The sequence below is a fragment of the Hevea brasiliensis genome, chromosome 5, assembly GCF_030052815.1.
Source record: "Hevea brasiliensis isolate MT/VB/25A 57/8 chromosome 5, ASM3005281v1, whole genome shotgun sequence".
Lineage (NCBI taxonomy): Eukaryota > Viridiplantae > Streptophyta > Magnoliopsida > Malpighiales > Euphorbiaceae > Hevea > Hevea brasiliensis.
In genome coordinates, this window is record NC_079497.1 from 113,887,488 (window position 1) to 114,029,468 (window position 141,981).

The window sequence follows — 141,981 nt, forward strand, 5'->3', positions numbered from 1 at the left end:
ACTTAAATTAACTCAATCCCTGACAATATCAATGCTATTGCTAGCACATATAGAGTTCTAAAATTACAAATTAAGAAAATAATAATACAAATGAGTAGTCGCTGATAAACCTATGAGAAATGAAGCAGGTTATTCTGAAAAAGAAATCTTCGTGTAGTATGAAAAAATAGGGTGAATAGGAGTGAGCGTTCTACTCATAGAGTAAGATATTGATTTTAAATACAATTTTCATAACTATTTAAGGCTAATACATCCCTAAGGATGAAAATGTAGTATAGATTAACACATTCAACCAATTTCAAATAATATTCGCACAAAGAATAATTTAGAGCACTCACACGCCCATGTGTCACATCAATCAAATATATATATAGGAGCTGATTTCTTATACAGCTTTTCTTAGTTCTAATCTCTGCTAGTGAGCCAACTCGAGTTAGACTTTCTCTTAATAATTCAAATGCGGGGGTTAGCTAGATCAACTCAAAGCCATATTCACTCCGACTTATCACAAAAATGACTGAGTTTCAAGCGAGACTAGTTCAAGCTGATCTGCTTATTCTACCCATATCCAATACCACACTTCACACGCGTCGACACATGCACACAGCTTCAAATTACCCTAAAGCGACACCTACATCAATTTCATCAAATAATAATGCAATAAAAAGCGTACTTATAATAACTATATATGTATAATTATAAGTGAATGCATGAGCATGTCTTGTATGTATAATAATATTGAAATTATAAATAAAATCAATATCTACTCACAGTACACCGGAAATCACTGTGACGGCTGAGTGGAAGAAGATGACTGACCCTGATTACCTAAATAATTATATTATAAATTTATTAGTGATAACTCAAATCAAGAACTTAAAGAAATAAAGACATCATAATTTATGCCGAAAATCTGATAGAGTTTTTTCTATATATAGGACCTACTCAACCTGCAAAGTAGTTCAAATAACACTTCTAATATCACAAGCCTTAAACCTATATATTATCAATATCACATGGCCCCTCCTGGGCTTTCTGAACCAGACCAAACTCAAGCATTTAGATAATTCAGCTATAATCTTTAAAACTAATATTCTGTAAAAATCATTCAAATTAGCTCTAAAAATTATAAAATTATGGCCTACGGTCCTTAACAATATTAAAAAGCTTAACAATATTATAAGGTTATTGCAAAAGAAAACACAATTTTCTGGCTACCTACGATTATTTCATGAATTTTATTCTAAACCCTGTATTAGGCAAAAATGAATAATTTGGAGTTTGGATTTACCTATGCCAAATTTGATACCTGAAATATGTCTGGAATGCCTGAAAATGCTAGGATCAACTGTAATATTGACTATGTTATGGGATGGGTCGTCGGTGTAACACCCTCCCGGTAACTACTCCGTACATTCTAATGTTCCGGTGACCGGTGTCGGTCCGGACAGCTAGAACGTCCGGAAAAATATTTAAACTAAAGTCAGGAATCATAATTAACTCAAATATTAGTAAGAAAAATTTAGTAAAAATTTTAGAAATAAAATACAAACAAGTTAAACGAGCCGGTGCCCTAGCGATGGGTAACCCGGAGGGAAGTTCCGGTTCTCGCAACTAGGAGCCCTAGACCCGGGAGAAAAATTATAAAATAATTTTTGGGACTCCAGAGAAGGGTTATTGAGGTCCCTATGGCATTAGAATGCCAAGAAAATACCTAAAAAAATTTTTCAATCAGTACAGACAATTTTGACCCGTTAAGCCAAACGGAGGGCATTTTGGTCATTTCGCCTTCAGAGGTGATTTTTGGCCGACTTGTCCAGTTGAGTAAATAATTAATATGACACAAAATATGAATAAACATTACTAGAAATTAAATTGAAAATGAGTAGTGATGAAAAGAAAAAAAAAAAAAATAAAATGCCAAATATGACATAGTATGATGTCATTTAAAAAGCCTTCTCCAATCATAATAAAACAACCAATTAATTAAGTAATAAAAGAGACTAAATGAAGACCAAAAGGACCAAAACCCAGCAGCCTTCCTCCTCATCCTCTTACCAGCCGAAACCCTTGCACACCCAAACCTCCATTGACAACCTCAATTAAAGCTCAATTTCCTTCCTTATTTCACCTTAAACCCTAGACACCTTTCACTAAAAACTTGTCTATACCTCTTGGGAAGTGTTTGGCAGCCAAGAAAAGGAAAGAAAGTGAAGTTTTGAGCTTGGAAAAATTCTGCCACTTAAAGGTTAGTGCACTATATACCTAAATCTCTTTAATTTCATGAATAGGGACTTGAACTTAGTAAGAAAATGTAATTTAAATGAACAAAACTCATGTGTATGTGTACATGAATTTCGGCTGCCCTATTGAAGGAATAAGAATGAGTGTTTTGTTGGACTTAGAGTGGATTAGAAATGATGTTTAAGATATATAGATACATGGATAATAAATTGGTATGCTAACGAAGGCATTTTGTAGAAAACATAATGTGAAGCTAGGGTTTTGAGAAGTGAAAATTTGGCTTGGCTTAGGAAATTGTTAGAGAACATTTTAATGGTCAATTAGTGACCATTTTAGGTAAGTTGACCATAATAAGGACTGAAAAATAGCATGGCAAAGAGAATGACTATGCTGCCTAGGGACAGCAGTAATGGTGACTGAGATTCCAGTCCAATTAGACAGCCATAACTTTGGCTGTGTTGGTCCAATTGGTGTTTGGCCAATTGGACATGAAACTAGGCTTATAATGGCACATTTTTGCTGAAGAAACCATTCCCAAAAGACCAAAGCAAGAGGACCAAAAGTTGGCCCCAATCCGGATACCCTGCAACAGCACCTGCAGAAATGACCAAATGAACAGTAACTGTTCATTTGGCCATAACTCACTGTAGATTTGGTCAATTGATCTGAAATTTTTACAGAAACAAGTTAAGACATAGACAAACAACTTTCATGAAGAAACCTACCCCAAATTATGGCCAGAACCTATTCAAACATGCAATCACAGTCACTGTTTATGGTACTGTAGATTTGGTAATTCTGCAGTTTTGTCAATCCGGCCAGCTGTGGTTTTTGGACCATATCTGGAGCTACAAAACTCCAAATTGAGTGATTCAAAAAAGGAAATTCAACTAGACAAAATAAGGAACAACTTTCATGTTTGTCATTTCTTCAAATTCCCACTGCAACAGTGCTTAATGAACAGTAAACTTATGCTTCAAAAACTGAAATTTTCTGCCCTCTTGGTTTTAAGTTAGAAATGGTAATGATGACCAATTCTAACAAGTTTTAAATGTAAAATGTGGTATATTGGGAGTGCCAAAGTCAATGTACATATTGTCTATCCAAAAGTCAACATTTTTGTTGACCAATTAGGTGAATAGTAACACCAAAACTTGAAATTCACCAATTGAAGAATTTAAAAGTTTCAAATGCCCTAGTATACCAAACAATATTGGTTTGGATAGTTTGGCATGCCAATAGGGTTCAGTTAGCAGTACTGCACATGGCAATATGCCGTTCTGTGATTTCATGACTTTTAGCCATTCTGACCTTGTATTGAGATTTGGCCTTGTGCCTGAGATTATTCTGACTTGGTAGCCGCTACATTGCACACCGGGAGATGCATATGTGACCGATAGTGTGACGGCCCGAGGTACTAGATACCCAGTGCCAGTTTACCCGTTATCCAGTCCAGTCATCTAGTGTAGGTTACTTGGGGCAACCAAATGAATAAAAGTGGACAAAGTAAATGATATACAAATACCAAATAAATAAAACATATACATTCGTTACATATTTATTTCTTGCTATCTTTTATTTTATTATTGCACCACTAAGCATTATTGCTTAGCGCGTTGCTTTTGCCACGCGTAGGTTCTGGAGATACAGATCGTGAGCCCAGTAGACCGCAGACTGGGTGAGTCCATCCTGCGATTACGCACGATGTCCGTGTCACCTCAACTTCTGCAGTGCATTGGTAGGACACTAGGTGTTATTTTGGTGATTTGTAATTAAATTTTATTTTCTTATATGTATTTGGATTATGTAATGTATTTAGATGTTCATGTAAATGATGAAAACGGTGTTTGTAAATGGAAAAGTAAATGTTTATTTGTGATTTATACGTGATCATCACATGTGATGGATGATTGAGAACTAAAATTGAAATGTTGTTGAGATCTTGATATTGGGATTTTGTTGATGAATTGAAGCTGGGATTGTTTGGAAATTATTTGGAAGTGTTTTTAACAGATTCCGAAGAACTGTTTTCTCCATTTTTAGCCGGTACCCTGCCGGATTTTCTATAAAATTTTCGGAACCTCAAATAAATTATAATTTTAATAAATGACTTAAATAAATTATATTTCACAAGTTATATTCAAAATTATGATGAAAATTAATTAAGATAAAATAGAGTGTGCCGGTACACCGTGTGGCATAACTTGCTCGGCTACACTGTAGACGGGTAAGGGGTATCACAGTCGGGCAGTCGGATCTGGCTAAAAACTCGGTTCCGAATGCTAGTGAGCTATTATTGATCCAATCACATCTAAATGAAGCTCAAAAATTATCAATAATTATCATATAATTATATTTAATTCATATAATTATATTTAATTTTTGGGAGTCAAAAAGTCAAAAATCTCATCAAGCGATTTGTACCGTTTAATGATCGCATTTTTCAAACAGTGTCCGATAAGAACGAAGCCTATCTCATCTCCAAGGTTTCATTGCGCTGAGTTCATCGGTAGTCTCGAATTTCCCATCCAATAGTCAGATCACCGAAAAAGTGACTAGAAAGCCACTGCTATTCCCATTTTCTCTCTCCTTGATTCCCGTGATTTCGATCACCATAAAGGTTGCTGTTGGTCAAAAAAGAAAGCCTAGAGAAAAAGAAGCAAAACGTCGATGGTCTGAGGTGGAACCACTGCCGGACGGCGCTAGAATCCTTCTTCAAAAATCGCGCACTGGCAAACATCTTTTTCCCCTTTTATCGTCATTCGATGGGCTTTTCTCACCGTCGATGGGTCTTGTTGGGTTGCCGAAGCCTCACCTTGCTTCCTAGGGGGGTGGTTGTCGTCAATCTCTGGCTGGCAAAGGTGGACAAAAAAGTAGAGAGGGAGGGGGAAAGAGAGAGCGAAAGAGAGATCCATTATCCATTTATATAAATAATTAATTAAATATTATTTATTTTTTTATAATAATATTTATAGAATTTTATATATTATATTTTAAATAAATAGAATTTATAATATTTTATAGATTATTAAGATTTTAAAATATAAATCATTAATAAAAAATATTTTTATGTAAATTATTAATTAAAATATATAAATTTAAATGAATTTAAATAATGAAAGATAAATTTTAATTAAATTTAAGATAAATTTAAATATTAAAAGTATTAATAAGTTTGAATAAGATGACTTTTACAAATTATTGTTATTTTGATTACTAAAAATTACTTCATGGATAATAAAAAAAATTAAGAGGCGTATCTTACCGGAAAGTCAAAATAATGTTCAATTAAACATATTAAAACTCAGCTAAATTTTAGTATATCAAATTCTCACAATTTATTTGGATTGGAGGAAAGAAAATAATGAGAGAAAAATTAAAAAGTTAATAATATAAGAGAAAAATATATTGTTTCTTTTATATTTAGATAATAAAAAAAATATAAATAAAAAAATTATTTTATAAATAATAAAATTATAATTTTACCCATAAGTTGAGAAATAAAATTTTATATAATACAATAATATATTCATAATTTTATATATTTTTTTATTTAAAAAAAATAAAAATAAATAAAATATTTTTATTTTTCTCTTAAAATTTTCACCCTTTCTTATTTTTTTTTTATTTAAATATAAAATTATAAAAAAATAAAATTATTTTACCCTTAATTTTTTTTTTCTCATTTATTTTCTTTCTATTCAAACACAGTATTAAGGTTACCCAACGAAACCAGACCCAAATATCGCACAATCTTACCGAGTGGTTTCTAGGGAAGGGTGCGCTACTTGTCACAGTCGTTCACGGCTGGGGATTTCCATTACGCCTTTCTTCATCCGATTGGCTCATGGATAGGTCACCGTACACTTAGCCCAACATCGAGAGCCTCTAGGGCTACGTAGCCAGCTCACATATCCAAATCCAAGTGCGAGCTGTGGCTAACCTATGGGCACCTCCTCTATCAACAAACAAAATAATCCTATGGGAGCCAGCGATGTGACACCTTTTCTTTTTTTCTATTTCTGTCCCCACCAAACAAAAATAAAAAACGCCGTTGGCGGTTAGCCTCATTAACGCCGTCAAAGCTGTCTGCGCGCATTTTTTTTAGTTGTCGTCCACCTGTCCTGTCCTTGGTTGAAGCGGACGTGAAAATAAAATTATGTGTGTAAAAAAAAAAAATTCATTTGGATTCCGTCGAATAAAACGCTTCACTACACTACAGAAGCATATTATTTTTTCCTTTTTCATTTCCCTCTTCGTGTCGCTTTTTGGCGGCTTTGAGCTTTTCGGTTTAGAACATTCGCTCGAATTTCTCTCGCGTACGCGCACACTCTCTTACTCTTTCTGTGTCTGAGGTCAGATTTTCTTCTTTTTATTCTTTTTTTTAATACACTGTATCTCCGGCTCTTCTTCTATTAATTTCTTTTGATCGATCTTGATTTGCTTGTTTTAGAATTTTTTTTTTTTGGTTTAAATCTGTAGATTCTGTGAGTTGATGCTCTGGTAGATCGGTGGGTTTGAGGTTGTGAGGGGTTTCTTCGCTGCCGATAATGAGGTTTTTTTTTTAAGTATTTTTTATTACATTTTTTTTTTTTAAGTTTGCTTTACTTTCCTCATTTACTATCTGTTTGGTTCTCGAGAAAGCTTAGGAAAATTTCGGAAATTTTATTATAATTTTTTAGTTAATTATTTTTTTCTCCCTATTTTTAATTAGATAAGCTCAGCTCTGGTGAACTGATGAGGGCTCTCTCTCTCTCTCTCTCTCTCTCTCTCTCTCTCTCTCTCTCTCTTTATTTTTTTTTTATCTCACTGGAAATAGAAATTTTTTTTTTTTGCAAAAATATAATAAATTAGCTGTTATTTAATGAACCTGCATTTTTCTTAATATCCCGACAGAGCATCGGATTTTTCTTTTTCGTGCATTTTCAATATCCAAACAGAGCTTTGATTTCTTTTTTTCTTAATTTTTTAAGTTGTCGATGTGGGATAGCTGTTAAAATAAATTTCAAGTTCACAGCGTGGACGTTACCATATTTATGGGGTTTGTATAGAATTTAGATAGTGAGATGACGTTTGCAGTTTGAATATTGGTTTCCTTTTTTTTTTTTCCCTAGTTTAATCGTTACCATTTTTTCGTGTTTCTTGACTTTGTTGTAATGGTTGATTGTAACAACCTTGCATCATATGAATAGGGAGTTTGCTTTTGCATGGAGCTCAGTAGCTCAGTTGATTGTTCACCCAAGTAGTCCTCCAGTCAATTTATCCTTCTTCAATCCCACCACCATTTTAACAATCGCCAATCCTAATAAATTACATAATAAAAAAACATAAATTTCTGCATTTTCTTAAATTTGCTACTTTCTGCTCGAGTTAATGACACGTTTAATTCGTTATAATGCCAAAATGAATAAATAATCTTTATCTAGTCTTCCTGGAGTCGCAATGTTAGAATGTAAGTAATTTGATATGTTAGCAAAATATTAATGAGGACGTTAAAAATATTCAAACAAAGGTGAGAGATCAATATTAAGTGGTTGAAAGAGTGAATTGTAATTTGTTTATCACTATGCTATGGCCTATAGTGCTTCCTTGGGTAAGCAAGTCAGCTGGTGGTGTTCCTGTAGATTAATCACACAATGCAGGTAAAAGAAATTGTTTCAGGAAAGTTAACACGAGGAATTTGGAAAGGAGAAGTATGGTAAAGGGATTGACTCTCAAGAAAGCATCAAACTGTCGGAAATGGAAGTGAGAAGAACATGGAGAAAACCCTCAGATTAAAATCATGGATTTGGAAAAGTATGATGCAAAATGCGATTCCTCCTTATAAGTGGAGTGGTCTGTATGACTATACTTCCAGAGGGGCTGGCATGTCTTTTCTGTGTAGTTATTAGATATCAAAAAGATTGCAAGCTCAATGCAGTTGAAAGAACCTTGTTTAGTAGATGTTGATTTCTCCAAAATTTAAGACATTTTCTTACACAGTGTGAGGGAAATCAATTGCAAGATGTTACAAAAGTTTCCCTTCCTATTTTGAGTTTTATAATAATTGTATGGTGCTGCCAATTAGACAATTGACTTACATTTTGCATGCTGATTTTTGAACCGGTCATTTATGTTGGCCTATTTGCCTGCTAACAGATAGTAATTGGTCACTTTGATCTTGTAGTAGGGAATGATGCATGCAGTGTTGCTTATTTGGAAATGGATCGAGAAGCAAATTTGAATAAGAACTCTGCCAATATGAAGTGTCAAAGGGTGAGGAAACCATTAATTCTTTCGGGTGTTATCTTACCAATCTAGAATTCATGGAATTATATTATGTATTTGTAATGTTTCATCATTATTTTTTTTTTCATGTTGGAGAAAATGATGTGGATGCACTGTCTTTGTTGATTTATCTGATTATTCTTAGTAACTACAAAGATGGTCACATGTGAATCAGACTATTTGGAATTTGGAAAAAGAAAGAAATTTGTTACAGTTGGTGAAAAGGACCCATGTAGTGGACCCTTGCTAATTTGGAATTGAAGATTAGCTGAGTTAGTTGAATTAGAGAAAGAAAACTATCCTGAGGCTAGTGTTTCTAAAAATTTTGTTACAAAACCTTTGGTATTTTGTGCTGCAAAAGATGCAAAATGTTACTGGAAATTAAAAATGAGGATGCAAAGAGAGATTTTTGATGTATGGACACCAACTTTAAGTCTTTAACTGATACCAAATAAAAGGGTTTTTATTTATTCATTTATTTGGAGGGGGGGTGTTGGGGTTGTTAATTTTCTATTTAAAATAGTTCTCTAATGTTTAGAAATATCTATTTTCTCTTTATTCCAGATGCTTTTTGTTTCAATTGATGTTGAATAGACTGATTATTAATTTGTTTTTATTTTTATTAATGAGAAAACGGAGTCATGTTGCTTAAGCTTTGATATACAGTCCCATTCATATATTGTATGTTTTCAAGAACAGGTTTTTTTGGCATATGATTTACACGACCTTAAATTCATAGTTTGTCAATATTGCCTTAAAAGTAGCAATATTCCTGGACAATAATTGCAGATTTGAAAGTTCCTTGAACTGTGTTCTTATATAAGTTGGTATTCTTGTCATTTTCTGTACTTTTTTATTAGGTAAAAGTAGATGAATCCTTTGTTCCTTCGTTGGATGAAGCAGTAGAAGTTCAGCATTTACTTGCAGAACATAAACCTGATCATGCCTCAGTAGATGGTGATGCATGGAAACACTTGGATATTGAGGATTTCTCCTATGGATTTGAGTATGGCCTAAAAAGAAATTGTGGTAATTTTCTAATAGCACGTTACTGTTCTTTTTTACTGATGCTTTTGTTCAAAGAACATACTTTGAGATTTCATTAGAATAAGGATCAATTTCCTTATTGTTTAGAATCATGGCTGGAAACAAATGCATCTTTTTGTATCCTTTAATCTTTAGAGTATCTTATTCTACGTTCCTTTATGTTGAAAATGCCATAACTGTAAGAAGATATGAAAAAACAAATTACTGAGATGATGAGTATATGCTTAAAATAGGCATGTTGTTGACAAGCTTCCCTTACTTTTCCTTTGAACATCTCCCATAAGCATGGGACACAAGTTCCGTGGTTAAAAAAAAAAACTCCTTTGACTTTTGTCTTAAAGGCCTTCCCTTTTGCATCCTTCAGTTGAGGATCCTTAAAGTTAAAAAGAATTAATTTCTGCCCTAGATTTTGAGCAGAAGTATAAGACATGCATGAATTCTTTCAAACAGGCTTGAATGAGACTTGGTACATACTAAGAGCAATAGATGCTTTTAGGTTTTTTTACATTTTGGTTAATTATTCTTTTTTAAGTTATTTTGTTGATCTTTTTTTTTTTTTTTGCCCTTTCTCTTGGTGATAAGGTGGGCTGGATTGTAATAATGCTCAAGGGCAAGAGGAATTAGAGTTTGGAGTATGTATCTCTTCTTGTCAATCTGTCATGTTTGGTTCTTATTATTGATATATTTTCCATTGAGAAAAAAAAATGAGTGTATTATCTTGAACTAAACTTTAACAACCCCTCCGCCTGCCCCCTGCTTTATATATACATCAACTTGTTTTTCCATGGCACTTGGTTTTTATTTGCATCATAATCATCATCATATGATGAATGGTGTTGTTTTAGTAGGTTCTCGATGGGCTGCTGGATGAAGTTGATGAAGTAGATGATATTCATGCAGCAAATGACATCTCTGGGGCATGCAAAGATTTTCTTTTGGGTAACCCTGCAGTCATATTATGTTATGAGTTCAGTTACGTCAAATTGAAGTTATCTTATGCTTTTTCCTCCTTTAAGTTTTAAAATATCTCGAATGCAGATGTTGAATTGGCTGAAAAGATTTCTGACCTTGATTGTGCTCCACATGGAAGATTGCATTTGGGAAACACAAGTTCAGAAAGTCAATCTCCAGGATTTAGTGGAAGTAGCAATGACACTCATGGGTTGTCAGAATCATCAACAGCAACTATTCTGGGTTCTGAATGCAAGAATAGTTCAGTTGAGAACAAGATGGTCAAATGTGAATTAAATGACTCATTTGGGGACAAATGGGATTATCATGCTCAGGAAAATGTGTTCACTACTTCACGTGATGTAGAAAATCTTGATGAGTTGGATGATGCAAAACCTTTAGAAAGTGGAATATCATCTGATGATAATGAAAAGAAACCTGTCCAAACAAGCAAAATGAGCACTCTTCTCAGACAGAAGAGATTGCGCAAGCCTACCAAGAGGTACATTGAAGAATTTTCAGTTCCGAAGTCGAAACATGCAATGGAAAGACAAAAAATTTTGGCTGTTGATTCAAAGGATAAATGCCTGACTATCAGGTCCCATAATGAACTTCATCATGGGGGAGCACTGACATTGATCAAGGAGGAGTCGTTGAGTGAGACAATTACTCAAGAAACACTTGATGATGATGAAAAACTTTCAGATCTGAAGTCAAAGTGTATCAGCGGGAGACAAAAAATTTCTTCTCCTGCTTTAAAGCATAAATGCTTGAAGATTGGATCTCGTAATGAACTTCATCACCTGAGAGGGTTCAAATCTGTTCCCAGGGAGGAGTCTTTCACGGGCATTAGTACTCAGGCATCATTTGAATCTCGGCCACGGAGGGGACGTCCTAAGAAACGCCCAGTAGGGAAACATTCTTATTCATTCGAGTTCTTTTTATCATTCTTTTTAGAATGAAGATTGAAACTCTTTTTCTTGAGATATGTGTGGCTGCAAGTGTATATTCTATTGGTGGATTGTTTCTTCTTCTTCTTCCCTGTCTTTATTACTGATAGTGTATGAAATTGCTGCATTTATATAGGACACAGAATCTCACATGTTCATGCATGCTTGTGTTTTCATTTCTTGTTTTGTACCCACCAGGGAATTTCTTCTTCAAAAAGAGTCGTGAATTGAGTTGATTATTGTATTTTGCTCTTTCACCCCTGTTAGTACAAGTAGTTTCTTGCTTATAGCCCTGCAATAATTTTTTGTACAACACTAACTTCAATTTTCATGTTGTCATTTGCCTGTTGCAACACAGGTTCCTGAATCTGATGATGAACATAATGCATCTGAGTCTGAAGATGATCGTGCAAAGAGAAGAAAATCAAAGAAGAGTGCTGACCGAAGGAAGCATCAAAGAATGTGGACTCTTTCTGAGGTGATGAAGTTGATTGATGGTATTGCTCAATATGGAACTGGGAGATGGACTGATATAAAGAAGCTTTTGTTTTCATCATATGCATATCGCACACCTGTAGATCTGAGGGTACCTTTCATCACTTTATACAAGCAAACATTCTTTTGTTTTTTCAAGATTGAAATATGTTTATGAATGGTGCATTCTGCAGGATAAATGGAGAAATCTTCTAAGAGCTAGCTCTGTGCAGAAGCAGAAACTGAAACAGAACAAAGAGGTTAGCTTTCTGATTATCTTGCTACTGTGGCCTTTGCTTCTTATGGGTGCAGTACTCAGTATAAATTAATTTGATTGAATGCTGAAGTCAACTGAATGATAGGCCTTTTCTAAAATGAAAAAAACTGCCCAATTGCATTAATGTGAGTTCAACGTGGCACTAGGAGAGTTTTTGTCAAAATGCAGGTTCTAAGCTCTGTGCACTGTGCTGCAGTGCTTGAGATGTCCCTGGAGTCCCTGGTTCAGTAAAAGTTTCTTGGATATTTTCAATCCTTTTCTCTTTTGTATGCACTCCTGTACTAGTGCATGTGTGCTGTGTGTGTATCCATTTCTGGCTGGCTTTGGAAAACCTTGACAGATGCTGCCTTCACTCCTGTTATATTAGCAAATTAGGTCACTCACTCTCTTCTCTTCCCTTGCTTGGTGCCTGCTTCAGGAGATTGACCACAACTGATTCTGTATTTAAGGCAATCCTGGTGCTGTTGTACCCCGCATTGTAATTATTCTTCTCTTCAATACAACTCAACTAAGCCTTGATCAAACTAGTGGATGCAAGTTAAGCTCAAGTCTTATCAATACCGCATTAAAAATGTAGATTTAGGAAATATATTCAAACTTTCATATAGCTTTTTTTCACATGCCTTGGATATATTGCTATAATAAGAGCACAATGGCTATCAGAGATGGACGGGTAAATGCATGAATAAATACTTCCATTCTGGCTTTAGGAGATAGGATGTTCAGTTACGTGGGGGGCTAGACAATTCATTCGCTTGACATGCGCCTGTGTCCATGTAATCATGCTTATCTTACAGATAAAATGTTTGATCATTTGACTGGTCTTTAAAATTTTGCTTGATAATTATAGTGGTTGCATAATTGGTTGTTCCCTTTTATTGATTGCGCATTTTTCATAAGGAGCTTTGTATTCTTCAAGGTACAATAGCCAAGGCATAGCATGCGATAGACTTTATGAATGGAAAGACATGTTCTCTGTTCTTTTTCTATTTCGCCCCTTACAGCATGTTCATGTCTTTTTTTAGTTTGTGTACTGAATTTTAGTATTTGCTCAATTTTACTGTTGAAATAGATTACACTGTTAAATATTGGTTTACTTTTCATCAACTATTTTACAATCTACCAATAAATCATAACAATAATTGTAATAATATAATTTTATGGTTAATGCATAGCAAAAAAGAGACGAGGTTAATGTGATTAATGCAGGTTGAACAAAAGCTGAAGCATGCAATGCGCCCTTTACCAAAGTCTGTGATACACCGAATTCGTGAGCTAGCCACAGTTCATCCGTATCCTAGGTTTACTCCTGGTGGAAGATACATACGTAGGAAGAAGAATTGACTTGAAGACCCATTTTTCAGTCAGCGTTAAAAACATGGTAGGAAATTTAGTTGTAAAAAAGCTATGTTTTCATCTGTTTTTTTTTTTGCTATGCACATACACATCATGTTCTCAAATCCGCAAAGATAGTCGACACAGAATGTGGTGAATGTTGCTTAGGGAGTGGCCCCAAAATATCCAATTGTAATAGCCGGGGTTATGGCAAACTGATGCTTAAACAAGCGCATGTTTTTCTTTTTCAAACCTGAGTTGTTTCAGATTGTAACTGCCCTTCTATATTGACAAGGCATACAAGTACATGTTATGGGCTTTGTCACTTGTCTCCCACAGATTTAGTGGGTGTTCTTAATCATGTCAGCCAATTCAATAAGAAATTTGCATATAGTTATGTTTAATGTTATTAACTTCTCAGATTCAGCTCGGTTGTTCTGGAGGCTTGCAGTATGACCTTTTGCGACTGTGTCTAAATCGAGTCTCGTCCCTTAAATGCCATGATATTTTAAATTGTTTTCAGCGGCAACTGCAACTTCTGCAAGGGATATGTTATAACCAGGCTGCCCTTTTCTTTTATAAATTGCCTTTGCTATCTCAGATTTGCATGGTTTGGGATGGCCCTGTTGGATTTAATCCAGCACATTCGAAAAGAAATGATGGGGGGCATGCTTATCCGTATCTCCAGTTCATGTATTTACTGATATCCTTTTATTTTTGTTCGATCCTTTGAAAATCATAATTGCGTCGTCATTGTTATCGCCATTAGAATCCTCCTGGGAGCTGTTACCGCAGCCCAGTCGTTGTATTATTTTGTAGGTTTGCTATGGTGGTTTTCAATGCTTCTTTCTGGGTATTCGGCTCTGTTTTTTTTATTGGCCTTCATCTGCCTTTCCTCTCTCCTCTTGCAGTCTCTGCTCTTCTGCATCTCTCTCGCTACTCGCATTTCCTCTAGTCATTTCTAACAAGCAAGAATTTATCATCACCACCACAACTGAAAACAAGGCCATAAACTTCATTTCCACACTTCTAGACCTGCCCTTTGTGCCCATTTATGGAGTGAAACCTCTAATTATAACAAAGTAAATATACGAAAATGCTTATATTTTTTAACGATTAGTGGGAATTTTTAAAGTTGGTATGCATAATAATATATATAATAGGAGAAATTGAAGTTTTATGGCTAATCACCTTCAATTTATTTTTTGTTTAAGTTTCCATCCCATCTTGAAATTGAAAATTGAAATCAACAAATTGAAAAAAAAAAAACAATTTTTATTAAAAAAATACTATTTTTTCCAAAAAAAAATTTTAGAGAAAATAAAGATTTATTAATTTTATTAAATTTAAAAAACTAATAGTAATTTAAATAAGAGTAATAATGTAATTTATTATTAATAATGTGTGTATATAATTGAAATTGAATTGATGTAATTCATCTGGGCAAATTAATTTTAATTTATAAATTTAAGTTTAAATGGCTTTAATTTGAGTGTGCAAATCAAGCTTTATTCCAATGTTGACAAGGATTATTTGTCCATACTCTTACCAGCCTCAAAGGGGAAGCTCCATCTTTTGAGTGGAATGAATAATCTATTCAAAAGTCTTGAAGTATAATGGATTTGTTGTTTGAATGGCTCCATTATGTCAAATCAAATTCTTTACAAATTCAACAAGGAACCATTAGTGTATTTTTCTTCTTATTCTTCTTTATCTTTCTCTTATTGAACAAATAGTATAAGGAAAAACTAAAAAAATAATAATAATAAAGCATAAAATCTAGAATCTTTCTTTCGCATTTCAACAAGGTAATAGTTTGATTCAAAGCGAATGGTGAATGATAATTAGTTCGCAAGTTCAATTTGGCAATCAATATAAATTTGTAGGAGCAAGTCAATTTCTTGCATGTACCTCTCCACTTAACTATCCCAACCTACCACCATGGCCAATCACTTCCAAGTTTCAACATACCTAATCCTGGAAAAATAAATAAAATCTTACATGAGTGATGCTAAATTGGGTTTGGAAGTTTTTTTTTTTATATATAATTATTATTATTCATTTGATTTGATTTTAATTTGATTGTTGGTTATACAAGGTAGAAATCAACCTTTAACTCTAGTATCATGTATGGGCATTGTGTTCCGATTCATTGGATAATGTGCCAAAAAAGATGCATTATGAAGCCCAATATACGTTCGCAGTACATGAGTTATGAGGTTTTGCAATACTTTAAAGGAAATAAGGTGTGTCTCTATCATCAACAATTACTTTTGATAAAAATGATAACACATGATCCTAAGAACTCCCAAATTAAACATATTCAAGTCGAAACAGCTCAAGAAATCGTGTTTAGATTGAAGCAACATAAGTATAGATGATCTAGTAGAAAGCTCTCAACTGGTGTCAAAACCCTCCCCAAAAGAAGAAGAAGACGATGAAGAGTTATTGATTATCTTCTAAATTTTACCCTGTTTTACGGCAAGTACTCTCCTTATGAGTGTAAATTGTATGAAGTCATGCTTCAATTGTTGGTAGTTAATTCATAAGTAGGGAGAAGCATTCAATGGAACATGTGCAACAATTCCAAATGACAGTGTCAAACAAGAAAAAATTTTAAATTAGCAGTCAAGATGCATGGAATTGATCAATAATCTAGCATAATTTCTTTGTTCATCGAGAGGGAGAGAGAGATATTGGAGACAAAAGAAACTCTTTAGAAGAAGCCAAATGAAAAATGTCCTAAAGCGCGAGTTGACACTTGAAATCATAAAAAAATGAGAATGAAAAATCAGAGCCATTGCTTCCCAAGAGGAGGCATGGGGAGGAAGATATGGGTGTGGGTGGTGCAACTCAATAATATAATATCCTCGCAGGGTTGCCAGCTAATGACAACTAAGAAGTGCACGTGCAAAGGCCTCTAAGGACAGAGAAGAGAGAGTTCAATCATTTAGGAGTGGCCTACGGTGGCCTGTGCGGTTTGGAAGAACACTTGGGTTGGGTGCCTGCTGCCGGCCTAGTACTGCTTATTGGTGTCGCCAACTAAGAAATGATTGGTAAAATTAATCCTCCTCGCCCTTACCCACCCCTCAATTCATGTAGCTCTCCCTAGTGGCCCAGCTTCATGTGCTCTACAGCCCTTTTTCTTATCATCCCCAGTACCCTTACCCTTACCCTACCCAATCACCTCTTTTTTTAACTTTTCCAAAAATATCAAATCATGTCTCTTCAGTTGACATGGTTCATTTTTTAGAACAAAAAATATGCAACTTCAACATGTGATTCTCATCTGAAATTGTTTGGAATAGTGTCAAGCCATAAAACAAGCTTTCATCAAAATCTGTCCAAGCCATTTTCTTGGGGACTTTTAAACCCATAATTCATCTTAAAACTTTGCGCCACATTGGATTAATCATACAAGCTCAGTAGACTGGAATTCATGAGAGATCACAGCAGTCTAAAGTACAGCTGACAGAATTGAAAATGGACAAGTCAGGATTATAAAAGGCTGTATCTATCTTAATGTCTGGAAAACTGTAGGCAGTTTTATTCATATGATGTGTACAAATGAGGGTCTCTTCTTCCCTTGGAGCCAACCATTGTACAGCTAAATTGCCTTCAGGGGATGAACCCAATGTGCTGGCTTTCGATCATCTCTGCACAAAATTACATCAGCACTTACATACCTTTCTTGCATTCTATATTTCCTTTTGTCTTTTCCACACTACAAGACACAAGTTATTGGTGAGTTCATTCAGTAGAAAGTAGAAAGTGGGCTGTGAAAGTGACATTCCACTTCTTAAAGATTTAACCTTTTTTTGAATTGTACTTAATTTATTTTGTTCTTCTACCATTTACGTCAAAAATAAAGAATTTACAAGTGTTGTGTAGGTTTCAGTTTCAGGAGCTTGAAATCCTTGATCTTTTCCCAACAATTGAAACCAAAAAAGAAAAGATACCTTCCTAGTTCCATAGTTGTCACATTCTCTTCCCTTCTCATTTCCTTTTCATGCACAAGGAGAGGATGTCAATCCATTTCTTTTCTTGTCATATTGAAAAGGAAAGGAAATCAATCCACCTTGAAGTAAAAGAAAAGAGAGAGAGAGAGAGAGAGAGAGAGAGAGAGAGAGAGAGAGAGAGAGAAATCAATTCATCAAACACAGAGCATATGACATCTAAAAATATAAATTCTTATCTTTTTTTTTTAATGATCACCAAAATTCAAATACTAAATAATATTCTACCTACAGAAGCATTCAACCAAACATAATAATTGTATGCTAGAGTAGACTTTCCAATACTTAAAATAAGCAAAATCAAGTTATTTGAAAAGTATTAACAGAAAATACGTAACAGTTGAACCTGCCATAACTATAAAGGAACCTAGACCCTAGGATTTGGTTGGTAAGGAGATGGAGTCAGAAATAAACATTGAATATTGTGACTATATTGGGTTGGAATGATTCTTGTAAGATTCAAAATGTGGATTTCCATACTTTCCTCGTCTCTGGCTCTTCAACCAAATATATATGTATATTTTCTTTCTTGATTTACTTCCATTATAAGACATAGCCCCATTTCCTGCATTCATGGTCAGATTGCAGAGATACCAAAAACACATCCCATATCCATATGCAGGGCAAAGATTATATATGCTACTTCTGTGTAAATCAACACTGTTGTACGGAAAGTACAGAAGCTGCCGCAATCTTCAAATAATCATCATCGTTTAGAACAAATATTAATTATAAAAATGAAGTTTACTTATCCAATTAGATTAAAGGCAGAAAGAACTGGTTATTGTTTTTATACTAATGTTAGTGGTAGCTTAGCTCATTAATTTCTTGCAGTACAGTTGCTCTATGTCAGTCGCTAATTGTGCTTTCCAGCTGAGCTGATTGTACTCAACATTGCATAGTTAATCAATTGATGATTAGTTGGTTGATTACGAAGCTCAACTAGAACAAAATCATATTCCTAGCACAGAAAGAATATCTTCACCTGGAAATGCATAAAAAAATGCTCAAGTTCACATCGCTACTATAATTAAAAATCAACTAAAATGCCAAAAAATGTATTAAAAGTCCAACAAGAACACAAATGAGTTAGATACAGAAAGGTGTCATCTCTCTGCATGCAAAAGCTGAAATATTTTACTATATCCAATAGGTATATATAACAAAAATAAGTGGCATCGCACTTTGCCCAAGAAGCTTATCCCATCCCTCATATCTTATCTTTTCCACTCGCTCAACTTGTGGGGTCTTAACTTCGAGAACTTCAAAAGATCACTGATCAAGCACCATCTTTGCTAGGGAAACCCCACAAAGGGCTTGCTCCCTATGTGGGTATTTTACCAGTAACACTTTATATCTCTCTATAATCATACAATGATGCATGTTCGAATTCGTACACTTTCGTATCAAAATTCATTTCTTTTTTTAATGGAAGAAAGGTGCAGCACGGCAAACCATCACATATAACTACGTATAATTTCTTTTTTCTTTCTCATATATACACCTCCAAGTATTATTATTACTCATTCTCAACTCGACTTGCTTCTCAGCTACCCTGTCTTGTCAACCATTTAATATTAGGCTCCAAAAGAGAGGCTCTTCCCATTTATTTCTACACTATATAAACCCTTCTTTCACTGTCTCCACACCACTACCCCCACCTCCTCATCCTCTTCTTCTTCCTTCTCACTTCCGCATCAATTTATCTCTCTCTCTCTCTCTGTGTCTGTGGCTGTGTGTGTGATACACGTATATATACATGAAGAATATGCAGAGGAAGTTTCTAAAGGCATGCTGTAACAAGTGGAGTAAGACGGAGAGTAGAGTCATACCGTGTGCGGGATGTGAGCACTGCTGCCAGTGGGGTTTGTGGGCTTCCTCGCATGAAGGGAAGTCAATACCAAGAGATGTCCCAAAGGGTCATTTAGTGGTTTATGTGGGGGAAAACTACAAACGGTTTGTGATCAAACTTAGCTTACTTCACCACCCACTCTTCAGGGCATTGCTGGATCGGGCTCAGGATGAATATGACTTTACTGCTGATTCCAAACTCTGCATTCCCTGTGAGGAGAGCATTTTCCTTGATGTTGTTCGATGTGCTAGCTTTCCACAGGGTTCAAGAACCTGCCTGTGTCTCTGAGAATTCATTCAATAGAGAGCTCTGATTAATTCTTGTTCCTTGAGGCTTAAGCTAATGCTAAAGCATAACCCATTAATTATATGCTGTATACCATATGTAGTTACTGTAATATAACAATTTCTCTGCCTGATCATAATTGCAATTCCATTTGATAATGGTAAATTTTTGTTCTGCTCTGTAGTCTTGTTTCTTTTGAGCTGGAGGCTTAAACTGCAGCTTACAGGAAACAGAGCCTGTTTAATTTCATCAAATTAGTTGATGTTGCTTGGCTAAATTTGCAAATTACAACTATGGACATTGGTGATATGACATAATTCTATGATTGCACAGTAATAATAATACAGCTATTTTCATCCCACTGGAGACATAACTTCGATTTTCCTACCACATACTCAAGCTCTCTTTCAAGAACCTATCAGGCTATACTAATTTTGAAACAATTAACGACCAAAATATGTTTTAAAGCAAATCTTAGCTTACTAACCCTTCAGCTTATGGCAAAAACTGCGGAACCAAAGAACAGAATCATCCAAGCTCTTCATATATGAAAAATGGAAAAAAGAAATGGGTAGTGTTAAAAAAATAGAAAATAAAAAAAAAGGAAAGGGATTGGTCAAGCCCATCATCTAATTGCTAATGATGCATACAGCTTATCCCTTTTAGGGCAGAAGTGCAGGAGTTGCTGCCCACGAGTGTCCAAGTGTTGCTTTAACTTTGGGCCTTCAAGGGACACAACCCCTCAATTATGGGAAGAGGCAAGGCACTAGGCATCATCATCCACTTCAAATTACTCATACATTGCAATTCTTCCCACAAGGATGGAAAAAGCTGGCCGAAGCACTAACTCAGAAGGCCTACTCAAGATTATTGAAAAAGGGAAGGAAATGATGGCTTGATGATAGAAATAGATACACTTGGTAGCCTACATCCAATCAACTTGTTTGTTCATTATTTTGTGTATGTCAGGCTGAAAGTAGTGCTATAATACCCTGTTGATCCAACTTCTACAAAAATAAAAATCGTTTCGTTCAAACCAAGCAAATGACCAATATCAGACCAATCCATCCTTTTTCGTTCCAATTCCCAAGTTCTTTAAGATTTAATGGTATCGTGTAGATATCCCCAGACCTTTCCTCTGCTCTGTGAAGTATTTGTTAATCCAAGAGATAATTGAAATTCAACATATTTCACAAAGCACACGCAGACATTATAATACTGTAAAATCTTTAGATGACCTTGTTATGTTTGCCTCATTAGAACAGCATAATACAATGACTACACATACACGCCAAACTATTACCCGCGATTAACAAGATTGTCAACAAACAAGAGACGTGCATACGCCACACTCTCAGCATGGCAAAAGCAAGAACTGACCCCAACAGAATCCATAGGACCATAGCCATGGACCTACAACCATGATGGACATAAACATCTTTCAAGGGCCAAAAACACATACCAGAACCAAGAAATAATCGGCAGGATTAACTTGACAAGCTGCAAAACTAATCCCTAACATCATACAGCCATAAGACCCCCTAGCTTCCCAAAATCAAAGATAAAGGAAAATGAATAGGAACATCATCACAAAGTAGAATTCCCTCTAAATCGTAAAATCTGGCCTTCTGGGAGACTGCCCAATGCTATAATTTCTTTCATGGCATAAGATCTCTGAAGCGAATGAGCCTGATGGGGTAGAGAATAAAGTCCTCTGATAGGACCATACACAATAACTTCCATCCCATGCTAGGGTTGGCAAATATCCCTATTCTGAAGACAGTACAGTTTTAACTCCCAGCAGTAAATAGTGAAAACAGTTGCCATTTGCCAAGTCCATAAATGCCTCCATTTGAAGGATGTTATCCAGCAGCTTAGACTCAATTTCCTGGCCATGGAAATCTCAAACCTGATCAAAATGATATGGAGAATGTCTTAAAATGCTTACTGGAATAAGAGGCTACATATATTATTCATTGTCCAAAAACACAACCCAGATTCAACAGTAAGCATAAGCCACATTTGAGCTACTAGGTCCACAGAGAAACATACATACTGTTTGGTTAGCAAGGCAGAGTAGGCAATTGATCAGAAGAGCTTGCATTAACAGAAAATTGCAGTCCTGGTTGCTGGTGACCTCATACAATCAGAAAACAATGCCCATATGCTATAAATTTCTCCTGCCAATCACCCACAATAATTCTCTATTCCTTCTACTCAAGAACTAACCGCAAATGTGATTTATGAGTTCTGAATACCCGCAAATGTGATTTATGAGTTCTGAATACCTAATTAGTGCAATTATGACTACTGATAATCAAATTGAAGAAGCTTAGCCTCTATGAACCAAGAGACAAGCAAGCACTTAAACACGGGCTTCACTAAGGCTCCACTCAATCCCCTCCAACAAGCCAAGTCAAATAATATCCACTTTCGATACATAAAACCCTGATCATAGATCACTCAAACAGCTGATTGATAGAATAACCTCACAATAATAAATATATTTACAGTGATAGTGAACTCCGCCTAAGTAATTTGTACTTAGTCGGTCCCAAGCCCGGATAAAGGAATTGGGTTGCAATAGGTGACAACCAACGTAAAAATTTCGTCACACCTTATGATATGGATTCAAATGATATAAACGTTGGGCGTCCTTTACTTATGACGCGTTACATCAGAGCCCGAGTGTAGTGAGAAATATGCAAGGGTATAAGGCGTTCACCAAAAGTGACGCGCCATACCAACGCCCCAGTGTGATGTTAAAAGAGCAAGTGTTCCCATATCATGGACGGATATGGGTAAAGAAGTTAGTCCATAGGACAGATAGTGGAACAAAACACAAGATAGGCATAGAGAACAATAGAAGATATCATAGAAGGAGATAAATTATGAAGAAACAGGATAGGAGGAGAATCAAGGTTGGTACTTGGAATGTTGGATCACTTACAGGAAAATTAATGGAGCTTATGGATATCTTAGAAAGGAGAAGAGTGAATATTGCTTGCATTCAGGAGACTAAATGGGTAGGAGAGAAAAGCAAGGAAATGGATAATTCAGGGTACAAACTGTAGTTTACCGGAAATGAGAGGAACAGGAACGGAGTGGGCATAATCATAAACAGGACATTGAAAGATGCTGTAATAGCTGTGAAAAGAGTAGAAGATAGAATTATACTAGTAATGCTAGTACTAGAAGGAGAAATAATAAATGCAGTTAGTGTTTATGCCCCACAAATAGGACTAAATAGTGAGAGCAAACAAAGATTTTGGGAAGATTTAGATGATCTAATGCAAAGCATACCAAATGAAGAGAATGTTTTCATCATTGGAGATTTGAATGGACATGTAGGAAGTGATAGACAAGGTTATGAGAATGTTCATGGAGGTTTTGGTTTTGGCAGCCCAAATGAGGAGAGAAAAAACATTCTGGATTTTGTTATGGTATACGACCTAATACTAGTAAATACTTACTTTATAAAAAGAGTCATATTTAGTGACTTTCAAAAGTTGGCAACATAGAAGAGCGCAGGCCTTTGAAAAGTTGTATGAGAAACTTGGAACTAAAGAAGGGGAGAAAGATATTTATAGATTAGCAAGGAGGAGAGAAAAGAAATGTCAAGATCTCAATCAAGTTAGGTGCATTAAGGATAAAGAAGGAAAAGTGTTGGTGAAAGATGAGGACATTAAAGAAAGACGGAGAAATTATTTTAATGATTTTTTTAATAATAGTCAAAATGGTAATAGCGTAAATATAAACTACAAAACAATAGAAAAGAATGTGAATTATACTAGAAGGATTAGATCTTTAGAAGTAAAGGAAACACTTAAGAGAATGAAAATAGGTAAAGCCTGTGGACCCGATGGAATACCAATTGAAGTGTAGAAGTGTTTGGGAGATATGGGAATGGCATGATTAACTAAATTATTTAATAAGATTCTAAACTCAAAGAAAATGCCTGATGAATGGAAGAGTATTTTAGTACCTATTTTTAAAAATAAGGGAGACATACAGAGTTGTTCAAACTATAGGGAAATTAAATTCATGAGCCATACTATGAAGCAGTGGGAGAGAGTTGTGGAACATTGACTATGTCATGACACTTCTATCTCTCCCAATCAATTTGGCTTCATGCCCGTTCGTTCAACTATAAAAGCGATCTTTCTCATTAGAAGCTTGATAGAGAAATATAGAAATGTGAAGAAAGATCTACACATAGTTTTCATCGATTTAGAGAAAGCTTATGATAGTGTTCCAAGAGATGTCTTATGGAGAGTGTTAGAATAAAAGAGGGTATCTATTAGGTACATATAAGTGTTGAAAGATATGTATGAAGGAGCAACTACTATTGTACGCACAGTGGGAGGAGACACAAGAGATTTTCCTATCTCAGTTGGATTACACAAAAGTTCAGCTGTAAGCTCTTATATTTTTACATTAGTTTTAGATAAGTTGACGAAACATATACAAGAGAGTATCCCTTAGTGCATAATATAGTTCTGATAGATGAGACACGAGAAGGAGTCAATAGAAAGCTAGAGCTTTGGAGAAGTACTCTAGAGTCAAAGGGCTTTAAGTTAAGTAGAACGAAGACAGAATACATGCATTGCAAGTTCAGTAAAAGCCGAATTGGTGATAGGGAAGGAGTTAGTTTGAATGGAGTGGTACTGTCCCAAAGTAATCACTTAAAATATCTCGGCTCAGTCCTTCAAGTAGATGGGAAATGTGAGGAGGATGTTAGTCATAGAATTAAAGCCAGATGGTTGAAGTGGAGACGTGTCCCGGGAGTTTTATGTGATCGCAAGATTCCCAATAAGTTGAAAGGAAAATTTTACCGTACAGCCATATGACCAGCCATGTTATATGGTAGTGAGTGTTGAACACTGAAGGAGTCGTATGTGTCTAAGATAAGAGTTGCGGAGATGAGAATGTTAAGGTAGATGAGTGGCCATACCATACTAGACTAGATAAAGTCCGTAACGAGAGTATTAGAGAAAAGGTAGGAGTGGTGCCAATTGAAAATAAGTTGAGAGGAGGGAGATTGAGGTGGTTTTGTCATGTGAAGCGTAGATATACGAAGGCTCCAGTTAGACAAGTAGAGCACATTAGGTTAGATGATAAAAAAAAAAAAGGGGTAGACCTAAACTGACCTGGAGGAGAGTAGTATAACATGACCTGGAGGAGAGTAGTATAACATGACCTAGAAGCATTACACATTTCCGAGGATTTAACCCAAAATCGTTTAGAGTGGAGAAAGATAATCCATATAGCCGACCCCAAATTTTTGAAATAAAGGCTTAGTTGAGTTGAGTTGAGTTGAGTTGAGTTGATAGAGCTTTGTGATATAGAACATCCTGGGTTATCAGGTATGTTGTAACTTCTTTGAAGACAACCCTTGAACTTCATGATAGCCCCATGAGCGCCAGCAAGACCCCATCTGGTGATAAAATTGCCCTTTCCTCAAGCTCAGACAGTAAAATTTTGCTATACACTAGCACATGCACCATAACAAGAAACAGATTCTCACAGTTCAACAACAGACTTCAACAGTCATGTTGTGTCAACTAGATATGTAAGGCCTTGTCAGTGACCCATGGTATTGAGACTCAAGCTTAAAGAGTATAGCTTCCCAACTTGGTGCATCATCTTTTGCATTTTTACCACTGCACTCAATCAGTTCTTCAAGTTTTTCAAAGGCACTTACAAATCCACTACTACTTGCATTTCTAATGCAATTAGAACAACTGTCCCTACATCATGTTGTGTGAATTTGAAACCTTGGTACCCACCCACACCCAAGGCAAAATGCAAGGGAGACACAGAAAAAAAAGGGGAAGGGGGCACAGAAACGATAATGAGTAAGTAATTTTTAAACTTCCCATTTTCCAATTGTAATAAGGGCTAGTGGTTAAGAGCAAAAATCTTCCAGTGCCATTACCATGTAGCGAAATCCAACAATATTAGATTTACATGATTCCACATTTGTTCAAATCTTGCGCACCATACCCTTATATTGAAATTTTGCATACACCTTGGTGGTAAACATGGAGAAAATAGCATGGCCTTAACACACCCCCTATGCAAGTAAGATCATCTCCTGTAGGACCTCTCTCAATCTAAGTGATAGAATATTGGCAGCAACCATTAAGATTTGTCATCAGAAATGAATTTCTGAATCCTTTGTACCCACTGCACCAGCTTTTCTTAGATCTAAAGAACTAAGTAAACAATATTCACTATGTTCTCATATATTTCAACAAAACATATAATAATATCCTGGCAAGTCTTAAGAATAAGTCACAACGAAATCACTGATACTAAAAGATTCTCTAAATCTTTCATCTTTCCCTACAAGGTCACACAACTCTCCTACAAAACAATATTTCCTACCCCAAGCACTTAAGGTACAAATGTAAGAATTTCTTCTTTAAAAAATAAATGCTGAAATTACATATCTAGTTGATTACACTGAATACACATTAATTTCTTTCCTAATAAGCTATGAGTTCGGCAAACAACATCTATCTTTATCCTAGTATCAACAAATTGAAGAAGGGAAGAACAAATTATCATAAAAGAGTAGGGTACACGTGAAAAAAGGGAACATATAATTTCACCAGTTCATCTTTAATTTCACATTATCCTAGTTCATTAAAAGGAAGTTTATACCTTTACCAAAAACTTCCTTTTCCCAAGATTCATTAAATTACCTTAAACAATGCAATTATAATCTTGCTCTAACTCATAAAGCCTCTCCTCACTTGTTTCTGATTTAGTCATTTAATTCACCTCCAGATTAACACAACAGAGTTAGTTTAATTTTCCAAAATAAGAGGAAATATGTACATTCAAAAAAGAACCATAGATAATGCAAAATGAAACTAAACGAAACAATGAGAAATTAAAAAGGTAAACAAGATACAATCCAAATTCAGAAATGAAATAGCATGAAGCTTGGATGGATGTAAATCAATACCTTTCTCAATCTATATCGTGATCAACAACACAATAGGTTTTGCAAGGGATTTAGAACAATGATCACAACAAAATATACACATGAAGCACTCCCATGGAAAATATACACAAGTAGTATATTGCCTCGTGATAAAAGTACATACAACATATTGCCGTTGACTACACCTACCAATGGCAGTGCTGACTGACTGGGGCTCCAAAAAACAGGAACACATAAAGCAGTGAAGATCACTGCACATGCTATTTTAGCGCTACAGTTGACTTTGCCTGCAACTGGAAACTATCATCTCTAATCACCAGTGATTATCATCCAAGGCCATCAATCAATCCTTCCAATTCTCTCCTCCCGAACCTCCTTCCTTCAGAATGAGCTTCTTTACACCTTGCAGCAAAGTAAAATATCAACCAAGCTACCATAAAGTAAACCTCAACAGCTGACTGAAAAACTGCAGCCAAAAACTTCCCAAAAACCCGAGTTAAGAGCCATCTTGCTGCTGACCCACAAAGTATCGTTTCCATAGACTTTATTTGGACAGCCTGGTTAAACAAGGTTGATATCAAATAACAACCTTCCTTAATAATCTCTCTACCAGTCCTCCTTGAATCCACAATGGTAACCCATGCATCCACTGCAAATATAAACGCAACAAATGCATCCAACAAAAACCAAGTAAACAAAAACCCTGAAATTTCTTTTTCAAATCCTCGAATCCATGGGGACATAATGGAAAATGGCATCAATTTCAACCTTATAAATAGCTTAAAAAACGAGTATTGGTCCTCAATTTCACCAAAATACCACAACCCTATAAGCTGAGTTAAAGCATCCCTAACTGCCCATCTCATGAGGATAAAACCAGTGAGTCGTTTCAGCCCCAATCGAGACCCATCCCAAACAACAGCAACGAATGAAGTAAACCTCCCCAGTAAATCATTAACCACAGCAACAAAAATGATGCCCAATATCCACGAATATATAGCAGTAAACCCAAGAATCACCCACCCATAAGCTGCAGACAAGAAACTTACCAGAAAGAACAAGGCAGCCGCGTCCCGCCGGCCCATCTCCAAACCCTTAATAAAGAACTGCAAATCCACTATCCGGTCCAAATCCCCGCCCTTTTCAAAACCCACCGATCCATTTTCCTCTTCCTCTTCCTCTTCCTCTTCCTTTTCATTATCACTATAATCAGTACTTTCCCTGTCGCTACTATTCATAAGTAGACTATCCACCTTGAATTGAATCCCAGAATGAACAGTTTCCGAAATCTTGATCCCGTTATCGACGACATACTCGGAAAATCCCAACCCAGGATCGAGGTTGTAAAGAATTACAGAGCTGCCATTTGGAGAAAGCTTACGGTTAGGACCAAAGAGGGAACGATCCGTATCGTCGTCGCCGGAGAAGAAGTCATCATCTAGGGTTCCCACGCGAGTGAGGTGGAGAAAGGGGCGGCGGTGGCGGCGAGGAGGGAAGCGTTGAATGCGGTGGTGAGGGTGGAGATGGCGGCCGGAGAGGTCGAGGCGGGAGAGGAGGGATCTAAGGGAAGGGTCACGGTCGATGAATGATGTGAGGACGTGGGTCCCACTCTCGACGAGGGAACGGAAGGATAACAGGAGAAGGGAGAGGAGGAGGAAGGTGAAGAGATTGGCGGAGAAGGAGGCGGAGGCCTGTTTGATGAGGTGAGATGTCGTCCGTAGATTGTTGATGCTGAGGCGGGGTTGATCAGTCATCGCGAAATTGATTTTATTTTGCTTTTCTCTCTGCTTGCGATTTGTTTTTTTTTTTTTTTCCCCTTTATTTTCTATTGTTATGATTTGTGCGAGATGAGGGCAGAGGAGGAGAGGAAAGGAGAGTGCCGATGGCTTCACGCGATGGTTGCTGCTGTGCTGACCACGCGTTTAATTATTTGCACACAACATGCATGAAGGTAGGAGATGGACTTGAACTTCATCCTATGTTGGAATTTGAACAGATTAACATTAATACTGTGTTATTATAATTAGTGCTACGAAACGCAGCGGTAGCGAGACCCAACAAGTGGTTTTCTCTCAAGTAGGTTAGAGAGAGAGATTCTTTCGTCCTATGTTGAGTTTCCTTCTTCTTCTTCTTCCTTTTTTTTTTTTTTTTTTGTTTCCGTTCAAGGGCTATTTCCAGCCTCTCTGGATGGGTGGGAGACGACTTCTCTTCCTCCACATCCCTCTCCACTTCTGAGTAGGGTGTGTACATGATTTTTGGTGGTTTTTTTATGGTTTTCCGCATTTTTTTACAGGTGTTGGTGCTGAATGATAAAGGTCTGCTGCTTCCCTGTTTAATGGTCATTTATACAGAGGCATGAGAAACTTGAACCTCCGCCTGTGCGGGTATGACGCAAGTGAGATACCGGACAAACTATGTCTTTGTTGCCCTGCATGATATGGTGGTGCGGACTTGCTGCTCCTCTTGGCTCCCATGACCTCTGGGTTTTCTCAGATTCCGTGGCCTCGGTCTTTAACTTATTAATCTATTTGCTATGAATGAAATATTTATCTATTGTTAAAAGAGAAATGCAGTGGTCAATATAGATCAGTAATAACTGCATATATAACTGCATGTATGTTCAACTTCCCCCTCTCAACACATATGTAATGAAAAGAAAAAATAGCGCCATGAAATGAAGAGTTTAAACTTCAATTAAAATTATTAAGACTGTGAAATGGAATTTGCTAACCCTTCTTTCAAATATTTGCCAACGCATGTTCATGAGCACAGGAACAGAACAAATGTGCAGCACTTTATAGGAGCATAGCTACCATTTTAGGATCTATATGATTTGAATGATCATTCTCTTCATGCTAACTTTGTGAGACCTGAGATTTCTCAGCTTGCTTCTTCCGACCCACTTCAAAATAAAATGGAGAGAATACGAAAAGATGAAGAGCAAGACTTAAAGATGCATGCTGATACGGTTTGCTCAAGAGGATGATTCTCCATTAGGGCTCGAGTTGAGCTGTACCTTTGTAAAACAGAAATGAGTACATTCAATTTCCAAATGGACAAGAATTTCGAGCCCTTCTGCACCTCCCAATACTTAACAATGGATGCAAATGGCGGTTCTGGTGGAACAACTGAAGGTTTGACAGTCGCAGACAAGTCACTTTTGAGATGCATTTTAACTGGAACGATGTAGGGTCAAAGGCATCAAATAATTGTGGACCTGCTGGAACAAAATCAATTTTTACCAACATAGATTTTAAGAGTCCTAATATACGTAGTATAAATCCTATTAGGCTCGTCTTCAAGATTAAAGAAAATCAATTTGAACTTCCGAGCATCCTTGGTTATGCATGATGTTTTTCTTTAGATTGCCCAAATTTACATTCCGAACTTGAGAGCTCAACCAAGGAAGTAGGGCAAACCGGGTGGAAGAAAAGGAATTTCATGAACTTTGCAACTGCTTTCATCTGATTGAATTCAATAGCGAGAGAAATAATCAACATAATCCAAGTTAAAAATGTAAAATAATATGGACAAAGGTGGGATAAAATAATAATATCAACATAATCCAAGCAAGCTAGAAATAATCACCCTTTATTTCTTGCTGTAATGACAACAATACGCTACTCAAAAAAAACTTACAGCGTGGAAAATTAGCCCTCTTAATGAATCCAATGATCTGTTCATTTAGAGACATTACAGTAGGCAGGAGAACAGTATTTGGCTCCTGTATCTTTAGAACAGCAATTTTAATATCTTCTATACAAACAATCACAGTTATGCGGTCTTATTCTCCTCTGGAAAACAACTAAAAGCAGGTTTTAAACATGACTCCAAAATAAAAAGTGCAACTACTTAGTTGAAAACAGTGCAAAACTTCTTCTTTTAAAAAAAATCTCCATAGGGAATCTTTAAAGATGGTCACATATTGCCCTTGTAAAATCAGTTGTAGATGAAGAGCCACCAAGGTCTGCAGTTCGATACCTCCCCTCAGCAATTGTGTTAAGGATAGCATCCTGGATCATATCAGCCTTGTCATTGAGCTCTAAATGGCGCAACATTGTGACAGCACTTAACAGCAAGGCAGTGGGATTTGCCAAATTCTATTGACATTCAACCATAGAAGAAGTTAGGTTCAATTATAAATGTTGGCAAACAAACACCAACAGCTTGTTTAATATTAATCAATTCCATAAAATTTATGGAAAATGTATGATTATTCCCATTCAAAATTTCTTAAATGCGTCCCATTTTAATTTTTTGTTTGATAAAATTACTAGTAAGTAACTCAAAGCAACTACCAAAAGCTCCTCTTCTAGTGCTTAAACCCTGAATTGCCAATCAATGCACCCACAAATAGGCAATTTAAAAAATAACCATCGTCAAAAAAAAAAAAACTCCAATAATGAAATCTTCACAATCCATTACTAGCGAAGCTCTCCAAGTTAACTATTATAAGTTCGTGATGAAGTTCTAAAAGACTGCATGATAAAACTTCCTCAATTCTAATTGTAGATATAACACTTTCAACTTCATAGTATTTCCACTGGCACTGCCAGAAGATTACAACAGGGCAGAGTTTCCCCAAAATCTATTGGACATTCCAGTTCCTCACAGTCCACAATAACCAAAGGAACAGCCATTAATTAGTGCTAAAAGAGTTTCATCAAGCCATAATTTATGTTTCTTCTAGATCCTTGGAAGGGCACATACCAAATTCCACCAGTTCTAGAACATCAGGAAACCTTCAACAGCGTCAATATTTTTTTTCCCCAAAAGCGCGCACACACACAGGCACACATAGTTGCCAACTCATTTAAATGAAACTTCTTGACCAAGAGTCTAGCGTTTGACAAGAACAAGACATGTTGAATTTACCATACACATGATGAAACAATTGATTGTATGGGGTTTGCATCAACCAAAACACATCAGAAATTCTTCTTGTGTTGTTACGCCTTTAAAACAATAGTATTATACTAGAATATGCAGCACAGTTTTATAATGAAAAACTAAGTTAACTATAAAGAAAAATGTAAATTATCAAGAAAGGCTAACCTTCCCAGCAATATCAGGTGCTGAACCATGTACGGCTTCAGCAAGAGCAATGCCTCCTTCACCAATATTGCAGCTGTAAAAGATGTCAAAGCTGTTAGATGACCTGGATGGATGTTAGCAGAAATGAAAGATCTTCTTTAGTTACCTTGGTGTTAAGCCCAAACCACCAATCAATCCTGCACACAGGTCACTGATAATGTCACCATAGAGGTTAGGCATCACCAATACATCAAACAATGCTGGATTCTTCACAAGCTGTACAGAGACACAAGTAATCAGATGTGTCTTTACACAGTTTTTTCCCCTCCTTGTATAGGGGGTGTGCGTGTAGATAGATAGAAAGAGAGACCTTTTCTTCATCAAGAGGAATTATCAGGTGCATCTAGTGTTTATACCCCTCTCTCACAAAATACACGGGACCCACCTTCTAAGATCAAGGAAGAAACTGTTTTTTGTTTCTACAGGGACCACTGTGCTCCCAGTGTATTTTAGAATCTTCCCTTCATCAGACACTAATCCTTATGATTGGGAAGGGGCAATGATGAGGGAAAAGTAAGAGAAGGAGCAAAGAGAATGTTACCAGTTACTCTAGCCCTAAGGAGGTGAAAGAATCTTTTGGCTTGATGCCATCAAAGACTTTCTCAATTTGGGGTGAAAATCATTGCATTTACTAATCTGTCCATATAATTAATTCTTCCATTGAATACAGTGAAGGCCATTATGGTAATTTGAATTAATGAAAAGAATTACTCTTCTCATTTCTTCTCCCTCCTTAACAACAGGAGAGAATTATTATCCCCCTTCACTCTCTATTCCTCCATTTTGTCTCCCCTCCTTTTCTTTCCCCTCTTACTTTTTCCCCCATCAAAAAGAAGGCAAAAAAAGAAAAAAATAAAAAAAAGGTCAATGCACTAGATATTCAAAGAAAGGGATTCAATATACCATCATACAACAGTTGTCAATAACAACTTCCTCATATGTTATCTCAGGGTACTTCTCTGCAACCTCACGGCAGCACTGCAAATGAATTTAACAACTTAATGTCAGATACTTGGGTAAATTACTGTGTAGTTTTTAAGATACAATGAATTTAAAATTGACATTACCTTAAGAAACAGACCATCAGTTTTCTGCATAATGTTTGCCTTGTGAATTGCAGACACTCTCTCCCGACCATGGGTCTTTGCATAGTGAAAAGCATATTCAGCCACCCGCAAACTTGCCTGACGAGTAATGATTTTGAGACTTTCAACAACACCTCTCACCACCTATCATCAAAATTAAACACTGCCTCAATATATACCTTCCCTATTTGTTCATGCACATCAGCATTCTACTTAAAGAAACTTACTTGATGTTCGAGTCCACTGTATTCCCCTTCCGTATTTTCGCGGATGGTAATAAGATTCACATCATCATACCGGGTTTTATAGCCCGGCAGGCTGTTGCAAGGCCTGACATTGGCATACAAATTAAGTTCTTTCCTGAGAGTGAGATTCAGAGATCGATGGCCTTTGCCAATCGGTGTGGCCATTGGCCCTTTCAAGCCTACTTTATTTCGTCTAACTGACTCCAAACTTTCCCATGTTAGGAAACTCTGAGTTCTAGGATCTATTTCAGTCCCAACATAGTGCTCTTCCCACTCAATTGGCACCTCAGCTGCCTTAAATACCTGTCACAATTAAAATAATAATGAATAACCATAAAATTACATGCATGTGAAGGAAAGCAATACATACAACTGTAGGGAAGAAAATTGAAAATTATTAAAGCATACCAACATATTGAGATATCAGAAATTCCCACCAAAGTGGAACTATCTTGTATGCACAGCACATTTCCCATAACAAGAATACACTGGATTATCTTTGTCCTTAATGCTATGCTAAACAGCTACCAAAAACCATTCCTGTCAATATTGATAGAAACCTATGTTTTGATTTCTTCCAAAATTACTCTTGCAACTAAGTCATGGCACAAGACACTAGTTTCCAAAATAATTGAATGTATATGATTAATGATGGTCTCCTAAAAAGAGGTGCTCCACCTGATTGATTGAGCTACAGTTTTTGTACTTTGTGTGCCCCAGAATTACAAAAGCTTCATTTTGGGCATGCACCACTATCTATTATTTTTTCTGGGCATCCTCAAGAGTAGCTTGAGAAGATATTCAACAAAAGGAAGACTACAATTAAGTTTAAAAGTTGACAGATATTCTCAAAAATACGTTCTTAACTCTTAAATAATTCATCTGTAACAGGCAAGCCATACGATAAAGGCTTTCACATCAATAGTAAGTGTTGAATGTAATTGAATGATCCCACAAGGCATAAGAAAACACAGAAACAAGCATGCACTGAAAAAGCTCGACATCTGAAATACCTACATTTCCTCATAGAACTCTATGCCAACTGAACGTAAAGACAATACTCAATTTAGCACAATTATGGCATATCTACCGTATTCTCTTTTTTCTAATTTTCAAAAAAAAAAAAAAGAGGAAAAAAAAACTTAAAGCACTAGCTCCCGAGTTATGATCCGTTTATTTCTTTTCCCGGAGGAGAAGACGTTGCAGAAAAATTATAGAGCAGAATTTTTTTTTTTTTATTCATAAAAGCAAAAAATAAATTTTCATTCGGATTGACAGCCAGCTAAAGCAATGAAAAGGCGCACACACGGAATATAATCTCATGATTGTTCACACAGAAATCATTTCCAAGTAAAGCAGCTAAAAAAAAAAAATTCCTTCCAATTTGTAACCAGCCAAAAGTTCAGATCATAAGCAAAAGCAGCAGCACGAAGAGGAAGACGATGCAAAAATTAAAGCCGTTAGATTCAAAAGCCGTTAGATTCAAAAGCAATTTCGAAGGGAAGCGAGAGAGAGAGGGAGAGACCTGTTTGACAGACTCAGCGATCTCGGGGCCGATACCGTCGCCAGGAAAGAGAGTGGCTGTTATCGGAGTTGTAGAGGAGGAGAAAGCCCTGGCGGCCGACGCTAGCAAGGAATAATTAGGTCCGGCGGCGGCGGTGGTAGTGGAGGAAAGGATCTGGGAGGAGCGGCTTCCTAAAGCGCGTCTAAGGAGCTGAGAAGCCATGATTTTTCTGGTTCGTCTTGTCTGATTGAAAAGTAGAGCAGAAAATAACGCAGTCTTTTTAGAACATATAATAATAATAAATAATAATAATAATACTGATCTATTGGGCTTTTGAAAATTCGTACATGGGCTAGGAAGGCATAGCCGATCTTTGTACTGTGGCCCACTTAATGCCCAATTGGACTTTTGTGGGCTTCATTTTGTGGGTTTGAATTTTGTATTTTTTGACTCCACCTTTTGTGACATCAAATGGATTACGAGGGGAATCCTATCTCAAGGTTAGGAGAGTTTACAAATATTAAGAATTCATAATTAGGGTTAAGCATTCGGTTTAAATTAAATTAAACTGAATTGAATCGATAAAATTGAATTAATTAAATTATTATATTTTATAAATTGAATCTAATCGAACTGTATAAAAAATCAAATCGAATCGAGTTGTTCTAATTCGGTTCAGTTCAGTTCGAACCAATTGATTTTTAGATTTTGATTAATTTTTTCATTTAGACTTAATTTTTAAGTTATTTGATTTGATTTTAACTTTAATTTGAACCTAATAACCATTAATTATTGAAATTAAAGAATTTATATATATAATAATACATATAATATATAAATTTCCTATAAAAATAAAGTAATTTAAAAATCAATAAAATAATTCAGTTCGGTTCAGTCAACTGATTTTTTTCTCTTTAAAATCAAACTGAAATAACTGAAATTTTTAAAATTTAAAACCTAACCAAATCGAATTACTTTAAAAATCGAACCGAATTATTAAATTAGAGTAGTTCGATTTGATTTATTAAATTCAAACCGAATAGTACTTACCTCTATTCATAACAATATCACTGGTCTATCAGAAAACTCTAATAGCAATTAATTAGGTTTGAACTCGAAATTTAATGCAATAAGAGTTGAATTCTTAATCATTTTATCCAAACAAGAAGAGGTACATTTCTCATCTTCTCTTCAACATTAACAATATTTAGAGCATTCCCTTACAAAAATTTAAAAAAAAAGACAAAAAAAAAATAGAAAAAGAAGTATTTAGAACTTAGAAGTCTTGATCTTTATCATGCTAACAAATGGTTGTCCCTAATGCTCACTCTTTTGCTCACAAATGGAATAAAACACAAATATTATTGAAAACAAGGCAGAAAACGGCAGAACAAGTCAAGAAACGTTGTCGTTTTCTCTCAAAAGCATTTGAATACAAGGAGAAAGCACCATGTAAAAGGACTTGGGGTTTATATGGGAGGCAGACTAAACCATGACAGCAGATCTAACAACAAAGCCCATAATTTCATTTTCTCTCCAGCCTAAATCAAAGCTTAGAAGGGCAAAATTAGATGAAAAGACAACTTCTACTTTCAAAATCCTGTAGATCTACAATGACAGCCACGAACTTTATTGTGCAGTTATGTATTGCAGGGTTCTCAAGCTACGGATGAATAAGCTCAGAAATAGTACCAGCGGAGGGCCAACCACTGAATGTTCATGGATTCTTGACCTCAAAAATCTATGGATATCGTTTGTTTGCTATATAAAATTAATTACTTTTTTACATCTTAAATTAACACCCAAGATCCTTCTTCCTGGGGGAGAAGAAGTCTCTAGAATAACTGTTTTAGCATGAATTGAACTTGCAGTTTGATTGGCAATTACTACCAATATTTTGCCTTCAATTCCACAACAAAAGTAAGAAGAGAAGTACTGAAGATTGAAAGAAATGCATTACAGATTTTTGTTTTTATATCACAAACTGTAACTATAGGTACATAAAAAGGGATTGGAAAACAAATCTTGAAATGTAAACAGAACAAAAAGTTACAGCTTAACAGATTGGAAGAGGGGCACCATTCCATTCCTTGAGACAATCTAGCATTGGATCAATGATCTTTCCCTGGCACATGGCGGTGAAAACCTTATCAAATTCCTCTCCAGGTGACCGGACCTTCTCACCAGTGAGCAACCCAGTTCCTAACTCCTCCCTCACAAACTTGTACAATGGGTAAGACCTGCATTCTTTGATCTTGTTGGCAACTGCTGGATTCCCACTCTCGTGCGCCTCTCTTGCACTCTCAACTTGTTTAGGCAAATGGGCTTTCAGTTCTTCCTCGAAAGCTTCAATCTTTTGGAAGACTGAAGTGCTGGCATTCTTCTCATTCTCACCATTTGCCAAAGCATGGTCCACGAGAACTTGCCTTAGTTTTTGCATCAATGGATAGGTAGCACTGCAGGGGTCATCTATATAGGAAAAGACTTGCTCACAATCCACAACTTTGAGCATGTCCTTCTCGCAGAACCTTGATGGGTGAAGTTCTCCAGTAGCACCCGTAGTTAGAACCCTTTTAGCTACTTGGCTTACAGTGTTTTTGACTGCGTGCTTCAGATTCTCCTCCAAATGTCTCAAGTCAATAGCTTGGCAAAGTGCTACTAAGAAAGTTGTGGACATGAGCTTCAAGATATCTACGGCTTCTTCTGTCTTTCTTGAAGAGATTAGCCCCAATGAGTTCACATCTTGATTGTGCTGCTCTGCACTTTGTACATGGCTAGTTACTGGATTTGCAAGATATTGGAGCTCAGAACAGTAAGAAGCCATTGCAATTTCAGCTCCCTTGAAGCCATAATCCAAGCTTGGATTCCTACCAGCCGTGAGATTTGATGGCAACCCATTGTTGTAGAAGTCATTTACAAGCTCACTGAATTGAGCAAACATGAGCTTTCCTATCGATGCAATAGCCAAACGTGCATTGTCCATTGAGACTCCAATCGGGGTCCCTTGGAAATTTCCACCATGTAAGGCCTTGTTCCTAGAAACATCAATCAAAGGGTTGTCATTCACTGAATTAATCTCTCTTTCGATTGATTTAGTTGAGAATCTGATAACTTCAATCTGAGGACCTAGCCATTGTGGTGAAGTCCTGAGAGCATATCGATCTTGCTTTGGTTTCTGCAAGGGATCCATTTCATGCAACTTCTTAGCTGCTTTAATATAAGAGCTACCATCTAAAATGTGCTCCATTATAGCTGCAGCCTCTATTTGCCCCGGATGATGCTTTAGTTTATGTGTCAAGTGATCAGTAAATTCAGGTTTTCCATTCATAACCTCTGCGAAAATTGCTGATAAAACTTCTGATAAAACAGCAAGAACATTTGCCTCAAAAAGAACCATAGAAGCCAAGCCAGAACCAACTGCAGTGCCATTAACCAGAGCAAGGCCTTCTTTAGGCTGCAACTCAAAGAAGCCAGAGTCAATACCAGCAAAGCGAAAGGCTTGCTGGGCATCTAAGGATTCCCCATTGGGGCCAACAGCCTTGGAATTAGGCCGGCCAGTGAGTAATCCAGCAATGTATGACAATGGAACTAAATCCCCTGAAGCAGTGATTGTGCCTCGGAGCGGCAAGCATGGAGTAATGTTGTGGTTGAGGAGCTTGGTGATGGCTTCCAAGATTTCAAATCTAATGCCTGAGTAACCTTGGAGGAGAGTGTTGATCCTCACTAGCATAGCTGCTCTTGTTGCAGAGTGTGACAAAGTGTGACATGATTCTGTGTTATTGCCAAAAATCCCAGCATTCAAGAATCTACAGAAACAAAGTACCACGTAACAGATTAGTTACAGTCTTAGATAAATTCTCTAGAAAAAGATGAATTCTAATGCTGCCAGAAGAATAATTTAGTTAGATCTCTGCTTCAATTTTTTAATCAATTAATCAAACAATTAAATACATATTTTTTAACAATATTATATTATCTAGGCTCGGTCCATCATAAATTTAAAATAAAATATTTATGATAAGATTTACTAATTAAATAATTATGAATCTCTGTAAAGTACCAACTGAAAAATAAATCCTCTTTTTAATAATATAAATGATAGATTCCACATAATTATAATTATAAGAAATAAAAACGTGAACCTAATAATTTTTTTATCTTATTTATATTTTAAATTCACGATAAACTAAGTATAAATAAGATAAGAATTTCCCTTTTCCCAAAACTCCTTAATTCATAGCTATTTTCTCGTAAATAAACCATAAAATGTTTTCTTTTTTTATGTCATAGTAACTCTCGTCAGGCCGGCAGGACAACTCACGCAAGTGGAAGGCAGGACGAGTCCCATTTAACTCGACTGAGTTAACTAGGCGTCACAAAAAACTTAATACAAGTTGCTCAATTTTCACCGCTCTTACTCAAATGGCAACACCACAAATTCACCCTTCAACCAACTGAGTCAACTCGACCGAGCCACCCCCATGGAATGAGCGAAGGAAAAATTTTTTTTAACGCTTCAATTCTGACAGACATTTGAATATAGAGGAGAAGCGGAGCTTACCTAATGAGCTCCCTCTGTAAAGCACCACCTTGCTTGGTTCTTCTATGGGAAGTAGCCCCAAATCCAGTGGTGACACCATAGCTATCAGTTCCCTTGTTCATACTATCCATGACCCAGTCACTGCTTGCCTTAACACCAGCTCTAGCAGATTCTGCAAGCTCCACCTTCACATCAGATTCACGACTGCTGGCAATAGCTGCCACCTGAGCTACGGTCAAGGTTTCGCCGCCTAACTTGACCAAAGGCTTCCTAAACTCAGCCACCATTCTTTTAACTTCATCTAAATGGCTGCCATTCATTGACTCAGCAGCCAGACCCCAACTCAGTGGGTCACGAGTTGCGCACAAAGTTTCCAAAGAACCATTCTGGTGACCATTCTGAAAGATTGTTGCCATGTTTAAGAAATACCCAGACAGTTAATCAATCAAAAGAAGTGAAGGACTTGAAGTTATAAAGGAGAAAGGATCGATCTAAGAGAGAATGGATAGGAAATCTTTGGTACGATATGGATTTCCTGAGGAGAAAGGGAGGAGGGAATGGGGTTTAAATAGAAGGTGAGAGAGGAGAGTTGGAGTTTCCCTTGTTAGTGTATGGGTAGGTAAGCATAAGGAGGGCAGAGGGAGAAAGGGTGGGTTGGTTGAAAATTAACAGTGGCCATTGATCTAGGAAAATCCAAGGGTTGGGATTGCATAAAAGTGATGATTAGAAGAGAAGGGTAAATTTGACTTGTGGTAGTGGTGCATGGTGAGGTTGTGGTTGGTGGGCAACTGGAGAAAGAAATTCGTTTCCATTGATTAGGTCAGGTTGGTCAGGAGCACCATATCACCTAATCAACATTATGCATTCATCACACCTATACACGTAAATCATCTTATTGAATAAAAATATATAATTCAGGCAATAAATTATAATTATCTATGTTTTAATTAACCCATTTAAGAAAGCATTCTAATCTTGATGTTGGGTAAAAATATTAGTACTATTAAAATAGATAAAGGAAGCTTTGTGTTCATTGAACATTTTGATTAATTAAAATTAGAAAGCAACAGATTTTGAAATTAATTAAAATATACACGAGATTTGAGGAATACTAACATGTGGACAGCTATGATTTCTTTGGATGGATCTTTGCATTCGGAGGCTGAGAAGTAAGAAGATCACAAGCTAATTCCATACTGAATTAATTACTAATATATAACTTGATTTAATTTTGCTCTGAAAAGGAATTTTTGAATAATAAAATTATAAAAATATATATATATAAAAAAGACAACAATATATATTGAATACATTAATAAAATTAACTACACTTTTAAAAAGAAAATTCAAATTTGATTTTTTGAGAAGATATTTGTTAGGAACGATAGCTACAAACCTTAAAAGAATAATTTTTTATAGACAGTAAAATAAATATAGAAAATATTCTGATTAAAAAAAATAATAATATTGATATGATAAAAATTAATTTCCATAAATATTATATTGCTTAGAAAACAGTGATTAAACAGTGATTAAAAAATAAGTAAAAATAAATCCAAAAATTACAGAAAATAAAAGAAATAAAAATAGAGTGATGGTAGGTAGCAATGTAAGAGATGGGTTGGATTGAAGTCACTTTGGTCAAATATGACCAACTAATTAGTGCAGGATTAATAATTAATTAATTAATTAATAATTATAGTTTAAGTTTACCTCTCTTTCTTTAATTATTATTGGTCTTCTTAGGGATTGGGGAAAATAAAAACTGGAAATTAGATATGTCAAGTGAGTGATATGAAAATTTAAAATATTATTAAAATTAAAGTGCATAAATTATATCAAAATTAAGATGGATGAATTTTTAAGAAAATTGAGTAATTAGGTATTAGTTCTCAAAATAGGGAAAATGTAAGGGGTAAAAAACATATTAATTGGATTGGTAGCTAAGTGATGGAGTCCATTGAGTAACTAATGAACCTTGATATTAAGATTTGATCAAGTCATTGTATTCACTAATTTTCTACCAAGAAAGATTCCAATCAAGAAAATAATATAAAAAAAGTATATGCTTAGGTGGGTTGGTATGCATGCCCCTTTTGTCTTTTGTTTGACTATTTTTCACAATTTTTACAATAAATTTTAATTTGATAAACATATAAGAATTTTATCCAATAAATTCAACTAGTATAAATAATTTTGGTAGGGTAGAAACCCTCTCCTATCATAATACAATAGAATTCCTTAATTTTGCATGAAATTATATTTAAAATAAAATTTTTTCTTGTTTAGATTTAATTTATTATAAATTTAAGATATAAAATATATAATAAAGTCCACTTATTAAATATATAAGTTTCACGTGTTTATATTTTTTAATCTATGACAGATTTGACAGAAATTTTTTTTAAAATAAATAATTGAATCGTGAGTAAAATGAAACAGATAGATTTATATAATGATAGCACAATTCTTTAGATTTTTTATACCTAACTCAAAAATTCAAGAATTAATTACGTATGATGAACACAAAGGATATAAATCATAAATTTCATTTGAGTAACGAGTTGTGCTAGACGAGAAGAAAATTAACATCTATAATACAAGTTTTGTTCGGTAAAAAGTATTTCAGATCAAAGGCAAAAACACATGCAGAAAAGGTGGAATATAATATTGGACCACTCCCCACCAGTTTCCTCCGTGGGGTAGGTAGGAGGAAGGAGCAAAGCTGTCTCATTGCGACATCCAATATTGAATCAACTATAATTTTTAAATCTAAAATTATTTATCCTTTAAAATAATGTAAATTTAACTTTATCTGATCCAATCTATTGACTGCCTCTAAACATATTTAAACTCTAATTAAAATTATAAACAAAAAATAATGAATCTAATTAGAAAATATATTTTCAAAAAAATACTCATTAAAATGTTTTACTCTTTTTTTTAATAGATTAATTCAGCGTAAACGAGATTAATGTTAATTAAAAATAATGTATCAATGCAAGAGAATGCGTATTTAAAATTGTTCGAGAAGTAAATTTAATTTTAATATGTAAAAATTAAGTTGAAAATAAGTTTTAAAAAAAATAAAAAAGAAAGAATTTATAAAAGATTGTAAAGTTCTGATAAAAAAAAAATATTGGAAATGTCAAACTATAAATATCCTAATGGGCAATGGCTGGCGCGTGGGGTCCAGAGACCAGAATTTTGAATCGGCGCCACACATCCCACCTACCACCCCGCCCGCAATCGGACGGACTGAATTTGACCTTAAAAAGTTATTTATTATTAAATTTTATTTCCATTAATAAATGTTGTGATTATATTTTAATAAAATTATTATTCTCGTATTTCTTAATTTATGTGCACGTTTATAATTTGTCATTAAAATTGTCAATTTATTTCACTTTCCCTTTTAATTTTAATTTATTATTAAAAAATTTTCTGAATTTTAATTTTATTTAAACAAAAATTTATCTAACTTGTAATAATAAATTTTCAGATTAAAAGATCCTTTTAAACTATAATATCACATTTATAAATATAATTTTAATATTTTTTAATAATAGATAAAACCTCATCTTTTATAGGAAACAAATCATTATAATGATATTGATATTTTTATAATAAATTTAAATGATAATTGAAGCTGTTAATATTTTTTAAATGTGAGAGAAAATAACTAATATTTAATTATTTATTAAACTGACGGTTTGTAGCAAGTTAGAGGAATATTTGTGAAACAAAATTAAAGTTCATGAATTCTTTAGTAACAAATTGAAATTAAATGATGAAAATGAAAGATGAGACAAAATTCATGAACGTCTTATAAAAATCACTCATTTTCTATGGTTTTAGGCTGATTTGATTTAATAGCTAAAAACATATTATTCACGTAGTAAAAATTTGAGTTCTATTTCCTCAATTTCATATAAAAAAAAAAAATTCTATGGCCTAGCAAATGTATGTAACATATGATGCTGCTAGGCATATTATGGTGCTGGTTAGAAATAGTAACAAGATAGGTTGAGGGTAAGGATCACTCCCCCGGTTTCCTCCCCACAAAAGTTCGGAATCCAGGTGGAGCGGATTTTCCCATGAGACTTTTTTTTTTTTTAAATTTATTATTATATAATATAAATTTATTATTATAAATAAATTTTAAATTTTAAAACATAATTTTAATAATATATTTATATTTTTTGCTAAAATTATAAAGTGCATAGAAATAAATTATTTTTTTAATATTGTGCAAGATGAATTCAGGGCGGCTCAAATTGGGTTTAGGAACTTATGCCAGTGCCGATTTCTTGGCATTCTCCCCAAGAGGGTAGAGCTAAATTGAATACCAATGAAGCTTTCAAAGGGAACCCTTGGCGTGGAGGTGGTGGAGGTATTATTAAAACCCATTTGGGTAATTGTATGTGTGGTTTTTTAGCGCGGATGGGCGTTCATACAGCAAAGCAGGCGGAATTGCAATCTGTATTGAATGGGCTTACAAGTACTTGGGAATTAAGATTTCGCAAAGTGGAGGTTGATATGGATTCTATCTATGGTTTCTCTGAATTTTCTTTTAGGTAAGAGTAGGCCCAATGTGAAATTTTATGGTCTTATGGCTCAGTGCAGGAGCCTAATGCATCGTCCTTGGCAAGTGAAGTTCAAGCATGGTTATAACGAAACCAATTGAGCGGCTAATGGGCTTGCAGAGTCCACCGACTAAGATTGTGCCGTTGCTGCAAGCTGATATATAAAAGCAAAAATTCCAATGAGGTCCGATTAAAATATATAATTTATAAAAATAATATATATAAAATAAATAGAAATTGACAATAAAAAGCTGTTATAATTAAATTAAAATGATTGATGTCTATTTTTCATAGCTGAAATCTATTCATAATAACTTCATTCTCAATACTTGCAAAATACATCTCTTTCAATCTTTAAGAGAATTTCTTTATTCTTCTGTGGTATCTTCTAAATGAGACAAGGGATTTATAAAAAAAAATATTGGGATTTAATAGATATGAAGGTAAGGAAGGGTACAAATGTAGCTAGGGTCTTATATTGGGGCAGTGAGTTATGAGATTGGCAACTTGATTCGGTGGAGGAAGAATTTTGCAAATATTATGCTTATTATGTTTTGTACTGGGCCTGTGGAACGGACTATTTTAGAATGGAGACTGCTTTATGGGAGGACTTTCAAAAAATCAAAACTCTGGTTATTTTGCCATGGCAAAAGAATGAGGATCTTGCTGTTGAAGAAGGCAATTTGGATCAATTATACAAGTAAGTTTTGATATGATAATGACATTAAAGTTGCTTATTGTGGCATCATACAATGGCATTGAATATTTCTGCCAAAACACATGTAATTTAAAAAAAAAAAAATTATATTTATCAAAAATTATCCTAAAAGCACTACACATTTCTGATGATTTAATCCAAAATCGTTTAGAGTGGAGAAAGCGAATCCATATAGCCGACCCCAAATCTATGGGATAAAAGTTTAGTTGAGTTATTTATCAAAAATTATCCTCAAGCTACAGTCACGTAATCTGCAACAATTGGAATATGCATCTCAGACACTCAAATTAAAAATGGGTGGGAGAACCGGCAACAGATGACTTTTGCTGACTGACAAGTTATGCCTCTGGTGAAGAAGAAATGCTTCTCCAAACAAAAGAACAGAAGAAAAGAATACATATACCATGAGATTCTTCTTATATCCAAAATTGAGCTCACTTTTCTTCAGGTGGCATTACTTGCAAAAGTTATCTTCAATTGAATTAGACTATCCCTAGACTCTCATTCAATTCAAAGCTTAAAATAAAGATCAAGGAACACATCTCCTACCCATCCTATCTATCAACAGGTGACTTTTTTGTTTTTAAATCCATAATATCTCATTTTTTGCCAATTAGTCCAACCTTATTTAGCAAGATACATTTTCTCATAATATAGATAATTATCTACGGTGTAAGCATATTAAGTGATATGGGATATGAGAATACTAAAATAATATGAGATGTGGACGATTCATGAAGTTGGTTCAATAATCAAATTGGATTCTTTAAAGAAAAAAAAGTCTGATCATCGATTGACTAACTGTGACAACCTTATCCAAATATCTAAAACTTATAGAAAAACAAGTAATATGTACAATCGCGTTCGTCTACTTTTGATTTAAATACACAGTATACAAGCATAAAGTGAAGCATATAAGATATGGAAACACGAATATAAGCAAATCTAAACCTCAGATGGCTTATCCATGGGAGGAGGTTGGGCTCGAGGAGGAGGGGCAGAAGGCCCGTAATATTGAGGAATTCGAGCAGCTGCAGCTTGTCTTCTACCCCAATTCCTACCAAGAAGGTAACATGCAAGGGCCAATATTATTATAAACAGTATCAATGGCAATGACACCACTATTACGTAACCCATTTCTGGGTTTGCCTTTTGCTTCCTCTGCAACACAACAGATTGAATTTTACAAATCAGCAATTCAGAATCAACCATGTCGGTTCCCAAATGACATATTTCTTTCTAAAGCAGTGAAATTGGAGGTTTTTGTCATTTACATAAAGCTCAAAACTGAATTCAATTAGAAAAAAAGCTTACCTCTGTGATTCAAAATAAGCAAATTGTCGTGGGTTGTAAAGAAATGATGGAGAAATTTCTGAAAATGGGAAGAGTTAGGGTTTCTTGGCTTTGATTTAGGAGAAAAACTCACTCTACGTGGCACCTCTCTTATCACTATGGTATCATGTGGTGATGCGAGCAGTTCACCCACTCCAATAACGACTAATATCACAATGAAGTTTCTTCTTTTTTTTTTTTTTTTTTAATTTTAATCGAAGATAAGTTTCATTGTCAGCCCAAGGTTACAAAGCCAGATCCAACAGCAGCTCAACCACAGAGAAGAAACACAATGGACTAGAGGCCCTAAAGAATTAAGCTAGCCCTAAAAACAGATAAGTCCCAAGTTCATCACACAAGAAATCCTAGGCTACCAACAGAACCATGAAGAGGCAGCAGTCAGCAGTGCCACCCAGCTCCGATCGCTGTCTGGAAGAGGAAACATTGACGCCTAGTTCCTGCAAACACCCAAGAAAAGCCAACAGTCTTCCAAGACAGCAGAGGCGCCTCCCAAAAAAACGTAGAAAATGCAGATCTAACCGCGATGATTTCAGGGAGAAACGAATGTAGAGCTCATATGCACTTTGCCTTAGAGGGTCAGCGGCATAGCTTAGCCCATTGATAGGACCGTGAGAGAAATGGCGATGTACCGCTGACACGGAAAGCGCAAAAATATACGAATAAATGACATTTTAAAAAAATATAGAAAACAGAAATATTATATATATATATATATATATATATAATAATTAATGAGTTTTTTTAATTCAGTAATATTAATATCATAGTCGTTTTCATAATTGATATCAAGATGAAATTAACAATAATATAAATATTAAAAGAATAGCCTCACCAAATAATATAATTAATTTGGTAAAAATAAAATTTATTTTCGTAATTATTAGAAATTGATTATATTATGAAGCAATTTAAGAATATATATATATATATATATATATATATATATATATATATATATATATATATATATTGAAGATTACATTTTCGTTTGTTAAATTATTAAGTATATTAAAAATGAAAAAATACAGTCAATGAGCTAAATTACAGCTAAACCCACATGCCAAAAGTCAATCTCAACCATTGATTAAGATTCAAAACCCATATATAAAAAGCCAATAAGAGGCATAATAGAGCATGGGAACTGGGAAGATTAAGGGATCGTGAATCGACTTACTTGTGCGCGGCTGTTTTAGAGCCATCGCCGCAAGGTAAGTCCTCCTTTTTTTCTTTTTCTTCTTTCTATAATATGGCGCTCATCCAATGCTCTCACCTCTTTCTCTCTGTTCTCTCGCGTTTTAGACTTAAGTGATATATTATATATTTTTTTTTTCTTAAAAACGCGTTTTTTACTTTTCACAATTTCAGAACAAGGGGCCTGAAACGTCTTACTGACGTGACCCGACTCGATCATTTCTGCACATCATAGCCTCATGGCGAGGTCGCACTCTCTAACAGGGCTTCTCAACTAAACTGAGTCGACTACAAGGTATCTTCGATGGACAACATACAATGTAAGAGTTTCCAACAAAAGCCTCACCATTTCAGCACTCCTCCTGCATGCAACACTATGTACCAAGGTTAATATTTATAAAAATGAAAACATTTATGTGAAAATAATTAAGGTCCCTTTTAATTCAAAATGTGTATATATATATATATATATATATATATTAAAAAAAAAAACACTTTCAGAAAACTAGTTTTTTGTAAGTGATTAAAATTATTTTTATAATTATAAAATCCCAAATTTAAATATCAATTAGAAATAAGTAAATAATACCAAATTCTAAAACATTCTGGCCATGTACACGTGAGAGAGGTAGAAAAAGAATTTACGTAGCAGTGCTTTCAGTTTATGCTTATTTCAACAGCAAATTTTCTATTTTTCAGCATTTTCAACATCCCTTAAGTGAGAGGAAGTCAACGCCTGTGATGAATTTGAGAAACTGACAATTATTGACACAACCAAAACTCCAGCGTTTACATAAGCTGATGTAAACTCAAAAAAGACAGTAACATTGTCAGTTTGTCAGTCACGGAACTCGAGACATATACGATTTTAGGAGGATAGAGATCAAGTACAGGTATTTTCCCCCACCCAACGCAATAATCCACATTGCCTTAAAAGTGACAAAAACCAGAAAGTGCGTTATTATCAAAGTTCCACCTTTCTACCCATTTCTTTAATTATGCTGCAATTACGCATCCCTTAAATCTTTTATCATATGTATACATTACATAAAACCATGTAAAACTTGCAGCACATTGACTTTTTAATACACATGAGAAAGAGAGCCCCATGACTGAACTTCTCATCACAGTATTATCTGATTTTCAAAATCAAACAGCCCTATATTTACCCAGTTGAGGCAGACTCACAATCTTGCTTTGGCCTACATCCCTCCTTTATTCCCATTCAGCTTGCTTGATAATCGCCTCTTGTATCGTTTAAGCACAGAAGCCAAATTTTCTTTTCCCTTTGGGAAAGCCACATCACCGGCAGCAGTGCCTGATCGACCCTTTCGGCAAGATATGGCAATTTCTACATCCTTGATTAAGTCAAAAAGCGTTGCTGCAGTAGTGCATTTCCCCCTCCCTGGTTTTGCAGCAGGAGGCAACATTCCATTCACCACAGGAGGGCTTGACCTACGCTGATATGCTGCAGAGAGTTGAAGGCAGAAGCATGGAGACATTGGACTACGGGGCTTTGAAAATGCCAGATCTATGATACCCTGCTAATTAAAAGATACTGTTGTTAGCATTACAAGAAAGAAAGAAAAATAAATGAGTCAAATTTAGAAATGACACCATGGTTTAGGCTTTGGCGAGCAGTGGCAATTATGATAGCAATTCAATGATTCAAGTTGCATGGATGTACACAAACCACACAATGAAGTTCAAGAGTATAAAGATGCCAATAATAACAAGTAACAAACCACATATATGCCTCCCAAATGAAAATTGCACCAAGAAAAAAAAGCTTCGTAAAACCCAGACAGAATAATTTCCTGCTATAATTTGGCTGGATAAAGGGAGGGAGGGAGAGTAATACATTAATACTATGGGAAAAGCAGGGAAATTGGGAGGACAGAGAAATGGAGTGGAAATTTTAAGGGCATATTCACTTGTAGAAAACTACGATAGTTTCTTAAAGAGTTTTAAAAGAAAACTGAAAAATAGAGTTTTATATTCACATATGTCAAGTTTCCAAATAGAGAATTGGAAAACCAATTTTACAAAATTTAACTAAAATTTGAAAACTGTTTTCCTTTACGACAAAGATTCTGTTTTCCAACCAAAAAACCATAACTTTTTCATCATCAAAATTATGCTATAACTTTTTAATATCTAAAACTGAATAATTGTTTAGAAACATTATAATTTACAAATAAAAAATTAATCATATTATTATAAATAAAAGAAATATTTAGTTCTGTATTTTAACAAAACTAACTACTTGGTCATAGTATTTTGAAAAATATATTATTTAATCCATGCATTTTGCTTAAGTTAAAATATTTAATCCCTACATCAAATTCTCCGTTAGTCAACAACAGTCAAACTACTATTTACTCCCTCCATTTTAAGGAAACTAATTAGTTGATCCATTTATTTTGAAAAACACTACTATTTAGTCTTTTTTTTAGGGAAACTAATTAATTTGTCACTTTATTTTAAAAAACATAATTTTTGGATAAAAATATAAATTTTGCAACATAGAGACTAAATCTGAATATACTTTAGTAAAAAAAAAAAATTGTTCAAGTATTCATCCAATTCCATAGATATCATTTTTGTGTTCTCTATTAAGAAATAATTTTCCTTGATTACTTAGAAATATAAGGAAACTAATTAACCTTTTTATGCAAACTTCTTATACTATTTTTATCAAAAGATAAAAGCAAAGAGAGAACGAGAAGGAGAACGGTGTAGGTACAAAGGAGTAGAAACATGGAGAGAGAAAAATAAGAAAGGGTATGAAAGAAATATAGCGCAGTTTAGTATAAAAAAAAATTATTGGACTAAATAATTAACAGAACCAAATTAGAGGAACTAACTAATGTGTTTTTTAAAAATATAGGGACTAATTAGTTTCATTAAAATACAAAAACTAAATAATAGTTTGACTGGCATTGACTAACAAAAAAATTAATGAAGGGATTAAACAGTTTAACAAAACAATTTACAGCCACTAAACAGTATATTTTTCAAAATGTAAGAACCAAGTAGTTAATTTCAATAAAGTGCACAGCCTAAATAGTAATTTATTCTAAAATAAATTATTAACATTAAAAAAATTTAAACATAAAATAAGTTTTTAAAAATTTTTACAATGATTTAAATTTTTTTTTTAATTACAAAAGCTATGAATAATTTTTTTTATTCTTTTAAATTCATGTTTTCCATATTTTCTTTTGCTTTTCATAGAAAATGAAAACTATAATTTTCTTAGAAAATGGAAAATGAAAAATAAAACATTATTTTCCACAAGTAAACAGACCCTAAATATAATATTTTACGTTTGTTTGGGAAAGAGGAAAGAAGCAAGAAAGGAAATGGAAAGAAAATGGGATGAAAAATACACATTGGGCCCACCATTTTTTTTCCCTCAAATTCATTCCTTTTATTTTCCTTCCAATCTAAACAATGAGAGCGGATTCCTTCCACTCTCCTTCCAATCCAAACAATGGGAGGACAATTCTTTTTCTATCCAACTTTCATCCCTCCCATCCCCCCTCCCAAAATTTGCTTCCAAACATAGGGTAAAGGAGGGTTCAACGAGATTATTTAGACGTGATAATAAGAATAGCGAGTACATCAGCAAAGGAATGGCTTGGCTCAAACAGGAAAAAGGATATGCAAATATGCACAAGATGAAAAGCAAAATTCTGCAACTTGAGCAGAATGTCTGTATGCTAAAAAGCAGGATTTAAGACCAAGCATCATATGCAGAGCATAAGGTTCAGGAAATTAACCTGGAGACGATTAAGCACGTAAGTGTATTTTCCCCATAACTCTGGCCGGCTTTCCATGAGTGACAAATCAAGAATGCGGTGTATGCACCAAACCCCAAAGCTTGTTATCAAATCTGCTCTCCAAACACAGCCCTCCCCGCAATTAGGAACTGAGGAAACCAGAATGTTGGCTATACCAGCCTCATCATTCTTCAATACAGAACTTGGCTTCCTGTCAGAATAGGAATACTGAGACTCACCCATGTGAACCATGCGGTTTATCTCTCTTGTTTCAACTTCATACAAACATCTCTCCCTCTCAGCCACACGATCAATTAGATCTTCATCAGTTCCATCATTTTGCCCAAACAGCCAATCAGACCCTTCCAATTTCAAAAGCCTAACAATACAACATCTGAATGATTTAAGAAGCTGGGCCTCTGAATCCACAAGAGAGAAAGTTTCTTGAGTACTTGAATTTGACCTATTTCCTATTCCACTCCCAACAACACGACTTTTATCCACAGGGCCAAACTGCTCATATGGCTGTTTGGACCAGATGGATCCATGGTCTGAACTCATAGAATAGGAAAAAGCATCTCCATATCCTTTTGATACATTATCAAAAGCCATAGAACCTCGCACTCCTGATCCACTATTTGAATAGAAGGAAGGTTCATAACTTGTTATCCCAACAGTTGCTCCAAATCCAACTGTATTGTCCCACTGAGTACTCTTTTCAGACATATATATATCCCTATAAGGACCAGAAGAAAGCCCTGAAATGTCAGGCAAACTATGATACTTCTTCGTATTGGCTGACATCCCTGTGTTGTCAGCAGATCCAGAAGAGTAAACATCATAATATGGTAATTCAGACTGCAGTGGGCTATTTCCAGATGCAGCAAAGTTCTGATACCTCGAGGCTTGTGAAGAACTTAATCCATTTTGCAATTTTTGCCCCAAGGCAACTGCAAGTGGGCCCCTATAGTTTCCAGGGCCCAAAGATGGGGATATTGGAGCTGGGGACTCCATCTGGCCATTCACACAATTGGAACTTCTATCCTTGGCAATTCTGTTGACTATAGATGCAATCTGATAACCATGCACTGTAGCTGGCTGATTATCCCAGCCATCGGAAGAAGGGAGAGTGCGCACACTAGAATACCGCCTCTCAGAAGAGTCAACAACATTGCGGCTGGAACCTTGCACGTATGCATCCAGCAATTGCATGCGGCCGGACCACAATGAGGATGATCCCCTCTGAACCCCATATGACGAGTCCATATTGCTTTGCACCCTCAGCTGCTGGGGGGAATCACATAATCTCGTATTGATCATAGAATCAGTTCCTCTGCCACCTACAGGTGGGTAATATCCACTAAATTCCTTTCCAGCATTATCCACTTTCAATGAGGCAGATGCAAGCTTTGAATCAGCCAGTAACACATCCAGTTTCTTATTCTTCGCTTCTGGAGTTGCTTGCCCATGAAAATCATACAACTGTCCCCAAAATTCATCAAGAACTGCAGCTAATTGGCGCCTTGCAGCTCGCCCCAACCCAGCTAATCTCGAAAGACTTCCAGCACCATTCCCACTTTCATCACTTTTTCCGCTTAGGCTCCTAAATGATGGTGGACCATCAGATGTCAGAGATGAAGTGCTTCCAGGAACCACTTTGGATGATTCTTCAGGCTCCCAAGTGTCTCCCTCATCATCCTCCTTTTCAGCCTGCAAATCTCCCTCTATCCTCAAAGTCTTTTCAATTGGTTCCATCGACTCAACCTTAACCATTGCAGTGTCTGGCAGGTCACCATCAACAACTTCATCAACAGAAGTTGACACTGATACTGTGTCTATTGTGGAAGTTGATTCCTCTTGATAGGTTATTGGCGGGCTATGAAACTTAACATCAGAATGACTTTCATTATTAGTTTTCAAATGCAGTTCCTGATCAGATTCCATAATTGTCTCAGGCAAATTGGGTTCAGCATGTACACCAGTCATATCTGAATAACTCTCCATGGAATTCCCAGGTTCTGGTAATTGTTCCTGATTTTGAATGGGTTCCACTCCATCACGTAGATTTTCAGGTAAAAAAATTTCCTCCCTCCACGTAGATGGTTCAGGTGAATTGGGTACTTCCCAGTTCAACACCTGAGCTTCTATGTGAGTTGCAGATTTCAATGGTGTTGCAGCTAACCAAAGCATCAAACAAAATGACGAACAAGCAGTGATGAGAAGTGCAATGTAAGCAACAGATGCACCACTACCTATGTTCCACCTCAAATTACCAACCCAATCACTGTCACCAAAAATCATTTCTACCACAAATATAATCTTTAAGCCTAACAAACCCATGAAAGTAATCAATGCTAAAAACTCCAAAAGCTGAGAAATTTTGTAGGCACCCATTATTGGCCTTGATGATGCCACCCGGAAAAGTGGAATCACAGAAGATGGAAGCAACAGTGCAATCATAACCTGTGTAAAAATAAGCAACTGGTATATTCCTTCCACTCCTGAAGTCCATACACAATAAAGAGCTGGAACAATAGCGATAACTCTGATTGTAGCATGTTGAAGCCAATTAGGTATATCTAGTCTGAGGAAATCATGTAAGACTACTTGCCCACCAACATTCCAGGTTAATGCTGTGATTTGATTTGTAAGATACAAAATGGTTAAAAAGGCAAGGGGTGCCATTGGACTTCTGAACACCTGAATTCATTTGTAGAACATCAAATTTGGCAAGTATTTATGAAATTTATATAGAATAAGCATTGCATGCCAAAAGAAGTAATCAAGACCAAGCACTGTGAGAAAAAAATTGTACCTGTTCCATTAGTGACATTGCATCAGGAAAAGTGAGCAAAACAAGGCCAGTACTGTTGAACACACTTGCAGCTGAGTTCATAAGGACATAATTCACAAAAAAAATGCCACTAAAGATGCATAAGATGGCAACAAAATGGTGATGACACAAGGCATCCTTAGAAATATTCTGACGACCCTGATGCTGCTGCAATAATGTTAAAGACAGAAGAATTTTAGAAAGTGACATATAGAAGTTAAAAAATATAAATATTGAACTTGTAAAAGGAAATGTTTGGGCTTGAAAAGAGAGCAATTGGACAAAAACTAACAAGCTAAAAAGGGAAGTAGCAATACTCCTCATATATAAATCATACACCACAATTGCATGTCATCAAAACTCGCAAGCCAGGTCTACTGTCGGGATTATTATAATAACATCTCTCTACAAGTCTTGTTTAGACATTCCTCAATTATAAGGAAAAACCTTTTAAGGAAATTAAACATCATGAAGATTTCATAACAGGTTCTACCTATGTACCTCCCCGTTATTAAATGCTTTCCATCCCCACCTCATGAACAGGCTGTGCATCAAACTATGTCTTGAGCACTAGGCCCAATAAAGCATAATTTAATTATTTTAATGATAATAATGATGATGAAACAAGAATGATGGAACCACCAGCAAAACCAACTGATAATTATGTCACATCAGAAAATAAACAATCACACCTGATCTAAATTCTATTCTAACTTCAATTCTTTTCTTCACCCACACTTAGGAAGCCTTCACCAAACATAAACAGAGACCTATCCAGAGACCAGGGGACATGTATGCCCTTTGCATTGACACCAGATTCCTTGCAATCTAAAGAAAAATATGTAGATTCACTGATTCAATACCAGAAATGAACTTATAGAGAAAATTTTATTTTGCCAAATCCTGTGAGAAGGATAAGCCACTTTTGCCTTTTGGCTATGTCAGACAAACAAGCATGTAACTCAAGCAGCAGAAAAATTCCTTGTAAGATATGAAATAACAGATAAAATCACAATGATTATTCACCAATATTACCTAAATGACATTGATTAATCACACAAAAGCCAAAAGCACAAAAAGGGAAAATGGGGAGAAGGTGGAAGGAAAAGAAAAATACCAGCACAAAAGATGAATGGAGATAAAAATTATGAGGCATAATATTCGCTCCAAGAAGACTCATCAGGGCAAATGCACTTTCCTCACTTAACTTTATCAGCATCCCATTCATGGAAAGTGGGATTTCTGTTTGACTGGCAAGCACTCCAAAAAAATAAAAAAGCAATATAAAGCCTGCCATGCATGTGCATAGGAAATTTGCCCTGCATCTCTCCTGGAACACAGAACAATAACTAAACTGTAGGTGATATTTCTAAGATACAATAACAGACAAAATTGAGTTACTGGACTTACCAGGAGGGTGGCAAAAAGTGGAAACAAAACAGCATCAACAGCAGTTAAAAAAACACCGGTAGACAAGTCCACCCCAAAGAGAAGATTAAGACCATGTGCAATGCCAAGGATCTAGTGAAATCAATACATTCATATGTTAACTAAAACAAGGGATTAAAGTATTATCACCACATTAGATATCTTAGGTCATTATCTTAGAAAAAAGCAACCAGATGTATATGTTTAAACAAGAATGAGGAAAGCCACCGTAGTTAGGTCCAATGCAATCACAGAAAGTGCTGTTTGAACTCCAAGAAACATGCACGTGAACTTGTCGTACTCATCATGGCAAATCTATGGCATGAAAAAGGGAAAAGAACATGGTTAATTAAACTTAAAATGAAACATGGAGCCAACCAACCATCCAAACAACCATGCTAAAAAACAAGAGGTACCACAAAGATGCCAACTATTGTTAAAATTAAGTCCTATTCTTCAGAATGCAAAGCCTCAGATAATAGATAGATCTGTGCATATTTATGCCCCTGAAAATAAATAGAATAATACGTTCTCACCCTTAGAAAGTGACGTGCACATGTTTTGACCTAAGTGAAAAGGAAGAGGTGTAATATGGACAATTCCATGTAAACTTGCACCAATTTATTTTTCCTTTCCAAATTTTACTAATTACTGTATGCCAGAGGAAGTAATAGATCATGAATTCATGATAACCTAACCAAAAACATTAAAAAAAAAAAAACACGAAACTTCCAAGGGAACATCTGTAGCCAAATTATGGCAAATAAGGAATATAACCTGGTATAACATCCTCAAAGAAATAAGTAAATACCTGGGCAAGATCTCTTCCAGTGACCACACCAATTCGAGCTGAGAGGTATTGGCATAAAATAGCAGCAAAATTGAAAATGAGCATAGGAAGCACTAGATCATACCCAAAACGAGCACCTCCTTCGACAGTTGCCACCCACTTTCCAGGGTCAACATATCCTATTGCAATTAGAAGTCCAGGTCCAACAGCAGGAAGCAGCCGATGAAGAATACCAGGCATGTGGTTAGCATTCACAAACTCAGACTCCATGTTATTCATTGGTACTACAATCAAAATGTATGTCCCAGAGCAAGATGATACTTAAATAGCAGTTCCGTATAAAATAACAACCCCTTCTATGAATAATGAGCAAATCAATTACATTGTTATTTGCTGCTTAAATCTGCATCTCCGATAGTTTGTTCCACCTATCACTGAATATTCAATGAAACACTAGCGAGTCACTCAACAAAACATGCTTTGAATCAGCAAAGCCAAAGTCAAATCCATTTTCTTTAGAGCACATTAATAAGCAGGAACAGTGTATCAAACAACAGCATAGATATTGCTGGACTTGCAGCCCTGGGAAATGCAATTGAACTGATCAAATCAGTGAAATCTCCCCATGTCAGAATTAATATGAAGGCCAGCTAGCAGCAAGTTCCAACATTAGCTGTGATCATCAGATACCAATCGAATCCTTGCATTTAAGTTAAGTTTCATGCCATCATAAATTGATTGCGACGCCCTCCTGCTAGATACCCTACTCATCTCCCAACCATGAGTAGCTGTTTAGGCCAATTCATGAGAAACAAAATTATTTGAATTCTGTCTACTTTGATGTCCACTCCTGATTCAATAAACAAATTAGTCCATTGAAAAAAAAAACACAATAAACAACATTAAATCCAAGTAATACGGAGAAACTGAAATTACAAGATCAGCATCAACAAAGGAAGATGCCAACCAAAACCATCACTTCTCGAGCATAAAGAAATGCGACAGTCAGCAATTGGGTTTTAGGAAGAATCAGCATATGATGGAAAGGATTTGGGCATAAATTTATCTAAGGTCAGAAACAATGCAAAGGACACACAATCACAAAATCATAACGCTACACACAAGCCAACTAGCATCATCAACTATAGTTCCCCAAAGATTTAGTCACATAGATACAAAAAAAAAAAAATCCACAGAACCATATAGCATCCTTCACTTCACATACAAGCAACTATTCTTTCCAAAACCAACTTCAGAACTAACTCCAAACAAATTCAACCCATTGCTACAAGCAACAAACCTCCAAAGCTAATAACAATTAAAAAAAAAAATCCAAATCCTTAAATCCACTAAAATGCAAAAACACCATCATAACCCATCACAGATCTCACAAAAGCATAACTGATAGCACAAAAAATTAAAAAAAATGAAACAAGGAGAGAGGGGAGAAAAAAAAAAAAAACACCCTTGAAGTACCCAACCAATTTTTTTTTACAAAAAAGGAATCCTAGCTTTAAAAACAGAAATGACCCACAAACTCAAGAAAATCAGAAACCAGCAGCACAGATCTGAACAATTAGTACGAATTTGAAGGTCAAATTAGACGACCCAAAAACTTTTAAAGAAGACAAAAGTATGCGCCGTACAAGCCTAGGGCTTTTTGTATTAGGGTTAGAACAACAGATGAGTTTTACCTGCTGTGCTCTCTCTGTATATCTCTCTCTCTCTCACTGTATCTATCAATCTATATGGAAGTCTCGCAGTCCTCTCTGCAATCTCTATCCAGTAGAGAAGCTAAGTAGATCCCAAAGAGGCCTTTAGGACAGGCCACGCAGTTATTAATAAGAAAGTGTTTCCTCTCTTTTCAATTTTCTAGAGAGAAAAGCTCAGTTTTCAGGGAAAGTTGTGGAGAGAGAAAAGGATAGTGAAAATGAAAAGAGAAATATATATAAATGGTGTTGGCTTGGCTTGCCCTTTTCAATATTATCAATAGGTTCAAGTTCTAGAAGAAAAATTAAATAAATTAAAAAATAATCTTAAAAAAATGCAATAATGCTTTTTTATTAAATTAAAAGCAAAAATGGTGTTATTGTTGAAAGAATTTTTTCTTAATATTATTTTTAACTCAAATATAAAAATTATATACTTATAATTAACAAAATTATTAAAATTAAATATTAAAGTCTAGTATGAATTCATTAGGTGACCTATATGAATTCATTTAGTGAGTTAGATTCAAATCTTCTTTTTCTCAATTTTTTATGATAATGTATTAAAAAATATTAATTTTAAACTTATTTACTATTAAAATTATGAATCAAAAATTATTTTTAAAAAAATATTATTTTAAATATTTATTTAATATTATCATTAGAGTTGTTGCTGCAAAATTTGTTAATTAAAATATTAAAAATTATTTAAAATTTTTTAACATATTTAAAATATAAAATACTAAAATAATGAAAAAAAAAATTCAAACTCCTTTTTCAATTATATTTAAAATGATTTTTTTCTAAAAATTACTTTTTTTATTTTGAGTTTCTTTTATTATTTTAAAATATTAAGACTAATATATATTAAATTTATTAAAAATTAATTTTGATATTTTTAATTAAAATTTTTAAAAAAATTATTTTTTACTAGCAATTTTAACATGTCAAACAAACCTTTTATATATTCTTTTAATTTTAGAGTGTCCCTTTCTCAACCATGTTCTCTTTTTTATGTAGGCTTTCTCTTTCTCTTTTTTACCCCTTTCAATAAGCTTTTGTGTGTATATATATTTGCCAGTTTGGAAAAAGCATATCATATTTTTATTTGTTTATTTTAAAGATATCTAACTATGAGATTCATGGGATTCAATTAATTATTAAATAAACCCTCCTATAAAGGATTTTTCATTTACATTTTTGTCAAAAATCTTATATGCAAATATGTATCACTCCATTAATAAAAATTTAATAAATTATAATTTTTGATAAAATCTATATAATTTTATATAATATGACATTTTATCAATCATTTAAGTCTATATACATTCAATTTTAATAGAATTGACCATTCAATTTGCATTTTGACATTAAGTGCTTGTTTTGTAATATATTAAAAATTAAAATCTTTATTTTTTTCTTTTTATATAATTTACAAGTTTTTTATCATAAATAAAATAGGCATACACATAAATTAATAATAAAAATATAATATTATTAAAATTATAATAATTTTAATAAAATTTTTATTTTTATATAATCCATACTTATACGCACTTCATAATTAATATTAAATGTCACAAATAACTCTACCTCAACTTTTTTATCAAACTCATGAATATTATCTTTTTTTAAAATTTTTTTTATTAAAAATATAACACACATATTAATAATTTTAGTAATTTTTATTTTTATATAATTTATTTTTATACTCTATAATTTATATGGGTACGAATAACTTTTACATAATTTACAATATTCTAAAAAAAATAAGCAAATGTGTAGAGATGGATTTGTGATAGGTCACAATCAATTATTTATTTATTTATTTATTTATTTATTTTATATTTGTTTGTGAGTGATTAATTCCACGCTCGTTTTGTCTCATCATATAAATTTTGACGTGATGTTTTGTTTTGTCCTATTCTCGTTTATTTTATTAGTTTTCTGTCCAAACTTGTAGAAATTGAGAACTTTCAAATCTTACCAGCCCTCTGAATTCGGCCCGGCCGCTTTCATTACAACCTAGACCGGATTATGGTTTGATACGAAATCGTATCCATTTAATTTAAAATTAAAATTAACTAAAATTAGTTTAATTAAAATTAAATTGAAATTAAATAGTTATTTGGCTTTATTAAATTATATTTATTAAAAAAAAATTATTTAAAATAAAAATTAATCAAGAATTTGAATCACTACACTTTCGGAAAATAAACTTTTTTAATATATATGATAATGAAATATCAAGACTTCTTTTCTTTTGCGTGCTTTAAAAAAAAAATTTGATAAATTATGTCAATAAAAGAATTTGATGAGGACCCCTAAACTTTTAAATCAAAATTGCTTCTACCAACTTAAAATTGATATGAATCGAATAAACTTATTAGATATGATTTTTATTGGTTCGATTGTGATTTAGAAGTTAAAAGTTGCTTTAAAAAAAATTGTTTTAAATACTATTAAAAATAATTTGGGGATTTATATTTAATTGTTTTGAAATAATTATAATTAAAAAATTAAATTTAACTCTACATTAATTTTTAATATTTTTTAAGTAAAATATTTGAAAATATATTAATTTCATTTAAATGGCTAAAACTATTACTGAGTTATTATTTATTCATACACAAATATTAAATTTAAATTTGTATCATACATATATATCCACTTTAATATATATTCAATAAAATTATATTATAAATTTTTTTACTTGATTATCATGTTTAAAATTTTACCAAAATATAGTAATAATTGTTATAAAAAAAAAAGTGATGTTATTAATATAATATAATTAAAAATATAATAATTATGTTAAAGTTAATGATAAATTTAAGAACCATCAATCAAATTAAGTCATTAAATACATAATAATTTTGATAATGAGAACCGCGATTAAATTTACTAGGTAAAGACATATTACTTATCATAAGATTCACGTTATCTTTCTGCTTTTAATTGTGCATAATTGTAATACTCCTAATTTTTAAATTTATTATTTTATGAATAAATATTAATATTTTATTTTATTTAAATTTTAAGAAATTATTTTAAATTTTTTAGATTTTAGAAATTGAGTTCGATTTTTTGAAAATATAAACTTTAATGATTTTTAAAAATTAATTTAAAGACCACGTGGCAAAACTAAAAATATATTTGGAGTCTATGAATTTTTCTGAGTTTTCTAAAATTTTTTCAAAATTTTTGGACCTCATTTTCTGTCCCAAGGCAAAGTAAAAAAATTTAAAATTTTGTATTTTGAATCGGACTGACTGAATCGAATCTGATCGGACTGGTCGAATCGGACGAGCCTTTTTTTCCTTTTTCTTTCTCCCTGTGCGCGTCCCGACCTCTCCTTCTCTCTCTCCCATTTTCTCTCTCCTCTCTCCTCCCCTCGCCACCCAGCCGCCACCAGCCCTCTCCACCTCGCCGGTGCGCCACCCCAGCCTCCCCTCATCGCCGGCCGCCACCTGGAATGCTGGGAAACCGCCCACGAAGCCGAGACGCACAGCGCACCTCTTTGTCTTCCCCGCAGAAATCTGACCGATTCAGCCACCAATTGGGCCGGGTCTTGTGAAACACCATCTACACCTCGAGAGCTTTCTATAGACACCAAGAACACCAAAATCCATTCAGCGGTTTGTTCAATTTTTGTCCGGGAAGTTTTAGACCATTTTGATTTTTGTGCTAGATTTCTCACAAATCGTGAACCCCACGAGAAAACCGAGAGTACCAGAGTACTCCACTCGTCGAGAGCTTCACGGCAATATAAATTTCGAAATTTTTCGACACCGTTTTTCGATGGGTCCCACGGAATTTCGTAGTGTTTTTCTGAGCATTAAATGAGCTTAGAAAATTTTGAAAAATTTATGTACTAACCCCCGTGTTGTGGGCTTCGTGTAGGTACCTTCAATTCGTAGAAACTCGACAGTTGTCCGGATTTGTGAATTTCCGACCAGACAGACCGGCTATCGAAAAAGTCTTGGAATTGGATCAGGATTTTGGATACCCCACCTTTGTCAGACGCCCCGAGCGCGTTCCCGAGATCGGAATTGGCATAGGTAAACCTGAACCTTACTTTTTTATAATTTTATAGTGCTTAAATGGGATTAAAATTCCATAAATATTCGTGGTAGCTCAAAAAATAATGATTTTTTTTTGCATTAGTCTAGTAATATTGCTAAGGCATGCGGGGCAAAGTTTTAGAATTTTTAGAGTTTATTTTGGTGGTTTTTGTAAAAAGAGTCAATTATAAGGACTAAACTGTAATTTTATATATTGTGATTGATGACAGTTTGGATGGGCCCAGGAGGGGCTGTGTGATATGATTGAGTTGTAGGTGTATGGTTGGTGGATATAGAAGTGTGTTTTAAACCCATTTGCAGATTTGGTAGGTCATAGGTATAGGGGAGACTCTGCCGGATTTTTGGCACGACTTATGACGTATTTGGTCTTTTTTTGGGTTGTATTGAGTCAATTGTATTAAACAATTGCAATAAAATTGTCAGGTGAGCCGGGACAGCCTTCTTCCTTCGCCCAGCCGCCACAGTGACTACTGTTAAATCTGTGAGTAAAATATTAATTTTAATTGTAATTTCGATATTATTATATGTTTAATGCATGCCCATGCATCACTTATACATATATATTTATGTAGTTAAACTCTAGGCACGTTTTATGTTGCATTCACAACTGTTAAAGTGCCATGGATGTTGTTGTGGCAATTTGGAGCAATGTGCGTGCGTTGGCGTGCGTGTGATGTGGTGTTGGCTATGGATAGGACGGGTAGACACGGCTTGAGATTTTCGCTGGGATTCGGTCCTTCGGGATAGACACAGCTTGAGTTCTTCGCTGAGACCCCGATTTGGTTTATTAAGCGAAAGTCCGGCTTGAGTTCTTCGCTGGCACAGGTTAGATTTAAGAGAGCTGTATAGGGGATCAGCTCCCATATATTTATGATTTGACATTATTGGGTGTGTAAGTACTCCAAATTACCTTTTTACTGTTATGATGTGAAAATATTATTGATATTGCATTTCACTCTACATGGTACATTAGCTTTAGATAGTTATAGAGATTATGGTTAAAATTAATATTTTACTCTTTGAGTCGAACGCTCACTCCTGTTCAATATTTTTCCAGGCCACAGAAAGATATTTTTGAGGTTAACCTACTTTTCTCCATCGCAGGTTGTTTATTAATATTTGTATAAACCTGTTAACTCTAGAATTTCCGCATGTGTTAGAAATATTTATTTGATTTGGGTCTGTAATATAAATTATTATTTTGGACCTGTAAACTTATTATTTTATGCATGTTGATGGACTGGATGAGGGAGCTGAGCTCCTATTTATTTTTATGACATTTGAATATGTGGAGGGTGAGCTGAGCTCTCCAATTGATTACATATTGTGTTTACAGGTCGGGTAAGTCAAAAACTTCTCGTTGAAATGTTCATTTTATGACCGGATTCTGTCCTGTTAAATTCTTTAAATTGGGTCCAAATGGGCCTTAGAGTTGAGTTAAGAAATAGTTAGGTTTACTACGGATCTCAAGGACTTTAGGCTGGCCCAGATCCTAATGTCGGTCCGGTCCATAGATTAGGTCGTGACAAAAATTATTTAAAAATAAAATTATATAAAATTAAAAAATTAAAAATTATATTAAATCAAAATTAAAATAATAAAAATTAAAATTAAAATTATATAAAAATTTTAATTTTATTTTAATTTAAAAATAAATTTCAAATCAAACCAAAACCTCCCTCTACCAAAGAAAAGCAGTGAGAAACGAGAAAATTGCAGAAATGTTTGACTGAGTCAAAACATCACACGTATAGATTTACGATTCTGCGCGACAGCCACTTGAATGAAACAGGGCCCCATCCCATTACTTCTAGGCACGGACTTCTTGTCTTAAACTTATCTATTTGGATAGGATTATTGTTAAAAATAGGAATTAAATTAAATATAATAAAAATTTTAATTTTATTATGCATTTTTTATATATATACACATGCATTACAATCTTTATTTTATTTTATTTTTTAAACAACAATCTTTACTTCATATAAATATATGTAATTATATTGAGTATATCTATTTTTGAAAAAAAAAATTATATGAAATTGACTGTGTAAGAAGAATACTTTCCAAAAGCAGCATATCAAATAAAGCATAAATTAATTTAATATAAAATAAATTTTAAAATTTATAATTACTTGATGGTTATTTTTTAAAAAACAAATTTATTTTATATTTATATATCTCTTATTATTTTGATATTTTATAAAAAATGCTAATGTGATCATATATCAAGTGGCTTTATTTTTATCATATTCATTTCCTTTAAGGGAACTTAATTCATTGTATTTGAGAGTATGTTTTTATTCATGAATTTTAATACAACATTATTTAAATTATTTTTAAAATTATAAAATATCAAATTTAAATTATAATTAAATTAAATAAATAAAAGGCATGCATATTTTAATTTTTTTTAGATCATTTTCTTTTATCTTAAATATGAAATGTGAATTTCATTGTATTCAATATATTAAGCAAACTTTAACCTTCTAGAAAGAGCTAGAGAACTTTGACAACTTTATTTGCTGAAAAATATAATAATATAATAATATATCTGTATCATTTGATAATATTAAGGAGAATATTATAAAAAAAATAAAAATAAAAACGGAAAAAAAATAAATAAATTTTAAAATCATTGAAGCCTCTAGAAAAAGATATTAAGACATCAAAACAATTCATAAGTACAGAATGAATATTTTATAAAATTATATCATTTTTTTGTATTTATGCTATTAATTATAAATGTTAAATGATTATTTTGTTGATTAAAAGACATTTTTCATATAAAAAATATTTATATTAAAATATTTGTAAAAAATATCATTTTCAACACATAAATGTGATAATCAATATATTTTCTCTTAAAAGAGTGAAATAACTTATTTATTTTTTAATTTATGTATCATAAAATTAACATTAAATATTTTTAAAATTAAATCAATTAAATTAAATTGTAGAAAAAATAAATGATATATATATATATATTTCATCCACATAAGAAAGCCTATGAATTTAAGACAATTAGGTATAGAGATAGTAACAGGTAAAATATCATTTAAAATCATCATATTTGAACTTAAATTATATTAATATTTTTAAAATTTAAGTCAGTCTCAAATTTGATTATTATTATATGATAAATACGTAAATTTATTTAATTTCATATATATAAATTAATAATTTATATTTTAAAATTTTAATAATTTTATAAAATATTTAAATTTTATTTTATATAAAACAAAATAAATAAAAATTTATAAATATTAATATAAAAATATATATTTTATATTTAATTAAATATTTATATAAGATGTTTCAAATAACAAATATTAAATATATAAAATTTAAATCCAACTTATGCATAGCTTAAATATCAAACTTTAAACTTAAATTTATTCTAAATTTAATTATATATTATTTAAATTTATTTTATTAAGATTTGATGGAATTAAATACTCCAAAAATCTTATCCGGTGGCATTCCTGATGCATTGCACAACGTGGGAGCCAAAAGAAGAAAACATAACAGTAAATGATTGATAATAATAACAATAGAGAGGATCTGACGTGTACACAGCCACTCTTCTACTCTCCACATGCTTCATCTAGTCTTTGGCAATTCAATGCATCAAACTTCAGATTCTTTAATTAATTATTAATCTTGGCAGACAATGATATATTTAATTAACACATAGCTTAAATCAAAGCAACATAAAAATTCCCTTTTTTTTTTAAGTCACTTACTGAAATACATACATTGAACGTTGGTCATGCAGCCCTGTTGATAGATTAATTATAAGGAGAAGTGATCTTAAAATACCATTAATAGCCAAACATAAAAAACAATAATTGTGATTATTGAAGTGATTATCATGAAAATTACATAACAATGTTGCTTAATCACTTTAGGCAGTCGAATTACATATGATTGAGATGTAGGCGTTAGCCAAACATGGTCGAATAGTCTAGGCAGCCAAGAATATAGCCTTTCCAAATTTGTATATCATAGGGATCTTTTGGGCTTTGTGGGTATAGGAATAATGATAAGGGGGTAATTGAACAGTGTATCTTGTCTATATATGTTTGTGTAGTTAGAAGTTAATTTTTGTGCAGTCATTCTTTCCATAATGATTATTAATTAATTAATTAATTAGGTTTGCTGCTCCTATGGAGGCTGTGGGACTGCTAATTGACACATCACCTAACAAACATGCCTACTTTTGTTTGTTTAAAATCACTAATGTTGTTTTTACTTTTTAGTATAATGGAATGGTACTTTTAGTATAAAAAGAACGGTGTAAATCACTGTGAGGAAGATTGCTAATTGTGTTTCTCCAAATGAATAGAGAAACCTATATATAAATAGTAGGAAATCTGTCTTTTAAACCTGGTTAAGGGCTCCAAATTTCTAAATCAATAGCTATCCGATGATCTGTGCAAAGCTTACAGTTGTTCATTGTAGTCTTATGGATCAATGAATATCAATAGAAGAGGCCGAATGCTAAAACTTTGTGCTTCTTTCTACAGAAAAAGATAACTAGACATATGCTTGTTGAAATTGCATGAAATACAAGCATTGCTATAGCACAATTAAGTAAAAACCTAAGCAGACCCACATGAGAGTTCCTTTCTAGTCATCCTAATCTGCATGCGTTTGTTGGTGGGGAGACAAAGACATACTCTATGGGTGAGCAAGATAGTCATCCACCATCCAAAAGGGGTAAGGTAATGACGCCAAAAGGAGAAGAAGGGAATAGAGGAGAGAGAGTGAAGAGAAATTTTCTCCTCACAAAATAGAGAAAGAGAGATAAAAAGATTGTAAATGGTAAATATGATTCATCATTTATCAAAGATGATATACTTATTACATCAATACACATTTAAAATTTTATATATGTTTATAATTAAATATATTTTCACATAAATTTATATATATTAAAATTAAATTTATGCACCTTATCATGATTCTTAACATCTCTTTTATGTTATTTTAAACCTCCCTTTTATGTTATTTTAAGAATATAGATATTTTTATATTTAATATATTTAAGATAAATAATCTTAAAAAATATTCATATTACTTGAAATTGATTTTTTTCTTTTTAAGAAAATGGAATAAGTATTATTATTATTATTATTATTATTATTATTATTATTATTATTATCACTAAAGTGCCAAGAATCCTTAACTTGCAATTTGTTTATATATTCAGATTTTTGAGACATTGTGGCAGCGGATAGTTAGCAATGAGTGCGGCGATTTGATTTGTTCATTTCGTGGCAGCCACAGTGTACTCAAAAAAATTATTTTATGTAAAATTAAATTTAAATTTAGTTAATATTTATTTTAAATTTAATTAAAATTTATTCTTAATTATTTGAATTCTTTTCAAATTTAATTATTATTACTTAAAAAATTACATCAACTCATATAATTTTATATATTTTAATTAATAATTTACATAAAAAATTATTAATAATTTATATTTTAAAATTTTAATAAATTTATAAAATATTTAAATTTTATTTATTTAAAATACAATATATAAAAAATTTATAAATATTCTTATAAAAATATATATTTTATATTCAATTAATTGTTTATATAAACATTTTTTGATAATGGATATCAAATATTCAAAACTCGAACCTAATCTGAATATGTTATGAGTATTATTTTTCAAAATCAAACTTATCATAAGCCTAATTATATATTACCTAAACTCGCTCTATTAAAATTTAATAAAGTCAAATATTTGCAAATACTCGGCCATTGTCATCCTTATGTACATTACTTGAAGTAAGTCATTGATTATGGCTTAGTTAGTTTCGCTCTCTGCCTTGTAAATTGACTCAAAATGACCAAAAATGCATCGACGAAGCAAATAAAACTTATGACCAAATCCTACTAGTAACAAAAGGGAGTTGTTAGTAGTATGACCTATAGCATATCATTTTGTATGTATATTGTACATATTTTATTAATAAAAGACAATTACACTTTTATATTTGCATAATCTATTTATGTGTAATTAAAAAAATCCATTGATATTTTGTTATAAATTCTATTATTAAGTTGTTAAGAATATGAGTGATAGTATTTCTAGCACAAAGTATAATAAATTGGTTCACAGTCGATGACACTTCATAAAAGACATGACTTATCCAAATATATTGTAATCATGTTTGTTCCCCAAGTATTAGTATGAAATATTAATAAGTTTGAATAGTGAGTCTCATACCACGTAGCAAACATGAATGATACTTATATATGATAAGTAGGCCGAACCAGTGATACTTATGACAAGCACGTGGAGTTTACTCTTGTCAATGCATTGTCATGTATCATATTAGTGCATATAATCTTTTGACCTAAGATAACACAGTTATCTTGTAGATAGATGGTTTGAGTTTGATACTGTTTTCATACTCGTACTGTGTATGGGTATATGGATATGTGTTGGCTCCTACTAGTTATATATGGAGATAGTGTTAGTCAAGATGAGATCTGTTGCCTTAAGTAAATATGGATAAAATACTATGTTCATTTAATTATTTTTGATGATTTAAGTTCCTGATCAGAATAGATAGATTTAGCCAGAAAGGAATCTCTGATAAGAAAGTCTGATTAATCAATAATTTAAATTAAAAGATAACATAAGATTCATAGCAAATAGAATTTGATATTAACCATTACTCCAGCTATAATTGAGATTTTATAACGGATAAATCTTAATGCATGGTAACATATAATTAAAAGTTCATTTCATGTATTCTTTATTACTGATTGGGTGACCATGGCATGCTATACTAGGTGTTAACCATGATCAATGAGATTCTTAAAGTGGTTTAGAGAATCATTTACGGTGAGAAAGAGTTCTAATGATATTAAGAGTTAATAGCACTTCTCATTACCAATTAGTAATGAGCCTAGTAATTCACACACTTACACAAGCATATTAAAAAGTTAAAGTATAATTTAATTAATTAATTAAAGAGTTTGATTAATTAATTAAATATATTTAGTTTACAATAAGATTGTAAAATTTATAGTATGACTTGAAATTAAATTTAGATTTTAGATGTATAATATAAACAAGATGGTAAAATTAATTAATGGAATTTAATTAATTAATTAATTTATATGTGATATAAATTAATTTGAGGGATAAATTATAATTTTGGATTGAGAACTCAAAATTGTAAACAATGGTCAAAGTGATAATTTTGTACATTGTGACACGTGGCACTCACTAAGATGTGCCATTTATTTTCATGTGATGAAAGACTACTTTTTGATGATTTAATTAAAGCTTAATACTTGTCTTGATAAGATTAAGACAAGTATAAAACAAGATTGAATCATGCATTGACAAGTGACACTACATTTATATACTTTGTTTTATGCATATAAATGCAAGACAAGAAGAAGAAGTAATCTTATTCTTCCCTTTTTCTTGTTGGATGGCACAAGGTCCCTCTTTCTCTCTTCCATTTTTCTTCCGTTAACAAGCAAGAGAAAGTTTGATTTCTCTTGAATCAAAGTTGCTAGAAAGAGTTTCTTGCCACAATACATTCACATAACCTCACCTAATGCAAAACCCCAAAAGGTCAAGTGGTTGGCAAGCAATCAAAGAGAGATTTGCGGTTGCCAAAGGGTGTCTTGGTGTGCTTGTGGTGGACAAGCTAGAGAGGCGACACTTGGAGCCCTAAGAGCACCCAAAGGGAGTAAGATATATTGATTCAGCGCCTTTGGAGGTTAGCTTAATTCAATCCATTCTTTAGTTAGAGTTTAATAAGATTAAATGATAAATACTAGTATTTAATGGCAAATGAACTTTTAATTTATGCTAAAAGTGTGTTTTAGCATGCCCATGAGCACTAGAAAGTTGACTAGTTGTATAATTAATTTGGAATGCTAGTATGTAAATCTAAATGGATTTTTGAATTCCAACCTACTAATGGCTCTAACCACACTTCCCATGCCTTCAGAAGTATTTTGGTGTGCAATGAAATTGTGAGAATGTTTGGTTTGATTATTTATTTTAATTTTTAAATTAATATAAAAATGTATAATTAATTATTAAAAATAAAATTTAAGTAATTTAAATATTTAATTAAAACTATTTAAAAGTAATTTAATTTATCAAAATAAAAAATATAATTAAATGTTATGATTATTAAAATATGATAATATTAATATTTTAAAAAATTATTAAAATAATATAATATTTTATTTCCTAAAAAAGTAATTTTAAAATAAATAGTTGAGGATTATGGATTACTTTACTTATAACTTTTAACTTATAATCATAGATCAAATTAAATACTAATTTATTTATCATTTTCTATATTATAAATAGATCAAATTAGCGTATAAATTAAATTAAATACTATTTATATTTCACAATAAATTATATTTATTTTTTTATATTTATTATCATTAAATATTTTTTTTAATTAGTTTTCACACATTAGATTTTAATTTTGTTTATAATAATGCGAAAGCTAATTATTGGATTATCAAAATATTTAAAATTAAAAAAAATACAAATTTAATCAATATTAGACCGAACTAGAATTAAAAACCCCACAATCCGATTTTGATCCCTAGCCTAGATTAAAATTTTATTTTTAATATTATAAGTGCAATTTTTTTAAAAAAATTTATTTTCACCTATTTTATAATTTAAATTCATAATTAAATAAATATTTCAACTCACAAAAATAACTACCAGAGAAAAATTAATAATTTTATTACGATTTTTTAATTTATTTTCATTATATTCTATAATTAAAAGTAATAATTTTATTTTATAAGGTATTTATTAAGTTTTGATACTTAAGATAGATTGATAAAAAATTTGATGAAAATTTTTATTAATTTTAACTACTTTTATTTTATTTTTGTAATTGTGTATATATGCAAAATGTAAATTTATAAAACTTTTCATAAAATTTTAAGTTTCACTTATGTAATTATGTGTATGTATAAATTGTGAGCTAATAAAATTTTAAGTTAGTAAAATTAAAACGTCAACATTAAAAAAAAATTATTAATGTGTATTTTATAAAAAATATCATTAAAATTTAGAAGTTATTATTTCAATTTTAATAGAAAATGATTATTCAATTTAAAAAAAATGAAATTATAAAATTTTCGTCCCTTTAAAGCAAATTTTTGATTTTGCAATTGGGTGTCTATTCACTGTATAAAAATTTTCTTATATTATAATCATATCTTAGAATCTATTGGACTCTCATATATCAAAGTAAATTAATAATTAAATCAAACCGAGAACTGGTTGATTCAATTGAATTTTTTTTTTTTTTGTTATAACTGAATATTTCATATCTTAAAAAAAAAAGAAAAATAAATAATTTTAGTGGCTGAAGAGTATACTTAATGATTGTGCAAGCTAAAAAGATAGGTATTAGGTGAGATTCTGTGGACCGTGGCCCAGCAAAACCGATAACTTAGCAAGCAACAACCTCTAGACAAGCTGAAAAACCGTAAATTTGTGAAACCACATTCTGTTTTAGACACGTGTACCACAGAAACCCTTAAAAACAAAACGAAACACTGTTTTATCTGTTTCCTTTCGCGCTCCTTCCTTTCCGATTTCATTTGCTTTGCTTTTATTTAATCGTTCTCTTTCTCCTTGCTTTTACGCTTAGTATTGTTTGATTTCTCTCTTTATTCTGTTTCCTCTCGAATCCTTTTGATTGAGAGGAAATGGGAATTGTGAGTACTTTATTGGGAATCATTGGATTTGGAATAGGAATCCCAATCGGCCTTTTACTGGGTTTCTTTGTATTCATTTACTTTGAGCCTGAAGATGCAAAGGTGAAACTAATGGATGCTTAATTTTGATAATCAATCTTTCTTGTTATTTTCCATGGAAAATAAGCACGTGTGAATTACTACATTTGCAGGATCCTGTAATCAGGCAGCTCCATGAGTTGGATGCTAACTCTTTACTTGATATTTTGCCCGAGATTCCTACGTGGGTGAAGCATCCTGATTTTGATAGAGTAAAACCTAGATCTTATTCTTTTCTACCTGCATTTCTTATACCCTTTTAGTTGTTAGTGATTTCTTTAGAATGAATTGTGCAGATTGACTGGTTGAACAAGTTTGTATCAGATATGTGGCCTTACATTGACAAGGTTTACTTTTATGTTTCAATTCAAGATAATACTATAGTGATTTTGACGATTTGTTAATGTTTGAGTTGATTCTTGCTGTAGGCAGTATCCGGTTTAATAAGGAGCATGGTGAATCCAATATTCGCGGAGTACGCTGGAAAGTATATGAAGTCTATAGATTTTAAGAGCTTCAGCCTTGGAACTCTTCCTCCTACTATACATGGTAAATATAGCTGATAAAAATATTGGATTTTGTGTTTAGGTTCCTCATGGAATTTCATGTTAAGTTTATGAAGCCAATGAGTTTGGTGGGAACTGAATTATAAGATTATATTTAAGCACTTAGTGGCCCTGCTTGACCTTTCTTTAGACGAAGTCTTAGACTGGGTGGAATGGAAGGAATTGGATCCATATAGCCAACCTCAACTACTTGGAATTGAGGTTTAGTTGAGTTAAGTGTTCAAGTATTTTTCACAAGGTAAAAACACTTGTATAGTTGGCCAAGGGAATGTACATGTTGGAGATTTAATTAATAATTAAGCATATCTCTCTCTTATCAACTTATTATCAACAACATTCGTCTAGTCATTAGGATTTTTTTCCCTCTTCCGCTTTTTCTTGTATTGGGATCATATTTATCGAGCTTGCAGGTATTAAAGTGCACGAAACAAGTGAAAAAGAACTAGTAATTGAGCCTGCAGTTCGATGGGTTGGAAATCCTAACATAACTCTGGTGCTGAAATTCTTATCTCTACCGATTACAATACAGGTGAGAAGAGCCTTCAAACTATTTGTTGACAATCATTTTTATGAAATTTGGTCTTTACGACTCATCCTCATCATCATGATATTAATTTCATTGCACTAGTCCTTTGTTAATTTGCATGGATTTGTATATACCTTGAAACAAATATGATTTATATTGTGGTAAGCAAAAACTTTGTAAAAACTTATAGGTTTTTTTTTAAGGCATATTGATAAAATTCTATTGCTGTTCTCTTAGCTGTTGGATGTTCAAGTATTTGCAGTACCTCGGATCACATTAAGACCTCTTGTGCCTACTTTCCCTTGTTTCAGCAGCTTGGTGGTTTCTTTGCTAGAAAAGGTAATGGTGAAGCCAAATCTGTGCAGTACTTAATATTTCAAACCTTTAAGTTTGAACGAGTGCTTAATATTTCAAACCTTTAAGTTTGAACGAAGTGAGTAGCTTTAAATTGCAGCCACGTGTAGACTTTGGACTGAAACTGCTTGGAGCTGATGTAATGGCAATCCCTGGTTTGTATCAATTTGTTCAGGTACCCTCACAAACAATTTTCTATGTGGTTGCAGCAACATTTGCAGCTTATGACTTTGTCTGGGTAATGAAAATTTAAATACTGTAATTGGGATATTGTTCAAAATACCAAGTGGTTGGTTGACCTTTAGAGAGTTGACACCAACAACTAACATGATCATAACCCAACTACAATTTCAAACTATATATCTGCCACACTTTCTCAAATTAAAATAAAAAAAAATGCTACCCTTCAGAAGTCAACTTGTTTTTCATGTTCTTTAAAGAATTGAAGATTATATTCTACAATGAACCCTATCATTTTTAATACACTCCTCTTATTTTATAATTTGCTGTAGATCACCAAGAAAACCACATTTCAATAAAAATTGTCACTTAATGGGGCAGAACAATGATTGACTGATTTACCAGGAGAACAATTGCTGGTTGCAAGTTTGCAAGTTTTGATTTAATGTCAGAGGCGTAAGGAGATGTGCATCAATCGCACTGAACTATAGTTTAAAATGTGATCTAAATGATAAATTTTCATAATTTGGGAGTGAATGTAATACTTTGAGCATTTATGGGTGAAATGGAATCACAACCGAAAATATTAAAATTCAGCTGATAAGTAAGTATTGTTGAGATCCCAAGAATACTGGTTTTGGATTATGCATAATCAGATCAGTTAAGATTAGGCATCATTAGAAAAGAAGATGGAGAAGGGAATATTGTATTTCTTAAGCTTACATCTCATGCAAGTGAGCATGTGTTTATAGGTATACTTATCATACTTGCATAAGTATAGGTAAGTGTACTTATGGGGTTATGTGCATTCTGTGGTAATGATATTTTCTTCTCATTGCCCACAGGAACATATAGGACGACAAATTGCTAGTCTTTATCTCTGGCCTCAAACCCATGACATACAGATTCTGGATGGTTCAGTGTAAGTCTTTATGTTATGCATTATAGCTAAGGATGAATAACAGCAATTAAGTTATTGATAAGAAAAAAATGGCGTTCTGCAACTTGTACTTGAAATTTGAATATATAAATTGATAGGCCGGAAACTTGTTGATTAGGTGGATCAGTGCTATTATATTCACTATTTTTTTTTTTTCTCATCGAAAATTGAAAAATGTTCCATACGATTGGCATATTATGGCTATTACAATGCAGTTAGACCTCACTAAAATGTCTGGTGGAGTATAAGCTCTAGATTCATCTTTTGCATGGACATTTGGTAATGAAAAAGCTGATGAGTGATACATGCTCTACCCCATTTTGAGAACTCAGTTGAATCCTACTTTGATATCAATAACATATCTTCCTTTTATTCTATCCATTTTTAATAACAGAGGGGCTATGAAGAAGCCTGTAGGCATTCTGCATGTGAAGGTCATACGGGCAGTTAGACTGTTGAAGATGGATCTGTTGGGAACATCTGATCCTTATGTTCAACTCAGCCTGTCTGGAGAGAGGCTTCCAGCAAAGAAAACTTCTATTAAGATGAAGAACCTTAGCCCTGAGTGGAACGAGTACTTCAAGCTTGTTGTCAAGGATCCTGAGTTTCAAGTCCTTCAATTACATGTTTACGACTGGGAAAAGGTTCAGATTTTCGAACTTAATGACTTGATTTTTATGCTTCTCCTGAATAAGCTATAGCTAATGCACTTTTAAAGCAGACCAAATTTATACCTTATTATTGCTGTTGCTGCTCTAATAGATGAGTTTATTTAGGTGTGGTGAACCGGTGAAATATGAAAGGGAAATTATCCTGAAAAACATAAAATGATTTTCCATTTTGTGAAGCTTCACAGTCTATTGGAAGCGTTACATCTTTTACTTTTAAACAAGTGGCTTCTTGTACTTGCTGAAGCTTCACTCTCCATTATTATAGAAATTGCAGAGAGCAATATTGACAAGCTCATGTGACTTTGATTTCCAAGAAATCAGACAGCTGCATTTGTTATTCTAGCTACTAGATGATTTTAGATTAAACTCATTTGGTTTTTTGGCAATTGAATTGGGATTTTGGGTTGAGATTATGTATCCGATTTCACAGGTTGGTACCCATGATAAGCTGGGGATGCAAGTAGTTCCACTCAGATTGCTCACTCCATATGAAACCAAAAGATTTACGCTGGATTTAGTCAAAAACCCAAATCCTAATGATCCTCAGAATAAAAAACACAGAGGCAAACTTGTCGTGGAGATGGCATTTAATCCTTTCAAGGAAGATAGTGAGAAATTTAGTGGACCTTTAGATTGCAATGTGAGGAAGGGAAGTGGAGTTGGAAGGATACCTGAAGACACGTTGGTACATAGAGGTGGTTTGCTTTTAGTTACAGTTGAGGGAGCAGAGGATGTTGAGGGAAAGCATCATAACAACCCCTATGCAATGGTTATATTCAGGGGAGAGCAGAAGCAAACCAAGGTAATATCATCTTACGATGATAATTATAAGAATTAAGAATGCATTGTTCTTGTTTTGATTACAATTGCGATTTGCAAATGCAAGATACGAGAGACTACTACAAAAGTGATCTTTGTAATTATGATTGATTTTTTCCCCTCTTTTTTCTAGTTGATTAGGAGAACAAGAGATCCAAGATGGAATGAAGAATTCCAGTTTGTGCTGGAAGAGGCTCCCCTGAAAGAGAAGATCCGTATAGATGTCATGAGCAAGGGAACAGGCTTCAGCTTCAGAAACAAGGTTGTGCTTTTTTGTCCATGTTTAATGTTTTCTTTATTGGGCATTAGTTAGAGTTTGAATTCAAGACTTCACAGTTTTAACAATGACTTTAATGCCACTGATACAAAGTTTATTGGTTTTGTACTCTAAGCTTTGTTGACATCAGTTAATATCATGGACTAATGACTGATGTTGTTGTAGGAAACGCTGGGGTATGTGAATATTAACCTTGTGGATGTGGTGTACAATGGGCGAATCAATCAGAAGTATCATCTAATAAATTCCAAAAATGGAGTTTTAAGTGTTGATATTAGATGGAAGGCTCTCTGAGAAGCAATTTCTAAAACAGGTTTCCATTGTTAAATACTGACCGTATATAAATGCTCACTAGCTATAAGGCATACAGTTTTGAAACTTTGCATGTTTATACAAGCGTTTCTTAATGTGGTCATTAATTTGTATAGGAAAGACTTTTGTTTCAAATTAATTTGCGGATGAGGAGCAACTATAATTTAATAATAATTTTTTTTATTTATTTAATTTTGGTGTAATATCGAATTCAATATCTAATAAGATAGAAAGAGAAAGACGACTAACAGCTTATTTGGGAGAAAGTTTTTGGAGATAAGAGATAGTTTTTAAAAGAAATAAGGTTTTGGAAAGTTTTAAATTTCTCACTTTCTCAACTTACCAAATTAGTGAGTTGGTAAGGTTTTATTGTCTTACATTATGTTACTTTTTCTTACTTTATAAATTTTTCTTTCTCTATCCAAACACACCGTAAAATTAAGTGTTTAATTTTAGATGCTTTTTTTCTTCCTAAGAAGATAAAATAAAAAAATCATTGAATAAAGGGCAACAGAAACCTAGCTTTATCTTGGATAAAAAAATCTTGGATTGATGTTGAATTTGATTGGAATTGGTTAATTTAATATGATTCTAAATCAAAATTGAATTTATTTTTTTTAAAAAATTAATTATGAAATTTAATTAAAATCAAATTAAATTAAAATTAAATCCAGAATAAATCACCTCGCAGTCTGATCCTGCACTCCTTGAACCAAACACAAGCTCTTCAACCGCAGAGTTTAAGGATTTGGGTTCCAAAAATCAATTAAACCATGGCCATGTTTACCATCAAAGCTAACCTCATTGTTGAGGACTGTACTCCAGAGTACAACCCACAAAAGCGTCCGACTTCAAAACCCAAAACACAAGTATTGCCTCTTTGGGTGTGTTTAGATGAGGTGAAGGAGGATTTAATAAAATAAAATAAGATAAGATAAAAGAAAAGATATAAGATGAAAAAATAAAATAATAATTTTATTTATATTTATAGAGAAGATAATATAAATAAAAGTTTTATAATTTTATTTTATTTGATTAAATTATATTAAAAAATAAAATTAAAAATAAAAATTATAAAATTACTCTTTTTATAAACTTACTGTCTTATAATAAAAATAAATATTTTAAAATTTTTTTAAAATTAATATAAATAATATAAATAATATAAAAAATAAAATTTTTTTCAATCCACCCACCCACCAAATTTAAGGATTAGAAATTAGCAAATTTTGAGTATTTTTAACTCCCCAATAACCCCCAAAACCCTCTTTATACCTCAATCTCCATTTCAAACTTTCCCTTGCCATCGGAACACTCAATCCAAACAAACAAGGGTTAAACCCTAGCTCAGTATCCTCTGCTGCTTTCATCTTTATTTTCTCTTCCAGTTCCATGTATAGTAATGTAGATCAAAACTAAAACTAAGAAGAAGAAGAAGACCCATAGATCAAAACCTGTTAATGTCCTCACTTATGGCCTCTTTGGCAGTCTCTAAACCCTGCGAGTCACCAGATTTTCATTCCCCTACTTACTCAGTCCCCTCCATTTCTGCACTTTAACCCAAGAACCAATCTCCACTGTCACTGAAATCCTGCAACCTACCCTACAACCCCAATCCGAAACCGAGACGCCAAATGCGGCTCCAGAGAATCAAAAGCAGCAGCGAATCCTGCGAGCTAAGCGTCCGTACCTAAGAAAAATTAGAGGATAATGTACAGAATGATGGCCATGGGGCCTGGACGACCTAGTTGCAGAACTCGATCCGGGATTTGGTCCTCGACTTTGACCATTCTTTAGTCTTTAATGTTCTGTACGGTGCTTGTAACTCTGAGCGCCCGGGTTTGTTTGGACATGACCGTGAGAACCATATGAAGATCATTGAGATTTTGGGTCGAGCTTCGAAGCTCAATGTTCTGTACGGTGCTTGTAACTCTGAGCGCCCGGGTTTGTTTGGACATGACCGTGAGAACCATATGAAGATTATTGAGATTTTGGGTCGAGCTTCGAAGCTCAATGTTCTGTACGGTGCTTGTAACTCTGAGCGCCCGGGTTTGTTTGGACATGACCGTGAGAACCATATGAAGATTATTGAGATTTTGGGTCGAGCTTCGAAGCTCAATCACGCTCGTTGCCAAAGAAGGGTGTTGAGTGGGATGATGATATGTTTGTAGTGCTCATTGAGAGTTCAAGAAGCTGTTAAGATATTTCAGAAATGAATGAATTGGGTGTGAAGAGTTTATATGAAGAGTTAGGATGCTTTGTTTAAGGTGATTTTGAGGAGAGGGAGGTATATAATGGCTAAGTGGTTCTTTAATAAGATGTTGAGTGAAGGGATTGAGCCAACTAGCCATACTTAGAATATTATGCTTTGGGGTTTCTTCTTGTCATTGAGGGTCGGCAATGAGCTTTTATGAGGATATGAAGAGTAGAGGATATCCCTGATGTGGTTACTTATAATACGATGATCAATGGATATTATAGATTTAGAAAGATGGAGGAGGCAGAGAAGTTGTTTGTGGAGATGAAGGGAATGAATGTAGCTCTTACAGTTATTAGTTATACGACTGTAACTAATAATTCCATATTTTTGAGTTTGTTATCTAGCCAGTGCAGGGCTGGAGATTTGAGAGCTGCTGAGGATGTGCAAAAGGCAATGATACGATTGAGTATACCAACAGAGGCTGGCCATTATGGTGTTTTGATAGAAAATTTCTGTAAGGTTGAGGAGTATGATCGGGCAATGAAGTTTTTGGATAAGCTTGTTGAGAAGGAAATTATTTTGAGGCCACAGAGTACTTTGGAAATGGAGTCCAATGCTTATAATCGTATCTGTGCAGTAATGGGTAAACAGGAAAGCGGAAATCTTTTTCCGGCCCTTGATGAAAAAGGGCGTTCAGGATTCGAATGCGTTTAATAATTTGATCTGTGGGCATGCAAAAGAAGGGTCTTCTGATTCTGCTTTTGAAATTATAAAGATCATGGGTAGAAGAGGCATCCCTCGAGATGCGGATGCTTACATCTTGCTCATCAAGAGCTACCTGAGGAAAGTTAAGCCAGCTGATGCCAAGTTTAAGGATTTATAGAGAAGATAATATAAATAAAAGTTTTATAATTTTATTTTATTTGATTAAATTATATTAAAAAATAAAATTAAAAATAAAAATTATAAAATTACTCTTTTTATAAACTTACTGTCTTATAATAAAAATAAATATTTTAAAATTTTTTTAAAATTAATATAAATAATATAAATAATATAAAAAATAAAATTTTTTTCAATCCACCCACCCACCAAATTTAAGGATTAGAAATTAGCAAATTTTGAGTATTTTTAACTCCCCAATAACCCCCAAAACCCTCTTTATACCTCAATCTCCATTTCAAACTTTCCCTTGCCATCGGAACACTCAATCCAAACAAACAAGGGTTAAACCCTAGCTCAGTATCCTCTGCTGCTTTCATCTTTATTTTCTCTTCCAGTTCCATGTATAGTAATGTAGATCAAAACTAAAACTAAGAAGAAGAAGAAGACCCATAGATCAAAACCTGTTAATGTCCTCACTTATGGCCTCTTTGGCAGTCTCTAAACCCTGCGAGTCACCAGATTTTCATTCCCCTACTTACTCAGTCCCCTCCATTTCTGCACTTTAACCCAAGAACCAATCTCCACTGTCACTGAAATCCTGCAACCTACCCTACAACCCCAATCCGAAACCGAGACGCCAAATGCGGCTCCAGAGAATCAAAAGCAGCAGCGAATCCTGCGAGCTAAGCGTCCGTACCTAAGAAAAATTAGAGGATAATGTACAGAATGATGGCCATGGGGCCTGGACGACCTAGTTGCAGAACTCGATCCGGGATTTGGTCCTCGACTTTGACCATTCTTTAGTCTTTAATGTTCTGTACGGTGCTTGTAACTCTGAGCGCCCGGGTTTGTTTGGACATGACCGTGAGAACCATATGAAGATCATTGAGATTTTGGGTCGAGCTTCGAAGCTCAATGTTCTGTACGGTGCTTGTAACTCTGAGCGCCCGGGTTTGTTTGGACATGACCGTGAGAACCATATGAAGATTATTGAGATTTTGGGTCGAGCTTCGAAGCTCAATGTTCTGTACGGTGCTTGTAACTCTGAGCGCCCGGGTTTGTTTGGACATGACCGTGAGAACCATATGAAGATTATTGAGATTTTGGGTCGAGCTTCGAAGCTCAATCACGCTCGTTGCCAAAGAAGGGTGTTGAGTGGGATGATGATATGTTTGTAGTGCTCATTGAGAGTTCAAGAAGCTGTTAAGATATTTCAGAAATGAATGAATTGGGTGTGAAGAGTTTATATGAAGAGTTAGGATGCTTTGTTTAAGGTGATTTTGAGGAGAGGGAGGTATATAATGGCTAAGTGGTTCTTTAATAAGATGTTGAGTGAAGGGATTGAGCCAACTAGCCATACTTAGAATATTATGCTTTGGGGTTTCTTCTTGTCATTGAGGGTCGGCAATGAGCTTTTATGAGGATATGAAGAGTAGAGGGATATCCCCTGATGTGGTTACTTATAATACGATGATCAATGGATATTATAGATTTAGAAAGATGGAGGAGGCAGAGAAGTTGTTTGTGGAGATGAAGGGAATGAATGTAGCTCTTACAGTTATTAGTTATACGACTGTAACTAATAATTCCATATTTTTGAGTTTGTTATCTAGCCAGTGCAGGGCTGGAGATTTGAGAGCTGCTGAGGATGTGCAAAAGGCAATGATACGATTGAGTATACCAACAGAGGCTGGCCATTATGGTGTTTTGATAGAAAATTTCTGTAAGGTTGAGGAGTATGATCGGGCAATGAAGTTTTTGGATAAGCTTGTTGAGAAGGAAATTATTTTGAGGCCACAGAGTACTTTGGAAATGGAGTCCAATGCTTATAATCGTATCTGTGCAGTAATGGGTAAACAGGAAAGCGGAAATCTTTTTCCGGCCCTTGATGAAAAAGGGCGTTCAGGATTCGAATGCGTTTAATAATTTGATCTGTGGGCATGCAAAAGAAGGGTCTTCTGATTCTGCTTTTGAAATTATAAAGATCATGGGTAGAAGAGGCATCCCTCGAGATGCGGATGCTTACATCTTGCTCATCAAGAGCTACCTGAGGAAAGTTAAGCCAGCTGATGCCAAAACGGCTTTGGATGCTATACTTGAAGATGGGCATGTCCCAGATTCGTCAGTGTAATGGAGAATCTGTTTGAAGATGGGAGGGTTCAAACTGCTAGCCGTGTTATGAAGAGTATGGTGGATAAGGGGGTAAAGGAGAATATGGATTTGGTAGCTAAGATTTTCGAAGCTTCCCTCATGAGAGGTCATGTCAAGGAAGCCCTGGGACGAATTGAGCTATTAATGCATAGTGGGTGTCATGTCAATTTTGATGATCTTCTGTTTGTTCTTAGTGAGATAGGCAAGACCATTGCTGCTCCTAAGTTGTTTGATTTTTCATTAGAGAGGGACTTTAATGTAGACTTTAAATGCTATGATAAAGTGTTGGATGCCCTTAATGCATATTCAAGACTGTAAAATCATGGAGAAAGGAGGGGTCACAGATTGGAGTAGCTGTGATGATTTGACTAAGAGCCTTAATCAGGATGGTAACACAAAGAAGGCTGATATTCTCTCAAGAATGATAAAGGGAGGGGAGAAATCTCGTGAAAACAAGAAATTAAAGAAACAAACTTCTTTTGCTGTTTAATTTATACTTTAGGATCATAGAAGATGGATGGCTTTGATCATATTTGTTGCTAGTCTCAACCTTGAAATTAGTCTTTATACTCATTTTGATTTTTATGTAGTTATTTTAATCTGGTTTTTGAACTCTAAAATCAAGTGAACTAATGTAATGGATAGCTGGTTGCAGTGAAGGGTATAGTTTATAAAGTTTTTCTTATGACTAAGGAATGGCTATGCTTGGAAGATGGCCATTAATGGTTTGCATCTTATCATCCCATACTTTCAAGTTCTAACCTTCTCTTCTCTATCCAACAGCCTAAATTTTTTTAAGAAAATTAATTATGTAAAATGTTCATTTTATTTCTATTCTACTTTTTTGAATTTCCTTTTTTTAATTATTGTTAATATTATTTTTAAAAATATTTAATATAAAATATTAAAATTTTTTTCTTAATACTTGTGACTTTTTTTTTATATGACTAACTCTATCATTATACATATAATTCAAAAAGTAATTACATATTTTATATTAAAAAAATTATTTTTTTGCAATTGTTTTTCGTATTATGCACCATTATTATTTTTATTCACTTTATGATATTAATCTTTCTAATGAAATTATATGTTACTAATAATCACAAAAAATTTCAAATATTTATAGGATGAATATGATCATAAATAAATTTTCTTAATTTTACACTTTGTATTTTCTTGAAATATTCATAATTTTTAAATTCTGTCATAATTATATTCTTTAATATGTTTGGATGAGTTACACTCTTTTCTTTTCATTTATCAGAAATACATTTTTTTTACATTATACTTAAAATTAAAATTATTTATCTATAATTTAAATTAAATTTTTATTAAATTATTATTTTAAATGATTATTGTATGATTGAGATTCTTTTATTAGAAATTATTGTGAATAATTTTTATTAGAAATTGTTTGATAATAATATCACAATATAAGTTTATGAATGTATTTTAAAATTTTAGTGCGATAAATAAATTGCAATAAAATATATATAAAAAAAAGAAGGAACACAATATTTGGTTGTATAAAAGCAGGTGTATTAATAAAAATAAAAAATAAAAAATAGAAGATAAAAGTCTTTAAATATTTCAAAATAATTAAAGAAAAAATAATAAAATATCTAATAAAAGCACATATTTCCAATTTTATAAATGTTTCTATATCTTTTTATGTTTATTTCCCCCTTATTTACTGTTTCTCAAATGTAGAATTTTTTTTACCACTCCCACTAATCTCGTTTTGATTTCAAACATCTAAAGCTCAATACAATATATATATTTTTTTAAAAAATCATAATTATCAATATTTTTATATTACATTTATATTTCTTCTCAACTAATATTTATACTAATAAAATTTCATCATATTTATATATTATTAAATAATCAATTTTTTTGTGATGAAGTGGTTACCCAAACTTGTCTATAGATATCGTGAACTCGGCAATTCCCTTTCCTCCCTGAAAATCTTATCCTCTCTATCCAGGTCTATTTTCTTACTAGTTCAGAGGAAGAACCATGTCTACAGCTGCGGCCTCTTCTCTAGTTCTCCCTTCTCTTCATCCTAAAACCCTGTTCCTTTGCAACCTCAACAAACCCACTTCTCTCTTTTTTGTCTCTCCCTCTTCCTCTTCTCTCAGGCTCCATGCCAAGGGCACCATTTCAATTACCGATTCACTTTTCCACTCTTTTGGAGCTCTCCGACTGCCCTTTTCCTCTCGCTTTGTTCCCAACGTCGCAGTTTCTTCTGAGTTCGGACAAGAAGAGGAGGTCTCGAGCGACGGAGATGAGCCCACTTTCTCTCCCGACCTCAAATTGTTTGTGGGTAATCTTCCCTTTAGCGTTGACAGTGCCCAGCTAGCTGGTTTGTTTGAAAGTGCTGGAAATGTCGAGATGGTTGAGGTATTTTTTTTTTGATGAAACCATTCAAATTTTGTGGCTTTTTAGTATAACTTACTATAGGATCTGTTTATAATTAGCTTTCTGAAAGTAACTTTTACTCCTCCTTTTACTATGGAAGCAAGCTTTGATTTGCTGAAGTCTTTTTATTTTTCTTTTTTTTTTTTTTTTTTTTTTTTTTTTTTTCTGGAAGGTAATATATGACAAAGTAACTGGGAGAAGCAGAGGATTTGGTTTTGTGACCATGTCATCTACAGAGGAAGCTGAAGCAGCTGCTCAGCAGTTCAATGGCTATGTATGTCGAATCATATTTTATCAATTTTTTGTGAATCTAATATGTTATGCATATTTGTGTATATGTGTGGATGGGTGACGTGGTTTTAAGACTACTTGGTTTTCTTTGAGACTATTTCCCAAATTGTTGAAATCGAAAGTAATATGTTGATGAAGGTAAACTTAGGGGAGCTGAAATTCATTTGAATTTATTTGTGGTGAATAATTGGTTGTATCCGACTAAATGTGGCCTTTCTGTCTTTACTGCTTGTGATAGGCTATATGCTTATATTCCATGATTAAGGTTATTGCGTTTGAACAAGTGTTTGTTACAATTGCAGGAACTTGAGGGTAGGTCGTTGAGGGTGAATTCTGGACCCCCACCCCAGAAGGAACCTTCTTTTTCTAGAGGCCCACGAGGTGGTGAAGCTTTTGATTCAGCCAACCGGTTGTATGTTGGCAACCTTTCTTGGAATGTTGATAACTTGGCACTTGAGACCTTTTTCAGTGAGCAAGGGAGGGTTTTGGATGCTAAGGTGGTCTATGACAGAGAGAGCGGTAGATCAAGGGGCTTTGGTTTTGTTACTTATAGTTCTGCTGAAGAGGTTGAAAATGCCATTGAGTCCCTGAATGGTGTTGTAAGTTTATTATTCTCTCTTTCTTGATGATATATATATTGTTCAAATAATCTTCGGGTTGACCGCTTATGCTGAATATGATTTGCTAGTTTTGAAACCAGGCTTTCAATGTTACTAATTCATAGTGCTATTTTTATTCATTTTTCCGTGTTTGTGGCTTCATGTGTCGGAATGTTTTGTTTTTCATTTGGATGATGAGCTTAGATCATATTTCATCATGCTGGCTCACTGAATGATACAAGAAATTTATGAGAATCTAATTTTGAAGTTAAATATTTCATGTATTAATTGTGTGATTAAATTATTTTTAATGTCAATCTGATGTCTTGTCATGGCATTTGTCAATGTGATTCCAACCATAAATAGCTGCAAGTTGATCTGTACTTTGTGAAATTTGTCTGGTGCAGGAATTTGATGGCAGACCAATTCGGGTCTCTGTTGCAGAAGCTAGACCAAGGCGTCAATTTTGAGCACAAAACCGTTCGTGTATTTCTTTGTGGAAGAATACTTCAGGCACCTTATCTGTTTGCATTTTTTTATCCATAAACATATCATTATGTGAAACTTAACTGATATCTGATCTATCTTCTAGCTCCCAGCTAGTTGTTTTTTTTTTATTTTTTTTTTTTGAGTGATTCTGATGAGACCATTGTTTGTTATTTGTATGGGCATGAGTGGTTGCAACCTTAAACCTTTAAGTTCTGTGACAGGGAATTGGGAGATGAGCAACTGCAATCTGTTGCTATATTGCTGTTCTTCAAACACATGCCGAATGATCCTTGTTCTTAAACTGCTTTTAGGAATGACAGCCTCGTGCTTCTTAGAAGTATGCATCTGGAATGAACAAGAGGCCTGCATTGAAATTTCTTGATGTATTTTTTGATCCTGATTAAAACTTTTATATTTATGCTATTTATAGAGTTAATGTATCAGTTATTTAGTTTGGCTTTCCCATACATATTTTGTTAGAAGAACACCTTTTGATTGAAATTTCTCCGCTTGAAAGAGGTTTTTTCCCTTCTATTTTTCCAAAGTTTACAGCCTTGTTGTAGGGGTTATAAAATCTACTACTCTCTCTCTCTCTCTCTCTCTCTCTCTCTCTCTCTCTCACAGATATGCAAAGGCAGGCCAGGCCATTTTCCAGGTGCAGCAGGTCCAATTAGGCCTGAAATCTTTATGCCTTTGTTCAGGCTCACGCGGAGGCTCATCCTGAGCAAAAAGACAGGTCTATGTCATTAGCAGGGTCCAGCCCATATCGAAAGTGGGTTTTTCTTTTAATGGGTTCGAGGTTCGACTGGCTGTGACTTGGTCGATGGAGATAAGGGCATTGCTGCCAAGAGGCAGAACCCAGATTCGACTGGAGCCACATCTCTTTCGAGAGTGGTTCACTCCTTTGTCGGTCATGCTGATACAAACAAAGCTTTCATTTTTTCAAAGCTAGTCATACATCTTATCAAATCTTAATTAGTATCCTTAATTACCACAAGTTTCGTGTCTTTTTCAAATTATTCTTCAAAATTGGAAATTTTCTGAAACTACAACAAAAGGTCAACCTGATGGCAAATACAAGCTGCAAGAGTACTAGCTAGCATATACCCTAATGTGTTTTTTCTTGTGTAAAACTTCATAGCTATTTAAATACTACATCAGGAAAGATCTGTTCCATTGAAATTAATTGTGGTGGAAAAGCCATTTCTCAAAGTACTTCTTCTTCATCTCCTTCATTTTCAGACACCATTTGAATGGTATGTATCAAACTATAGTATAGAAAATTAACATATTAAAAAAAATCTTTTAAAATTTCCTTTGGTACATTTCTTAAAAAATAAAGCCGTTAATGTTTGAACTCCTAATCTCCTACACTGGTCTTATTTTAAGTCGTACTAACTCATATTCTCGACCATTGTTATGGCAGATCAACTCATACAGGGCACAGCACTGATTATTGAGTACTGTATATGGCTTCTGGTGTATCGAGCGCTGTAAGGTCAACCGATTGAACTACTTATTCTTTTATGTATATGTATATATAAAAGCTAATTTGATCCATAAAAATCCATATTCTGGACCAAATTCATTGTTGAAAAGTGTTGTTCATTTTCAGCTTTCAAGATGTTGAAGTGGAAAAGATTAAACTACCCAGAAAAGTCATTGCAACCGAAACCTCAAATGAGGTTGAGAAGGTTTCAGTAGGCAAAAGTTTTCCCAGGAAAGTGCTTTCCAGAGTGTTTTCAGAAGATTATGAATATGATGCAGTGGAGAAGACAATACTGGATCCTCGAGGACCTGTCATAGACAAATGGAACAAAATTTTCTTTGCAGCTTGCTTAACTTCATTATTTGTGGACCCTCTTTTCTTTTTGCTGCCTCAAGTTGAGAACAATTGCATTCATGTGTCTACCAATCTTGAAGTAGCTTTTACAGTCATCAGGTCCTTAGCTGATGTAGTTTACATTTTCCACATTTTTGTTCGGTTTCGAATGGCTTATGTTGCTCCTTCCTCTCGGGTAATTGGAAGAGGAGAGCTGGTTGTAGATCCTGCAAAGATTGCTTCAAGATACCTTGACAGGGATTTTTGGTTTGACATGTTGGCTGCTCAACCTATTCCCCAGGTTTGTAACCTGCTATGTATGACAGTAAACCTATGCCTCATCATTTGATTGGAAATTGGCTTAAAATTTAGCCTCATGAAATTAATACTTCTTGTTTGGACTTTTTTTTTCAGGTGCTGACTTGGGCTGTGATGCCTAGTTTAAGAGGTTCATCAATGGTGCATACAAGAATTGTCATTCGAACCTGTATCATAATTCAGTATCTTCTAAGGCTATATCTCATTTTCCCTCTTTCATCTCAAATCAACAAGGCCACTGGTGTTGTCCTGGAAACTGCTTGGGCTGGGGCAGCTTATAATCTGGTGCTCTATATGCTGGCAAGCCATGTAAAAAAATAATCACAGTAGTTCTTTTTTTAATGAACAGAAACTTCTGATAAATTGTGCTGAATATACTTTGACTAATCATATTAATCATTATTTGAAAGGTCTTGGGATGCTTGTGGTACCTCTTAGCAATTGAACGGCAGGAACACTGTTGGAGAAAAGTTTGTAGTCTGGAACAAGGAGAATGCAATTATTCATTTATAGACTGCAGTTTTGTGGATGACCCTGGCAGAGTGTCCTGGTTAATATCAAGCAATGTCTCAAACCTATGTGATCCAAGTAGTGGATTCTTTGAGTTTGGCATCTATGGCGATGCATTGGCTTCTCAAGTTACATCCTCAAGCTTCTTCAAGAAATTCTTCTACTGCCTTTGGTGGGCGTTTCGGAATTTGAAGTGAGTTTCTAGACAAAAGACAACATCATGATTAGATGAACTGTTCAATATGTAATCGGACCCTGCAGTTCCTTGACTAGTTCTTTGCTCTCAATTTTGCAGCTCTCTGGGACAGGGACTCTCCACAAGCACTTACATTGGAGAAATAAATTATGCCATGATTGTGGGAATTGTTTCCTTGATGCTTTTTGGTCTGCTTATTGGAAATATGCAAGTGAGTCTGGCCATTAAACAAATCCTTTTGTTCTTGGAAGTTTGTTATGTTTCAGAAATTTCTGAACAAGCTTCTTGAGCCCGTTTTTATTTATGTTGACAGAGATATCTCCAGTCCAGCAGTGCACGACTGGAACAATGGAGGACCTTCAAGACTGATGCAGAGAGATGGATGCGTCACAGGCAGCTGCCTCATGAAATGAAGGAGAGCGTTCGAAGATATAATCAACACAGATGGTGTGCAACTGGAGGAGTTGATGAAGAGGCTATACTGAAAAGCCTTCCCATGGATCTCAGACGCATCATCAAGCGACACCTCTGCCTCGATTTAGTTCGGAAAGCATGTTTTATCAGCTTTCTATTCTCTTAATTAACCAGTTTACCGTTCCATTGAATAGCCTAATTTGATTCTGAAATCTGAACTTGTGCCTATGAATATGACAGGTACAGCTCTTTAATATGATGGATGAGCAGATGCTTGATGCAATATGTGAAAGGCTGAAACCTTGTCTATATGATCAAGGAACTTGCCTGGTTCGTGAAAGTGATCCTGTCAATGAGATGATTTTCATTATCAGAGGTCGCCTAAACTCTTACACCACCAATGGTGGGCGTGCCGATTTCTTCAATTCATGCGTTATTGCTCCTGGTGACTTCTGTGGGGAGGAATTGTTAACCTGGGCATTAGACCCTCGTTCAAATTCGAACATTACCCTCCCTTTGTCTACACGAACAGTTATTGCCATTACTGATGTTGAAGCTTTCGCGTTAATTGCTGAGGACTTGAAGTTTGTAGCATATCAATTCCGTAGGCTGAACAGCAAACAACTGAGGCATGTATTCAGGTTTCACTCTCTGCAGTGGAGGACATGGGCTGCTTGCTTCATACAAGCAGCATGGTTTCGGTATAAAAGAAGGAAGGAGGAAGCTGAGTTGAATAGGATTAAGACAAGTATGAGTGGAGGGAAAAAGGAGCGGACATGTTCATCATCCTTGCTTCAAGTGGCTACTAACTTCACTATTTATGCATCAAAATTGGCTGCAAGCACTAGGAGGGGTGGACCAAAGCCAGAAGAACCTGATTTTACGGATGAAAAATAAACATTTCAATAATATGTTTTAGATGCCTCTTTCCAATGTGATCTGAATGATCTGATCTTCCTCAAAGCCTACAATATGGGAACTCTAGCATAGCATTCTTATGGTTATGTTGAGATATGTAGGCCTTGAATTTTATATTATAATGATCATCATCACATGTAATGTAGAAGAATAATAAATAGAGAAGTCGGCTCAGGCTAATGAAGTCTCAAGTTCAAATCTCAATGTTGTTTCAACTTTTAATACCCATAATCGAAATCTTAGGTTCAACTTTGTAAAATATATTAAAAAAGAAGGATGAATATCTAGGATATGAAATCACAAATTTGTGCCTGCTAATGAAAAGGATGAACAAGGTACTGAATTCATTTATTTATTTATTTATTATTCTTCTTTGCCGGGAAAAGAAGTTTGCTATATTTCAATTTAGTGCCTTCAACTTTTATTTCAAGTGTGGTACCTTAGAAACTTGGAGACAGAGAAGACAACCAAACAAAACGATACACATCCTATAACCCATTTACCCAGGTCAATTTTAGGCTTCTGGTTTGCAGATCAAACAAGCAACTAAAACTTAGCCCAAATATATTACCTTTATTCCTAAGGCTGAACCCATATGACTAATACTAGCTATTTGGATTCATCTAAAAGTGGCACAGGACTAAAAAGTCTGTAGTTGGACAGTTCTTGATTTGGGCTCCTTCACTCTGTTTTGCAGACTCCACAAAAATCATTATTTTGAGGTCAATGAATCTGTTTGAACCTTTTATGTCCATAACCTATGACTTGAAGCCGAAGCCAAAGAGAAGTATATATATATATATCTTTTTCTCTCCAATATTTTTGGACAATGTGGTAGGTTCTCTCAATTTCTAAGAATAAAGTGCCTCATAGTCTCAGAATAGATAGCAAACCCTAATTTGCCCTAGTTCACTTTTTTCATCCATTCTCTGACTTAACACATGGGTAATCATCTACTAGTCATGATTTTAAGCACACATAAAAGGCATAGCCTCAAAGTTGGGAATTCTTGCATGATATATGGAAAATTACAAACTCAAAAGGGAGGGAAAAATATTTGAGATGATATATTTATTTTATTATTTTTTGAAATTTGGGCTGTGATTATATTGTGGGAATATAGAGCTGAGATTGGTAGACAAATTGATCAGGATGTAGCATAAAATGGCAAAAAAAAAGTGGGACAAGATCAATGAAAGGTTAAAAACTATGATGAACCCCAGAAACATAGTCAGAGTCCTCCATATTTCTCTGCAACTTTCAACCCTTTTTTTTTTAAAAAAATAAATTTTTATAGTTTAATAATTAGTTATTACGGTTGTCTAGGCATGGTCCCACTCACCAAGTCACACTTGAACCATGCCTTTTGTTTTGTGGACCTTCTCAATTAGTCAGCAGAGATTGGCCCACTTTGACTGTTTTTTCAGTCTTCTTATTTCTTTTTTCCTACAAAGATTTTTCAATTTCCCTGTCCAAGAATTAGATTTCAATTACTAACAGCTAAGCCTCAATCTTAAACTAACAATTTTCTTTCTCCGTATATGAAGTTTCCAGCAAGTCATGCCCTTAGAAGAAACCAAACAATATCAAGTAGCTAACTGAGTGGCAATGGACAGGGACCACTGTAATGGCAGTAGTTTTGGAAAAATGGGATGAATGTTGATGATTAACTGTAGAGAGTCAGAGACAAGTGATCCTTACGGATCATTAATCTTTTATTGCTTCTTTGTAAAGCAAACAATTAACTCAAAACCCACCACAAGCTATTTATGATTAACTCAAAACAATTAACTCAATCTCAATCGAATAAAGTTTGTTTGGATCTTTATCATATGTGATGCACTCTTCTTAAAAACATTGACAGGAAGGGATCATAGCTAACTATAGTGAGATGGAAGGACAAGTTTCGTGTGACCAAAATTTCCTATGCAAAACTTTTCAGTTGTGAAAACAAGCTATAATTAAGATCACTGGTATTGGTAAATGATGAAATTGCTAGTTAGAAACCAAGTATATATCTATATCATCCCACTTAGTGTCGCTTATATTTGTGTCCAAGACAATAATAGAGCCAATCAAGGGATCAGAATGCATGCTTTCAAGAAAACACCAACAAGAAACTCAAAGCATAAATGACATACGGTGTTATATAATGTGGGGCCAAGATTGAGGCTATGATGATGGGAAGGGAACCTATGGGAAACTGATCATTATGGGCAGTAGTCCCCGGTGTTATAATTGTGTCCCAAGTTCAGGACACACTGGGATTTAAGGAAACCACGTTGCCTCTTCTCGTGTCCCTAACTCCACCATTTATCTTTCTTCCACTTCCTTCCATAAGCATTATTCAATTATTGGCTACTGTTTTTGCAGTTAAATGAGGGGGGGAGAGGGTTGAAGTTTAAGAACTCGAGTTTAAATCTCTTTCATATTGGATGTCTCACATTGAAAGCAAACAAAAAAGAACAAGAGAATATATAGCAATGAGAAATCAAATTAAATTGGCTTCAGTCATTTTAGTGGAGTCGATTTCAAACTCAATATATGAGTTATGCTGACAATTATTCGCACTCTGTGATATTTATATTGTGAAAGAGATATAACTAGCCCCACAATTATTATCTCAGCCTACTCTTTCCTTTCTTTATTGTTCTCCTGCAATCTTCTTTCATCTGCATTCCCATGGCTGCCTCCGCTTGCAGAATTGATGCCTCTTTGCCCTCCTCAATTCATCATGCTCTCCATCTGCATCATCATTGCATCCTCATCAAAACCGCTTTAATTTGATTCCTCCAATCGTCACTTCAAAGTTGTTCATGTCAACGTATCGCCTATTAATCTGCCTCGTAATCCTATGGATTATTCCTTCTTGCAGAGGTCACATTGAGAAGTGGAAGTGAAAGCAACAAGCGTAGTGTTTACTTGGATGGTAGCAGACAACAACCCATAGTTGGAAGTGTCCTGTGGCCATATTGTAGGGGTCACAATTCACAAGCTTCTATGGAAAAACAGAGAACATGGTTGGCAATATCCAAAGGAGAGAGATGTTGTCGTAATCTAATAATTCTGTAGTTGATTAAAGAGGTTATCCAGTTTGACTTAAATTAACAGTCGGATACTTTTAAGAAACAGCTTTGCTGAGTGCTGCATTCTGCCGTATGTCAAGTGGGGTTGTGGAAATTGAATCTCTTCTACTTTCCTTAATCAATTAATTAATTAACCAAAGATTAAACTCTAACTTGTCATCTAATTCTTATATTTTATCATAATTGACCACTACATTATAATCTCACCTAATTAAGAATGTGGAGAGTAATTAAATATATTTTTCAATTAGGTTAATTCTTGGGATTACTCTAGCTAAATCTTGTAGGTCACCCTCAAATGAAAGCCCCCATTACAACATGTTAATAGAGAAAGCGTGTCCACCGCCATAGTTTTTCTTGTAAAGGAAAAAGTATGTAACTTTTTCTCACGTTCAAGGAAAATATATAGAAGCATGCATGAAGTCAAAAGAAGCTTAATGAAGAGTTCAAATAGCAAAACTTATTGACTGGTTTTATAAATTGGGAATGGAAAGAATCCAAGCTTTTAGAGAATGGTGTGCAATGATTGATGGGTTTAAGCTTTTGGGTTGCATGCAAAGATGTTAAAAAGTTGCCATAGAATGTTACTGAGAATGATCTTTTTGATTTAGGGAGAAGAGAAGTACTTTTCAAGTTTTAACCAATGTATAGCAAAAGCAAAGTAGGTAATTAACATTGATCATGTGGCCACCAATGAATTGCTTTGATTTCTTTCTTTCTATGTTGGATGCATAGGAGAATTCCCCCAATTTAATGAGGGAAACAAGAGGGAATTAAGGAGACTCTCTCTTCACTTTAGCCAAAGATCAAACCACCAGAAATTAGGCTTTTCTTTGTGTCTGTTGCTCTACAATGTATATCAACATGACATCATATTTTCTTTTCCAATGAAAAAAAAAAAAAAAATATATATATATATATATATATATATTTAAAAAAAGCTTATCACACCTACCTAAAAAGTCTTTTTAAAATTTGAACATTAATAATTGCAATTTTTTCAAACTGAAACTTAGAAAAAAAAAATTATCATCCTCTTATTTAAGGATTTGAATTTCAACCCAATAATTATTTCAATTTGTAAGTGACATATTGATTAAAATTTAAATCACAATATTATTATTTTTTTTATAAGAAAAGTGGTAACTAAGCTTGATACTTTTTAAGTGAGTGATATGCATTTAGCCATTGGACCAAGTTATATCAGACAAAATATTTATTCTATCATTTAAATTTTAAATCTATTTCTTTGTATAAATTTAAATTATGATTCAATTTAATGTGATTTAAATAAAATATTTTATGAGATTTATGATAATAATATCTAAATATAAATATTATTAATTGAGAGTTTGGATAAATTTATTAAAATTAAACTTTAGAGAATTATGAGTAATTGTATGCAGTGAATTTTTTTTTTTTTGTCTCTCTATTGAGGTAAGTTTTAAAGTCAAAAGGATACGGAAATGATGATGCAATATCAAGCAAAAGAGGAATATAAATAAAGAGAAGAGGGTGACAGAATCCCCAGTAGGCAGTGCCGAGGATGAATTTGTAGCTCTAGATGGAAGGATGCATGGGTGCATCTTGTTTATTTCTCCTCTCAGAACTTGGATTTGGCAAATTATATACGATGCATTTCAATTATTATATTTGCTCCTTTCCTTATATTATTATTATTATTATTATTATTATTATCTTTTCCCACACCAATACAATTGCTAATGCCATCACCATCTCTTCATATTTCGATTAGATGCCAACAACTCTTTGCCAAACATCCTTCTTTCTATCTCTTTTACAAATTATATTATTCATTTAATAGAAAATTTTTTATTAAAAATAATATTAAATTTATTTTTAAAAAATATAAAATTTTGATTTAAATTTTTGTTTAATTTTAATTAAAATTTAAAAATATAAAAATAACGGGTATAAATTATTATTATTATTATTATTATTATTATTATTATTATTATTATTATTATTTAAGGATGTATTTATTCCGATTGCAACAGAATAATTGTTTTCTTGTCCGATTATTCGTAATTTTTTTTTTTCAAAGAAAAATGTAACCTGGGATGCCTAAGGCCTAGGGGGACAAAACGTGATGACTGCCACCCTCATACTAGTCCAGAAAGCCACAAAAACAAGAATTCTTAAAAAAAAAAAAAAAAAAAAGATTTCAAGATAATTTTTGGTGATGTTAGCTCAAATACTGTAAGGCGTTCGCTCATCGGTCAAGAAAAAAGGCACTCAGTTCAATAAAATACAAATATTCACCCACTAGATGGGTAAAAAAACATTCGCCCAAATCATGGTTGCCCAAAAGGTACAAGAGGCATTCACATATGAAAGGTCTTCTCCTCCTAAATATATGATTCTGAAATACTTACATGACGATTTAGAATTTTGGCCGGAATTTGACTCTTACACCAATAAAGGAGTTTGAGATATTCAGAATTAACTCCTATTATAGCACTCCTAATTTCAATGAGAGTCTAAGTGATGTACATACACATGTATATATATATATATATATATATATATGAAGATTGACAAGTGCACGGCTATTCTTTTTCTATTCTATTAATTCTATTACTATTCTTTAGAATCTAAATATTAATTTGGGTGTCGGAGTGTTAGTTAATTTTTTATATCTGTAGAGATTTATGTGACAGCATCAATTTTTATTTAATATAAATATGAAAATATTTAAATTATATATATATATATATATATATATATATATATATATTAGTAAACAGAATAGATAAATATAATTTTTTATAAACAATAATTTTATTAATAAAATTGATCAGAAAAAATTTAGCATAGAATATTGATTTAAGTTTCCACCCAAAAAAAAAATCAACTCAGAGCAAAATTATGCCAAGTGAAAGGCGATGACAGAAGTACAAAAGAAAACTAAGATGACATCTAGATGAAATGTAAAGAATGCCATACACATGGGGAACATTTTCTAATGGGAATATATACATTTTAATTATATTTCTTTAATATAATGATGGAACATTTTAATTTTAGTCCTCCAATATTTGTTTTATAGGCTATAAATAATACAATGGCTATACCCTTAAATATAGACATGTGAAGGCTAATTAATTAGTCTCTAACATAGCATTCCACTTTCCATTTTTTATAGGTTGCTTGCATAATTATTAAATTTCATTTAAAGAAAAAAAAACTTGTGTATGTAAAATATTTACAATATAACTTTACAATAATTTAGCAAAATAAAACGAGACAATTTATAAGGCAACTTAAAAAAAAAAAAATCTAAGTCATATATAATATATTAGGATAATTTATTATTTAATTTTTAGATTTTGACTGATATTATAATTTGATTTTATATTTTAGAAATTAAATGGTTTAATCTATCATTTATATTTTCGTCAAAATTAGAGATTATTACATCTAATTTTATTTTACTGGTAGTTTAAGTGAAAAGAAAAATATATACTTTATTAATTGAATTAAGAAAAATTTACTATTTGATCACTAAATTTCAATCAATATTATAACTTAATTATTGTATTTTGAAAATTAAATGATTTAGTCCTTACATTTGATAATTGCTGAAATTATTAGAATTTATTTTTTTTATAATTGAAGGAAAATATAAGTGAAAGACTAAATCATTCAATTTTTAAAATATAAGGACTAAATTATAAGATCAATCAAACTCTAAGGACCAAATAATAAATTTTTCTTAATTAAATAAATAATATATTTATCTTTTCACTTAATCTAACAAAAATATTAGATAAAAGACTTCTGATTTTAATAAAAGTATAACTGAGAAATTAAATTATTTAATTTTTAAAATATAAATATTAAATTATAATTTTGATCAAAATTAAGAAATCAAATAATAAATTTCTCAAAATATTTTTTTTCCAATATATAACAACCTCATATATATATATATATATATATATATATATATTTTTTTTTTTTTTTTTTTCTGGAATCAACCTTATGATCAGAACCCAACATTTTCAATTGTAAAATTTTTAGAATTTGACATTTGAAAGTGACTGAATATTGAAATTCAGGTTGACTATGATTGCATGTTGATAAAATAATATAGCAAACTTTCCATGAGCATGAAAGGATGGAAAGGAGCCATGAAAAATTGAAGACGACAGAGCTCAAGTGTGCATGAATATAGATATTGTACAACGTGAAATATGACTTTTCTTGTTGGCAGATGAATAATGAGTGAAGTATAGACTGCATTGGGCGGACGTGTCATCAGAGGGATACGAAGCAAATTATATCATCACTGGACAAAATGGTACACATCCAACAACAAAGTTGAATGAATGAATGAATTTGCCAGGCTTTGGCTCAAACGTGAGTGCCTCTGATTATGCACTGCATTGAGAGTGACGTACAGATTGACATATTTGCTTGCTTCCTTCCTTCTCCCATTTCTCAATGCCTTTGGCTACGTATCACTTGCCCACTTGGGACAAAAGCTTTTGCAATCTTTCTATATGAATCATTTGCTTTGCTCCCTTAAATTTACCGAAATTCATATAAGAAAAACTTTTATTAACTAAGAGATATATATATATATAGCTCAACGGTATTGTAATCAAATGATAATTATTTTCTTTTTCATTCGATGTAGATAAAAATTTCAATCAGGAATTGAAAATTTTACAGTCTTGAAGATTATTTTAGTGAATTAAAACATAAATATGAAATAAGAAAATGAAGGGAAATAAATGATAGCTTTGCTCGGGTGTTGTTAGGACTAGAAAATGAATGACATATCTTTTGTTAATATCTCATGTTAATTTGAGATAAGGGTAATGTGACTTTATATAATTTTAGACACTCTTACCCCTTAAGTTATTTTTTAGTGATGAGTTAGATTTAGCCTATTTTATTAAGAGAGCATCAGAGTCTCTCCAACCAATGTTTGGACTTCCTATAAGTATTTTACGCTATAAGTGTTTTACGCTCTAAGTGTTCAATCTTGACCGTGAGAGAATGTATTAAGATTCTACGTTGGTTTGGAACAGAGATAATGTGTTCTTTTTATGGCCTTAGGCACTCCTCTCCTCTTAAGCTAGCTTTTGGGATGAGTTAGGTCTGATTATTTTTTTAAGATTATATCAGAGTCTCTCTAATTAATATTTAAATCTCCTGTAAGTGTGTCATATAAGAGATATATTACCTCTATTCAAATACAATGTGATATCTTAACATCTTTACCCCCTTCACCACCTTACTGTGCTCACCAGCTAGCTTCCTGCAAAACCCACTGCCCATGATAGTTTCAGACAAGTTCTTATAATAATTTCTATAGCTGATTTGTCAAGTTAATTAATTAATTAATTAATTACTGTGATCTTTATGATAAAAATTCAAGAAATTGACATTTTTATAATTTTTTTTAAATGAAAAAATCCTGGTGCTTAGTAATTAGAAAAATAGAATAAGAAAAGAAATATATATACAAATACGTACACATGGCCATAGGGCACTCAGCCACTCAACATATATGTAAATACAAGCCACACAAGCAAGCAAACGCAAAAAAACATGGGTCAAATGCGCATGCGAGCATGCAGGAGTTACACAATTAATTAAATGAGTAAAATGCTCAATCCCCCATTAAGAATAGTAATTATTAGTATTTCTATACTTAGGTTGTGGGCATGAGGTAAACGGAACATTATAATAATAAAAAGGTATTTTAAGCAATAGATTGCAGCAGCCAAAAAGGCCCAATTTGGGGATTAGGGAACCTAAGCCAGTTAAAAAATATAAAATTGTGTTTTCAGATTCTCAAGTATATACTTAAATTTTTAAATCAAATAATTTCTTAATATAATATTAAAATTTCTCATATCAAAAAATTTAAAATTGAAATTGAGACACCCATTAAGTAGGTTAAAAATATAAAAAATATTTTTTAAAACTCTCGTTTATGAGTTTAAATTATTATAAGGCATTTAAGTTAAATATAAAATTTGAGTAAATTTTTTGCTATTGAATTAATTTTTAGAGTGTAATTAGGTCAAATATATTTTTTTATATTAGAAGTTATCCTATTTTAATATTAAGTCACTCACAAATATATTTACTTATAAATTTCTTATTTTATATATTTATTTTCTTAAATTAACTTTTAAAATTGAGTTAGACCTATTTAAATGATTTATTTATAACTGCAATGTAAATTTAGTAACATGATTTCAGTTCCTGTAATCCTAGCAACAACTTAATTAAGCAATACCCAACAAACATAATGAAAAATTAGCAAGTGGGTTAATGAGAAAATGGTTTAAAATTGGATTTTTAAATGTGGGTTTTTGGAGCGACGGATGTGAATGGTGGAGAAGAGGCAAATGCAATTAGTGGCAGTATTCTGGAGCTAGGAGGGAGTAGTGTGGGGCTATGGGAATGGGAAAGGGTAGGGAGGTGTGAAATAAAAATGAAATGTTTCCCAAGCATAAAACAAAAGTGTGTAGGAGGGGTGGGTGGATGAGGCTACAAGGTGATATGCCATCACCCCACTTATGTTCTTATTTCAATCATCAATGCACAATGCTCTATATACCATTATCTCATGCTTTCTGAATTCTACCCATACTTCCTCTCAGATTGTTATATGTTTTGTGCGTGTGTTGTGTGAAAAATAAAACATTTTAATTTTTGCCCTTAAAAAATTTGTACCCATATCATATTGTCCATAGATAATCTTTAAATTAAGTTGTTGATGCAATAAGTAAGAAAAAAGAAAAAACCTAATTAAGGATATTGATTACCTAATGAGATATAATATCATCTCAATCAAAATATTAATGATAACTCAAAATGTTATTTGTTATAGTAGACGCATATACAATTGCACAATTATAGTATATATAAAAAAAAGAATAATATAAGATTTACGTGATTCTACCGTAAGATTTATATCCATAGATAAAATAGACAAAAAATTACACTATAATGAAAAAGAATAATATACAATTATTCAGAATTCTCAAATCCTAACATTAGTGTATTTCTCAAATATTTCATAAATCTGTCATAAAAGATAGAATATTATAATATTTGTACTAATTTAATATCTCGCATTCCCCAACAAGATTAGTGATGGATTTCAGAATTAAATCCGAACACAATTTAAATCTATGAAAATATATTTAAAATTTAAATTACATAAAATAACATTGTTAATAATAAAAAATAGATAAAAATATATAAAAATAATGTTGTTAGCAGTCAATATTTAAGATATAGAATTATATAAATAACGATAGAATTAGAAAGATAATTACATTGCAAGATTAATTCAATGAGGTACTTAATTCAATTATCTGATTTAATTATGTGAAAAAAAAACATAAAATAAGCGGTCCACGCGTGCCAAGATTAGCTGTATGTGTGAGATGTGTGGAGCAAGCGTGCTATGGAGGGTACTCACGTGCGTTGAGGTTTATATATACGCATCTACAGAAACGCGCTAGATAAAATAGAGTAGAGGTCAAGGAAGAAAAGAAAAAAGAGTCCACTTGTTACTTGTGCTCTTCGTTGACACGTATTATAAGGTTAGCCGGAGTAGAGACAGAGCACAACTGAGAGAGAGAGGAAGAGAGAGAGATTCTTATTGTATTTTGATTTTTTTTTTTTAAGATTGTTTTGGCAATAGGCCAGCCCAAGTATTTTTCAAGAGGAATAGTTGCACCGCAGAGTGAAAATGGATGTTGAGGGCACTGAAATGAGGCAGACATCTAAGTTCAAGAGGATTTGTGTGTTCTGTGGGAGTAGTCAAGGCAAAAAGAGTAGCTACCAAGATGCTGCAACTGAGCTTGGCAAGGAATTGGTATATTGTTACTATTTTAATGACTCCCACTTCTGCTTTATGTTCTGCTTTGTTTGTTTCCTTTCGTCCCTAGCTGCATTTATGAAACTTGGTAGCTACATTTGTTCTTTTCTTGTGTAAGAATGAGAAGGGATTAGCTTGAAATTTATATCGCAAGTTGCTCCAAATTCAATTTCTTATGTTAAGGTTTGTGTAAAATTAGTCTGTTTATAACCTGTTTGTAACTTGGCATATGGGCTAACGTTTTTCTAATCTTGAATGGTTTCTTCAAAATGTCCTTTTTTCTTGGACTTGTCTCTGGCATTATTTATGCAATCTCTCCGTATCTTTACGCTACTTCCCGCCCTTCATGTGAAAACTGAAAAGATGAGACTTTTTGTGAATTGACAAGGACTGTTTGATTTGCCAATTGAGCAATTTCACAATGGTTGCATGTACCATAACGAAGACATTTTTATTCATAATTTGAGCCCATACCCACATCGGAAACTTCCATTCTCTGCCTTTTAAAAGGCTCATATAGTTTCTACCAACTGATATGATTGTGGGTTCTTGCAGGTCTCAAGGAACATTGATCTGGTCTATGGAGGGGGTAGCATAGGTTTGATGGGATTGGTATCTCAAGCTGTTCACGATGGCGGTCGCCATGTTATTGGGTAAACCTATGTTCAAGTTTTGTCCTCCAGTATCGTTTTAAGAATTTAAAATCATCCAAATGAATTGAACAAACAAAATCAGTGAGATGGGCTGTGCTTGTGATTGTTGTTTCTCTTCTCCATTACAACTTATTTTTGTCATGTTATTGTCTCGCTGCAGAGTTATTCCCAAGACGCTCATGCCTCGAGAGGTATGTCTGCTAGGACCAGAAAAAGTCTTCTATCTTTTGTAATGCTCTTTTTCTTTCTTTTTTGCATAAAGGGCTACAACTTGTATTATTCTTTTATGACAATGGAATGGGTATAAATTTTTGGTTCTCAATTTCTACTTTTTTTTCTTTTAAATATATTGATTAATTTTTCTGCTTTTGGCCACTTCTCTTATACTTTATTTTTTCTCCTTTTCTTTAATTATTTTGATCAGTCGTTTTTCTTTCTTTATTATTATTTTTTTTCTCTCTCTTCTTTCGGTTCTGTCATTTTCTGTTTGTTTCTCAAGATTTCCCTCTGACATTGAGATAAATAATTAATTTACTCCGCAAGAAAATCATAATAACAGACAATCTGTTACTCAAGATTTCTACCCCTGTGACAAACACTTGAAAGCCTTATCCATAATACTAGTTGAGTAGTTGGCACTGGGCAGTGGGCACTACACCTTTTCCATGCATAGTTATGGGTTTCTACCCTTTGCTGTCTTCTCTTTTTAGTTCTATAGCAGTGTTTTGTTCTTGTGTTTTTCTTTCTTGGCTTCTTTCAAAATTCGAATTTCTTTTCTTTCTTTTTTCCTGTTATGAGATAAATAAATTACTGGCTAGGAAGTTGCCTAGTTATACTCTTTGGATTAAGTCCACTATTCCTGCAACACTCATCATTGCTTCACTGCATAACCCTCCAAACTTTACCCCCTTTTGCAGTTAACTGGTGAAACAGTGGGGGAAGTGAAGGCAGTGGCAGATATGCATCAAAGGAAGGCAGAGATGGCTAAGCATTCAGATGCTTTTATTGCCTTACCAGGTTAGTATAAGTCCTGAAGAATTCTCTCTCACACAAAAATTCTAATGCAAATCAAGGAATCGTATAGACTACCAGATGCTTTTATTTTACCAAGTTCAGCATCCAATATTGGCCATATCTCATGTTTTGATTTTTCTGAGGATTGCTGAGTATTTTTTAAATTGATCTCTCAGTTACTGATTACTGCCAAGAAACTAATCCCCCAGCCCCACTTTGAAAGATGAAAATAAATAATGCTGAGAGGTAACAATTCCTTGAGATAAACCACAAAAGACCTTCAGGATTAGAAGTTTTGACATCCTTGATTTATTTAGTGGTTACCGGAAGTAATGATATGAAAGAAAGAAGTGCCTGTTTCTACTTTCAAATTTGTGTTTTTTTAGCATACTTTATTATTCTAATTTCTTTGCCGAGTCCTTTTTCAAGCTGCTAACATATGTATTATATACTCCAATTAAAAGGAAATCAAACAGAAGTGATGAGCAGAGGAGAGGCTATCTGACTTCAGCTCAAGTTAGTAAGAAAAGCTGTGGTATAGGAGAGTATATTGAGATTTTCAGAAAATACATCTCCATATTTAGCTATCATAGCTGTTTGGTTTAGATGGCATAAATGGCATCTGATAATGTATGAAAAAAACATGCGAAATCTAAATTAAGACAAAACTTTTGAGCCTTCTCTCATCAGCCCAATAATACCTAATAGGTTACAGCGGAACAGTTCAGACCCTAGTTGACCCATCAACATCCTACACTGAAAATTAGAGTTGCTAAGGAGATGTGCTTCTGTGGTTAATATATGCTCTTTTCCTGTGAGTGTAGTTCTTTGGCTTTTAATGTCACTGAACTCATTTACTTCCTTTGCACAGTAAGGGCAAGGGACACGAGGCACGCTTTTAGCAAAATAGTTTTTGCCAACCAGTACATGCACCTAACAGGTAATGATGCCCACCCATTTCACAAGCCACTAACCATCATGGGGTTTAAAAGCTTGTGAACCGGAGGGCATACACGGACAAAAGAGTCAATTTACTGTTCATGTGAACTTCCCATTTTGTCATGGAATCCCCACAACCACAGTTAAAAAAAAATAAAAATAAAAGACATCCTTTCTCTAACGCTATCATGACCTAAACGGGTTGGCAGAGGATAATAACAATAATATGGGAGGAAATCAACAATAGTCAATAAATAACTGATTGTGAAGTCTAATAACAATGGCCTCCAAGCATGAAGATGTGGAACACTACTGATATGTTCTTTAAAATTCTTCATTAGGAGTGGGAAAAAATTTCAGACTTAAATTGTAACCATCTAGTATGCAGAGTGAAAAGACACTTGTTATACCTAGGTTGCTTACCCATTTGTGGTACTATCTAAGCAATTGACCGATTCTCTTTTGATGATAAGTTAATGGTGGATACCATTCTCAAATGCACTTTGCTGGTAGAGACAGCCCGCACTTGTATTATCACATGTTAATTAAATTTGGATTTTGGTTTGGTTAAATGTAGGTGGTTATGGGACTCTTGAAGAGTTACTTGAAGTGATAACCTGGGCTCAACTAGGAATTCACGACAAACCGGTAATTGTCATGTTTCCATTTCTGATAACTTCTTGTTGCATATGCTTATTTAGTGTCTGCAGGAGACTTGTCAACTGTGCTATGTACTTAAAGAACTAATGATGCGTGATATTTCCACATTTTGAAGGTGGGATTGTTGAATGTTGATGGATACTACAATTCTTTGCTCTCATTTATTGACAAAGCTGTGGAAGAGGGATTTATAAACCCCAATGCTCGCAACATCATTGTCTCTGCTCCAACAGCAAAGGAGTTGGTATTGAAATTGGAGGTAAGCTAAGATCTAATTCTATCCTCTTAAGTTTGCTTATTTTCATCACTTTGAATTGTTTATCTTGTGAGTGATTTACTGGGAATTTGGAAAATGCATTGTATTTACTTCCATTAGTTGCTTATGAGAAAATTTTGGAAAGAATTAAAGCCAAGATGCAAAAAAGACTTGATTTGATTACTCCGAATAAATCAAAGTGGGCTTCATTTTACTAAACAGCGTGCACCCATTTTTTTTTATCAATTATCAAAATGATGTTATGCGTAGATATGAAAGAAATTTGTGCTTTCCGTGTTTCTTAAGCCTGTTCACCATGGCTTTTATGGGTTGATCCTAAAGTTTGTTTTACTTCTTGGAGTGGAAAAAAAGGGATGGTAATGAATTTTTGTTTCTTTTTACTGGATAAACGACATAGGAGTATGTCCCCTGTCATGAGATGGTTGCTTCGAAATTGAGATGGGAAATCGATCAGCTTGACTACTCTCAGAATTATAATATCTCAAGGTGACACGGGGGGATGACTGCACTAAAGGATGAATAGAAGGAATTTTGAAGTGAGAAGGTGCTAATTTTGGATGATCTTGAAATTTCCATTTGTGGGGAAATTTCTCTTTTTTTTTTTTCTTTTTGTAAATTGTTGCAATTAACCTCAATATGTTAAGCTTCTCAACATTCCCTTCTAGTGAAAAATATGAATTTCAGTCTTGTGAACATCCCCATTTTGCATGATAACTATCTTTCCCTTCCCATTTTTCCCCCTTTATGTCCATTTTCTTTTCATCTTACCCATGGTAGCATGATTTTATGAAATGGAGGATACTATTCTTATGATGTTGGTATATATGTCACAATAAGAACCAATATGCCTTATATGAAAGCTAGAACAAAAGGTCAATGTGAATGGTGGAAGCACCACACATAATCCAATAGAACAGCAACAAGAATCCCATAAGGAGCTAAGTGTCATTAATTAAGAGTAGATAAAGGGTACCAGGTAATGCAATTCTTGTTTGCCGCTGTAAAGATTTTGTGGACCGTAGACAACAGACAGGCCTAACTCAACCAACGATAAATAACGGTAGGTGGTGGGTCAGGGGGTGTTTATTGGAATGGAAAAGAGAAACCAAGAAAGGGGACCTCCTTGCTTTGTTTGAGTCTTTAGAGAAAGAGGTGAGGTACCCTCACATACCGTCCAACCAATCAGACAATGACAAATGTTCTTGGTCCCACAAAACAAACGGTAGACAATGGTGGAGATGCCATGGTGATGAAGGGTTTAAGACAATGAGGTGATGGATTGGTACCCTATCAGTTTGGTCTGCCCAGTTGTGTTTAGCAACAAATGTTTGTGGTTGATAGGACTGATTTATAACGTCTGGTCTTGATGATGAAGATCATGTATATGTATATTCAAAAGCATTTGTTAACATTAACAACGAATGTGTAAAACCTTGAAATGACCTTGAAATAAATTGAATCGACTAGACTAATCTTGTCAAGTCATTCAAACCTTTTATTTTCTTTTTCTTTTTTGATCTGTCAAAGGCATTAATTTTGCTTTAAAGATGCCATAGCCAATGGAGGAAATTAAAGCACTCGTGATAGAGGAAGAGAACCCTTCCCCATTGACATTACATTACTCTGCAATCTTCCTTGATCACTTCCGTAAGAATATTAAACCCAAATTCTATATGTAATGTAAAAATTTTACCATTCAGTGAGAGGTACATCTCTTAATTTAAACAAAATTTTAAATTTGACCTTTGTTATAAAGTAAAATTAGAACAAGAAAGACATCTATCTACCCATGAAAAGGACAGAAAGCAAAGCTTGACATAACAGGTTTTGCTTTATACGACATGGAAGATATAGCAGACATCAAGGATGATCCCAAATTTCCCTAGAGATTTAATAGCATGTGAAAATGTCACAAAGACAAAGAAAAACAAAAACCCATAACCAGTTTTAAAGTCCAAACATCTCTTTCACCATTTTCACTTCTCTTTCAACACATCCCTCACCTCATGCATGTGCTATAGGCTATTATGTCTTTCTCTTGTGAGCCACAAGATAGATTTTCTTTTGTTTTTGGCTGAACCCATCAAGAAATGTTAACTTCTTTGTCCATTTTGTTGTATTCAAATTCAAAGAGTTTAGCATTTTCTCTTTATTTTGTAGTTTATATATAATTGATAGTTTTGAACCTTCTAATTCCATTTTTATCATATTTTAAGGTGACATAATTGGTAAGAGGAGAGGAGCCTTTCTATTAATAAAGCAAGCTATTTGCCATGTTCTTCATTATTGCAGATATGGAACATCCTTGAATATGATTTTCCTTTTTTTTTCAGATGGGTATAAAGGCAACTCCAGTGGGGCCTTAGATAAAAGCCTGGCTTAGTAATATCATATCCTATTGAGAAGCCTTGTCATTTTCGCCTAATTTGAGGAGTGGGAGGCAACATAACGTCCACAACCACAAGCAATGAGCTCCTGCTCCATTGCCTTCCCATCATAAGGCTCTCATCAAAATCAATTTTATTTATATTTATTTTAATAATCATGATATATTACATTGTCTAATTCTTCTTCTTTTAATATCTCCTTCAATGTAGGCTTAGTTTGGCAGTGTGTTTAGAGTTGAGAGAAGCTGTGTTTTCAAATCTGAGCACTCAAATCAAATTGTACACCTAAATGAGAATATAGTAGAAGTTTTAACAGTTATCATAAAAGTTAAAAGAAAAAAAATTATATAATTTTTTTTTAAATTGAGGGATTGAGAATTCAAATTTAGTTATCAAATGAGTTGATATACTCATAACCATTGGACAAGTTAAGCAAAGCAATTATATAATATACTTAGTGCATATAAAAATAGTATGCCTCATATTTATAAATGAAGTTTTTCTTAATAAAAATAATAACTCAATATAAATATGAATGAAGATGATATGTACTAAAAATATTGAATAATTTTTCCAGAAAAATGGGCAAAATTATTGTGTAACCTATAACACAAATGGCTGATTTAGAAAGGGCCCAAGAATCAAAAGACTAAGCCTTAAACGTAAGGCCTCACATCAATGAGAGCCCATACACCTGAACCTTTCGACTTGCTGTGCTACAACCCCCCAAGCCTTCAACAACTATTGCTACTCGAGAGATAAAGAAATACTACCAGATGGGCAAATGTTAGCCAAGCTAATAACTTGGGTTTGCCGCCACCACCGCCAACTTCCGGCGCTCATATTATCAATGAGAAGACTGGGCCACTCTTGATCCTTCAAAGGAAGGATTCGGGTTATTACTTTTAATTTTATTTTAAAGATAAGAATCTTCACAAATTAGATCACAGAAAATGCATATATTAAAGATTACAACAAAAGAAAAGAGCGTTGCTCAACAGCTTGGCCATGAAAATGATCTCCAAGCATGCTACTGAATATAGCAGAAAATGGGACTAACAATGCAGCAGTCCAACAGTTTTAGCTAGATGTTACTATCTTCTACTCCACTTTTAAAAATAATAGATATATTATGATATATGTTTAGGGGAAAAAAAAAAAAAGAAAGAATTTTTTCTTCCTGCTTCATATACTTTTGTTGTTGGGGGTGGTATATAAATGATTTCCAAGCATGCTTTTGTTGTTGGGAGTGGGATTCTTGACTTTGATCCTGCAAAAGACTGATCCTCCAGAGAGTAAACCAGTTGGAACTGCTATAAGGTTCAGAGCCAAAAACCCAGGTAACAAGAAATTGTTCAGTAAGTATATAATAGATACAATGTAAATTATAATGTGTAATGACAATCATGCTTCTACATGGTGTTTGATTCATGCACCGTCACCTGGAACTCAAAACCATGTGGGGGTTAAAGATGGCCTTCATTGTTGAGCATGGAAAGTTGCCAGAAAATATATTCTACCACTACCAGAAGACCTCCCACCCTGCTAGGTGTGCAAAACAACGACTCATTTTCTTGACAGAGATTCCCTTTCTTTTTTGTCCCCTTTTCCCCACATCTATTCTGTTTTTGTTATTCTGTAATACGCTTCTCCACAGAAGCTTATTCTTTAAGAAAGCAACCTGCCTCAATTTTAATGGATTGAGATTGTTTCAAGGACTGCAAGACCAAAAATTAATAAAATTCCATCAATAAAGCTATGATTTCTCCATATATTTTCTTTCCTCCTTTCAGAATAACCTTTAAAGAAGTAAAGAACATCTTCAATAAGCAAATAGGCATTGGATTCGAATATAAAATCTCAAGCATTGAGGAAATTTAACTATCTATAAATCCTCTGCCATAAAATCTCAAGCATTGAGGAAACTTAACTATCTATAAAACCTCTGCCATCCAAATGATACAAATAAGACTAATCTTCAAAGCTCCAACCACCTGAGGCAAAGTAAGATAATATATCAACCAGTAAATTACCTATATCATAATGAAAGTCATATAAATCAAGAGTCATCTGCTACTAAATTAAAAACAGAAAAAAGGTAAAAAGGGTTCAAAGAGCCAAGAACACAGCAAGCATAGAAGTTGATACAGAAAGACCAACCCAAAGGCTACTTATTAATTCCTTTCATGAGCAGAGGTACAAATGAAACAAATTAAACATAAAAAATATGGGCTTGTTTGCAAGTCAATGAACTGATAAGAGAAGGATTGAACTAAAACGTAACTCCTCAAACAATACGGGAATATGATTGTTCTGTAATCCACAGGAAAAGAATCACATTTATATGGCATTCAAAAAACAAAGATAAAGAAATGTAGAATGACACTGTTGTCCAGTTAGTTTGAATTTGGAATTTTATTGAGCCATATCATTGTTCTCATGATTCAGTTGCCGATTCATTAGATGATTCTGGTTCCTTTAAATCGCACCATTTTTTTGAATTGCAGGGTTGTAGTTTCTGTCTAAAACTAAATTTCTTAGAAAATATTTTCCATTTTCTCTTCGTCTTTACAAGCTTCTGAAGCTCTTCCTTCATGTTTGAACACTCTTTTTCAAGCTCAGATGCGTGCTCCCTCATGTCATCACCCACAGCATGGTCTTGTGCAGAGTCCACTGGACAGGAACCATCCTTTTTGGGAAGCCCTAGGTTTCCACTAGGATTTTGTGAGTTCTCCAAATTCTCGGAGACAAAAAACCAACCAGAAATTGATGTACGGAGCCGAAGTTGTTCAAAGAAGAGGACTTGGACAATTACTCTAAGAGGTAGCCTCTCATTCTGTGCTGCATGGATGCTAGCTTCTAGTGAGAGCTTCTGGCAGTTCATCAATCTGCAAAGTTGCTCCCTCTCTATATCTGTAAGCCAAGGATGTGCCTGGAGTAGTGAAAAGTAAAATTGGTCATGTAAATTGTAGCTGGCATTTAGAAATTAATTACACATAACCAACGAATAGAATGTTTCAGTCCATGAAACTTCCCACATTGCAGGCTCAGGGAAGGGTACACAGCCTTACCTTTGCTTATCAGTGGATATATAGATACGAACATTAGAAGTTTTCCGAGTTTTTTTGGACAAGAGAAAATACAGGCATTTAAGGGCGATTACCTTCAGATACACATCAATAGCATGATAAACTCCATCATCGAGTGGCCTGGCATAATCAGGGATGGTAGCAGCAAGCAACTCAAATTTTGGGAGCTTCAAATTAACATCTGGTGCTACCTCAGCAAGAAATCCATCCAGCAGATTGGCCACCATTGTTATTGGTGTTAATGCATCTGTCCCGTCCAGAAACTGGCCCTCTTCAACTATGCAAGGGGAAGTTGATAAAGCTGTTTCTTGGTGTAATGACACAAAATGATCAAGAATCCTCTGAACACAATCTATGTCATAAAGGGTCTCCACTGAGTAACCAATATTTGGTATGAGAAGATCTACAAGTACAGCTTGGTCCAACTGAGCTCCCATCCTTTTCTCCAAATTTTCTCTGCATGATGAACCAGCATGCAATAACATAGCAGTGCGAAGCAGCCTAAGGAGAAACTTGGATGAAGTGACTCCCTTCTTATTAGGGAATAAATTCACAATCTCTTCAAGGAGAATTCTTTGGTCAGCCTCAGTAGGGAATGAAACAGTTGTCCCAGGGTTGACATGAGTGATGTTGTTGAAGCTTGATTGCTCATTCATCAAGGGAAGATACTTCTTAGCATAGTGTCTAAGAGATGCAGCAACAGTCTCGGGCTTCATTCCCCTTGATTCAATAGCTAAAATCAATCGATTTTATAATGGTAATTTGAGGAATGAGACATCTTGAAACCACCAATCATCACCCATGGGCTCTGGTTTAGTTGCAACAGATATGCCATTCCATACTATTACACTTCCCTCATTCTGAGAGTTAGTTTGTCCTGACAAAGGCAAATTATATACTTTTGGGTCTGCACAAGCTTTCATTGCCAAGGAATCAATGCACCTTGAGACAATGTGAAGTTCTTCAGCTAAGGTAGAACTTCTTCACACGTTTCTAGAGCTTTTAGAGAGTCTTCCCAATAGCTGAAGAGTTCATTAAGGAAAGCCTCAGTCTGAGCAATGAGATTTCCTTCTCCGTGATCTTCAGTCATGTGGAGGTACTCAGCTGCACATCTAAGGCAGACTACATTCACAGCAGTGAGCGCTAATTTCACACCATAGCAGAATTTGCTTATAAGCTCAAACGCTTTAGCACCACCAGGTATGCCATCAAGTTTCAAGACAAGAATAGAACCATTCTCGCAAGAAAGTTCTTCAATACGCTTCTCCAATAGTCCACTTCTTGAAAGCAACGGAAACTGCATCCATTAGATAATTAGTGCTTATCTTTCTCGTTTGGTTTTGGGATAAGTTGGTAGGATGGGTGGCATCAAAAGTCAATAGAAAAGTTCAAATACTAACTATTTAAAGGTTGGGCAGAACCAAATAAATGCACCTTGAGGAGATTGAAAGCCATTTCTCCAATCTCAATAGTGACATCACTTTGAAGCCCAGTTGTGCAAAGCCTGCAGAAAAAGAATGATTAATATCCATAAAACTAAAGTAAATTCTTCCCTAAAAAGAGCATAACTCAAAGTTAAAAAAAAAAAAAAGGTGCTGTAGAAGACACTCTTTAGAAATACTATTAGCTCATCCCAAATGGTCAGAAAATCATATTTTTAAACACAATGGAGACGTTAAGATGAGATTAGATACTCAGAATTATGAACGACCTACAAATGATACTGAGTAGCAGATTAGCAACAAATACTTGCCAATTCAAAACTGATCCCCATTGCACTGCTCTAAGAGGTATGTCATTGTTAAGAATTCACCATCGCTTAACATCAACCAAACAAGATAGATAATGCAAAAACTATTTGATCACTATTTTCTATCTCACGAAATTAGCAGTACTTCAAAGAAGCATACGACAGAACATTCTGCTTTGCAAGGCACTAAAGCACAGAGCTTTGAGTGTATCGTTAGACCAACTTCATTGCAATCTTATGCAAGTGCCAAGAATGACTGACAAATGCCTGAGGCTTACTATAATATGAAATTAGATGCAACAAAAATAAAGATGAATACCACAGCAATGCTGAAAAAGAATCAATAACAATTTTCGCAAAGGTAAAGTTACGTGCAAGTGACTAAATTTCTTGAAAAGATCAAACCACATTGGCATATGCAACAACATGCATCACCAAGAAATTAAATTACATTGCCAAGGAAGCAAGCCCATAACAATCAAGAGCAACTAAATGCATGTTAAGTCCTTCAATTTGACTGAAACATAGATAAAAAAGAACACACAGGCCACAGCCATGACCCAGATATCATTTCCTTGTTTAAAAAAAAAAGCCAGTTAAAAGCTAAAAGAATTGGTTACCAGGTTCGGCCTTCACGATGAAAAGCTTCAGATTTAGAGCCCAACCTCAAGAAAGCCATGTAATTACTGTAGTAGTCAAATGGGGAAGCTTAAAAGCATAGAGGAAAGAGCAAGAATGGAGACAAAGAAAAGAACAAGAAGAGATTGTGGAAATAGAAGTGAACCAGGCTTGTTCCGCATGGTAACAGTTGTTGTGTGTGTCACAGAGAGAGAGAGAGAGTAGGGTAGCGAGTCTAAAGCAAGAAATGAAAGGAGAGTAAGAACTAAGAAGCGGTTCCAGTGGCTAACTGTAGAGTTTTAGGACGGGAACTCCTTTTTCTATGTATTTCGAGTCAGTCGCCAACTCATCTGAGCTCTCACATTTTCCTCAATAATAATAACAATAACAATAATAATAATTAATCAATAAAAAAATCTCTTTAAATGCTTTTTTTAAAAATAGATTTTTATACATATTTCTAATTTTAATAAAAATTTTAATAATATTAATCTAACTTCAAAAATATGTATTATATAAATAATTTTTTTATTAGAAATTAATGAATTAATTCAGTTAGTATCAACAAGCACAATTACCGGTGAGAAATTGCAAGTTGAATATATATATATATATATATATATATATATAAAATTAAAAAAAATAAAAATTTGATTAAATGAGATTGAATAATTTTGCTGAATATGATATCAACTATATTTTGCAATTAACATTACTCAACATTCAATTAATCTCTGGTTCTATCTTTAGGTACATCTTTTTTCTCTTTTTGTTACAAATATAATTAACTAAAAATACTAAATGATAAAAATTCTTTTAGAATAAGCATTTTTTTATATAAACAAATTCATCAAACGCTCATTTCATTATGATTTTATTGAATTTCAATGTATAATTTTTTTTCTATTACTGCATTTATGATTTATTTTGTATTTTAATTTTTTTAATAAATAATTAATTATATTTATTTTAACATTAATAATATAGTTATTTTGTGCTATAATAACTAAAATTTAGTTATTTTTAAATAAAAAGAAGTAAAAGGCTATTTGGGGTTCTTCACAGGAGCATCGGCATCTTGCTTTGGTTAAGTGGAGTGTTGTGCAGGGCTTAAAAGATGTTGGTGGTTTAGGGAAACTTGGTTGGGCTAATCTCTCTAATCCACACGCTCTCTAGGTTAGGGTATTGTGTTCCAAGTATAAAGTGAATGGTGATGGTTCTTCCCTTGCGCGCTCTCAACATAATTGCTTTGTTGTGGCAGGGAGTGCGGGAGAGCTGAGATATTTTGCGTTCTGGTTTGGCTTGGTCTATTGGCAATAGTAGGAGGGTTCTTTTTTGGAGAGAATTGGATTCCGGGGGAAAAGAGTTTATTAAAGCTGGTCACTAGTCCTGTTCAGGAATTCATGCTCGATGATTTAGTTATTAATTATAAGGCGGTGAATGGTGACGTACAAGGAGGGGTCGAAGTTTGTGGACTTCTTACCGCTTATGTTTTATTAGCTGGTGTGGATCAATTTGCAAATATTGGCTGGAAAATAATTTGGCAATGGCAGGGTCCTCAAAGGGTTAGTTTGCTCCTTTGGTTAGTTTCGCATTATTGAATTCTTACTAATGTGGAACAGGCCCGTCGGCATCTGTGTATAGTGGGAGATTGCAGTTTATGTGTCGGCAATTTGGAGACGGCATTGCATGCTCTTCGACATTTCTTATGTATGTGCTATGGAGGTATTTGGTTCCTTCTTTTGCTAATTCTTTTTCCCTTTTTTTTAAAAGTGACGTGCTAGTTGGAGATTGCGTTTTAGAGAACATTAGTCTGCATGATACTCATAGTAGGGGTTCTGCTTGGCCTCTCTTATTTGGAATTGCTATTTGGAAAATATGGAATCGTCGGAATTATATCTTGTTTTGAGATGAAATTATTGATGTGGACTCTATATTCCATGAGATTGTCACTTCGGCTTCTAGCTCCCAAAGGGTATTTGCGCAGTTGGGCAGTGGCTTATCCAGGGCTTTCAGATTTCGGAGTTACTGTGTTTGTTGGACTCCTCCTCTGCAGGGCTGGTTGAAGTTGAATTTTGATGGGGCTAGTAAGGGGGAAGGAAGGTTGCCTTATAGTGGTGGTGTTCTTAGAGATAATTGTGGTCAATGGGTTACGAGATTTGTTGATAATTGGGGAAGTGGATCTGTTTTAATGGCAGAGCTTTAGGCTTTATTTGAAGGTTTGAAATTAGCTAAGAGGATGGGCAGTTCTAAGCTTGTGGTGGAATGTGATAATTTGTTGGCAGTGCAGTGCCATTGTTGTTCCTCCTATGCATGCCTTGTCTCTTGTTCATGCTATCAGGACTTTGCTGGTTGATGGGTGGAGTCTTACTATCACTCATATATGGAGAGGGAAGCTAATTTTGTTGCTGATTGCCTGCTAATATTGCTGAAGATTTTTCGGTGGGTCTTCATGAGTTGCCGCAATCTCCTATGGTTCTTGCTAACTGGTTGCTTCGTGACCAGTGTAGTATTGCTTATAGTGGAGTTAGCTCTCGTTATGAGACTAGCTAGAATTAAAGTGGACTGACATTTACAGTAAAGGCAAAATGGCACTTTTACTATTAATAGAAATAATGAAAATGCTTCCTTTTTTAAGTATATAATAATAATAATAATAATAATAATAATAATAATAATAATAATAATAATAATAATAATTGAATTTTTTATGTACTAGTTAAATATTTTTTAAAATCTATTTTAACTTAAAAAATCTATCAAAATTTGATAATATTGATTTTATTAAAAAAATAAAAATTAGATAAATTTATGTCATAATAAATTAAAATCTAAATGAGATTATTTTTATCCTATCTCAATGCAATTGACTGTTTCATTAAACAAAAGGTGTGGGTGGGCTTTGATTGCAAGTTTTTATCCTTATCTGGGCTGGGTTCAGACCACAGAGCACGGAAGGAAGTTTTATAATGGCAAAATTATATATATAATAATGTAAATTTTCATCTGTATTAATTATAATTTAATTAAATTAAAAGTCCTTTAAAATTATCTATGCTTAATGCATTAATTGATGTGAAAAAATTGCATTTTTAAAATTATTTTAATGTATGAAAATAAATTTAAAAAATATATTTTTTGTAAATAAATTTAAAAATATTTGTAATTATAAATAAAAATAATTGCTATAATCGGAAAAGTGTCAACATCTAAAGGTTATGTTGCAGTCCATGAAAATTCCTTATGAGTGTGGACCTGTAAAATAGAATAGTATATTAAATTGATTAGAGAGAAAGAACATATCTCCATATATGATCTGATTTCTTTATGTAGGATATAGACAATGATTGGTTATGGCAAGTCAACTATGCAATTATGTAGATATCATTAGCTAGCATAATTATAAGATTATATTTCTATTTATAGTGTATAATTATAGGTATTGTTATATTTGGCATCCTACCAAAATTGCTTATCTTTAATAAAGTTTTTTCCTTTTATTGAGTGAGTCTCCGACTAAACGAATTTCATAGCTGAACCATTAAATATGATTAGGCTCATAAGCTATCCGAAAACTCAATTTATTGAGTCAAGTATATATATATTTATAAAAAATGCTACACAGCTCAAATTGAGCTAGCTTAAAATGGCATATTAGTAATTAAATTGAAATTCATTACCATTTTACCCTTTTAATATATGAGCCATTTATGGTGACTTGTGAGCCATTTAGCTCATTTATAAGCCACTTGACTATAAAATCTCTTCATTTAATATCCACTCACCAAACAACATTTTCCAATGTCAAATTAAGATGCTAGCAGTTTTTGAAATTCTAAAAATTAATGCTATGGGAAATATACAAATTTAGAGATATTGTATACTATAAGTTATTACATATAATATATTTGTTATAAGATAAGATATATTGATTTTTAATGATAAGTTATACTATAAATTATATTTATTTTTTTTAACTTGAAATATGATATAAATTTGATATATATTAATTGAAATGAAGTAAATAGCATTTCAAAAATGAAATTAAATATTATAATAATAAATATTGATATTAAAGTAAGTATCATATTAAAATTGGTTTGAAATTTGATAGTGGTGTTAGAGTGATAATGATGGCGGTGGTTGATTAGTGTAGGTAGAGTGACGGTCAAACTAGTTATATTTATATTTTTTCAGTATATAAAATATTAAAATATGATATAAATTTCACTATATATATTTTAAATCATATATACTCCATAAACACTCAAATCACCACGGTTTACAATCACCACTATTATCGTTATTTAAATTATTTATTTACAAATTATTTGAATATAGATAGATATAAATGTAAAAATAAATATTACTTGACATGATATACACTTTTAACAAATAAAATTTATATTTTTGAAAAAAAATTATATATATATATATATATATATACAAACACACACATTAGAGCTTGTATAATATATATATTTCATGCAATAAAATGTTGGATGAGGGCAAGTAGCCTGATTGGCATAGAAGTATGCATCTCAGCGTGGTTCAAGGTTTGAGCCCTCTCTATATTAGATATTATTTTTTTCCATTTATAAGCACACCTAACACAATACGTTCTTTATATATGTATATATATATTTTCGTTGATTTGAAAAGCGGATGAGGGCTAATAGCCCGATTGCACATGCTCCCAAGCATAAGGTAGAGGGTTCAAGGTTCGAATCTTTCGTTTGCCCTTTTTTTTATTTTTGATTCTTTATTATTCTTTTCATTAAAAAAATATAATATTAAACTGTAATAATTTGAAGTATTTTTAAACCCTAATTAACATTTTTCCTTAAAATTATAATATAACAAATGTTTAGATTTAAAATTATAAGATATATATAAATCATTTACTTATATACATCAGTTTTATAGTATTAACATCACTTTACTACTATTAGAATAATCACCTATACAATGATCAATAGTTAAATCAGCACCACCGCTATAATCACCACGTATACAATATTACCACCATTATTATCATTAAATCATTGTTTTTAATTTAAATATAGAAGGAGATAGTTAAAGATATTTAGAGAATGATAGAAATAAAATGAATTATAGATAGAGATATTAAGATTATCATATATATATATAAAGATAAATAGAGGGAGAGAGAGATAAAGATGTGGAGAGAGATATATAGAAATGCATAAATCAATTTATGTTTTGATTTCAGAATCAACACATATATTGATTTATACATTTCTATATATCATATATATAAAGATAAATAGAGGAAGGGAGAGATAAAGATGTGGAGAGAAATATATATAAATGCATAAATCAATATGTGTTGATTTATTGATTTATACATTTCTATATATCTCTCTCCACATCTTTATCTCTCTCCCTCTATTTATTTTTATATATATGATAATCTTAATATATCTATCTATAACTCATTTTATTTCTATCATTCTCTAAATATATTTGACTATCTCCCTCTATATTTAAATTAAAAGCAATGATTTAATGATGATAATGGTAGTAATATTGTACACGTGGTGATTATAGTGGTGGTGCTGATTTAACTATTGATAGTTGTATATGTGACTATTCTAATAGTAGTGATGTAAAACCCCAAAATTTTAAATTTTATTATTTTATGAGCATTTTTGGTATTTTAATTTTATTTAAATTTTAGGAATTTTTTTGAGATTTTTCGGATTTTAAAAATCGGATTCGATTTTCCGAAAATATAAACTTTAATGATTTTTAAAAATTAATTTAAAGACCACGTGGCAAAACTAAAAATATATTTGGAGTCTACGTATTTTTTTGAGTTTTCTGAAAAATTTTCAGAATTTTTGGACCTCGTTTTCGGTCCCGAGGCAGAGTAAAAATTTAAAATTTTGTATCTTGAATCGGACCGACCGAATCGAATCGGATCAGATCGGACCGGTTGAATCGGACCGGCCTTTTTCTTTTTCTTCTTCCCTTCCCCGCGCGCGTCGACCTCTCTCCCTTCTCTCTCTCTTTTATATCTCCTCCTGCCCCTGCCGCCGGCCAGCCACCTTCCCCTGCCACCCCAGCCGACCGGCGCCGCCTCCTAGCCTTCCCAGCCAGCCGGCCGCCTCCCCAAACGGTCGGAAAACGCGCGCAAACTCTCTCCCTCGCGCGGGCGGCGTTTCGACTTCCCCGGCCAAAATCCGGCCGATCCGGCCACCAATCGGATCGGGTCTTATGTCTAAAATCATCTACTCGACGAGAGCTTTCCATAGACACCAAGAACACCGAAATCCATCGAGCGGTTTGTCCGATTTTTGCTCGGGAAGTTTTTAGCCCATTTCGACTTTTGGGCTAAATTTCTCACAAACCGTGAATCCCACGAGAAAACCGAGAGTACCAGAGCGCTCCACTCGTCGAGAGCTTCGCGGCGACATAAATTTCAAATTTTTCCGACACCGTTTTTCGGTGGGTCCCACGGAACTTCGCAGTGTCTTTCCAAGCATTTAATAAGCTTAGAAAATTCTGAAAAATTTATGTACTAACCCCCGTGTTGTGGGCTTCGTGTAGGTATCCTCAATTCGCGGAAATTCGACAGTTGATCGGGTCTGTGAATTTCCGGCCAGACAGACCCGTTACCGGAAAAGTCTCCGAATTGGACCGAGGTTTTGGCTACCCTCCCATTGTCAGACGTCCCGAGCGCGTCCCCGAAGTCAGAATCGGCAAAGGTAAACCCGAACCTTGTTTTTACGTAATTTTCTAATGCTTAAATAGGATTAAAAATCCATAAAATATTCGTGGTAGCTTAGAAAATTATGATTCTTTTTGCAATCGCTTAGTAATATTGCTAAGGACCGCGGGGCAAAGTTTTAGAATTTTTAGAGCTGATTTGGGCAGTTTTTGCAAAAATGGTCAATTATAATGATTAAATTGAAATTTTACATATTGTGATGGATGATTGATTTGATGGGCCCAGGAGGGGCTGTGTGATGGGATTGAGTTGTGGACATATGGATTGTGAATATAGAAGTGTGTTTTGAGCCCTTTTGCAGGTTGGGTAAGTCCTAGGTATAGGGGAGACTCTGCCGGATTTTCGGCACGACTTAGGACGTACTTGGTCTTTTCTTGATTTGTATTGAGTCATTTGTATTAAATAATTGTAATGTAATTGTCGTGAGCGGAATGACCTTCTTCCTCCATGCCAGTATTATCGTTGTCAAGTTTGTGAGTAAAATATTAATTTTAATTGTAATTTCGATATTATTATATATTCAAGCATGCCCATGCATCACTTATATGCATATATCTAAGTAGATAAATTCTAGGCATGATTTATGTTGCATTCATAACTGTGAAAGTGCCATGGATGTTGTTGTGGTAATTTGGAGCAGTGTGCGTGCGTTGGCGTGTGTGTGATGTGGTGTGGACTATGGATAGGACGGGTAGACACGGCTTGAGATCTTCGCTGGGACCCCGTCCTTCGGGGTAGACACAGCTTGAGTTCTTCGCTGGGGACCCTGATTTGGTTATTAAGTGGAAGTCCGAGCTGAGTTCTTCGCTGGCACCAGGTTGGATTTAAGAGAGTTGTATAGGGGATCAGCTCCCATATATTATGATTGATGTTACAGAGTGTGTGAGTGCTCCAAATTACCTTTTTGATGTTATGATGTGAAAATGTTGTTGATGTTGCATTTCACTCTACAGGGTGCATTAGTTTTAGATAGTTATAGAGATTATGGTTAAAATTGATATTTTACTCTCTGAGTCGAACGCTCACTCCTGTTCAATATTTTTCCAGGCCACAGGAGGATATTTTTGAGGTTAACCTGCTTCCTTTCCTCCCAGGTTGTTTATCAATATTTGTGTAATTTTATTTCCTCCTAGAATTTCCGCATGTGTTAGAAATGTTTATTTGATTTGGGTCTGTAAACTAAATTATTATTGTGGACCTGTAAAATTATTATATGCATGTTTGATGGACTGGATGAGGGAGCTGAGCTCCCATTTATCATTATGATGATATGAGTATGTGGAGGGTGAGCTGAGCTCCCCAATGGATTGTTTATTGTGTTTACAGGTCGGGTGAGTCAAAAACTCCCCGTTGGTAGGTCCATTTTATGGCCGGACTCTGTCCGGTTGGTTTCTTGAAATTGGGCCCAAATGGGCCTTAGAGTTGGGTAAATGAATAGTTAAGGCTTACTACTGGCCTCGAGGGTTTTAGGCTGGCCCAGGTCCTAGTGCCGGTCCGGCCCATAGGTTGGGTCGTGACAAGTGAAGTTTTGTTAATACTATAAAACTAGGTGTATATAAGTAAATGATTTATATATATATCTTATAATTTAAATTTAAATATTTGTTATATTATAATTTTAAGAAAAAGTGTTAATTAGGGTTTTAAAATACTTCCAATTATTATAGTTTAATATTATATTTTTTAATGAAAAGAATTATAAAGAATCACAAAAGAGAAAAAAAAAAGGGACAAATGAAGGGATCGAATCCTAAACCCTCTACCTTATGCTTGGGAGCATGTGCCAATCGGACTATTAGCTCTCGTCCGATAAATTTTTGTATACACACACACACACACAAGAGTTATTTCAAAATCAACACATATTGATTTATAAATTTCTTTATATCTCTCTCCCTCTATTTATCTTTATATATATGATAATCTTAATATCTCTGCCTATAGCTCTTTTTACTTCTATCATTCTCTAAATATCTTTAACTAGCTCTCTCTATATTTAAATTAAAAACAATAATTTAGTGATGATAATCATGGTAATATTATACACGTGGTGATTGCAGCAGTGATGTCGATTTAACGATTGATCGTTGTATAGGTGATTATTCTAATAGTAGTGAAGTGGTGTTAATACTGTAAAACTAGGTATATATAAATAAATGATTTATATATATCTTATAATTTTAAATCTAAAAATTTGTTATATTATAATTTTAAGGAAAAAATGTTAATTAGGATTTAAAAATACTTACAATCATCATAATTTAATATTATATTTTGGAATGAAAATAATTATAAAGAATCACAAAAGAAAAAAAAAAGACAAATGGAGGGATCAAACCCTAAAACCTCTATCTTATGCTTGGGAGCATGTGCCAATCGGACTATTAGCCCTCATCCACTTTTTAAATCAACGAATATATATATATACATATATAAAAAATGTATTGTGTTAGGTGCGCTTATAAATGAAAAAAAAATGACATTTGACATAAGGAGGGCTCGAACCCTAAACCACACTGAAATGCTTACTTCTATGCCAATCAAGCTACTTACTCTCATTTAACATTTTATTGCATGAAATATATATATTATACAAGCTCTAATGTGTATATATATTATTTTTTTCAAAAATATAAATTTTATTTGTCAAAATTATATATCATGTCCAGTAATATTTATTTTTATATTTATATCTAATTCTTCTCTGCAATCTAATTTATTATGCTAGCTCATCACTGCTGCATGTAGTAGCTCATATGTGCATGCATTAATGCAATAGACACACTTCTCGAATCATCAATTCTTGAATGGTGTGCATGACTGCAAGCAATAATAGCTTATTGCATGCACACTTTCCTTTGTATGAGCCATTAAATAAGCTACCTCACCAACTCCAAGCTTTGAAATTATTTTTTCTTTTAAGGGTATAATAGTAAAACTATATACATTAGTATCATTTGAGTTAGCTCAAATTGAGCTATTTAGCAGTACTCTATATTTATATATATTTTTTAGGGAGTTATATCATTAGTCTCCCCTTCGAGTACGAATATTTAGGTTCATTGTATTTAGACAATAAAATTTTGGCCATGGCCTTACAATTTTTGGAGCACGAACTATCGTCTTAAATGGATTTTCACCTTTATTTGCTTATCCTGGAGGACCATCGCCTTAGGTAGGCTTACACTTTCATTTATTTAGTCTAGCGTACTATTGCCTTGAGCAGGTTAAGCACTTTTATTTTTTTAGCTTTGGCGGAATATCATTGTGGATGAGTTAAGTACCTTTAATTTATTTAGCATGGCGGACTGTCATTGTGTATAGACTAAGCACCCTTATTTTTAGCTTGATAGATTGTTGAATTGATAATATTGATAATGACGAATTATTATTTTGGAACTATTGGTTTTTTTTGGAAATTATCTGTAAAAATAATGCTTGTATAAATATATTTGTGAAGATAATCCAACTAAGACATGTTGCAAATTTATTCAAAAATTTTCAATAAATAAAATTATAAATGGAATGTATAATGTATATTTCTCGGGGATTTGCCGACTGATTTTGATAAAAAAAAAAAATAAAGGCTTTCAGATTTAAAGAATATTTGAAAGTGATATGTTATTTATAAACATATATTCATATATACATGGGTATAAAATGAATTTTAATCACATCAAAATTCTGCAAGATAATAAGTAGAGGCTAAATAGAAATAAAAAATAATGCTAGATCATGAAAATTAGAGCAATAAATTTTAAACTAATTTCAGGGTCTTCAATTACCATTCATCTTGAAGACAAACTTGGACTATGATTTAATTTAATGGAGCTTATGCTATTGCTCCAAAATAATTCTAATAATTAATTTTTTAGAATCATATAACTTTTTTAAGTCTCATTAAACTAAAATACAATCATAATTTCTATTTATTTAAGTCAAGCAATGAATGTAATTTTGATAGTAATAGAATTCTATATCAAAAAAATTAACTAAAATTCATATAATATTAATTGAAAGCATTATAAATAATTTTCAACAAAATACAGCAATGACCCAAAATACAAAATTGAAAGTGTAGTGATGAACTTATTAAATGTAGTTCTTTTATAGTTATTAGCATAAATCAAGATTGTTTCCTTACCATAGAAATATTAACAATTTTGTAAAATAAACAAAAATGATTAAATAAGAATTTTTATAAGCACAAATAATTTGAAAGTTCTGGAACTTTACAATGATCTCTTGTCAATTTTTAAACAATTAAAAATACTCCATAGCAATTGAAAATATGATTTTTTTTAATGTCAAATATTTGTAAAATAAATATGAAAATATCACCTAAAGATTATATATAGGCACCTAATAGTAAAGAAGAAAGAGTGATGCAATGATAAAGCATAAATACTTACTATAAGAAGAATGTCATTGATTAATCATCCAACAAGATATAAAGCCCTTTGACAAATTTAAAATAAAACTCATGTGACTGTAAATAAAAATTTTTTAGATCATACCTAAGTAAACTTAGAAAATTATTGAGCATGATAAAAAATTTTTTGCTGGATTGTTACAAACCATAAGCCATTTTCTCACTTGGTTCATTCTCTTATTTTAAGTTCTAAATATAAAGAATATAGGGAAAAGACACATCTTCTTGTATCGTTTTCCACAGACGATGGCATTTTTGTGGCCAATAGAAATTTCTTGTGGGTATGGACCTACAAAACTGAAAATGAATGGGTTAAAGGTCCACCGGATGTAGATTGTTGTGGAAGAGACACAGCTTCTTGTGTCATTTCCCACAGACGATGGCACTGTTGTGGCTCATAGAAATTTCTTGTGGGTATGGACCTACAAAACTAAAATAAATGGGTTAGAGAACCACCCTCCGACGCTAAAGTTAGAGCTGATATGAGATAATAGTATATTAAATTGATTAGGGAGAAATAACATATCTCCATGAATGATCCGATCTCTTTATATAGGATATAGACAATTGTTGATTATAGTAAGTCAACTATGTAATTATATGGATATCATTAACCAACATGATTATAAGATTATATTTCTATTTATAGTGCATAATTATAAGCATTGTTATATTTAGCAATCCTATTAAATTTGCTTATCTTTAATCAAGTTCTTTCCTTTTATTAAGTAAGTCTTATAGTGGTTAAACCAACTAAACGAATCTTATGGCCGAACCATTAAATATAATTAGACTTATATATATATTTACATATTTTGGAGTTATATCAAATCACATTTGCTTAGTATTGTTGTCTTGTAGCTGTCAACTTACTTTTTAATTTTTTTATCTACTCAATCTCAATCCCTATTCTTTTATTTAATGCAATTTTATTTAATAAAATTCATGTATATATTTTTAAAATTATTTATACATACTGCTTGGGCATTATTGCGTGCGTGGCTCAATATCAAAATTGAATCATCTTACAATAAAATTTCATATTTTTATAATAAAATTTTAATTTATAATAAACTTTCTATTTTCACATATTTTTTAAATAGAAAACAATAATTTTTTTAAATCAAAATTATACTATATAAAATTTTTATAACTAAAAATTATTTAGAAAAACTTTTATTTACAAAGATAAAAATTTAATCATATTATTATATCAAATTATTTATAAGTATTAGATATTAAGATAGATTTGATGTATAACAGAGCTAAACGGTTAAAAAAAATCTATATAACTAACTTCAATTAATTTAAGATTAAAATTTAATTGTTATTATTATTATAAAAAAAATAACAATGCATATTAAAAAATTTTAAAAGGAGAAGATGAAGAAGTGTTTGGTCGTTATTAGAGACCCGCAATGTTGGTGGGTTAGGTGGCTAAGGAAGGTATGAGAACCAATGCATGTGGAGTAAGTCCATGCAAAAGCAAGGAAAAAATTAAAGTGGAGAGACAATTAAAAGCCACTAGTCAGAAATCAATTAAATTAGAAGATGTATGGGTTTTGAATTTGCAATAGAAGAGGTGGGCTTCATTGTCACATTTGAGTATTGTTGTTTGTTCTCCAACCACTCCTTCATTTCATCTTATCTTGTGGACAAGGGTAGGATTAGGTCCCCTCTTTTGCTAATGTTGTTGTTCATGGGTCTTTTTCTTTGTCCTTCCGAACAATTGTCCATACTATTTGGCCTCCCTTCTATAATGTCAATGACCCACATACCCCAAATAAAAGATAAAATGAACCTCCATTTACATACTTTGTTTTTTCAATTTAAATTTTGAGTTTAATTTCCACCATTTTTTAAGCTTAAGACACTTTTTTTTTTCTTATTAAAGATGAACCATATAAGATAAAATCAATCTCGGCGAAAAAATTATAGAATTAAAATATAAAGCTAATTACAATTATTATTATTAAAATTGTAAAAGGGCCAAAATATATACTACATGTGATTCATATCATTATTCATAATTTTCTTTCTTAATACTTAATTTAAAATTCGTATTTATAGAAAATTTATATACTAAATTATTATTAAATTAACAATTATTAACTTTATGATTTTTTGTCACGACCCAATCTATGGGCCGGACCGGCACTAGGACCTGGGCCAGCCTAAAGCCCCCGAGGCCCGTAGTAAGCCTAACTGTTCATTAACCCAACTCTAAGGCCCATTTGGGCCCAGTATCAAGAAAACAAACGGACAGAGTCCGGCCATAAAATGGACTTTCCAACGGGGAGTTTTCGACTCATCCGACCTGTAAACACAATATATAGTCAATTGGGGAGCTCAGCTCACCCTCCACATACTCATCAACATAAAATAAATGGGAGCTCAGCTCCCTCATCCAATCCATCAACATGCATAACATATTTAAGTTTACAGGTCCAACATGATAAAAATATTACAGACCAAATTCAAATAAATACTGCTAACACATGCGGAAATTCTAGGAGTAAATAAAATTACACAAATATGGATAAACAACCTGCGAAGGATAAAAGCAGGTTAACCCAGAATAAAATATCCTCCTGTGGCCTGTAAAAATTTTTGAACAGGAGTGAGCGTTCGACTCAGAGAGTAAAATATCAATTTTAACCATAATCTCTATAACTATCTAAAACTAATGCACCCTGTAGAGTGAAATGCAACATCAACAACATTTTCACATCATAACATCAAAAAGGTAAATTTGGAGCACTCACGCACCCTGTAACATCAATCATAATATATGGGAGTGATCCCTATCTGACTCACTTAAATCCAACTCAGTGCCGTGAAGAACTCAGCTCGGACTTCCACTTAATAACCAAATCGAGGGTCCCAGCGAAGAACTCAAGCCGTGACTACCCCTCGAAGGATCGGGTCCCAGCGAAGAACTCAAGCCGTGACTACCCGTCCTATCCATAGTCCACACCACATCACACGCACGCCAACGCACGCACACTGCTCCAAATTACCACAACAACATCATGGCACTTTAACATTTATCAATGCATCAAAAATCGTGCCTAGAGTTTAACTACATAAATATATGCATATAAGTGATGCATGGGCATGCTGAACATATAATAATATCGAAATTACAATTAAAATTAATATTTTACTCACAGACTTGACGACAATCACTGTGGCGGCTGGGCGGAGGAAGAAAGGCATCGGCTCACGACAATTATATTACAATTATTTAATACAAATGACTCAATACAAATCAAGAAAAGACCCAATACGTCCTAAGTCGTGCGAAAATCCGTGAGTCTCCCTATACCTAGGACCTACCCAACTGCAAAGGGCTCAAAACACACTTCTATATCCACAATCCATATATCCACAACTCAATCACATCACAGCCCATCCTCAGGCCCATCAAATCAATCATTCATCACAATATGAAAAATTTCAATTTAGTCCTTATAATTGATCATTTTTGCAAAAAGCGCTCAAATAAGCTTTAAAAATTATAAAACTACTTGCATGATCCTTAGAAATATTACTACGCTATTGCAAAAAGAATCGTAATTTTCTAAGCTACCACGAATATTTTATGGATTTTTAATCCTATTTAAGCACTAGAAAATTACGAAAAAGCAAGGTTCGGGTTTACCTTTGCCGATTCCGACTTCGGGAACGCGCTCGGGATGCCTGACAATGGTGGGGTAGCCAAAACCTCGATCCAATTCGAAGACTTTTCCGGTAGCTGGTCTATCTGGCCGGAAATTCACAGATCCGGACAACTGTCGAATTTCCGCGAATTGAGGATACCTACACGAAGCCCAATAATAATATATAAAAATCAGGGGTGTTACATTCTTCCCCCCTTACAGAAAATTCGTCCTCGAATTTTACACAAGGCAGAATAAATCACATGATTATACATTGAACAGATAAGAGTACTTGCTACGCATGTCCCGTTCTAACTCCCAGGTGCACTCTTCCACTGACTGACTCCTCCACAAAACCTTCACCATAGGGATCTGTTTTGATCTTAGTTGTCTCACTTGGTAGTCCACTATGGCTACAGGTTGCTCCTCAAATGTCAAGTTCTCTTTTAGCTCTATTACATCTGGTTATAGTACATGAGAAGGATCTGGAATGTATTTTCTTAGCATGGAGATGTGAAACACGGGATGAACGTGAGAAAGGTTGGGTGGTAGCTCCAGCGGTGAGCAAGCTGCTCCAACTCTATCCGTAACCTCAAAAGGTCCAATATACTGAGGTGCCAACTTGCCCTTTTTCCAAATCTCATGACTCCCTTCATTGGAGAAACCTTCAGGAATATATAGTCGCCCACTGCAAACTCCACATCCCTCCGTCTGCAGAGTGCATAACTCTTACGCCTCTTAAAGCTATTTTGATCGTTCCACGATTAAAGGAAATACCTCAAGTGTCTTGCACTAGGTCTACATCATGCACCTTCGCTTCCCCATTTCCGTCCAACACAGAGGAGACCTACACTTTCTTCCATATAGTGCCTCATAGGGTGGCATCCCTATCTTTGAGTGATAATCGTTGTAGGCAAACTCCACCAAAGCTAGTGCTCATCCCATTGACCTCCAAAATCCAAAACACTCATGCGAAGCATGTCTTCCGATGTTTGGATTGTCCTTCAATTTGTCCGTGCATGCGAGGGTGGAAAGCCGTCTTGAAGTTCAACCGTGTGCCAAGTGCCTCCTGCAACTTTCTCAAAAACCGAGAAGTGAATGGGGCCCTCTCGAGATATTATGGGCGGAACTCCATGCAATCGACTATTTCTCGAATGTAGAGCCGGGCATCTTGTGCCACGAATATGTAGTCTTCACGGGCAAGAAGTGAGCTGATTGGTTAGGCGGTCTACAATTACCCATATCGAATCATATCCTCGCGTGGTACGGCGGCCAGTCCACAAAATCCATAGAAATCATTTCCCACTTCCATTGGGATAGGGAGCTCTTGCAACTTTCCTGACGGTCTCTGGTGTTCAAACTTCACCTTCTGACAAGTCAAGCACTTGGACACAAAGTTTGCTATGTCTCTCTTCATGCCATTCCACCAATAGCTATCTTTCACATCATGGTACATCTTGGTGGAACACAGGTGGACATTATGCATGTATAGTGTGCCTCTCGCATGATTTCATCTCTGAGATTGTCTACATCTGGCACACATATCCTAGAACCTTGCACTAGGGTACCATCATTGGCAAATCCAAACTCACCACCTTCACCTTGCTGTACTCTTTCTATGATCTTCATTAATTGTTGGTCTCTGCGTTGGGAAACTCTAACTCTATCTCGCAAGTCCGGCCTCACTGAAAAATGAGCCAACAATACCCCCTCATCTGAAAGATCTAGGATTAAACCTTGATCCATCAACTCATGTATTTCCTGAATCAACGGTCTCTTCTCTGCTGAAATGTGCGCCAAACTGCTAGAAGATTTTCTACTCAAAGCATCTGCTACTACATTGGCCTTCCCAGGGTGGTACTGGATGGGGCAATCATAGTCTTCCAGAAGCTCCATCCATCTCCTCTGTCTCAAGTTTAAATCCCATCTGTTGGAAGATGTACTTCAAACTCTTATGGTCGGTGTATATCTCGCACACTTCACCATACAGGTAGTGTCTCCAGATTTTTAGTGCAAAGACTACAGCCGCCATTTCCAAATCATGGGTGGGATAGTTCTGCTCATGCCTCTTCAGCTGCCTTGAAGCATAAGCCACTACTTTTCCATTCCGCATCAAAACACACCCTAGGCCAACTCTGGAGGCGTCACAGTACACGGTGTATCCTTCACCGCTCATAGGTAGTGTTAACACAGGGGCAGTGGTTAGACACTCCTTATCCTCATCATTATAACTGACTCTATCGAGCTCTCTTCCTGTCCTTTGCATCTTATCCACTTCCATTTTCCTATTTTTGGTATTGTTGGTATCATTTCAACCTGCTGTACTTATTCCTTAATTTTAGTCCTATCTCATCCTTACACCTTTTCCTTCAAAGATGTCTATCCCATCATCAACTTTAACTTTCTTTTTATTTCTTAGTCTTATCTTGAATACTAGTTTCATTACTTCAAGAATTCTAACCCTATGATTTACTCCTACCAGCACATTCTTCACCTTATGTTACCCATAGAAAATTTTTTTTTTTTTTTTTCTTGTATCCCCTTTTTTCCAACTTAACTATCAGAACATTATCATTCCCTATCAGCCTTAGTAGGAAATTGCTTATCCTGGATGAATATGAGCCCCATAAACTATAAGTTCCATCTGAACTAACACGGCTGTAGGAAATATGTGTCATGCCTTAATTCCAAACAAGATACTTCACGTGTTCATTCTCCTTAATATAATCATATATACTGCCCATAGCTTTCTAAACTTCAACCTCAAATTACCCATCAGCAACAATTTCATCTATTGAATCTCAACCATAAATAGTACTTCCTCCAGCTCATAGTTTAAAACAGTTGCAAGCCTTAGTAGCTAACTCAATTTAACTCCTGTCATTACTCTGTTCGTCCTTTCATACTTAATACTAGGTATGCACTTACTGTCATTCTCATATCAGGAAATTATGTATGAATTTGTGCCTACTAAACTCTCAATAACTAGGTCTCCTTGACTCGGTTTACATTCCTTATATAACCTTCTAGAACCAAAAGCACAAGCTAAACTTGAAAAGAAAGAAAATATCCTCTTATATTCAACTACACCCGATTGTCATATTATAACGTTTCACCTAAGTTTCTTGGTCTTTCTCTCTAAATTTCATCATCTCCTAGCACAATTATGCTCTACCTATAAGGTATCATCTGCATGAACCCTTTACCGTACCATTTTCCTTCTTGACATAATATTTTATAATTTATTAACTTTACTTATACTCGACCTATAATTCATATCTATCATCGTTTTTATTGTGCCCTTAACTTTTGTTGATTCCTGAAAGATTTCTCTCACTAATAAATTCTTCCAACACTAATTCCACCCTTATCTAGGGTCATTAATTTGATCCTTGAACTTTCTAGTGATTTATAACCACCCAAACTTGTCATTTTTTTTTTTGTTCTACCCCTACTGTTGTCCTGTCGTTATTGCTTCACTACAAAGTGATTCTGTTGATCACACTAACAATGTTTGCCTGACATTCATAACGAACCTCTAACTACCTTTTCACTATCTCAAAAGTCTAAACTAAGCATATGTATCATTATCTATCATTCTTTTCCTCTCATCATACCTATTTGATCCCTTAGACTGACTTTTATTCAACTTACTGCTTACTAACTTCTCTTTCTCTACCTATTTAGGTAGTCCACAATACCATCGCACACCTTCTAACATTTACTCATTATTATTGTATTCCATACCTCCATCACTTCTCTCACTAATGTGGTCCCATTTTGGGTTTTCCATCCTTGTCATTCTCCTTGCCAAGAATAACACTTAGCCTATCCTATATCTTAACTTTGTTCCTTTTATTATGCGCTCTTTAGGTTGTCCTTTCATTTATTTCCTTTGTCTTACCCAAAATAGAACTTGACTATTCTATCCCTGGTTCCATTCTTCTTCCTAACATGACAGCTGTACCTGCTAACTATATCTTTCAGAGTCTATACCACATTATCACATATCTGTGCTATTCAGATTTGGTCCTTTGACCACTCTAGCTAGTACTTCCACTGGCATTTAGATTATATTGCATCTGCAATCAATTGTCCAAACCTTCATCCTGCACTTTCTCTGTCCATTGGCCTTCTATAATTTATCTTTGCTAATTTATTTCTCTTAACACTATTATAATTAGATTATACTATTGTTTTGAACAATATGAAGTTAGAAAGGAACTCAGGAAATTGCAGTCATACTTTTATCGTATGATGTCTATTCTTATCCTTTAGCTTACATAATACCCTTACTACCTCGAGAACTGATTCTGCAGTAATTTTATTTATTTGTTATTATTATTATTTTTCATGTTTACTCAATTAGCCAAAACTTAAGATTCCGGGCATCCAAACCCGTCATCAAATTCAAAGGATTTACATCCATCGTGATCTAGTTACATATGATTCCTATAATGGAACTTGTATCCTCTGCAGGATACCCGAGCCGACTACTCTCTACCACACTCTACAGTCCCATCTAGAACACTATTTCATAAGTCATCATTATCGTAATAACCTTGATCCATTACAAAAGATAGGACTATATCCTAACTTGCTGCAACAAAGGTACTACATCTACCACCTTGCGTAACCATGTCAAGTTAATGACTCTTTTATCATATCATAGCTCTATAACTCATGAATTCATTGTTTCGACCTTCTCTAGGTCGTAGCGTGGTCCTTTGTTCCCTACTGATACACACAAGGTATACTCTTCTCACTCTATAAGTGTCACCTGTACTTTGCAACTAGTCCAAACCTGCAGTCCGATGGCAACTCTTGATGTAACTCTAGCTCATGCTGGGGTAACTGAGTCACTGACTCTAGTTATCACCCAACTGTGACCTTTCAATATTCTAACTCTAGACTCTTAACCAGTAGTTCCCAACTCCTCTGCAAATATAGAACTCTGTTCTGGCATAATGTACCAAAGCAGAAGCCATCTCAAACACCCTCATTATGGAGCACCACGGGGATGCACGCTCTACACAATAATCTCATGTCGGTCTTAGTCTGCGACTTACAGAGCGGACATCGAGAACATTGTATAGTTACTACGATACGTCTGATGCACTAGGTCTCTAATTTCTTATCTCTCCGAATCTTCTATTATCACAAACTTATTACATTGGGTCATCTACGATGTTGCCGGTAGTGGTATCCTCATCCTTATCTAGGCAACTGTACTTTTAAGACTCACTTTTATGTACTCGTGTCTTACGAAATGGGCACACCATTTAAACCCATCTTGACAAAAATATAACATTTCTTGGAGTACGTATCCTCATGATAGATCTCACATGTCTACTAACTCTATTTCACATTTCTGTACTCCACGAAAATCAAGACACTAAGCGAGGTAATCTTATATTTCCCGAGGTATAACGTAGAATCTAGAAACAAAGAATTACAGGAAAAGACGAAAGCAGAATCCTATACTCGCATGTGACTCCTAGTAGACTCTTCCCAACACTTAGATAATTTTCCCTATGAATGGAGCCTAAGCTCGATACCAATTGTAACGACCAGCCACCCGATCGGTATTGTCCGCTTTGGCCCGTGGGCCTCACGGCTTTGTCCCTTGGGAGGTTTCGCTCGACCAGTTTAGGCTGACCCCCACATATATGGCCCAGATTCCCTTCTCCCATTTTCGATGTGGGACGGGCGGCACCTGCAGGCGTTACGTATCGCCGTCCCCACAGTCCGTTACAACCCACCAACTTCCGCTGGGGGCGTCCTCGCACCCACTCGTACTGGAGGGAGTCCGGCTCTGATACCACATTTGTCACGACCCAATCTATGGGCCGGACCGGCACTAGGACCTGGGCCAGCCTAAAGCCCCCGAGGCCCGTAGTAAGCCTAACTGTTCATTAACCCAACTCTAAGGCCCATTTGGGCCCAGTATCAAGAAAACAAACGGACAGAGTCCGGCCATAAAATGGACTTTCCAACGGGGAGTTTTCGACTCACCCGACCTGTAAACACAATATATAGTCAATTGGGGAGCTCAGCTCACCCTCCACATACTCATCAACATAAAATAAATGGGAGCTCAGCTCCCTCATCCAATCCATCAACATGCATAACATATTTAAGTTTACAGGTCCAACATGATAAAAATATTACAGACCAAATTCAAATAAATACTGCTAACACATGCGGAAATTCTAGGAGTAAATAAAATTACACAAATATGGATAAACAACCTGCGAAGGATAAAAGCAGGTTAACCCAGAATAAAATATCCTCCTGTGGCCTGTAAAAATTTTTGAACAGGAGTGAGCGTTCGACTCAGAGAGTAAAATATCAATTTTAACCATAATCTCTATAACTATCTAAAACTAATGCACCCTGTAGAGTGAAATGCAACATCAACAACATTTTCACATCATAACATCAAAAAGGTAAATTTGGAGCACTCACGCACCCTGTAACATCAATCATAATATATGGGAGCTGATCCCCTATACAGCTCACTTAAATCCAACCTGGTGCCAGCGAAGAACTCAGCTCGGACTTCCACTTAATAACCAAATCGAGGGTCCCAGCGAAGAACTCAAGCCGTGACTACCCCTCGAAGGATCGGGTCCCAGCGAAGAACTCAAGCCGTGACTACCCGTCCTATCCATAGTCCACACCACATCACACGCACGCCAACGCACGCACACTGCTCCAAATTACCACAACAACATCATGGCACTTTAACATTTATCAATGCATCAAAAATCGTGCCTAGAGTTTAACTACATAAATATATGCATATAAGTGATGCATGGGCATGCTGAACATATAATAATATCGAAATTACAATTAAAATTAATATTTTACTCACAGACTTGACGACAATCACTGGCGGTGGGCGGAGGAAGAAGGTCATCGGCTCACCTGACAATTATATTACAATTATTTAATACAAATGACTCAATACAAATCAAGAAAAGACCCAATACGTCCTAAGTCGTGCCGAAAATCCGGCAGAGTCTCCCCTATACCTAGGACCTACCCAACCTGCAAAAGGGCTCAAAACACACTTCTATATCCACAATCCATATATCCACAACTCAATCACATCACACAGCCCATCCTGGGCCCATCAAATCAATCATTCATCACAATATGAAAAATTTCAATTTAGTCCTTATAATTGATCATTTTTGCAAAAACTGCTCAAATAAGCTTTAAAAATTATAAAACTCTGCCCCGCAGTCCTTAGAAATATTACTACGCTATTGCAAAAAGAATCGTAATTTTCTAAGCTACCACGAATATTTTATGGATTTTTAATCCTATTTAAGCACTAGAAAATTACGAAAAAGCAAGGTTCGGGTTTACCTTTGCCGATTCCGACTTCGGGAACGCGCTCGGGATGCCTGACAATGGTGGGGTAGCCAAAACCTCGATCCAATTCAAGACTTTTCCAGAGCTGGTCTATCGTAGGAAATTCACAGATCCGGACAACTGTCGAATTTCCGCGAATTGAGGATACCTACACGAAGCCCAATAATAATATATAAAAATCAGGGGTGTTACATTTTTCTTGTCAGTAGCACCAAATATCGTCTCTGTTTAGGAGTAAAATGGAGGAAACGGTGAATTATTTAATAGTTCATGGATATTATCTTGAATTCGATAGTAGGTTCTTTCTTGTGGAATCGGATTAAATTAAGGATGTCGACTAATAATTTTGAACTTTGGACCTAAAGAAATTATGACTATGGTATCCCAAAAGCTCTCTTTTTATTTTTTAAAAAAGTGAGTGTTGTTAAAGACAATAAAATAAAGGTGACGAATGTGGAAAAGCATTTAGACACGCGGTGTATGAGTTAGGCTTCTTTTTCAATGGAAACTTGCAAATAGCATTTGAAATAAGTTTAATTTTTTAAAAATTAGTATTCATATTATATATAAATTGAATTTATATCTTATATTTTTAACAAATTTTTACTAAATTTATTCATATAAATAATAAATTAAATATGAAATGAATATAAATAATTTAAAACAAAATTTTACTTGAAATAAAAAAGAATTCAAATATTAAAATTATTAATTAGATTTAAACATGATATTATTGATAATCTATTTATTATATGTTTTTCAAATAATAATTAGTAAATTAAAAAGGGTAAAAAGTTAAAAAAAAAAGTGAAAAGTGACGAGTGAACTTACGGACAAAGCCCAAAGGTTTCCATGGCCGCTTCCTCTCACCCCGACCAAGACCAACCACATCATTTATATCTTAACTTAAACCACTCCAAGTTTACCTAATTGATCTTATGGAAAAATTTTACATTTGATAATCAATATATTAAATATGGAAATTATTATTGTTCACCCCACAATTACTTTTTTAATTTTTGGGTATAAATTAATTATGAGTTTAAGATTAAAATTAAATTATCTACATAAAAGAGGTCCGATTATCCTCCAAGTTAAATGAGAGAGTAAAAATCAAAATGCTTGAAGTGTAATTTTGTTTCTAAAATCAAGAGTCAGTCACTAGAGATAAGGAATCTACTACATGATAGGAGATTGAGGTGAGGAGGCACAAGCATGTGGATCTTCGCCTTCAAGCCAGTGCATATGGGTCTTCATTGTTGTCGATTTATATGTGTCCCCCCAAGAGCATCTATAGAACCTGAAATTTAATTTATAATATGAAATTCTTAAATTTTAATTTAGTGAATAATAAATCTCTTATAATTTATTACAATCGATTTTTAAATTATAAAATTAATGTGGCATCAAATAAAAAGAAAAAAAAAATTAAATGACTTAAATGCCTTCAAATAAAATTCAAATTGTCTTCCCATATGCTACTGCTACCTCTTTCCTCTCACACTAAAATTCCAAAAACCTTTGTTCATGTTGTTTCTTAACAGGTTGACAAGTCTGGAAATTTCAAATGATAAAGCACCTAAAAAAAAAATATATTAGTGCCCATATTTAAGCAAATGGGTGGAAGTAGCAATCACTAACAATCATTAAAGATATGTATGAAATAACGTAACTCAGCCTCTTCTCATTCTTACCTCAAGAATTTAGTGTTCTTTGTGTTCCCTTGCTCTGCAACTATGGTTTTGTCACCCGAATAGAGCAGTTCATGCTCTTAAGTAGTGCAAGAAAATAGTGCCTTGACTGTTTAGTGATGTAAACCCATCCATTTTTTTTCAAAATAGTGAGCAAAATTTTATTTAATTAATTGCAAATTTGGATTGCTTTGCGACGCAGGAGTTGTAGCAGCCGTGGGTGATTAAAGGAAGCAGGAGCAACAACAAACATGCCCATTTCAGGAGTGATGCCATAGTTGATTTGTCTGGCTGAGCTAGGCCACAGTGGATCGATGGCCGGCCAGATAAGTTGTTGAGAACTCTCCAAAATTACCAATCTTTATTTTTGTTACTGATTTGAATCTTAACTTCACAAATAGGATAGATCTAAAACCAATGAGGTGCAGGAAAACAAATGGGAAGAGAATGAAATGGCAGAGATATTGAGATTGAGGCTATAAAAGGGTAGGACATAATATTAAAGAGAATGAATCACCCCGTTCGATTTTTCTCCTCATTTTTTATTAATTAATTTATTTAAAAATTAAAAATATTAAAAAATAATAATCAAATCAAATCGATTGAATTCAATTAATTTTTTTTTTTAATCAAATCAAAAATTGCTCAACTTTATATGTAGTTACTCTAGCTTTAATTCAACCTTACACTTAAAATTTAACTTTCAATTTCAATTCACAAATTCTGTAAATATTTCAATTCAAGCTATAACATTTAATTTTTAAAGCTCAATTTACTATTTCCTATATATATATTTCAATTTTTAATTTCAATTCACTGCTCATTCCTATATATATAAGAGATCACAATTTTTAATTCATTTGAATTGATTAAAAATTAATTTGGCAAGTCGGTGATTAAAAAATGTAAATAATTTTTAAAATATTTTTATACTAATAAAATGTGACCTTTTTGGTGCTTTCATTACTAATTTTTTTTTCATATATTAAAATTATTTAAACAATTTTTATTTTTTTATATTTTAAAATATTAAAACAGCTATAAACTTAATTTTTAAACTATATTTTATTTCTTTTCAAAAATTTCTTTAATACTGACACATGTGACGTGTTATGACTCAACTCAACTCAACTCAACTAAGTCTTTATTTCAAAAATTTGGGGTCTATTATATGAATTCTCTTTCTCCACTCTAAATGATTTTGAGTTAAATCCTCGGAAATGTGTCTTGGAAATGTGTAATGCTTCTAAGTCATGTTGTATTACTCTTCTTCAAGTCAGTTTAGGTCTGCCCCTTCTTTTCTTTCTATCCTCTACCCTAATGTGCTCTACTTGTCTAACTGAAGCCTCCGTATGTCTACGCTTCACATGACCAAACTACCTCAATCTTCGTTCTCTCAACTTATTCTCAATTGGTACCACTCCTACCTTTTCTCTAATACTCTCATTACGGACTTTATCTAGTCTAGTATAGTCACTCATCAACCTCAACATTCTCATCTCCGTAACTGTTATCTTAGACACATATGACTCTTTAAGTGCCCAACACTCACTACCATATAACATAGCCGGTCGTATGGCTGTACGGTAAAATTTTCCTTTCAACTTATTGGGAATCTTGTAATCACATAAAACTTTCGTAGCACGTCTCCACTTCAACCATCCGGCTTTAATCCTATGACTAATATCCTCCTCACATCCCCCATCTACTTGAAGGACTGAGCGAAGATATTTAAAGTGATTACTTTGGGACAGTATCACTCTATCCAAACTAACTCCTTCCCTATCACTAGTTCGGCCTTCACTGAACTTGCAATGCATATATTCTGTCTTCATTCTACTTAACTTAAAGCCCTTTGACTCTAGAGTACTTCTCCAAAGCTCTAACTTTCTATTAACTCCTTCTTACGTCTCATCTATCAGAATTATATCATCCACAAACATCATGAACCAAGGGATACTCTCTTATATATGTTTCGTTAATTCATTTAAAATTAATGTAAAAAGGTAAGGGATTACAGCTGAACCTTCGTGTAATCTAACTGAGATAGAAAAATCTCTTGTGTCCCCTCCCACTGTGCGCACAATAGTAGTTGCTCCTTCATACATGTCTTTCAATACTTGTGTGTACCTAATAGATACCCCTTTTGTAACATGTCTTTCAATACTTGTGTGTACCTAATAGATACCCCTTTTGTTCTAACGCTCTTCATAAGACATATCTTGGAACACTATCATAAGCCTTCTCCAAATCGATAAAAACCATATGTAAATCTTTCCTCGCATCTCTATTTTTCTCCATCAAGCTTCTGATAAGAAAGATAGCTTCCATAGTTGAATGACCAGGTGTAGACTCTTATTTTGTGATTTATTATGAGTATGTGCATTGAGGCCGTGAGGAACCCGATTATGAAAAAATTATATGACTGTAAGATATAATTGGAAGCATGGAACAGAATTATTAATTCTGTGGCATGATCTTGAAAAAAAAATAATATGTTTTTTTGGAAAATTAATTTAATTTAAATAAAATTTTGTTTTATTTAAATTTAATATAGGTAGTTCTTAAATGGACCTAATTGAGTTTAATTGGACCCCATGGGCCTAAGAAAACCTAGTTAGAAATTTTAAATAGGACATATTTAATTTATTTTTTAAAAATTAAAATAAGAGAATATCTTTTTCTCTATCCCTCTCCTATACAAACTCTCTCTCCCCTTTTGGTCCCACCCTCTTCCTCACTCCCTATTGGTGCCACCCCCTTTTCCTCTCTTCCTATTGGTTGGAACACCTTACCCATATCTCAGTCTCACCCAAATTCCTCAATCCTAGTTGTTTAAGTTATCTGAACTTTATCACCTTAGGACTTAAAATCCTATCACACCTCTCTCCCAAAACCCTATAAATACCCCATTGATAAAAAAAAAGAAAAAAAAAAAGAAAAAAGGAGGTGGAGGAGAAGACAAAAAAAATTAAAGAGAGGAATAGCCAAAATTCTTTTAGTTCTTCTTTCTTTCTAGCGATATTTCTTAAATGTTAGTTCTTGTAATTTTCTTTTCAAGATCTAAGCCATGTAATGTTTAATTCTATGTTCTTTGTTTTTAATTTATTTTATATGTTCATATAGATCATGTAATCATATTTAATTTGAGGAGATACACAACTCTGCATATGTTTAGTTTTCTATCTCTCGTATTTTTATTATTTTTGGTTATTTTCTGAATCTGTAAAAAATTTATAAAAATTATATTCATATTTTACACGAAATTCTATTAATTTTAGGCTCAAGAATCACTAAAAAAACTTTAATATTTTGCAAGTTATGGCTACTTGAAGTTAGGGTTCCTGTAAAATTTGATTTGCAGGATACCTGACTTTTGGAGCCCATATCTCCCTTGTTTCTTAATATTTTTTTGTAAATCTAGTATCTAAAATTAAGTTTGAAATCTTGTGAATCTTTTTCAATTAGTTTCGAATTCATATCTATTATGGTTGGTGAGTTATGAGTTTTACAAAAAAGTAATATAATTCTGTTACTAGAAAAAGTTACGATTTGTGTAGACTATTCGGCTACGGTTTTGTTTGGTTTATAAATTTTATGATGTTGTATGATGTTTTGGCTGTAATTTTTTCATGATTTTTAGACTTGTCTAACTATTTTTCAAAAATCAAATTTCTTGGTACTGTCAATCTGTCAGAATTTAGAAATTGTATGTTTATAGATGTTCTTGTATTTTCTTGGGTTCCAATTGATATTTGATCTATTTTTCTATACTTTTTTAATTCAATAAGTATTATGAAGTGTTTGGTATATGTTAGAAGATGTGCACCCTTAGGTAGTTATAACTAATTAGGAATCTTAACCCTTTAGGAGACTAGAGTTAGAATCTAATGTAAATTATTATTAATATTTTCTTATTTTCATTATTTCTTTTATTTTCTTTAGTTTCTTTTTTTTTTTTATTACAAACAAAATTTATAAGTAGCTCTAAGATAAGTATCAAAGAGAGCATTTGCGTGGAGCTTACATGAAGCTAAACAGGAGTAAGCCAGGGATATCATTGCAATACTAGAAGAGAATACCCTTTTTTAAGAGTAGCTTGCCCCAATGGCAACTGCAATTACTAACAAGTAAGTAATCCTAAATTTCTAGAATAACTATTGGCATGAAATTGTAGTAATAATAGGATTTTTATTTGGCAAATTAAAATTAACTTTGTTTTTAATTTAACTGATGTTTGCATATAATTAATTTAAATAAATACTTTGTAAATTAAAATTATTCTTGTTTGTAAATTAAACTAATACTGACATGTAAAATAAATTTAATTTAATACTTGGTAATTGTAAAATAAATTTGCATGTTAAAAATCTTTATTAGATTGTAATTGTTTGGGCCTTATGTGATATTAGAATAAATTACGCATGTATATAATTAACTTAGTTCAATTATCCTTAGGGTAACTTGGTGAAAATTAATTAATTAAGTTAAATAGAAACGTAAGGTTATTTGAAATTAAATTTGTTTGTAAATTAAATTCTCAATAATAAATTAATTTTAGTCATCTGGTAAATATCATTTAAATAATTAGCAACCTCATAGATAGAAATTACTTGTGCATGAAAGTTATTTGTAAGCAACAACCCTTTTGTGAATTACTTGCCTGTGGAGGATTAGAATTGCATTTTTTAGGATGAAGTTTAATAAAGGAATAATAAACAAGACTTTTAGAAACATTAGCAGAGGACTGGCACTCGAATTAACGAGGTTAGACCAGGCGTAAGGGGTGCCTAACACCTTCCCCTTACGTACCCACTATCCCGAACCTAGACATTGGGCTATGGTAATGATGATTGTGGAAACTCTGCAAGGAGTAAATTGCCATCTATGATCCTCGGAAGAAACCATGAATATGTCTTGGGTATTACCAGGATGGCAACTGCTGTCTATCTCTGCCTTCGTGGCATAAATCCTTAGTATCGTGGTAGTGTTATGGGAAGATGATACTTACCAGTGGTTTGATTCTATTAGGATTGTATGAAGTGCATGTCTAGAAAATGCTATCTAAGGAGGTGGTACTTAAGTGAGACCATTGTGACTCCACTATCTTTCCTGGGCATTATTTGGTGCATTTTATATAATTTTAATGGATGATATTTCACCTCACGCTCCCCTTCTATAGTTTGGGGACTCCACTAGGGATTAAATAGATAGTTACTCCAATATGTTTCTATTAGTCTAATATTATTCCCCTGTTAAACTTTTTGCATTGCACTACACTATCACACGGATCACTCTTATCCTTTTTAGCCCCGCTGGTACTTTCTAAGGAGACCATAGTTTTACTCGAGTTATGACGAATTGTTGAATGCTAGCACCCCATGCCCGTACCTTTGAGTATATAAAAGAGCCACAACTCCGACCATTGTGCTTAATGGACAAGCTCTCGCATGGGTGACCCTTTTCCTACCTAATGAAGCCTATGAGCCATAGATTTCAACCCTAGGTACCCCGTAGAATTTTGTTATGTCGGATTTATAACTTTATTGTTTAAACCATAAGTTATAGTGGTAGTTGAGATGAACCTAGGCCTATGCATAAACCCAATATGTGTATAGCCCCAAGTCCATTTCAAAACCCGTGTTAAGCAAGAGGATGCTTACTTATGATTAAACTTTAAGGATATAAATCCTTTGTTTGTGAGGGAACGGTCATCCTGGACCACCTCCTGTTGATGTGTCCAATGTACCATAGCCTAGGATAGAATTTTTTCTTACCTTGCGGGTGAGAGTTGAAGGTATAAGGGGGCGAAGATTCAGTTATGGAGATTTTTTTTTTTCTGTTTTGATTCAGTCTTTGGTCTAATTTTAGTTCAGTTTATATGGTCTAGTTTTGGTTCAGTTTTGGTTCTATTGGTATGGTTCGGTTTTGTTTTTGTAAAAGTAAAGGCAAAAAAAAGAAAAAAAAAGAAAAAAATGGTCTATTCATGCATTGCATTCATGTACATGTCATACTTAGGTTAACCCTTAAATCCTATTTTTTTGAACAAACATAGCCTTAAAACACACTAAAGAGACTTCCAATTAGGTCACTTGGGTTAGGGAAGGGAAAAGACTAGTAAGGATTTCACCTGCACTACTTAAGATGGAAAAACTATTCTTGTACTTGATGAAATATTGAATGCAAAGATGTTTGAGCTAGAAGAGAAAATTGTGGTCAACTTTAGAAAGAGGCCCCAAGGTAGGCCAATTAAGTGGCATTAAAGTTATTAAGGTTCAAATTGTGTCTCACACCTAAGGAGATTTTTCCAATTTAGCCAACCCTTATCCAAAGTTTTGGAGCGTCTCAAAGCTCAAGATCTCCTACAGCTCTTAGCACCCAGACCACTACCAAATCCACTCCCACCTAGCTATGATATCAACTA

General features: G+C 33.7%; 11 protein-coding genes, 2 long non-coding RNA genes and 2 pseudogenes across 30 annotated transcripts; 9 read left to right on the forward strand and 6 right to left on the reverse strand.

The window, feature by feature from the left end:
* The first annotated feature begins 6,442 nt into the window (after nucleotides 1–6,442).
* LOC110650045 (uncharacterized) lies at nucleotides 6,443–13,954 on the forward strand. 6 transcript variants are annotated; one of them, XM_021804837.2, is made up of 10 exons: nucleotides 6,443–6,599; nucleotides 6,727–6,799; nucleotides 8,411–8,499; nucleotides 9,372–9,540; nucleotides 10,141–10,190; nucleotides 10,407–10,497; nucleotides 10,597–11,417; nucleotides 11,818–12,045; nucleotides 12,128–12,193; nucleotides 13,420–13,954. In XM_021804837.2, the coding sequence occupies exons 3-10, from the start codon at nucleotides 8,446–8,448 to the stop codon at nucleotides 13,552–13,554; spliced, it is 1,614 nt and encodes a 537-aa protein (XP_021660529.2). In that variant the 5' UTR covers nucleotides 6,443–6,599; nucleotides 6,727–6,799; nucleotides 8,411–8,445; the 3' UTR covers nucleotides 13,555–13,954. The 6 variants fall into 6 exon arrangements, with proteins under 6 accessions (XP_021660529.2, XP_021660543.2, XP_021660552.2 ...); XM_021804851.2 differs by having other exon boundaries at nucleotides 8,414–8,499; XM_021804844.2 differs by having other exon boundaries at nucleotides 6,454–6,599; nucleotides 6,698–6,799.
* Nucleotides 13,955–18,837: 4,883 nt separating this feature from the next.
* LOC110650032 (auxin-responsive protein SAUR50) lies at nucleotides 18,838–19,863 on the forward strand. The gene has a single exon (XM_021804819.2). It carries the CDS (start codon nucleotides 19,321–19,323, stop codon nucleotides 19,699–19,701), a length of 381 nt encoding a protein of 126 aa, XP_021660511.1. The 5' UTR covers nucleotides 18,838–19,320; the 3' UTR covers nucleotides 19,702–19,863.
* Nucleotides 19,864–20,868: 1,005 nt separating this feature from the next.
* Nucleotides 20,869–28,411, reverse strand: LOC110650026 (uncharacterized). 4 transcript variants are annotated; one of them, XM_058147499.1, is made up of 2 exons: nucleotides 26,843–28,411; nucleotides 20,869–21,586 (listed from the first exon to the last, which is right to left on the reverse strand). In XM_058147499.1, exon 1 carries the CDS (start codon nucleotides 28,405–28,407, stop codon nucleotides 26,980–26,982), a length of 1,428 nt encoding a protein of 475 aa, XP_058003482.1. In that variant the 5' UTR covers nucleotides 28,408–28,411; the 3' UTR covers nucleotides 20,869–21,586; nucleotides 26,843–26,979. The 4 variants fall into 4 exon arrangements, with proteins under 4 accessions (XP_058003482.1, XP_058003481.1, XP_058003480.1 ...); XM_058147498.1 differs by having other exon boundaries at nucleotides 20,869–21,607; XM_058147497.1 differs by having other exon boundaries at nucleotides 26,675–28,411.
* Nucleotides 28,412–28,647: 236 nt separating this feature from the next.
* Nucleotides 28,648–29,261, forward strand: LOC131179986 (uncharacterized). Its single transcript, XR_009148997.1, has 2 exons — nucleotides 28,648–28,761; nucleotides 28,947–29,261. It is a non-coding gene; the product is annotated as an uncharacterized LOC131179986 (long non-coding RNA).
* A 967-nt stretch (nucleotides 29,262–30,228) lies between these two features.
* Nucleotides 30,229–34,859, reverse strand: LOC110650017 (isocitrate dehydrogenase [NAD] catalytic subunit 5, mitochondrial). Its single transcript, XM_021804798.2, has 7 exons — nucleotides 34,603–34,859; nucleotides 33,060–33,380; nucleotides 32,815–32,976; nucleotides 32,651–32,725; nucleotides 31,854–31,963; nucleotides 31,709–31,781; nucleotides 30,229–30,753 (listed from the first exon to the last, which is right to left on the reverse strand). The coding sequence occupies exons 1-7, from the start codon at nucleotides 34,801–34,803 to the stop codon at nucleotides 30,562–30,564; spliced, it is 1,134 nt and encodes a 377-aa protein (XP_021660490.1). The 5' UTR covers nucleotides 34,804–34,859; the 3' UTR covers nucleotides 30,229–30,561.
* Nucleotides 34,860–36,517: 1,658 nt separating this feature from the next.
* LOC110650000 (phenylalanine ammonia-lyase) lies at nucleotides 36,518–39,671 on the reverse strand. Its single transcript, XM_021804780.2, has 2 exons — nucleotides 39,143–39,671; nucleotides 36,518–38,387 (listed from the first exon to the last, which is right to left on the reverse strand). The coding sequence occupies exons 1-2, from the start codon at nucleotides 39,535–39,537 to the stop codon at nucleotides 36,638–36,640; spliced, it is 2,145 nt and encodes a 714-aa protein (XP_021660472.2). The 5' UTR covers nucleotides 39,538–39,671; the 3' UTR covers nucleotides 36,518–36,637.
* Nucleotides 39,672–45,160: 5,489 nt separating this feature from the next.
* On the reverse strand, nucleotides 45,161–47,085 carry LOC110649990 (uncharacterized). Its single transcript, XR_002493867.2, has 3 exons — nucleotides 46,953–47,085; nucleotides 45,740–46,409; nucleotides 45,161–45,586 (listed from the first exon to the last, which is right to left on the reverse strand). It is a non-coding gene; the product is annotated as an uncharacterized LOC110649990 (long non-coding RNA).
* A 688-nt stretch (nucleotides 47,086–47,773) lies between these two features.
* Nucleotides 47,774–57,755, reverse strand: LOC110649983 (ethylene-insensitive protein 2.1). 3 transcript variants are annotated; one of them, XM_058147503.1, is made up of 9 exons: nucleotides 57,500–57,755; nucleotides 56,188–56,655; nucleotides 55,827–56,089; nucleotides 55,244–55,330; nucleotides 54,998–55,108; nucleotides 54,705–54,917; nucleotides 53,570–53,755; nucleotides 50,755–53,454; nucleotides 47,774–48,510 (listed from the first exon to the last, which is right to left on the reverse strand). In XM_058147503.1, exons 3-9 carry the CDS (start codon nucleotides 56,082–56,084, stop codon nucleotides 48,172–48,174), a joined length of 3,894 nt encoding a protein of 1,297 aa, XP_058003486.1. In that variant the 5' UTR covers nucleotides 56,085–56,089; nucleotides 56,188–56,655; nucleotides 57,500–57,755; the 3' UTR covers nucleotides 47,774–48,171. The 3 variants fall into 3 exon arrangements, with proteins under 3 accessions (XP_058003486.1, XP_058003484.1, XP_058003485.1); XM_058147501.1 differs by having other exon boundaries at nucleotides 55,827–56,655; XM_058147502.1 differs by lacking the exon at nucleotides 57,500–57,755 and adding an exon at nucleotides 56,742–56,816 and having other exon boundaries at nucleotides 55,827–56,655.
* An 11,333-nt stretch (nucleotides 57,756–69,088) lies between these two features.
* LOC110649961 (synaptotagmin-3) lies at nucleotides 69,089–76,319 on the forward strand. 5 transcript variants are annotated; one of them, XM_058147505.1, is made up of 12 exons: nucleotides 69,089–69,359; nucleotides 71,538–71,636; nucleotides 71,721–71,771; nucleotides 71,853–71,973; nucleotides 72,401–72,519; nucleotides 72,754–72,855; nucleotides 72,971–73,045; nucleotides 73,896–73,972; nucleotides 74,385–74,634; nucleotides 75,092–75,463; nucleotides 75,614–75,742; nucleotides 75,923–76,319. In XM_058147505.1, exons 3-12 carry the CDS (start codon nucleotides 71,751–71,753, stop codon nucleotides 76,049–76,051), a joined length of 1,395 nt encoding a protein of 464 aa, XP_058003488.1. In that variant the 5' UTR covers nucleotides 69,089–69,359; nucleotides 71,538–71,636; nucleotides 71,721–71,750; the 3' UTR covers nucleotides 76,052–76,319. The 5 variants fall into 5 exon arrangements, with proteins under 5 accessions (XP_058003488.1, XP_058003489.1, XP_021660417.2 ...); XM_058147506.1 differs by having other exon boundaries at nucleotides 71,857–71,973; XM_021804725.2 differs by lacking the exon at nucleotides 69,089–69,359 and adding an exon at nucleotides 71,205–71,448.
* Nucleotides 76,320–77,306: 987 nt separating this feature from the next.
* Nucleotides 77,307–79,128, forward strand: LOC131179987 (pentatricopeptide repeat-containing protein At2g37230-like). The gene has a single exon (XM_058147508.1). The coding sequence runs from the start codon at nucleotides 78,531–78,533 to the stop codon at nucleotides 78,981–78,983; it is 453 nt and encodes a 150-aa protein (XP_058003491.1). The 5' UTR covers nucleotides 77,307–78,530; the 3' UTR covers nucleotides 78,984–79,128.
* Nucleotides 79,129–79,398: 270 nt separating this feature from the next.
* On the forward strand, nucleotides 79,399–81,997 carry LOC110649952 (pentatricopeptide repeat-containing protein At2g37230-like; annotated as a pseudogene).
* Nucleotides 81,998–83,228: 1,231 nt separating this feature from the next.
* LOC110649942 (29 kDa ribonucleoprotein A, chloroplastic) lies at nucleotides 83,229–85,640 on the forward strand. Of its 2 annotated transcripts, XM_021804708.2 has the most exons (5): nucleotides 83,229–83,711; nucleotides 83,902–84,003; nucleotides 84,323–84,619; nucleotides 85,027–85,132; nucleotides 85,330–85,640. In XM_021804708.2, the coding sequence occupies exons 1-4, from the start codon at nucleotides 83,328–83,330 to the stop codon at nucleotides 85,087–85,089; spliced, it is 846 nt and encodes a 281-aa protein (XP_021660400.2). In that variant the 5' UTR covers nucleotides 83,229–83,327; the 3' UTR covers nucleotides 85,090–85,132; nucleotides 85,330–85,640. The 2 variants fall into 2 exon arrangements, with proteins under 2 accessions (XP_021660400.2, XP_058003493.1); XM_058147510.1 differs by having other exon boundaries at nucleotides 85,027–85,640.
* A 134-nt stretch (nucleotides 85,641–85,774) lies between these two features.
* Nucleotides 85,775–89,490, forward strand: LOC110649926 (protein CNGC15b). Of its 2 annotated transcripts, XM_021804694.2 has the most exons (8): nucleotides 85,775–86,364; nucleotides 86,535–86,606; nucleotides 86,724–87,231; nucleotides 87,345–87,557; nucleotides 87,659–87,951; nucleotides 88,054–88,165; nucleotides 88,268–88,504; nucleotides 88,609–89,490. In XM_021804694.2, exons 2-8 carry the CDS (start codon nucleotides 86,578–86,580, stop codon nucleotides 89,263–89,265), a joined length of 2,049 nt encoding a protein of 682 aa, XP_021660386.2. In that variant the 5' UTR covers nucleotides 85,775–86,364; nucleotides 86,535–86,577; the 3' UTR covers nucleotides 89,266–89,490. The 2 variants fall into 2 exon arrangements, with proteins under 2 accessions (XP_021660386.2, XP_058003492.1); XM_058147509.1 differs by having other exon boundaries at nucleotides 85,775–86,601.
* Nucleotides 89,491–100,020: 10,530 nt separating this feature from the next.
* On the forward strand, nucleotides 100,021–106,415 carry LOC110649910 (cytokinin riboside 5'-monophosphate phosphoribohydrolase LOG3). 2 transcript variants are annotated; one of them, XM_021804667.2, is made up of 7 exons: nucleotides 100,021–100,245; nucleotides 100,804–100,901; nucleotides 101,062–101,092; nucleotides 101,819–101,918; nucleotides 103,432–103,502; nucleotides 103,630–103,773; nucleotides 106,125–106,415. In XM_021804667.2, the coding sequence occupies exons 1-7, from the start codon at nucleotides 100,120–100,122 to the stop codon at nucleotides 106,155–106,157; spliced, it is 603 nt and encodes a 200-aa protein (XP_021660359.1). In that variant the 5' UTR covers nucleotides 100,021–100,119; the 3' UTR covers nucleotides 106,158–106,415. The 2 variants fall into 2 exon arrangements, with proteins under 2 accessions (XP_021660359.1, XP_021660356.1); XM_021804664.2 differs by lacking the exon at nucleotides 106,125–106,415 and adding an exon at nucleotides 104,189–105,276.
* Nucleotides 106,416–108,319: 1,904 nt separating this feature from the next.
* Nucleotides 108,320–111,894, reverse strand: LOC110649904 (BTB/POZ domain-containing protein At5g03250-like; annotated as a pseudogene).
* Between the last annotated feature and the right edge of the window lie 30,087 nt (nucleotides 111,895–141,981).

Excerpts from the sequence above, each read along its gene's own strand:
- LOC110650045 (XM_021804837.2), top strand. The coding sequence starts at position 8,446 with ATGGATCGAGAAGCAAATTTGAATAAGAACTCTGCCAATATGAAGTGT. Across the intron at positions 9,541-10,140 it reads TGGCCTAAAAAGAAATTGTG|GTGGGCTGGATTGTAATAAT; the intron begins GTAATTTTCTAA and ends CTTGGTGATAAG. Across the intron at positions 12,194-13,419 it reads AACTGAAACAGAACAAAGAG|GTTGAACAAAAGCTGAAGCA; the intron begins GTTAGCTTTCTG and ends TGATTAATGCAG.
- LOC110650032 (XM_021804819.2), top strand. The coding sequence starts at position 19,321 with ATGAAGAATATGCAGAGGAAGTTTCTAAAGGCATGCTGTAACAAGTGG.
- LOC110650026 (XM_058147499.1), bottom strand. The coding sequence starts at position 28,407 with ATGACTGATCAACCCCGCCTCAGCATCAACAATCTACGGACGACATCT.
- LOC110650017 (XM_021804798.2), bottom strand. The coding sequence starts at position 34,803 with ATGGCTTCTCAGCTCCTTAGACGCGCTTTAGGAAGCCGCTCCTCCCAG. Across the intron at positions 32,726-32,814 it reads CTGATGGTCTGTTTCTTAAG|TGCTGCCGTGAGGTTGCAGA; the intron begins GTAATGTCAATT and ends ATTCATTTGCAG. Across the intron at positions 31,964-32,650 it reads TTGACAACTGTTGTATGATG|CTTGTGAAGAATCCAGCATT; the intron begins GTATATTGAATC and ends GTCTCTGTACAG.
- LOC110650000 (XM_021804780.2), bottom strand. The coding sequence starts at position 39,537 with ATGGCAACAATCTTTCAGAATGGTCACCAGAATGGTTCTTTGGAAACT. Across the intron at positions 38,388-39,142 it reads TTACAGAGGGAGCTCATTAG|ATTCTTGAATGCTGGGATTT; the intron begins GTAAGCTCCGCT and ends TTGTTTCTGTAG.
- LOC110649983 (XM_058147503.1), bottom strand. The coding sequence starts at position 56,084 with ATGAATAACATGGAGTCTGAGTTTGTGAATGCTAACCACATGCCTGGT. Across the intron at positions 55,109-55,243 it reads TTGCATTGGACCTAACTACG|ATCCTTGGCATTGCACATGG; the intron begins GTGGCTTTCCTC and ends TGATTTCACTAG. Across the intron at positions 54,918-54,997 it reads CACTTTTTGCCACCCTCCTG|GAGAGATGCAGGGCAAATTT; the intron begins GTAAGTCCAGTA and ends TCTGTGTTCCAG.
- LOC110649961 (XM_021804725.2), top strand. The coding sequence starts at position 71,338 with ATGGGAATTGTGAGTACTTTATTGGGAATCATTGGATTTGGAATAGGA. Across the intron at positions 72,856-72,970 it reads TGGTTTCTTTGCTAGAAAAG|CCACGTGTAGACTTTGGACT; the intron begins GTAATGGTGAAG and ends TTTAAATTGCAG. Across the intron at positions 75,464-75,613 it reads GAGAGCAGAAGCAAACCAAG|TTGATTAGGAGAACAAGAGA; the intron begins GTAATATCATCT and ends TCTTTTTTCTAG.
- LOC131179987 (XM_058147508.1), top strand. The coding sequence starts at position 78,531 with ATGATCAATGGATATTATAGATTTAGAAAGATGGAGGAGGCAGAGAAG.
- LOC110649942 (XM_058147510.1), top strand. The coding sequence starts at position 83,328 with ATGTCTACAGCTGCGGCCTCTTCTCTAGTTCTCCCTTCTCTTCATCCT. Across the intron at positions 83,712-83,901 it reads GAAATGTCGAGATGGTTGAG|GTAATATATGACAAAGTAAC; the intron begins GTATTTTTTTTT and ends TTTTTCTGGAAG. Across the intron at positions 84,004-84,322 it reads CTCAGCAGTTCAATGGCTAT|GAACTTGAGGGTAGGTCGTT; the intron begins GTATGTCGAATC and ends TTACAATTGCAG.
- LOC110649926 (XM_058147509.1), top strand. The coding sequence starts at position 86,528 with ATGGCAGATCAACTCATACAGGGCACAGCACTGATTATTGAGTACTGT. Across the intron at positions 86,602-86,723 it reads CTTCTGGTGTATCGAGCGCT|CTTTCAAGATGTTGAAGTGG; the intron begins GTAAGGTCAACC and ends GTTCATTTTCAG. Across the intron at positions 88,505-88,608 it reads GCCTCGATTTAGTTCGGAAA|GTACAGCTCTTTAATATGAT; the intron begins GCATGTTTTATC and ends TGAATATGACAG.
- LOC110649910 (XM_021804664.2), top strand. The coding sequence starts at position 100,120 with ATGGATGTTGAGGGCACTGAAATGAGGCAGACATCTAAGTTCAAGAGG. Across the intron at positions 100,246-100,803 it reads CTGAGCTTGGCAAGGAATTG|GTCTCAAGGAACATTGATCT; the intron begins GTATATTGTTAC and ends GGGTTCTTGCAG. Across the intron at positions 101,919-103,431 it reads TGCTTTTATTGCCTTACCAG|GTGGTTATGGGACTCTTGAA; the intron begins GTTAGTATAAGT and ends GGTTAAATGTAG.